The sequence below is a fragment of the Canis lupus genome, chromosome 8 (assembly GCF_048164855.1).
Source record: "Canis lupus baileyi chromosome 8, mCanLup2.hap1, whole genome shotgun sequence".
NCBI lineage: Eukaryota > Metazoa > Chordata > Mammalia > Carnivora > Canidae > Canis > Canis lupus.
Genome location: NC_132845.1, coordinates 26,204,733 through 26,348,911, shown reverse-complemented (window position 1 = coordinate 26,348,911; position 144,179 = coordinate 26,204,733). Strand labels below are relative to the sequence as shown.

General features: G+C 36.0%; 1 long non-coding RNA gene across 1 annotated transcript; it reads right to left on the bottom strand.

Moving 5' to 3' along the window:
- Positions 1–79,056: 79,056 nt before the first annotated feature.
- Positions 79,057–139,061, bottom strand: LOC140638023 (uncharacterized). Its single transcript, XR_012035146.1, has 3 exons — positions 139,016–139,061; positions 120,332–120,425; positions 79,057–80,573 (listed from the first exon to the last, which is right to left on the bottom strand). It is a non-coding gene; the product is annotated as an uncharacterized lncRNA (long non-coding RNA).
- Between the last annotated feature and the right edge of the window lie 5,118 nt (positions 139,062–144,179).

The following is a 144,179-nucleotide window of genomic DNA, read 5'->3' as shown; positions in this document are numbered from 1 at the left end:
TCATTGCCTCACTGTTGAACTCTGACACCAAAGTGGGCCCAAGGTCTAGCCGATATTAAGCAAATATTTGCAGGTTGATCTGCTGATTTGAAGAATTGCTTCTTCGCCCTGGGAGGCAGTGATATTCTTTTCTCCAAGTTACGAATTTAAAGAAAGAAAGGAGGTTAGCTATGGGCAAACCAGAGTTTCTCTGACAACTGAGTTTGACAACTGAGAAAGAAAGGAAGAGGGGAAGTGAATCTCCTGGTTTAGGTTTCACTCTGTGCAAACTGATAAAGTTGAGGCTGAGCCGACTTATTGAACTAAAACATTAAGTTGCATGCACAGGAAAACTGAAGAAAGCAAAATGTACAGTTGCCTTTCCCTAAAAGCCTTTTATGGGCAGGAAAAAAAAATATGTCCCTGTTGGTCAATTTCCCTTCCCTCTTAGAAGCAGAATTCCCTCCTGCGGCACCCCATGTGACTTTTTGTGTCGTTATTTCAATCATCATAAGCACTTTGCTAGATGACACTGATTACTGGGTTAAAAAAAAAAGAAAATTGGTATAAATTTTATTACTTTTGGATGGAATACATCGAGGAAATAATTCCATAGATCTTTCACACTTGAACCAAGTGTCTCAGCTGGAGAAACAACAACAAAAACAACATTTTGTCCTTTATTTGCATCACTGTGCTATATTCTATTTTAGGAATCAGGGGGAACATGTCTTGCAGAACAGAAATCAAAACACACTGGGTTGAAGGGAAACAACGAAATGATTCGACTCCAACTTCTTATGTAAACTTATATCATATGATAATGTAGTTGTACTGCATATTCAATTTTGATATGTAACCTTTGAAATAAATTGGAATATTCTTTCCTGATACTCTTGGCACACACCGAGTGATCATAAACAATAATCTTATAAAGGTCACTTGCTCAATAAGTAGTGCTCACGGCAAGAAGTGTTCAGGACTACTCAGAGACATTTTTTCCTTTCCCTGAGACTCTTAATTTATTCTTTTTCCTTCTTTGAAGCTCCAAACAACACAAGTTTTCTTGTACCATGTAGAAATTTACAGAATTTCTGGAATGAGCCCTGTTTTTCTCTTTTTCTTACACTTTACTCTTTTTTTAAACTTAAATTGGCTGATAGAAAGTAGGCAAAGCAGTTTGGGGGTGGGGGTGGGGGAGGAAGTTAAGTTATTCAGCCAAAAACTAATTGGCTATTTTAAAGGAAATTATTTGATTTCAAGTTCTCTCTACTCAAATTAATTTATCTGAATAGGCATGGCTAAGATAAGTAGGCATAGATATACTTGTGATGTTTGCTTTTACACAACTTGTTCATTTACAAAATATATTTCAGAAACCCTACAACAAATCCCAAACAAACTTAATATTTCTTTATCAAGTAACTTCAGCTTCTCATACAGAAGCTAAAAACCATGTTTTGTTAGATCTGAGCTTCAATCATGTTAGTTGTGTCTTTCACCAGCAAAACAACCCCAATCAATATTATTCTACTTGTAGAAAATAACTTCTTAGTATATGCCAATTTCATCTGCTGCCAAATAATACAGGTCACTATTCCCCTTATCAAGATAATGACACAGGAGAGGATTTTCTTGCTACAAACCTATCTGAAGACATTTACGTGGGTCATACACATGATATTTGGTTACCAGTAAAGGAATCTGGAAAGAGTAATCAAGATAAGTCACACAAAACCTTCTGTAGGGAGGATTTACCTGCATCCTATTAAAACCCATTCATTTCAAGTATCTTTACAAATTTTAGTCAAATAACAAGGATAGGACATTTTCAGGATGAAATTAGTAAAATAAAACTTTTTGTTATTTTTGTTTACCTTGTTCTAAGAAGAAGATTTGAAGCTTGAATAAGCTTAATTGTAATTCCAATTTATTGTATACCATGTCTTCTTTTTTCTTAAAAATCCATGCATTAAAAAAAAAATCTGTGCATTTGAAGACTCTCTCTTGGATGCTATAGAGTCATTTTAGTAATGATTCTTATTCTCTCTCAATCTCTTAATCTCTCTCCTCTCTCTCTCAGAATATGAATTTAATACCATAGTTTTCAAATAAGGATGAACTGATTTGATTCCTAGACAGAGTTATGATGAGAAGAATGATGGAGTTAGTGTCATTTGATGTGGGCCTTGAAGTAGAAGCAGATGTCAAGGGACACTGGTGCAGAAATGCCATGCAGGCATGGGGTTGTTGGGATAGGTAGTGATGAGAAGCTTCTTTTTATCTTATGTTAAGTTTTGCATCATTATAATATCTAAAATTTATTACTACTGCCGCTATTACGGTGGCCTTTTGGAAATCTGTAAAGTCTTAGGAGGTGTTTCCTTAAGATCTCATGTTCTTTTTTGATAATTAAAACTGGAAGCTTATTATAGAGGAAACACTGACTTTAGCTAGAGCACACAATGTTTAGAGTTCTTAAAAAAATCAGTGTTGAATTTGGATAAATCCAACAAATGTTGAAATGTAGACTTTACTGTCCACTGAATCTTTTTCTCAGCCTTTGAAGTGATAGAAGAACACAAATCTAAGAGAAGCCCATTTGAAGTTGGCTTTGGGAAGGGGGTAAGCAAGGCCCCTGGTAAGGGAAGAACAGCTGTGTTTGTGGCTGTTTCCTACAGACCTTCCTCCTTGGTTAGTGAATGAAAGTCAGAGAATTTAATATATTGTCAAAATTTATAGTTTATTTTTATGAACTAAAGGATGCAGTTATTCCTTTCTCTGGATAATTCTAATTTGAAACTTAAACAGGCACAAATACCCACTCAAAACATAATAATCAAAGGTAATTCACTTTGATGTTAAATATTTAGGTATAGGAATGCATATCTTTGAGACAAGTTATGGTGTTAGTATATGGTAGGGCAGATGGACCAAATATAAATTCAGAACTGAACAAATTATAGGAGCTGTGAATACATTTTACAGCATGTCTTCTATTTGTTCATTTTTTAAAGCTGTTTCCCTCTTTATTATGCTGCTTTAGTTGTCTAGCACCTATAGGAATGTATCTAGGAAATGTGACTTGAGTTTATAAATCCTGTAAGAATTTGCATTTATCTTTGTCAAGAGGATAACTGAAGGCAGTGAGGTCTCTGTGAAATATTCTAATTAATCCAACTCACCATATTTTTGTATTCTGAAAATCCCATCAACTAAAATTCAGTTCTCGTCTTAAGAAGGAGGAAAAGAGCAGAGGTGTCCCAGAGGAGGAAAAAGGGAGGAATTAAATTTTTTTTTAAAAGTGAATAGAACTAAATGAAGGAACCAAAATAGGAAAATTTTGCATAAACATTATTCATCTCTGTGCTTTTCTTCCAACAACCTTTGACCTCTGCCTTCCTAGAAATCCAATCCTGTTGTCAGAGAACACTTTACTCTTCCAGAAAACCTAGAAACTTTTACCAACTCAGCCAGCTTGTTAGTCCTTGTCTGCATTCTGGCTGCCTCGTCTGCCATACATAGAAGCAGTCCCTAATGGCTGGAGAATGTGAGTTTTTCTTAATGCAAAATATGCCTCACAGTACTAAGTAAAGCAAAAGAGGCCTGTTTTCTAAGACTCTGCACTTGAGAATGTGTTCGGACAATCTCTGCCCAGATGCCAGTGTGCAGATGCATATTTCAGACGCTTCTCTTCCTGATTAGCATGCAGCCAGAACACCTGTTTTGCTGCCTGGAGGAATCATATTTGAAATGAAGACACACCTGCACACTCAAATATTTTCAGTGCATTTATAAACAGAGCTCTTAGTGTTGGAGTGAATATGTTCCCATCAGTCCAAAGGTGTGAGCTCTACCTCTGAAATGACCTCAGACCCATTTTGTTGTTTCTCATGGTCATTTTTTAAAAACTTCATTTGCAAGCAGACTTAAAGTGTTAGACTTCCCACAGGGATTACTCAGCACGTGTGTGTGTGTGTGTGTGTGTTGAAAGGGGGACTATCCAAATCCGGGGGCAAATACCCTGCTTTGGCAGGCAATAGAATGAGACAGTCAATAAGACAGTCACCATTCATGATATTTTTGAATGTTGAAAAGGACACACAGGTCATGGTCCAAATACACACTTCTTTTTGAACATTTGAAAGTATTTAAAACATGTATCTCTGAAAGTTTAAACTTATAACTACGAGTATGAAATAATCATCTCTAAGAGCAAAATAAAAAAAAGAATTGTTTAAAATTACAACTGACTATTCAAAATACAACAGTGTCAACTATGCTTTACTTTTTAGAATTATTATTCACAATGACTTTATTTTAAAGCATTCTGTATACATTTATAAGTGCACATATGATGTATTTTATGTACATGGATTAGGTGGCTGTTTAAGGACAACAGTGCCTACTAGAAAATTATTTTCCACAAGAGTAAAGTGTGGAAGATTTAAGGTCCTATTAAAATCAACTTGGAGAAAGTACCAAACCTATGTAACTGTATAGTTAAAAAAAAAAAATGAAAGCATGGCTACATGGCAGCTTGATTTAAATGATAGAATTTGGGTAGCATAATTCAGAATTGGTGATTGATATGCTTCTAGGAACTGAGCTTTTGAACCTTTTCAAGTTCATCAAACACTGCTTTCATAGGCAATGCATGGATAAATTATATTCTTTTAAATTCTTTAAAAGTGAGAACAGTGGAATTAAACTCTATCAGTTTAGTAATAATTCTACATGAGCCCGATCCCAGTCATTCATAACTAAAATAGTGAATCTATCAGCCAAGAATAAGAATGGAAACACTCAAATAAGACATTTGGGCTGCTGCAAAGAACAAAAATATAGATTGGCCCTATATTTTTTACTTAATCTGTCTAAATCAATTAGACATTTGAATTGTGGTATTGTATTTCCAGGAAGCTTCATTGCTTTCTATTATCCTCATGACAAAAATAAACAATTCCTTTTGAAATCGTAGAGAAAAAATGCCTCCCACTGAGTTGATGTTGTGTGCTGTTATATGCAAGAACATATGTGTAATAAAAAATGAGAAATTATGGATCAAATAATGATGTTGGAGCCACTTACACAAACAATAGAGAGCATTTTGGATGAGTTCCAAATATCATCACTATTGTTTAATTTCAGCTCCAGTTATGCATCTGCCTAGACTAGTGTCAAAGATAATAATCTCACCAGATAGATATAAAATGCACAACTAAAATTACATAGCTCCATTATTCTGTTTACACATAGTACTAAAGCACTCTTTTCCAGCTGACTGACCCAATAGAGCATTTTGTCCATTGAGTTCCCTTGCAAATTTGGTGGGCTCATGCCCATTTCTTTGTATATATTAGGTTATTTTGTACCCATGTAAGAATAAAGTAACCAAGAAGAGGCATGAATATGTTTGCTCTCTAATGAATCTGTTCTTTACATCTTGCTCTCTGCCTTTCACACACAATTATGGGCTTTTAAAGCAAGGGAGAGCCTTAGTGGAAGTCACAAAATGCCAATTAAAAGAAATGGACAGAAGCTGAGTGCCAAATCACTCATTCTGGGAACCAGAGGAAGACAAAGAGAGCTGCACATTTTAGCCCTCTTCACTGAAATGTTTTTTGCCAGTCTACACACGAGAGGAGCCTCAACTAGAAGGAGATTTAGAAAGTTACTCAGTCCAGCACTCAGTCTTTAATTCAAAACCACTTATCAGAAGAAGTCTCATGTACAATTCTAGTCCCAAACGAAACAAAACAGAAAGATAAAAGAAAGCAAGACATTTTAAGACAATAGAAAAGGCTAGCCAGAAATTTTCATTGTCCAATTTATACCCTAAAGTCAAGGTAATTTTGAAAACCATGATTTACTGGTGGAGAGAAATATCATATTCTTTTGTTAAGTCATGGACTGAAAGACAAAACTTTTGTCATTTATTTTCTTTGAATGCAAAGCATTGCACTCTAAGTAGGGCTGAACAGGATCTGCCTCTCCATCACTGACAGTTAATAATTAAATCAAACATTATATTCAGCAATAGAACATATGCATCAGCTTCTTTCAAATTGCATTTCCTTCCTGTTAGGTCCATTAGTGTAAACCAGACTGCCTTTAGAAAACCCCTTATTGCTGCTGTCTTTCAGCACAGTTCCTGAAATGGATAATGTGGTACATATTATGGGCAATTACACAGAACTCCCCAGCGATAGGGTTTTAGAGTTACAGAATGAAACAGCTGGAACTACAGAGCTATAAGCTAATCATAAAAAAGGAAATAGTTAAAAAAATAAATAATCTGGACAAAGGAAAAAAAAAGGAAAGCACGAGAGGTTCTATGAAATCATTGTTCTTAGAGAAGCTGTCTGTACCTAGAAGAATCTCCAGAGTTCACAGTATAAAACTATCTAAAGCTAAACGTGTTATTTTTTAAAATATATTTTACTGTGTCTTTTACTCTCCTGGTGTAAAAAGCATATAACAAACAGCTAGCAAATGTGAGGTACTGGAAACAATGACATTCTTCTCTCCAGCTTTATCAATCCTGTATTTCCATATTAGTAACATTGTGAGAAATCTAGTCTTCTTTTTCAATTTTATTTCCATGAAAACATATATGGTACTAGGAGATGGGTTTTCTATTCACTAAATGAGCTACACAGATAATATTTTCATCTTGTTATTTTATGCTTGGTTTGGGTGTATAGTGCTCATGCCATAGAGATAAGAAATTACATAATCTATCTCTCCACTTGGTTTGGGGACTGCAATTGGAGTGTTCTGCTTGAAAAATCAGACACAAACATTAGATATATACCTAAGGGAAAAGTTTCCTATTCCAAAAGGAAAATATATATTCTGGTTTCTTTCACAGTTTTAGGAAAGAAAGTAATAATGGGTTTTGATGGCAAAAAGGTTGCTTCATTTGGTTGTAAGCAAAATGCAGTTTTAGCTTGCGCCAATGAAATGTTTTTGAAAATTTTCGGTAAAATTACTTTTATAACCTGAGAAATAATGGAACAGTCTGCGCGGTAACTACTGTGAAATGAAACAAAAGTGGGTGCAATTTCAAACTTTAAATATAGCCACAAAACGATTTTCAAATTTGTTGCTAAAGTATTCTACAAAAATCTGAAGATATTAAAGCCAGAATATTTGTACAACTCTTGGAGAACTCTTCTTTTTCTCTATGAAGAGATGGATTACATAGTCATCGCCAGATTTATGTGGCTACTTATACACTTTCATAAGGCTTCAGTAGCCAATATTTATTTCAGCAACAGTAAAATGCAGCCGGAAGAAGCTGGACATAAAACATGCTACCCGGTTTGATATCCTTAACAGTCATTGTCTCTTACTTCCCTTAAGAGCAGTGATTCTTTGTTGTTGTTAGTTTTTTTCCCCCCTTTCCAGTAAAAGCTTTATTATGATGGAGTGGAAGGAGAGGAAACAGAGATGTTAACAAGACAAAATGTTAAAGTCAAAGGAAGACTATGTCTCCTCATTATAAAAAGTAATGTTCACTTTAACAGTAAAGCCCTCATTTGTTTTTATTATTGAAGCTATATTGGTGACTGTACAATATAATAAGTGAATATGTTCTGAATACCCAAACCTATTTGTTATGTAACAAACAAAGTTCAGGAGATTTAATTGGAGGTTATGTTTTTGAATGTCCCTGTTTTTCATAAGGAGGGACACTGAACAGAGGAAGAAAAGACCTCATACAAATGGCATGTGTATTGGGGAGAGGAATAAAGAAACCAGTAACTGATACTTCAAGAGATTCCTCACATCTTTTTATTTCTATAGGAATTTACCCCAAAAGAATTAGTTATCTACTAATTTCTAATACAGGACATTTCTAGAATGATACCCTTTTTCTCCCTATTAAATAACTATTTTTTCTTCGTGTGGTTTGCATTTCTACTCAGACAAAAGAATAGCCCTTAGCGTATGTTCATGCCAGTTATTGAACCAAGGACTTCATAAATATTAACTGATTTAAACATCCCAACCACACTCTGTTGTAGGTATTATTGTCTTCAATTGCAAATGAAGAAAACAAACCAGAAGACTGACATAACCGGCCAGTCACAAAGTTTTATTAAATGGTGAAGCTGAGATTTGAATCCAGGTAGTTGGAAGTCCAGAATCTGAGCTCTTCGATGTTATAATATACTGCCTTTGAAGATAGACATATTGTACACCTTTATGGTACATTAAGTATCAGGTCTCAGAACACTCTTCTCTATTTGTTTAAGAAGGACTCGATAGCAGTGAATCATTCAGCCATGTCTGAAACATGCAAATCATAATTCTATAATATTATTTTGGTTACTATTGGAAAACCTATAAAATTCTCACGTTTACCTTGGACTTAATTCCAAAAAAAAAAAAAAAAAGACAGAGCCCATCCTCCTAATATTATGCTACATTTAGCTCATTGATCTATATTGATTTAAAATATTTTGCTTCATTCCAACAGCTCTTCTCCAGAAGTCTTCAGATTCTTGGCTAGAATGGCCTTCAAAGTATATGGGAAAATGCCTTCCAATAATCCAGTGAACATGAGGTATAAAAAAATTGCCTCATTATAAAACAACCTATAATATAAATTAAATCCATATTCGGATCTCTTAAAAGTCCTTATGTTTGCTTCTTTTTTTTTTTTAAGATTTTCTTTCTTTCTTTTCTTTCTTTCTTTCTTTCTTTCTTTCTTTCTTTCTTTCTTTCTTCTTTCTTTCCTTTCTTTCTTTCTTTCTTTCTTTCTTTCTTTCTTTCTTTCTTTTTTCTTTCTTTTCTTTCTTTCTTTCTTTCTTTCTTTCTTTCTTTCTTTCTTTCTTTCTTTCTTTCTTTCTTTCTTTCTTTCTCTTTCTTTCTTTCTTTCTTTCTTTCTTTCTTTCTTTCTTTCTTTCTTTCTTTCTTTCTTTCTTCTTTCTTTCTTCATGAGAGACGCAGAGAGAGATTGAGAGGCAGAGACACAGGCAGAGGGAGAAGCAGGCTCCATGCAGGGAGCCTGACATGGGACTCGATCCTGGGTCTCCAGGATCACACCCTGAGCTGCAGGCGGCGCTAAACCACTGCACCACTGGGGCTGCCCTTATGTTTGCTTCTTATAAAAAAGTTAATCACATGTAGAAGTAGTGTTTTTTTTTTTATTATAACAGCAAAAGAAAATACAGCAAAATATTTATATGATTTTGAGTTTAACCAACTTAACCAGCGTCTTCCAAGGGAGCCAAAACTCAGAATTCGTAAAGAATAGGTATTCTTGAATACCTAATCGTTTTTAAATGTATAACAAAGATACTATGACCTTTAAGAATACACCCAGATTATAGATTAGGAAAACATTTGCCACCCATATGTCACAGAAAGGGCTAATATATATTAGCAGATATAAGGTACATTATTACATTGAGATTTTATCTTGATGCATTATCTATATTAGTATTTCTCAACTTACAAATAAGTCAGCTGAAATCTTGTTAAAATGAAGATTGTATTTCAACAGGGATTGGACCCAAGATTGTTCATTTCCAATAAGCACAATGTTGCTGGTTTACATATCACAATTCAAGGAGTGCTGATCTAGACTATTCCAGTTCATGTAACAATATAAATAACCTAAATAACTTCAAACAAAAATATAAGGACAATTGTCATATCTATATTCATGGAAATTGTTTGGAATGATGGTCATCTAAAAGGAATACATTTATTTAACCTTGGATTAGGGAAAGGATTTCATATCCATATGACCTAAGCATGAGGTGAGAACTATTTTTCTTCATACCCTCTAATTCTAATGTTGAAAGGAAGAAAAAGTAGAAGACACAATCCAATAGAAAATTAAGTAAGTGACAGTAAAAGATAATTGACATGAAAGGAAGTTAAAAGGGCAATAAATTTAAGAAAGCATTCTTCATCTTACCATTAGTCACAAAATACAAATTACAGGAGTAAGAAAATACTTATTTCTACTGATTAGTTTGGCAAAAATTTAAAAAGAATAAAAAAAATGTTTGCTTTTATGTAAGATGTACTAGATCACGGCAGGTCAATGTGATTAAAAAAAAAAAAAAAAAAAAAAGCTTATACAAATCACATGTAACAGATGAGCAAATAGAAGCCCAGAGAAGGTAAGTAAGCTATCTATCATCAAGTGATTGAGCTGGGCTTTGAACTCCATTATTCCCACACCTAGATCTTAATATTACTACTGCAGTCTACTGACTCTCAACAAGGTACTCATTATTTAAGGGATCTAAGTAATTTAATTTATTACTATAGCGAGTGCTGCTTATCCAATTTTTACAATAAGATTTAAGCAGAATGCTTAAGGTCTAGGATTACAATGCAAACATTAAAATAAATTCAAAGAGCATTGACTTTCCTGCACCTGCTCTAAATTTATATACTGTCTATTTGATATCCAAGCACACTGATAATTTCATTGTAAATAAAAAAAAGCTCCAGCCATATAATTTATAAAATCCCACATATTAATTTATATGCTGGAAAAATTAATTCCATTCAGATTAAAGGGTTTGTGAAAACATTAAAGCATAAAATATTAGGATCAAATGTAGATATAATATACAATTTTAGGATGGTGAAGCCTGAAAGTAAAAGAAGAAAACATGATAAGAATTAAGGATGCATAGATATGTGAGAAAGAATGAAAGAAAAATTTCTGTCTCAAAATTATTTCCCTGTTAAACATTTTAAGTATGTTCATCTGCAAATTGTATCTATTCTTCTGAAAATAGACTTGATGATTTTTTTCCATTAATTTGTTCATCATATTATTATTAACTGATAGGAATATTTTATATTAGTGATATTAACCCTCTGTTGAGTATATTGTAAATACTGTTTTTTGGTTCATCCTGGGCCTTTTAATTTTGTTCTTAATATTTAGGCATTATTTTAATAAATATGATAAAAAATCTATCAAAGAAGAAATATAAATGTATAAGAAACACAAGGAAAAAAGTTCAACATGATTGCTAGGAAATTTTTTAAATGACATATTAAAGAGCAGAAATGATTTCCAAATATTAAAACCTAGTGCTAAAGCAAATTCAGTTACAGGTTAACTTTATAGACTTCTAGTTGAAATATAAATTTATACAGTATTTATGGAAGATAATTAAATAATTTGTAACAAGAATATTATAGAATTCAGGGCTGTCAACTTCTTCATTCAGTGTATTCAGGACACTGTGTTAGCTCTAAGGTTTACAAATAAATATGACACAGTGTCTGCCTTTATTGAGTTTAGGATTCCGTAATAGAACAGAGTCAAGTGCTCAAACAGATGTGGCAGCTGTTAATGGCAGAATTTGAGTAATTCTCCTACAAAGACCCAACTACAAATTCTGGATGACTATAATTTAAGTGTATATAATATTATACATGCGATACAATAATATAAATATATACATATAAAGATTTTAAAATTTATTACTATATACTTCCACATAGTACTTTTAAAATACATATATATTTTGTGTATATTTCTATAATACATATATTTAATATTGAGAAATAATTTCTGAAAATTCTAGATCTAAAGAAAAGTTGAACCTAGATAGATAAACGAACATTATGAGCCATGCTTTTCCTAAATGTATTTGCCATCTGGACTAAATTCTGTGAAACCGAGCTGGTAGTCTGTGTCTTTCAGCGAATTGGTTCATTTCATCTAAGTTGTTGAATTAATGTGTGCAGAGTTGTTCATTGTACTCCCTGATTATTCTTCTAATATCTGTGGGGTCTATAATGACACCTCCTCTTTCATTCCTGATATTGATGATTTGTATCTGGTCTCATTTTTTTTTTGTCAGTCACTCTACAAGTTTATTATTTCAGTGATTTTTTTTTCAGTGATCTTTTTTAAAAGCCAAGTGGTTTCATTGATTTTTCTGCTTCCAATTTCAATGATTTCTGATCTTATTTTAATGTTGTCCTTCTGCTTGCTTTAGGTTTATTTTGTTTATTGAGGAGGAAGCTTAGATGATTGATTTAAAACTTTCTTCTTTAATATAAACACTTAATACAATAAATTTCCTTCTAAGCACTGCTTTAACTACCTCTCACACATTTTTATATGTCATGTTTTCATTTTCCTTTGCTTTAACCCTTTTGGACTTTTTTTTTTTTTTTTAAATGACATGTTCCCATCATGATGATGTCATTCAGAATAGTTTACTGCCCTAAAAATCCTCTGTGCTCTACCTACTTATTGTTCCTGTCCTTTATATTTAAAAAAAAAAAATCAGTGGTTGCTAAAAGTTAATTTTCTCTTTTTATTCAGGTTTTATCAAGTATTTGGTAGTTTCATAAAATGAAATTAGGAGCTTTCATTCTTTTTTGCAGGTTTTTGGATAGTATTATAATTCTTTAATCCTTTTTTTTAAGGACTTTATTTGAGAGAGAAAGAGAGGGCATGAGCAGGGGCAGGAGTTGAGCAAGAGGGAGAAGCAGACTCCCTGCTGAGCAGGGAATCCAGTGTGAGCTGATCCCAGGACCCTGGAGTCATGACCTGAGCTGAGGGCAGACACTTAACCAACTGAGCCACCCAGATATCCTAGAATTCTTTATTCTTTAAAGGTGATGTAGAATTTGGCTGTGAACCTATGGGATCCTACTATCTTATATAATGACTATCAATTACCTTTCCAATCTCTTCAATAGTAAATAATTGATTCAGATTTTTAAAAATATTTTTCCTTTGTTAAATTTTAATAATTTACATTTTACTAATTTTAATTTACATTTTACTAATAATTTACATTTACATTTCATCTATTTCATCTAGATTTTTGAATTTATTGCTATAAAGGCATATAGGACTTTTTGTAGTTCTTCTACTTCTTGTAATTTGTGATTACATTTCTTCTCCCCTTCCTGATTGTGCATATTTTTCACGTTTCAAAAAATCAAATGCCTAAGGAATTTACTTAAATGTTTTTTAATTAAAGTATAATTGACATACAATATTATATTTGTTTCAGGTGTACAACAAAATTATTTTATATCTGCATATATTGCAAGATGATCACAAAATGAGTTAACATCCACCTTCCATAGTAACAGGATTTTTTTTCTTTTGATGAGAACTTTTAAGATCCATTCTCTTAGCAACTTTCAAATATACAATACAGTATTATCATCCATAGTCACCATGCTGTACATTATATCTTCATGACTTACTTTATAACTAAAATTTTGTGCCTTTTTTCCTTCACCTATTTTTCCCATCCCCCCATCCCCAACTCTGACAACCACCAACCTGTTCTATCTATGAACTTGGTGTTTTATTTTTGTTTGCTGTTTTATTTTGTTTTGTTTTGTTTTTTTAGATTCCACATATAAGGGAAATTATATGGTATTTGTCTTTCTCTGTCTGACATATTTCACTTAGCATAATGCCCTAAAGATCCATCCATTTTGTTACAAATGGCAAGATGTCAGTCTTTTTAATTGGTAAATAATACTCCTCTGGGGATCCCTGGGTGGCGCAGTGGTTTGGCGCCTGCCTTTGGCCCAGGGCGCAATCCTGGAGACCCAGGATAGAGTCCCACAACGGGCTCCTGGTGCATGGAGCCTGCTTCTCCCTCTGCCTGTGTCTCTGCCTCTCTCTCTCACTGTGTGCCTATCATAAATAAATAAAATAAAATAAATTAAAAAAAATACTCCTCTGTATTGGTGTGTGTGTGTGTGTGTGTGTGTGTGTGCATGCAGGACACATTTTCTTTATCTATTTATGCATTGGTGGACGCTTAGATTATTTCCATGTCTTGGCTATTGTAAATAATGCTGCAGTGAACATGGAGGTGCATTTATCTTTTCAAGATAAGTGTTTTTGTTTTCTGATAAATATCCAGAAGTAAAACTGCTGGATTATATTATAGTTCTATTTTTAATTATTTGAGAAAACTTCAGTTAAAATCTTATTGCTATTTTTAGGGGACTGGTTAGAGGATTTATTTATTCTTTCTGATTTTTTTTCTTTTAGTAATTTCAGCCTTTATTTTTATTACTTGTATGTTCCACCTTTGGATTGATTCTTTTTTTTATTTTTTTTTTACAGAGAGAAGTGGGGGGAGGGGCAAAGGGAGAGGGTGAGCGAATAGGCATGGGCAGGTTCATGCCCAGCGCAAAGCCCAACGCAGGGCTCCATCTCAGCCCTCAAGATCACGACCTGAGTGGAAATCAAGCCACTGACATTAGCTGACTGAGCCACCCAGGCACCCCTGATTCTTTTTCAAGTTTCTTAGGAAATTACCTTTATATACCAAGTTATTTTCTTTATTTATTTAAAATATATTTTTTAGAGTAGTTTTAAGTTCACAGCAAAATTGAACAGAAGTACAGAGATTTTGTCTATGGTCATAGAACCCTGAGCACACCTGATCTCGTCTGATCTCAGAAGCTAAGCAGGGTCGGGCCTGGTTAGTACTTGGATGGGAGAAGTATAGAGATTTCCCATATATCCCCCACATATGCACACTCTCCCCCACTATTAACATTCTGTGCCAGAGTGGTATATTTATTACAATCAATAATCCCATTGATAAATCACTATCTCCTAAAGTCTACAGTTTACATTAGGGTTCATTCTATGGGTTTTGAAAAATGGATAATGATGTATAATCACTGTTAATAGTATCATACACACAGAGAGGTTTTAGAGATCTCAAAATCCTCTGTGCTCAGCCTATTCATCCTTCCCTCCCTCCACAGTTTATCCACTCACCTGTTGAAGGACATCTTGGTTACTTCCAAGTTTTGGCAATTATGAATAAAACTGCTATAAACACCTGTGTGTAGGTGTAGACATAAGTTTTCAATTCCTCTGGGTAAATATTAAGAAGTGTGATTGCTGGATTGTATGGTAGGAATATGTTTAGTTTTTTAAGAAACTGCCAAACTTACCTTCAAAGTGGAAATTATTTGTATTCATTTGTATTCCCACAAACAATGAATTAATGTTCCCTGTTGTCCTACATCCTCACAAGCATTTAGTTTCATGTTTTGGATTTTTGCCATTCCGATAGGTGTGTAGCAGTAGCTCATTATTGTTTTAATTTACAATTCCCTAATGACATATGATGTTGAGCATCTTTTCATATGCTTATTTCAACATATTTTAAAATTTCACTTGAAACTTCCTTTTTGACTCATGGATTATTTTGGAGTGTCTAGTTTCCAAATATAGAGAAACTGCCCTTGTATTTTTGTTTTGTTTTGGGTTTGATACCTACTTCAATTCCACTGTAGTCAGAGATCATATTTTATATGATCTTAATTTTATAAAATTATCATTGATTATACTCTTATACCTTACTCAGATTCTAGTGCTCAATTCCTGAATAAAATTAAGACATGTATTAAATGTCTTATAATAAGAGACTTGACAAAGTGCTCTGTGGTAGAAAAATAAAATGTAACCCCTTTGTTCAAGAAGATGATAATTTAAAAACAAGGAAACAGATATGTAAACAAGAACTATAAACATAGGAGCTTGTAAAGAGTTTGAGGAAACAGCAAAAGACAATCAATTGTACAGGAATTGTAGGGAGCTGAGAATCTGAGAAGATTTTATGGTGGAGAGAATAGGATTGCAGAATGTTGAGGTAACAGAGGAAGGAAAGGCATGTCACTACTTGACTTAAAACTCTCATTATTTTTTACCTCCTGGAAGTGTTAGGGAGATAGAAAAAAGGGTTTTGGTATGGGATATGTCAAAGATACAAAAGCAATACAAGTTCATATTAATATATGAGCAAGAAAGTATCAAAGAGATTTCTTAGGTATGCATTATCTATCCTTCCCTGATAATACTGTTCCCCAAGATAAACAATTATGTAGGCAAAGCAGGCTGATAAGGAAAGAAGACGGAGTCCATTTCAAATAAGCTGTTCTGAGATGCCCATTGTGTACCCTTGTAGATTTATCCAGTGTCCCTTGTGCATGTATATAAAAAGCTCGAGAGGAGGCAAGTCTTAAGATATAAATTTGGGACTCACTAGGGTGAAATAACCCAGGGGAAGTACATAGAATGAAAAGAGAAAAAGTTAAGGCCATCATCTTGGGAAACCCATGGTTTAGTGGAGATGAGAGTAAAAGGAACAAGAAGGAAACAGAAAAGAGGGATCAAAGAGGTGGAAGGAGAACCATTTATAAGCAGTGTCACTGAAACCAAGGGAGTGAAATGTTAAAGAAAACAAGAACTGTCAGAGGATCAAATACAATAGGTTTAATCAGGTAGGATGAGTATTGCCAAAGTCCACTGGCTTTGTCAACAGACTATGTAAACAAATTCAGATTGGCGCTGCTTGAAGTGTGAAGGGGAGGTGAGAAAGTGGATACTTTTATCAAGAATCTTGAATGGAAAAAAAAAAAGAATCTTGAATGGGGTGCCTGGGTGGCTCAGTCAGTTAAGCATCTGCCTTAGGCTCAGGTCATGATCTCAGACAGGTCATGATCCCAGTGTTCTGCAATTGAGCCTCCAATAGAACTGGGTTCTCTGCTTCTCTGCTTCTCCCTCTCCCTCTGCCCCTTGCCTCCACTTGTGTTCTTTTGCTTGCTCACTCTGCTCTTTCTCAAATAAATACTCTTTTTTTTTTTTTTTTAAGAAAAAGGAATCTTGGCTAAGACAAAGAAAAAAAAAGAAAAAAAAAAGGGAGATAGAGTGAGAGTGAGTCCATGGGTATGCAGCCAGCTAAACATTCAGGGGAAAGAATTACTGAAGAAGCAAAATCCTAGCAGAGATAAAAACCACATTAGGAGTGACCAGCTTTGAAAAGGATCACATGAGCCCTTGAAACCAGAAAAAAGAAAAAAAATCAGAATTTGTAAATAAAATTAAGTTTTGTCTTTTTTCAAAAATTTCTCTTCAAATTGTTACAAAATTATTATGATTTTGGCCTTAGGTGCTTAAAATATTTTAGGAATGTCCCTCACTTAAGTTCATCCTCAGAGACAGGTGGATTTTCCACACACACATAAGGTTTCTTGTTTAAATGTAGATATGATGTTTAGAAATTGAGAATAGTTATTTTTAATTGTATGATGAAAAAGGCAAGCTAGTAGATATCCTTTGGCATAAATAATGCTCTCTAGAGTAGATTTATTAACTAGAAGGAAAATAAATTCCAAAAGGGAGTCCCCAAATGTTTGTTGATTAAAAAATATTGGAATAGGTACATGACCTTTATGATTCAGTACTTGTATGTATTCATTTGACAAGAGTGTATAGAAATTCCACTGTATGTAAGGCATTAATCTAGAGAGTATTTTGATGAATAGGACTCAAGTGTACATGTTCTGATAAATTTATAAATAAACTTGTGTTTTATAACAATATACCAACTTGATATGACCACATATACTCTCATTAAAATCAGTTAAAGGGAATATTTAGCTCAAATATTTAATTCTTCCAGCAACTGTATTTATATCAATTCTGAAGCATTTGGGCATGACTCTCACTGACTTAATTTGCAATTATATATACTAACAAAGAGTTTAGTTGAATAGAAGAAGCTCTAAAATCTGATAATGTACTGCTAAAGAAAGAATTCTAGGTTCGCTGAACTCAACACAGCTTGTATATCTCATTAGATGTTTGGAAACATTGACTAGCCACATAGAAAAGGGGCTGCCATTAATATTCACAGCAGACTTTCTCATTACTTCTTTATGTCTATGATGATGCTTCACTCTATTATATCTTCAACTTCTATACTGACTTTTTTTTCCCCAAGTGTGGTCAGGTGATGGAATCTGCATTTTTCATGAATTTCTCAGGTGATAGTTATGCAGCATATAATTTGAGAACCATTGCTATTGTTTGAAATCCCTGAGCAAGTATTGTAAAATAAAATAAAAATAAAAGTGCAACTATTGTATCCCTCAAAGACCATAGGCTTTGATTTTGATGTGCTATATCCAGGTGGTCAAGTATGAGAGGGAGGCAGGCAGCACAAAGTATTACCAAGAGTATTGATTTTAGATGAAGTAGACTCGTGTTAGACTTCAGTCCACTTCTTTCTAGCCTATGTGCTCATAAACAACTTTATTTCTGATAGATGATAGAGATAGATATATGATAGATAGATAGATAGATAGATAGATAGATAGATAGATAGATGATAGATTTATAAGAGAGAGAGAGACAGCACATGCATATACGTAAGGGGTAGAGGGTGGAGGGGCAGAGAGAGAGAGAGACAATCTTACCCTGGCTCTGAGTTCAGCATGGAACCTGACTCAGGGCTTGATCTCACAACCCTGAGATCAGGACCTGAGCCAAAATCAAGAGTCTCACATTAACCAACTGAACCACCCAGGCGCCAACCCCTTTTTAAAAATTTTAAAGATTTTGAAATTTATTTTTAAAATCTTTTAACAATTTTATTTCTTTGATCCTCAGTTTTCTTCTATGTAAAATGGTGGTAGTCACATCCTTATAAATTTACTTGAAAGGATTAAATGGGTCTAGAAGAACAAGTGAGCGTCCTTATTCTCTCCATCTCTATTAATCCTATAATCATTTTCCTACTGAGTCTCCATTCCAGAAGTGCAATCTCAAATGCCTTTAAGATCAGGCCCATGGGTAATATAAATGAACTAAGTAGTCAGGGCAAAGCAACAGAAAATTACAGAAATTATGGTGAGTCAGAGAATGTATATCCGATCTAAAGACATTTTAATAAAAAATAAAATAAGTCACCGTGGGCCAAACAAAACCATCTGCTGGTTAAATCAGACAGATGACAATGTGCATCCCTTACCTTAAACTGATATATTCAGATTCTTTTTCATAAACTGATGACTTCGATGGTAATGACTGTTCTCAATCATTTTGACACACACCCTCAACTCCCTAAACTATGTTAACTAAACTTTATTTAACTTAATAACAATAGATTTTATTCCCCTTCTCCTTGTTTCCTCTTTAGGTATACTATAGAATAGGACTCAGTTAGCATGAGAGCACTATTTCCTTTCTATACAGTTTTTCCCACCCAGACTTTATCAAAATATAATTGACAAAAAAAATGTGTATGTATTTCAGATTTACAATGTAATGACTTATGTATACACTGTTAAGTTATTACCACAATCAAGCTAATTAACACATCCATCATCTTCTATAGTAACCTTTTGTGTGTGTGTTGAGAACACTTAAGATCTATACTCTTAGCCACCTTCTTATTTACAATTATTAAATATAACCACCATGCTGTACATCAGATCTCCAGAACTTAGTCCTCTTATAATTGAAACTTTCAACTCTTTGGCTAACATCTCACCATTTCCCCAACACCCCAGTCTCTGGGAATCATAATTCTACTCTCTGCCTCTATAGTTTGACTTTTTAAGATTCCACATGTAAGTAACATTATTTGCTTTCTGTGTCTGGCTTTTTTCCTTAGCATAATATTCTCCGGTTTCATATATGTTATTACAAACATGGCTTCTTTTATGGCTGAATACTATTTCATTGTGTTTATGTATATGTGTGTAGATATATATATATATATGTACACATATATAAATGTATATATTTCATATCTTATTTATTCATTCATCCATTGAAGGATACTTAGGTTGCTTCCATGTCTTGGCTATTGTGAGTAATGCTGAAGTGAACATAGTAAGTATAGTTCTTATTTTTCAGATACTGATTTTATTTCCTTTAGATATATATCCAAAATGGGAATGCTGGTTTTAAGACCTCTTAGTTCTTCATTCTGCTTAAACTTTCCACCTGCTTGGAGTCAGAGAATAGAGGAGACATGTTAAAGATTAGAGCATGTCAGATCATCCCTTTGTCCAACTCTAGGCAAATATATGTAATTGTTTACCAGATCCAAAGCAAAGGGTCTAATGGGAGAAAACTCTTCTCTACAGTAAAGTAGAAAGAAACTGATTGTTGATTATATCAAATAACCATGGATTTTATACCCAGCTTCACAATTTACAACCTACATTTAACTACTTACTTATTCTAAGCTTAAATCTTCACACTAGCAAAACAGACACAGTAAGTCCCATGGTATTGTTTAAGGATCAAATTAAATAATGCATATAAAGCTCTTCATACTACAAAAATTTTCATCCTTTCCTTTCGAAGTTTTTCTTGGTATTTAGTTGATGTAATATTTACACTTTCAGTTCAAGCTTAAGTAGGTCAGTTCTAACCAAGTTAGCAAATCCATCAATTTATTTTCTTAAATAAAAATCTAGGCTGATTATTTACAATAGTCAAGATGTGGAAGCCACCTAAATACCTATCGATAGAAGAATGGATAAGGAAGATGTGGTATGTATATGCAATGGAATATGACTCAGCCATAAAAAAGAGTGAGATCTTGCCATTTGTGACAACATGGATAGACCTAGAGGATATTATGCTAAGTGAAATAAGTGAGGCAAGGAAAGACAGACACCATATTATTTTACTTATATGTAGAATCTAAAAAACAAAACAAATAAAAATTTTTTAAAAATCAGAAACAGACTCATAAACACAAAAAAGTAAAATGATGGTTACCAGAGGGAAGGGAAACAAAAGTATAGGCAAAATGGGTGAAAGACACTGGGAGGCACAGGCTTCCAGTTATGGAATGTATAAGTCACAGGGATGAAAGGCACAGCATAGGGAATATAGTCAAAGGTATTATAATAGTGTTGTGTGGTGACAGATGGAAGCTGCACTTGCGGTGAGCACAGCATAACATATAGAGTTGTCAAATCATCATGTTGTACACCTGAAAGTAATATAACATTGTGTTTCAGCTAGACTTCAACAACAACAACAAAAATCCTGCATGGACCGGTGGTAATCAGTGCTAGATCTGAGCGCAGATGTATAATACTTTGGTTGCAGTTTCTTGGCATAGAATTAGGGACAAAAGAAAGCACCCTCTAGGAATTCTGAGTCAGTCATGAAATAGACAGGCTGGAGCTGAGTAACCAAATCTAAATTAAAGCAAAGCAAAGGAGCAAATTCAAAGGACAAAGCCAAGTTCTGTTAGCATAGAGTGGGAGTACAGAAAGTTAAGGCAGAGATAAATGCCAAAGCTAGAGAAATACTCTTGGATAACCAGGAGCAGCTTTTTACAGGAATCTTGAGGTGAAAGCAGGGTTCACACGTTTAGGAAACTAGCCTAGAAGTAGTGTCAAACATAGCTGACTTGTAGCCAGCCTAGTTGGTATAATTTAGGTCCAGTATCTTTTGTGGCTTTATCCTAGAGACTGACCAGCCAGCCTGCATGGCATCCATCTGTTGCCTGCCTCTGGTCCCAGGCTCCACTCATGCAAAGGTAAGTACTGACTGGAATAGCTTAAGCATCCTGACATCCATTGTTTTTTATCTATATTTGCTTCTGTGATGAATTCCTGTTGACAGCTCTGGTGAGTATCTGTCCCCAATGGATCTGTCTTTTAAGAAACTTTGACTTAATTCTCTTTCTTCTAACCACAAGCTATTGTCCCCAGGCCCTTTGCATTGCTTCTAGCCTTATCACTTTCAGTCTATATACACATCTGTTAATTAAGATTCAAGTGTTAATTATTCCTTTTGTAGATTTCTATTTGTCAGTTGGGCGAGCATCTTCAAGTAGACAGACTGATCTGGCCTAAGCCATCTCCAGGATATTTTGATTTCTTAATTGTAATATCTTTCCCATCTCCCCAGCCTGTCCCATAAGTTATCTCCTTCTCCTTTCTCTTGAGTTACTGAGAATATTCCTTTTAAAGGGGATTCAGTGAAAATCATAGAGGCCTCCTTTTGCTTCTTATTCCTAATTTTCTAATTCTGGGCTACACTTGGAAGTTGAGGATGCAATCTGACTACAATTTTCAAATTGTATTTCGTATATATTATGAAACATATCAACAAGATTAAGCATGGCTTAAACAGTTACAACTTTCCTCCAAACCTATGCTAATTATACTACTCTGGGCCTTCCTCCCTGAATACAAGAAACAAATCCGACTTTTGAGGAACAGGAAGGAATGTATATAGCAGCTAATGGATATTACTTATTACTAGGGTAACATAGAAGATTACACAGTGTTGTATATGACAATAATACAAATCATAGCTTATTGGGCAGTATGGAGCGGGGAAGATCTAGAGTTATCACTTACTTTATAATTTTGTAAGAACTGGTTTCTAAACTTGATAAATTGGGAAGCAATAATTTGGATTATAAAAGATTGACATGATTTATGATGGAATTCACTATAATTTTTAAAACAGTAAACCATCGGATGAATGTAAAATATGGATTTGATTCCCAAATGTTAATATGTATCTTTTTGAGCAATACAGCTATTGCATGAAGAACACAAGACACCTAAAGCATTATGTAAACCATGAACAGAACTCCTTGAATATCAGATACACAATGAAAATTCAAACTTATCATTACATTACATCAATTTCTTAGTCATAATGTATTTACTTTCAGAACAGAGACAATTACTTGATTTTTTTTCTCTCCAATTGTCTTTTAGTTCTTTATAATAGATGAACACACACACACACACACACACACACACACAATTTTGTTTTATTTGCAGTTAGACTTATGGTTAAGTTTATGTTACTCTTATGTTAAGTTTTGTTACTCTTAGAGTAGAAAAAAATAAGATCAGAAATATCTAGAGGCATATCTTAAAGGAACAGAACTTATGATAGGGGTGCTGGGTGGCACAATTGGGTAAGCATCTGACTCGGTTTCAGCTCAGGTCCTGAAATCGAGCCCCATGTAGCCCCCACTTCTTACCCCTCCCACCAATGCTCTCTTTCTAATAAAGAAAGAAATCTTTTTAAAAAAGGAAATAGAAATTATGATAGAGTAATTTTTAACTTTACACACAGATGTGTGCATATTATATAAATTCTAATATATTAAATCACTTTTGCTATGCTCTTTGTTATTTATAGACACAAAAAATCTGAAAAAAAAAATTTTAACCTCTCCCACTCACACAAAAGAAATATATAATTCAGAACTGCATGTTAGTGCATTTATTAAAAGAAGAAATCTTCATAATTTATAGATGAAACATTGGTGACAATACCAAAATAATCAAAATGTTAAATCAAGATTGTGATTGATATATATCTTGATATATATTTGCCTTCAGTATCATAAGCATTTTGTCTTTTCGTTATTTTATTCTTAGTTTGTCATATAAGTAGAGGAGTAATCTTTAGACAAGAATTATGAAGAAGAGGCTTTAAGATCGATGCTGAAATGTGGATCTATGCTTGGCAACAATATGCTTTGTGGAAATTAATTAGGATTAACATCTTTTTCCAACCTGTAATGCAAGTTTGTGTCACTCTCAAAAAAGATTTTTTTTTTTGCTTTTAAACGTTGATTTAAGAGGGTGTGGTACTATTCATATAACAACAAGACCTGAATCAGTGATTATAATTACAGTAGGTATATTTTTGTATTATTTATGTTTGAATGGGCTTCATTATATGTGAGGTTTGTGTGCTAACTACTACATATTTTCTATAGGCTTTGTTAGTTTTAGAAATGTTTGCTTTAATTAAATAACCCTGTTTCATTCACCTTGTTCAAAACCCTGTACCTGAAGACCTAATATAATCTTTGGAAGTAAATTGGAAGTAAATAATCTTCACAGTCTGTTTTTAAAAAATATGACATCATTGGAGGCACCTTAGGTCATTTTGGAATCCCTCAGTCTTTTAGCTGTCCAGGAACCTGTAGTCAGATGAACAATGACATTTTTTATATACTTTGTGTCTCAGGACAACCTTTCTCCTAAGCAAGCAGAGCTCCTAGCAAATTGCAGAGCTTGGGCTTGGATTTAGATCTTTTCATCATAGTGAAATTCATTCTCTTTCTCTTCTACTCTGGGTTGAATATTCTGCATTGACTCCTCCATTGCCCCACCTCAGGGTTTTACTATGAGTTATAAATATGGATTTCTTTGTGACATAGGTTACTTGGACCAATCAAGATACTGAGTAAACCCATTTTGACAGGGCATGAATGGCAGAGAGCATACTTACTGCTAACCTCACTTTTAAATATGTCTCAGTTTATATATTGATAAATATTTAATCAAATAAATTTCAAAATCATTTTGTGTTTTAAAAATACTAGAAGAGTTTTCTATTTAATTCAGTGAACATTTATTGAGTGCCTCCTGTGTGCTATCGTTACTACAATGATTTCTTATAGAAGTCTTTTAAAAAATAATTCTACAGTAGAAAGGATATATATGAATGGCCAATAAGCACATAAAAGCATATTCAACATCATTACTTGTCAGAAAAATGTATTTTAAAACCATAATGAGATACACTTCATACTTGCTGGAATTGCTAGAACTGACACTGGAAATATTGGTGAGATTATGGATGAACATGAACTCTGATATATCCAACCACTATGAAAACTATTTGGCAGTTTCTTTGAAAGTTAAACACACAACTACACTCTAAGGCAGAAATTCCATTCTTGGTTTTTATCTGAGAGGAATAAAAACATATGTTCACAAGAAGATTTGTACAAGAATGTTTTAAAAAGTTCTCATTATAACAAAAAAAAAAAACTGTGTGGTGATGGATGTTAACTAAATTTAGCTGGTGATCATTTCACAATAGAGACAAATATCAAATTATGTTGTACACCTGAAACTAATACAATATTATCTGCCAATTATATCTTAATAAAAATAAATAATGTTTTAACAACTTTATTTATAAAAAACCAAATCAGGGAACAAATCAAGTGTCCATCAATGGAAGCTATATTCATACAGTGGAATTCTATACAACAATAAATTACTGATAAGTCAATGACATAAATGTATCTCACAAAATTGAAGAGCTAAAGAATCTAGATAGGAAGGAGTACATGTCCTATGATTCTAATACATGAAGCTCAGAACAGACAAACCTAATGGGACAGAAAACCAAATGGCAAGTGCCTATGGTAAGAGGGGGTGAAGCGATTGTAAAGGGGCATGAGGAGACTTTCTGGGGTGATGGAATGACTATACAGTAGCCCTAACTCATCCGTGGTTTTGCTTCGTGCAGTTTCAGTTACCTATGACCTGGAAAGAGATGATCCTCCTTCTGATTTATCATCAGAACATCAATAGAAGCCCTAATGCTATATCACAGTGCCCATATCATTCACCTCACTTCCTCTCCTCACTTAGGCATTTTATCATTTCACATCATTACAATAAGGAAAGTACATTAAGATATTTTGAGAAGAGAGGGAGACCACATTCAAGTAACTTTTATTATAGCATATGGTTATAAATGTTCTATTTTATTAAGAGTTAATGTTCTTAATCTCTCACTGTGCCTAATTTATAAATTAAACTTTATTTTAATTTCTACATACTTTATAAGTATGTATGCATAGAAAAGAACAGTATGTATAGGATTTGGCACTATCTGGGGTTTCAGGGCATCCACTTGGGGTCTAGGAACATTTCCCCTAGGGATAAGGGGTAACTACTGTATCTTGATTTGTGCATTGACTGCATACATATATATACACTTGTCAAAACTCATTGAATTGGTCACTTAAGATCTGTATGTTTGCTCTACATAAATTGTCCCTCAAGTTTTATGAAGTAATTCTGTGGTAAATCTTTCATAAAGAAAACAATCTATTTGCAAGCAACTTCCTTTTTCTGGTATGTTCATAATTAATTTTAAAGATTTATTTACTTATTTGAGAGACAGAGAGAGAGCGGGGGAAGGAGCACAGGGAAAGAATCCTCAAACAGACTCTGCTCTGAGCAAGAAGTTCCACATAGGGCTCAGTCCCAAACCCCTGGGATCATGATTTGAGCCAAAATCAAGAGTTGGAACCAACTGAGCCACTCAAGTGCCCCAATAATTAATTTTAAAACTTAATGTTTGCTTAAAGTAAGGAGTACCAATCAGACAAGTCTGGTTGAGCTCTAGTAGACACAGATTTTCAGTCTATCCCTCTTTACTCCAAAGTTCAGGTTCAGAATAGGTTTTAATCATTCATTTACATATGCATTTGGACATTTATTTTGACAAATGAGAAATAACCAGCCTATGAGTACAGACTGCCATTTTCCAGCAAATTGAATATAACATGTGTTAAAGACTAGCATTGGCTATAAGCTATGATTTCTAACCACTACTTCAAGATATGAAATAGGTATTTGCTAGCTCTTTACAGGCGTAAGTATGAAAAGAACCTTAGGCCTTTGTGTTTATGTAAGTGCTGGACTGTGACAAGTACACAGCTCGCAAGCACTACACAACAGATATCTCAATCATCCAGAGGGGCAAAGCAAGTTTCTCTGTGTGGACCCCCAGCATAGCCCGGCAGGTGACTTAAGAGAGCCTCACCCACACAGTTTGTGGAGAGCGCTGTGCTAGTTTCCAGGAATATTCAATCTGTGGCCTCTGTGAGGAGCCTGCCAAAAGCACTGCAATTGGTTGTGCCAATTGTGTTGGTGTTTTATGGCTCTGTTCATCTTTAATGATCTGTAGCTTCTCTCACCATGAAAGCTTCTGAATCTTGGCTCCGTCCCAACTGCTCTATTGATCTGAAATTTGGCCAGCAAGCAAAATCTTTTGTTTGTTTTTGGGATTATTTTTATTATCTGGCTCCAGACAGGGAGCACAGAATGGGGTGGAGACTTCACAGAAATGAGGACATCTACTCCTTTGGTAGCGCTCCTGAGGGCCTAAGACCAGTCCTCTGGTGCTATAAAAGAACACTGTTCAAAGCTGTAAAGAGAATTCACATTTGCATTGTACTGATGGCAACAACAGCTTGTTAGGCCCCCATCTGTCAGAGCAGAAGGTATTCTGCAGTTCAGAGAGTCAGGGCTCTGGGGCACTTCTTTCCAGAGTGATCTACTGGAAAACAACAGACACAAGTTTAAGAGAGGACTAGTTTACACATGGGTAGAGAAATAACTCCCTATATGTTATGATTTTAGGGCTGGGAACCAACCCAGATCCTGATTTATTCAAGTTCACCAGAGTTTTAAATTCTGGTAAACCCATGTTTCCGAAACGAGGTGACCCCTAGGTATGCTAGTAACTCCAAATGACGAAGGTAAGTTCAAAAAGTTTCATGGTCAATTATTTTGGGAAAAATCTACATATATGTGTGTGTGTGTGTGTGTGTGTGTGTGTGTGTGTGTATATATATATTCATTTCTTAAAGATCATATAAACTCATATTAACCCATTTAAAAGCTATGAAAAAAATCCCCTGAGGAAAAAAACCCTGTTTTTCTTTCTTTAAACCAGTACTTTCCAAATTTCTTGGCCATTGGGCACCATTTAAAAGAGGTTTTACAAAATAGAACTAAGATGGGAATATAAGAATTTTCCATGGAAAATCTGATGGAAGAAGCATTGAGTGAAATGTTCATTAAGGTATAAATGATTCCTATCAGGCCTTCCCTGGAGGTAGATGTTCAGGGGACAGAATGTATGGGCATATACGTGTGTATATACATGCATGTATTTTTGTGTATGTGTGAGTGTAGAGTTAGCTGTGTAAAAAAATCCATGATCCTCTCCTAGTCTTAGCTGCACAGCTAAAAACTACATTTTCTAGCTTCTCCTACAGCTGGCTATGGCCACATGATTATTATTTGCCAACAAAATATGAGCAGAATTGAGGTATAGAACTCCTGGCTGAGGGTTGTACCACAGAATACAGATGACACCAAGTCCTCCAGGGCCACACGGGACTCCTAAATCAAATCTAGAGGACAGCCATTTTGCTAAACAGGAACAAAGACCTGCACTTTTACGTGAATGAGAAATGAACTATTATATTGAGAAATATTTTAGGATCCATTTGTTACAGTGCTTCATTCTAACCTCATTAATATTATATTGGGAGAGGAGATGGTGAGCAATAACATTTGGGAAGAAATTTGGAAAAGACTAAAGAGAATCACTTAAGAGCATCAAACCCCTGAGGGAGTTAAGCAGTACATATCTCCAGAGAAGAGAGCCAGGGCCTGATGGTCCTACATTTAATTTCACTTTTCTCACTCTATGTAAGTGACTTTGAGCACCTGCACTGGAAACAAACAAAAACTCAATTTCATTATCTGGCTCAGCCACTTACTGGTATGTCTTTCTCCTTGGCCAAGTCTCAGTTTCCACATGGCAAAAAAAGTGGGTAATGATTTTCAACTTATGCAATTATTTTAAGAACTAAACCAGAAGCCATATATATAGTGTTTGGCACACATATATACATGTGTATTTAGAAACATTCATACAAAGTGGTAGTCATTAAGGCTAGTCACCAATATTTTATGTGTCCTCCCTCTGGGTACATATCATGATTTTGTTTCCCTACCTCCTTTGAAAGGCTCTCATGTGGCCTTTTAGGCCAAAGTTTTAAGAGCCAGTACACAATTTTCATGTTCCTCCTTTCCTACCTCAGTAATTAAGAAATGCAGGGATGGACTGATCTCCTTTAGCCTGATACCTGAAAGATGACAGTTGGAGCAGAGTTCCCAACTGACCTGCATGAATATGTAGCATGAGTTAAAAAATAAACCATTGTGGCCTAAGCTGCTGTAACCTCATTTGGCCTTAACAGAATGACTCAGAAATTGGTTACCATTTTTAGAGTTGTGTCATAACGTGAACCTAAACCATATTTAAGTACAAAGCATCTGCTTATTGTTCGGGTGACAGTCAGTAAAGAAACTATTATTGCAGGCTAGAAAGCTGGTGACTATGTTATGAAGTCACAGTTTATTGACCCTGTTGTTGCAATGATTTATAAGGCAAACAAGTACCTAATGAACTTGGGAGTTCTAGAAGAGACTGGAAAACAGAGTGTCAGCGTATAGTTAGAGTTAATCGTGGTTGCATTTGACAAGGCATTACAAAAATGAGATAAGCACAACAAAGCAATGGCTGACTTGCAAGCAGGAACCAAAAGGGTTAGACAGAGAGCCCAGACTTGAGCATTTTTGTAAGGTTAGAAAGATAAGTGCTTCTCAACCCCCATGGTAACAGATAAAACTGAGGGAGCTTTTGGGTAACAAAGGCCTATTAAAATTAAGCCTTGTGAGGAGGATCAAATCAAGGATACGATTCTCACACCCATGAATTAAGTTAATCTCAAAGCAAAGACCCAATTACAATACTGGCAACTGGTAAATCCTTTTAATTGGAGGAAAAAAAAACATTGATTAGAGAAAAGAGATTAAAAATCACTATGTATTTAAAGAGGGTGAGACATATGGTGTGGGGACATGGAGAAAGTAAAAAAAAACAGAAATACTGATAATTATGTTAAAAAACAAAACAATGGACATGATTTGCACATACATCTAGTATAATAAATAAGGTGCGATTTTTTTTTTAAGAATTCATGCTAACAAAAAGATCACATATAATGACCACTGACTTTGCAAACTCCATGCTATTGTCTTCAACACTTATTTCAGAGGTGACCAAGAGGGTTAGCAGAGAAGGCAAAGCATAGAAGGCAGGGTCAGAGGTCACTGAGAATATTGAGCAGCTGGATATCCTGGTCTTTATGCTTGATGTCTTGACTGGATGAAAGAGATATATTGAATTGAGTATCTGTACTCAGTAGTTATCACAAGGATTGCAGTAGTCATTAGTATTCTCCATGATTATTCTATTTCCCTTCCATTTGGACATACGGTAAGTTAAAATATTTCTGACCTCTTCAATCTAAGTGTGTCCACATGATTTGCTTTGGCAAATAAAATGGGATTAGACACGACTGCAGTGCCAACTCCCAGTGGAAACATAGGGAACTGGCTGATGATTTGACCTATTTCTTTTTCCTACTTGGCAATAGTAGTAACAGAGAGCTGTAAACTCCCCCAGGTTACTTTATGTGAGGATGACTTAGAAGCCTGCCATGCACCTGAAGATTGTTAAATTGTTTGTTCCTGCAGCACAGTATATCCAACTTTGATGGAGAGAAATTGAAGCCAGTTTGGCAGGAAAAGTTAATGTTATATTAGGTCAGAAAAAGATGCAAAAATGATGTTTAGGAGCAGTGTTTATCTAACCATGGATTGTGGCTTGCTTATTAGTGAGCTGTAAAATCAATTTGGTGGGTTTAGGGTATAGCTTTTCATAGAACAGGATAGAAAATATCATATAGTAAGATTTAAGGATGTTCTGTGTGTGCATGTGTACAAAAAAAGAATGAGAGAGCGGTCGATATAAAGTGTATTTCTTAGTGTGACTCACCATCAGAAAGTTTGTCAGTACTGATCTAAAACCTAATTAATTGGAACACTTGAGTGATTGAATTTAGATATGAAAGGCCATCCCCAAAGGGTTTGTGATCTGTTGATGTCAAAGGGCTCTGTTCTCATACTTTACCTGCTCAAATATTTGTTCATAGAATTCAATGAAGAGCTTATCAATTTTTTATCAAGCTCAGATAAAACTGATAAACCAATATTGATGATCTATGAAAAGTTCTATCAAATCACAGTTATAAGGAATAATAAAGATTAGCATATATTATCCTGATTAAAAAAGAGATAAAGTCAGTGATACTTATGAGCCAGTGAGCTTGATATTGTGACAGAGAATATTATAAAATGATAAAAAATGGTATATGTATGAAGATTTAAAGAAGTGACAGCATAAATTTTTTTTATTAAGTTATGCCAGATGAATACATTATTTTTAATAGTATTCTTAGATGTTGGTTCAGAACTATGTTAAAGATTATGTCAGGATTTCAGAAACTCATTTGACAGAATTTCTTATAATATGCTTGAAAAAAAATGAAATTTGGGCTGGGTAATTGTATCATTGGGTAGATTCATCATTTCTATAATGACCATTTACAAAGGATGTTGCTAATATATCCTTTAATCTGGAGGTTGATGCCTAAGGACGTGTTAAAGGCCTCTGTTCTCATCTCTTTCCTACATAAATATATGTTCAATGTCTTCAGTGAAAAGTTTATTTCATTTTGGGGTGACATAAAACTGAGATGGATATTAAATAAGGTAGGTTAGAGGCTCAAAGTTAAGAATGTCCCCAAAAGGGTGGAATTATGAGCCAAATCTAAAAAGTAAAAGTAAAATCTAATAAGGATAATTATAAATTTAAAAACTTAGGACTTAAAGGCACAAACAAACCCAAAATAGACAAAATTATAGATACGAAAGTATGTTTCAAGACAATAGCAAACAGTAAGAGAAAATCCTTATATAGCACTTTGTGAAAATACTTTTTAACTAGTTTACTTATATTTACTCATCAAAGCCATCCTATAATGTGTCATTCTTTTGTTCCCAATTACTGATGGAAAAACTGAAGCATCTAAATTTTTTTTTGGCATCTAAATTTTAAATAACTGTCCAGTGTCATTGAGCTGATAAACCACAGAGCCTGGATAAGGAGATAAGTAGTCTCGTTCCAGAATCTATTCTATCCATCTATTGGATTCAACAGTGTGGTAAAACCGCTTAGACCATTTAATGTGCTTTCGAGTTGAGGCAATAAATGAATGCTACAGATCCAAACCAAGCCAGAGGCTATGCCTTGATTAGTCCTTGTCTGAAATACTGTTCTCAATTCTGGCTCATACTCCTTAAGAGAACAGTGACAAACAAGTATGTTTAGAGGAGGATTGGGATTGGATAGAGCATGTAATCCACAGAAATAATCAGTAGTCAAAAGAACTGCTGATATACCGATGATATTGAATCTGAAAAGGGGAAAACATCGAGACTGAAATAGCTATCTTAAAAGATTGGAATCTATGTCACACAGTAAAAAGATTTGTCTCAGTGTGCATGAATTAAGAGAGCAAAGCCTTGGTAGGTAAATTGTGGTTAAATATAACAATAATTTCCTAATAATTATAGTTATTTATGTAATAACAAATGAAGGGGATCCTGTGTTGGGTAAATATGTTTTTAATAGCAGAGGTGTTTATTAAAGGATACATAATAATATACCAAGGATATTGTAAAATTTTTATACATATAATTGAGTTCAGACTATATGGTCTCAAATATTTATAGGTATAAGTGTCTAAGATTCTATGAATTAAAAAGAAAAAAGAAGCAAAGTGGTGTCATTTCCCTTTAGCCAGTGACCACCAGGAACACAACTTAAACATTTGACCTGATTTGGATTTATTGACTTGTTGCATTACTGACTCAATAAGAAGGTGTTAGAAATTACTTGTTCTAGGATTTGTCTAAAGTTAGGTGATTTGGGGGAGGCTAAGAGGAAGTGGGCCTTTATTCTGCATCAGATGCCAAGAGGAAGCAGAAACAGTTCTATGATTAGGTATCTTAAAACTTCTTATTGAGAAGGTGAGAAGAATGGAGTGAAGCTAAAGTTTTGATTGGTAGTCAAGCTGTAGACACTCATGTTAGCCAAGATAGAAAGATGTTTGGTGTATTTTTGTGGCGGGGATAATATTTTGTTTGTCTGTATATATACAAGATTATGCAGTTGTTCTTGTCTTGATTTATTACAATCACAGAATGGTCTGATTCTGGTAATCTGTAAAATTGTTTATGTCGATCAGATGAACAGAAGCTTAACTGCAAGTACTAGGACATTTCTTCCCCAGCTGCCACACTGCCTGTGGCAACATGTCCTTCAAGACTTCAGCTCCTATGTGACATGCCTGCGTGGGTTCCAACATCCACTGGGTAACTTTTTCTCCAATAACATTCTCAAGAGCAGGGACTATGCCTTATTTACCTGTGTATACCAAGAATAAAGTCTTGTGTCTCAAATAGAGTAGGCACTATTATTATGATAATATTATATAACACATATTATGTAACTCATATCTGTTACATAGAATATATTATATATTACATATTTTATTTTATATATTATTATATTGTTACATTAATATGTGGAAGTAATCTGAAGTCCACCTTTGCCTTTTGTTAGTTTCCTTGACTGAATTAAGTAGACTGCTACTCCGTTTAGGTGGAACTAATGCAAATCTGAGAGGGTAAAATAGCTCTTTTTTGGTCAAATGATTTCCTCAAACTCAAACATTATATGAGCCCGTATGTATATGATTCTTTTTTTTTTTTTTAAGATTTTATTTATTTATTCATGAGAGACACACACACAGAGAGGCAGAGACACAGACAGAGGGAGAAGCAGGCTCCATGCAGGGAGCCCGATGTGGGACTCGATCCCGGGTCTCCAGGATCACGCCCTGGGCCGAAGGCAGGCGCCAAACCGCTGAGCCACCCAGGGATCCCCCCGATTCTTGATGTCAAATTCAGATTACTTCACTGACACATATACAAAACATGAATGGGAAAAACAGAGAAGGTATTGGGCAGTTGAATATGTAAACTGCACAATCAAACTTCTAGCAGCCCTGCAGCCATGTGAAAATCTGACCTATTCACTGTGCCCACTCCCTTTAATGAAAAACCTTTAGGTGGACTTTTCATACTGGTTGATTGCTCTTTCATTTTTTAAATACATTAGTGTCCCCATACAAAGTGAGAGCTGTGACTGAGGTTTCTCATGCTATGTTCAAAATTTATTACACATGTATGGAATTTATGTTTGTTTGTTTGTTTTAATACTGTTCACTTACTCTTTGGCAATCTAGGAAAAAATACATCAAAAGGACAGGAATTTTTAATACTCCTACAGAGGTGAGTAGTTGGAAACATCAAGAATGATATTTGAAAGTCTTCATGGATTGGTTAGGTATTTGTCTGGCTTCCCTACAGTTCGTTAGCTCAGTGGGTTAGTACCCGGTGTTAAGGAGACCAAGTTTGTGCCTTTGATCTATTTTGAACTAGAAAGCTTTTGTGAGATTGTTGAGACTAAAATCTCTCCTATTTCCAAAGGCTACAAAAGGCCAGATTCTAAACATGTGGTAGACACCAGAGTGAGAATGAGAGAGTGGGTTCTCAAGGCAAACCAATCACTACCTCTTTGAATACTGCACTCAGAGGTAGTCTGGTTAAAGGGTATTGGGGGTGTTAATAACCCTTGCTAGAGTAGGTAGGATAATAATAATAATTAATAATAATGATAATAATAATGCGACTACATATTTTCTTACATTACAACCTGGAAGTGTAGAGAAAAAAATGCACCTTTGTTTTATGACTAATTAATGTGAACTTCTTCCTGAGTCCCAACATAGTGGATACTGAAGGAGAAAAAATAACATTTGGTTATATATGTTTTAAAACTTAGTCTGATCTGGTAAATTAAGATGCTCCTTTAGATAATATTCAGTTTAACTTAGAAAAAAAGCCTTTGCTTCTCATGTTTCTATGTCTTTTGCCCTTTCCTAGGTCCTCTTCCAGAAGGCATCAAGGTACCAAGTGGGGAATGTAGAGGCTTAGGCTACATGGGGCAGAGGAAGAGTAAGAGACCTCAAAAGCAGTATCACTGGCTCTTCAGTGATCATGCCTCTGGTCTACCTGATGGCTGGTTATTTTACTGATACTAGTGACAGAAATCTGTCATTTCTGAGGCTCTGGTGCCTCTTATCTCTGTTGGAAGTGCTAACTCAGCTCCTCTGTAGCTCTTGGACCACCTGAACCTTTATGTTTCATCTCCCATTCAGTCCCCTCACCAGGCACAAATATTCTAGCTTCTGCTTCAAGGTCACCTGGCCTCTTCCTATGGTGTGCTCACTGGCCTTCAACTCAGAAGAGGCAATGGCGACCTTCTAAGTCTTATCTATACCACGGAGTCCAAGTCAGCTAAAAAAAGCTGAGCTAGCAGCTCTTCCTCAGGCTAAACACTTTGCACCAGATTTGTTCAGGTGTATCTATATACCTGGCTGGCTGGGCCTTCTCAGAGTCCTAACCGGGAGTGAAAGGAAACTACCTTCACCCATAACTCCCACTATTTATTCTTCTCATCATTTTCCAGGTCCCAAATGGGTAGATTATCTCTTTATTGTTTGTTTGTTTGTTTGTTTGTTTGTTTTAATACCTGGACCTCCTTGGGGCACCTGGGTGGCTCAGCGGTTGAGCATCTGCCTTTGGCCCAGGTCACGATCCTGGGGTCCTGAGATCAAGTCCCGCATTGGGCTCCCCACAGGGAGCCTGCTTGTCCTTCTGCTTATGTCTCTACCTCTCTCTCTGTGTCTCTCAAGAATAAATATGTTAAAAAAATACCTGGACCTCCTTTATGTTAAATTCAATAATCTGGACAACCAAGCATGTTATGTTAAATGGGAGTTGAATATTCAGTAAGAAATCACTTCTATATAACTCCTGACTTCCACATCCATTTTTTTCTCTTGAGAAAAATGGATTGATATTAAAGGTGAGTAGTTTAAGGATAACATAGTTTGCAGAGAAATTATAATTAAATTAAAATTTTGTCTAACATCTGCAAAATAACTATGCTGGTTTCCTAACAACACCAATCATTTATTAATCACTTAATGTGTGCTTAGAACTGTCACCTTGACATAATTTTTAGAACAACCTGGAGAGGTATTATTCTTCCTATTTCTCAGATGAGAAAACTGAGGCTCAGGGAAGTTATGTGATTTGCTCAAAGTCACACAACTAATAAGTAGAAATCTAGGACTGTCAGCAGATCTGTCTGACACCTATGCTGAAACTTGTAACCATAAGGATAGGCTGATGAGCATTACACTCTAGTATTACTATATTTTTCAAAGGGCATCATATTATTCAGAATATGTGAGAGTATACTTTTTATTTGAAATAGACACAACATAACATCTTTACAGATGGTGACCTAAAATTTGTAAATATGTTCAGCCATGCTAAAGCAGTAATGAGTGTATGGAGGGAGCCATCAGTCGTGTGGGAACATTTTCAGGACATCTGGGGCCCATCAGCATCAAATCATTTAACAGAGTGCAAACAATTTAACACCAAGAGCCTCTCAATTATCTACTTGCAAATAAATAAATGATAAAGTATAAATCTTTATCCTGTAAGCAAGAGAGTACACTTCTGGGTTGCCTTCTCCAATTTGGCATAATTAGTTGAAGAATGTTCAAAAAATGCACACAAAATTTAACATTTATCTGTACAAAATATAAATGAGATAAATATGCCACAAATATGGATACCCTAAAAACACTGCATTACCAGTCAGGAGAAATGTGTTGTAGATGATCCACCAGACTAGATTACTCATACTATTGCTCTGTGAACACTGACATCATGCATCTGACTCATATCTGGGGCCCTAATACTTTACATTTTTATGGACTTTCTAGTATCATGAAAAGTACTCAGATTTGGAAGCCAGACAGATCTCAATTGGCTCTGCATTTGCTAACTGTGTGACTTTGGTATTTTCTAAACATAAGTTTTCCCATCAAAAAATGGGAGCAGTGATACCTACCATTCTCAAAAGGAAACTTATGAGAATAAAAGGAATACATGTAACATGCCAGTATTTAACATGTATTTATGTAACAGTCACTATTCCTGCTAATGGTATAATCTTTACTATTTACTTCAGTGCTTTATTAGAGGTATTTCATCTGCATCACCCATTTGTCCTTTGATATGAAGATTATGCTACAAAGAAATCTCCAGTCCATGAAATTACATTTCTTGTACAAAGTCATAGATGTAATCATTGTTACCACCAGATCACAAATTCCAAACTCCAATCAGTAAAGTTTTCACTATACTAATTCTCATTTCTTTTTTTTTTTTTTTTAAGATTTTTTGTTGATTTCTTAGAGAGGGAGAGAGAGAGAGAGAGAGAGCATGCACAAGCAGGCAGAACAGCAGACACAGGGAGAGGGAGAAGCATGCTCCCCACTGAGCAGGGAGCCCAATGCAGGGCTTGATCCCAGGACCCTGGGATCATGACCCAAGCTGCAGGCAGACGCTTAATCGACTAAGCCACCCAGGTGCCCCACTATTTATTAAACTTTATATTGATATTCTCTCACTTACTTTTCCTATGTTTCATCACATCCTGCAGCTACCCTTCTCTCCCTTTGTATACCACACCATGAATACCTAGAAAACCTCAGCAACCTACTATAGACCTTTTATTATATGTAAAACACAGTTTTGAAAAAATTTTCCCTTTAATCTCCTGTAAAAAACCCTAAACTATTAATTTTTCCAGCAGTTTTATCATTCTAGATTCCAAAATAATAAATGATTTAAAAATTCTAGAAATATTGGTTAATTCTTAAATAAAACTTTTTTATTTTAAAATAGTTTCAAGGATCCCTGGGTGGCGCAGCAGTTTGGCGCCTGCCTTTGGCCCAGGGCGCGATCCTGGAGACCCGGGATCGAATCCCATATCGGGCTCCCGGTGCATGGAGCCTGCTTCTCCCTCTGCCTGTGTCTCTGCCTCTCTCTCTCTCTCTGTGTGGCTATTATAAATTAAAAAAAAAAAGTTTCAGATTTAAAGAATTATGGCAAGTGTACTCTGGAGAGATCCTCTAGACCCCATACTCAGTTTCCTCTATTATTAATTCTTATATTTGTATGGTTTATCACAATTAATGAGCTAATATTGGTAAATTTTCATTAATTAAGGTCAATATTTTATTCAGTTTTCTTGGTTTTTCTCTAAACACTTTTTTCTGTCCCAGAATCCCATCCAGGAAAACACATTACACTCAGTAGTCATGTCTACTTAATATACCTCTTGGTTGTGACAGTTTCTTAAACATTTCTTATTTTTGATGACTCTGACAGTTTTGAGGATTACCTGTTAAGTATTTTGTAGAATGTCCCTCAACTGTGATTTGTCTGATGTTTTTCTCATGATTAGACTGGGTAATGTGTTTTGGGGAAGATCATCACAGAGGTGAGGTCCCAATCTTAACACATCATATCAAGGGTACATACTATCAACTTGACTTATCACTATTGATATTAACCTTGATCACTCAGCTTAAGGTAGTGTTCATCAGATTTCTCTACTGTCAAGTCACTTGTTTATTTTTCTTTTTCCATACTGGCTTTTTGGGAAGCAAGTGAGTATGAAGCACAAACTTAAGGAGTGAGGAGTTATGATCTATTTTCTGTAGGGCAGAGAATCTATATATATGATTTGGGCGATAATATCCCATGTATGGGAGATTTGTCTGTTTTCCCCTTTTTTATTTATCCAGCTGTTTATTTTCAATGTATGGATTCATACATATTTATTTTATACTTTGGATATAATACAATAGTATTTATTTATTCAATTGCTTATTTTTAGCACATAAACTCATGGGCATTTATTTTATTTTTTGGGATATAATCCAATATATTTATTTATTTACTTAATTAACTTTTCCCTACTTTGGCCATTGAGAATTCTTTCATGGACTCCTTTACCCCTTAGATATACCCTCATTACTGTGGATTTTGTTTGTTCATTTGTTTTCAATACTTTCTGGCACTACCAGATGCATCAGATGGACTTCATATTTCTTACCTTGCCTTAGAATCAACTATTTTTCCAATAATCCCTGATTCCTTTCCTTTGAAATTAGTATTAAAACTAAGAATTGGGCATTAGGTGTTGTTACTGCTACTGGGGTGTCATTATTTCTATGTCCTGTCAGCTGAAAAAACAAGGAGATATATTTGTTTTTACATGTGTATTAACCATGTATATGCACATATCTGTAAATAGTTCTATATATAACTATCTGTATCTACAGTAAGCTAAATGTGAATTCACACTAATGTCTACAGTTCTAATCCATAACCAAATGGAATATCCACCTTCAAATAACAATTTCACTTCATGTGTTGTGAAGGTAATTTTTTAAGAGTATTACCCAATCTGTCCTTCCATCTCTTATAACATTGCTGTCATTCATTTAATTTATCCATATTCTATAGTTATCCAGCATGTTGTAAACTGTTATCTTTTAGATCAGTTAAATATAGGAAGAATACTGTGTCCTCCTACTGACTTCTCAAAACCAGCAAGCACACCTGGCCCTGTAGTCCACCACTGTTCTCACTAAGCTGGCAGGGGTACCCTGGTCCTGTATTCTTTCATTCCCCCTCTAAAATTCTCAATGTGCCCTGACCCTGAATCCTTCCTCTCCCTTGCTAACACTGGCTGTCACGTGCAGTCTCTACAAGGAACTCCCCTTGAGTCCTGGTTCTGGTGGCCAGTGGAGTTTGTGTTTCTAAACTAAAACAATCTGAGAGACATTTCTCAGCAGGCCACCACCCCAGAACATGACACAGACAGCAGACTGAAACACGACTCCAGTCTTCCTGTGAATAAGGCCTATTTACTTGTCCTAGAGGTTTAGCCTGATGAATAGGCTTCAAGTCCGCTACTTTATCCAGAAGCTAAGGAGGTACTCTCAGGGAACAGAGGTGGGGGGTGGGGGTGGGGGAGGCAATGACATATTAACCCTTTAATTTGTCTTCACTACAGTTTGATGAAACTTCCCAGAAAGGAACTTAAACAATTGTCTGGAGCCTCAGACAATTATATTTGCAACTGTCACCAATGGGACATCTCCAGATCACTTGGTCTGAAGCCAGCAGGATTCACAATTGGGATGCCATAGGGCTGTGCAGTTTTATGTATTATTAAAGACTGCTGCCAAGGCTTTCAATCAGCCTGAAACTAGGTGGTGACTGAGATCTCTCCTTTTGGATCATTGACAGGTCTTGGCATACAACAAGTTGGATCTTTAAGAATAAATGAGGCTACTTAAGCAATAACAAAGGTTTGAGGGAAAAGTAAGAGCTAGGGCAAGACTAAGGGTAAATTTCATTTCCTACAAAAGGCCACTCCATCAAGACTGAGAGGTAGCTCTTTCACCTAAAACATGAAAATAAACACCATAAGTTAAGCAAAATGAGGAAACAAAGAAATATGTTCCAAAGGAAAGAACAAGACAAAGCCTCAGAAAAAGACCTTAACAGTATGGAGATAAGTAATCTACCTGACAAAGAGCACAAGGTAATGGTGATAAAGAAGGTCACCAGACTCAGGAGAAGACTGAATGAACTCAATGAGGACTTCAACAAAGAGACAGAAAATATTTTAAAATTTCTAAAGTCACAGAGCTGAAGAATACAACTGAAGTGAAAAATACACTAGAGAGGATTAACAGCAGATTTGATGAAGCAGAAGTGATTCGAAGACAGAGCAGTGGAACTTACCCAAACAGAGTAGCAAAAAGAAAAAAATAATTTTAAAATGAATATAGCTTAAGGGATCTATAAGGTAACATCTAGTAGATTAGCATTTGCATTATAAGGGTCCCAGAAGGAAAAAAAGAGAAAACAGTGCAAAAAATTTACTTGAAAGTATAATGGCTGACAACTTCCCTCACCTGGGGAAGGAAACAAATAGTCAGATCCAGAAAGCTGAGAGAGTTACAAAAAAGATGAACCCAAAGAGAGCTACACTAAACACATTATAGTTAAAATGCCACAAGTTAAAAATAAAGAGAGAATCTTAGAAGCAGCCAGAGATAAGCAAGGGAAACTATAAGCAGATTTCTCAGCAGAAACTTTGCAGGCCAGAAGAAAGTAGCCTGACATTGTCAAAGTGCTGAAAGGAAAAATAAACAAACAAATAAACAAAAACTTCTAACCAAGAATACTCTACCTTGCAAGGTTATCATTCAGAATTGAAGGAGAGATAGAATCTTTCAGAAAAGCATTAGCTCAAATAAATAAATAAATATTAAAACAAAAAAAGACTCATCTGTAAGTTAACTAGAAGAAACCCACTTTAGATGTAAGGATGCACACAGACTATAAGTGAAGGGATGGAGAAAAAAATTCATATAAGTAGAAATAGAGACAAGAAGAAAACTGAAGAAATCACATGTATGTTGAAACAAAGCAACATGCTACAGAAAAACCAATAGGTCATTGAGATATCAAAGAAGAACTCAAAAAAAACACCTTCAAACAAATGAAAATGGAAATACAACATACTAAAATCTATATGTTGGAGTAAAATCTGTTCTAAGGTATAAGTTCATAGAGATACAGAACTGCATTAAGAAATAAAACAAATCTCAAATAAACATTCTAAATTTATACCTAGAGGAACTAGAAAAAGAACAAATGAAGTCCAAAGTTAGTAAAAGGAAGTAAATAATAAAGATAAAATTGGAAATAAATAAAATGAAGACCAAAAAGACAATAGAAAAGATCAATGAAACTAAGCTGTTTCTTTGAAAAGATAAATAAAATTGACAAACCTTTAGTTAGATTCACTAAGAAAAAAAAGAGAAAGAAGGCTCAAATAAAGTCAAAAATGAAAGAGGAGAAGTTACAACTGAAACCATAAAAGTACAAAGGAATATAAGAACTACTATCAACAAATATACACAAATAAATTGGACATTTTACAAGGCTAACTCACTTTACAAGGCCAGCATTATTTTGATACCCAAACCAGACAAGTACACCACAAAAAAAGGAAAATTATGGACCAATATCCTTGAGACACACTGATGCAAAAATCCTCAAAAAAGTAATAGCAAATCAAATTTAACAACACTTTGAAAGGATTATAGATCATATTATGATGTGTGATTTATTCCAGGGATGCAAAGATAATTCAACATATATAAAGCAATCAACATGGTACATCATATTAACAAAATAAAGAATAAAATTGATATAATCATTTCAATAGATGCAGAGAAAGCACTTTATAAAATTTAACATTTTTTTATGATAAAAATTCTCAATTGAGTGGATATAGAAAGAGTTTACCTCAACATAGTAAAGGCTATCTATTACAAGCCCACAGCTAACATCATACTCAATAGCGAAAAGCTGAAAGTCTTTCTTGGAAGATCAGGAATAAGACAAAGATGCCCAATTTCTCCACTTTTATTCAACATAGTAGTGGAAGTCCTAGCCAGAGCAATTAGGGAAGAAAAGGAAATAAAAGGCATATAATTGGAAAGGAAGAAGTAAATAGTCACTATATGTGGATGGCATGAGTTTATATATAGAAAATTCTCAAGACTCCATCAGAAAAACTGTTAAACTAATTAATGAATCAGGGAAATTTCAAGGTACAACATCAAGATGCAAAAAACCTTGTTTTTCTATACCCTAAGGATGAACTCTCAGAAAGAAAACTTAAAAAAAAATCTCATTTACAAGTTCATCAAAAAGAATCAAATGTCTATGAAAAAGTTTAATCAAGGAGGTGAAGGTCCTGTACACTGACAACTATGGATATTAATTTAAAAATTGAAGACCCAAATAAATATAAAGACATTATACATTCTTGGATTTAAAAATTAATACTGTTAAAATGTCCATACTACCTACAGCCATCTCAAGCTTAATAAAATCCTTATCAAAATTCCAATAGAATTTTTCACAATCCTAAAATTTGTATGGAACCACAAAAGCAATCTTGAGAAAGAAAAAAAAAAAAACCTGAAATGCATCATGCTCTCTGATTTCAACCTGTATTAGAGAGCTATAGTATTCAAAACAGTATGGTATTGGCATCATGACAGACGCATAGACCAATGGAACAGAATACAGCCCAGAAATATACTCATGCATATATGATCAATTAATTTATGACAAATGAGGCAGTATATACAATAGTGAAAGAACAGTCTCTTCAAGAAATGGTGTTGGGAAGACTGCACGGCTACATGCAAGAGAATAAAATTAGAATAATACCTTCTACCATACACAAAAATTAACTCCAAACTGATTAAAGATTCAAGGAACTTTAGATTTGAAAACATAAAACCCCTAAGGAAAACATAGGCAGTAAACCCCTAGACATCACTCTTGCAATGATGTTTTGGATCTGACTCCTAAGGCAAAGCAAGCAAAAACAAAAATAAACAAATGGGACTTCATCAAACTAAAAGCTTTTGCATAGTGAAAGAAAGCATGAACAAAATGAAAAGGTAACCTAGTGAGTGGGAGAAAATATTTATCAATCATATATCTGATAAAGGGTTTTATATCCAAAATATATGAAGAACACACAAAACTCAACAACAACCACCATCACCACTACAAATGGTCCAATTAAAAAATGGGCAGAGAATCTGAATAGACATTTTTCCAAAGAAGATATTCAGATAACCAACAGGCACACAAAAAGATGCTCAACATCACTAATCATCATGGAAACACAAATCAAATATCATAATGACATATCACCTCACACCTGTCAGAAAGGCTATTAGCAAAGAGAGAAGATAACAGATTCTGGTAAGGATGGTGGGAAAAGGAAGCCTCATGTACTGTTGGTAGGAATGTAAATTGGTGCTGCCACTATGCAAAACAGTAGGGAGATTCCTCAAAAAATTAAAAATAGAACCAGCATAGGATTCCATAATTCCACTTCTGGGTATTTATCTAAAGAAAACTAGAGTAGTAATTTGAAAAGATATATGAACCCCTGTTTTAGCTGCAATATTATTTGCAATAGACAATATATGTAAACTATCTAGGTGTCCATAGATGGATAAATGTGGTATATTTACACCATGGAATACTATTCAGTCATAAAAAGACAGAAATCTTGCCCTTTTCAACAACATGGATGAATCTTAATGGTATTACATTAAGTAAAATAAGTCATAGAAAGAAAGATAACTATCCTATTATTTCACTTATATGTGGAATCTAAAAAACAAAACTCATCGATACAGAGAATAGTTTGGTGGTTACCAGAGGGGAGGGGAGTTGCAGGGTGGGTAAGATGGTCAAGGGAGTCAAGAGGTAGAAACTTCCGGATATTAAATAAATAAATCCTGGGATTATAATGTTGAACAAGGTGACAGTAGTAAAATGATTGCATTGCATATTTTACAGTTGCTAAGAGAGTAAATCTTTAAATTTCTCATCACACACACACAAAATTTGTAACGTTGTATAGAGACAGATGATAAATAGACCTATTGTGGTGATCATTTCACAGTACATTATGTCACACACCTGAAACTAACATAATGTTGTATGTCAATTATACCTCAATAAAAAAATAAAAATAAATAAGTAAAACAACCATCCAATGAAAAATAAATAACTTCCTAAAAATTAAAAAAAAATCAAAGCGTTTTAGTGAATGAAAATAAACATAACTTTAATTACCCATTATAATTCAAAACGTTGGCTTTTATAATTAAAGTTGATATCAAGAAAATAGGATAAGAAAAATATTGTGGGTGCCTGGCTGGCTCAGTCGGTTAAGTAACCAGCTCTTGGTTTCAGCTCAGGTCATGATCCCAGGGTCCTGGGATCAAGCCCTGTGTCAGGCTCCCCTCTCAGCAGAGTCAGCTTCAGGATTCTCTCTCTGCGCCTCCCCCTGCTCTCTCTCTCTCAAATAAATATATCTTTAAAAAATATATTTATTTACCTTCATTTATTTTGTTCTCTCACACTTTCCCTTTTTTAAAATATAAATCCATGTTTCTGACCTGTATAATTTTCCTTCTACCTAAAGAAAATCTTTTTAAACATTTCTTGTAGAGAAAATCTACTGGCAATGAATTCTCTTAGGTTTTTTGTGTCTGAGAAATTATTTCTATTTCACTTTTGAAGGATAATTTGCTGGATGTTGAATTCTAAGTTGAGTGTTTCTTTCAGTGCTTTAAATGCATTACCCCATTGTCTTCTTTTTTTTTTTTTTTTTTTTTTTTGTGGTTTCCGACAGTAAGTCTTCTGTAATTCTTATCAATGTTCATCTTTTTGTGTTTCTTATTTCTCTATTTTACAAGATATACTCTCTGTCTTTTGTTTTCTGCAGTTTGAATGTGATATGCCTTGAGGAACTTTTTTTCTTTTTGGTATTTTTTTTTATGTTTGGTATTCTCTGAGCTTCCTGGATCCTTTTGTTTGGTGTCTGTCCTTAATTTTGAAAACTCTTGATTACATCACATTTTATTTTGCTTTATTTTCTCTTTTTTCTCCTTCTAATATTCCAATTACACATTACACCTTTTGAAATATTCCACAATTTGTGAACATTTTGTTTTGCTTTTCATTCTTTTTTCTACTTTGCATTTCAGTTTGAGAAGTTTCTGTTGACCTATTTTTAAGTTCACTGATTCTTTCCTCAACCACGTTGAGTATACTAATAAGACTATAAAATACTCCCCCCCCCCCCCGTTTCTCTTATGGAAATATATTTTTTAAATTTCTAGCATTTGTTTCCTTTTGATTCTTATATTTTCCACTTCTATGCTTACATTACCCATCAATTCTTATATGTTGTCTACTTTTTCCTTTAAAATCTTTATCATATTACTCACAATTATTTAAAATTCCCTGTTTGATAATTCCAAAATCTGTGTCATATGTGAATTTCGTTGTAATACTTGTCACCTCAGTTGTGTTTTTTCTTTCCTTTAGTCATGATTCGTATTTTTTATCATGGTTGTTGCAAGATTCATATGTTGTATTGCATAACAGGAATCGAGGTAAAATTCTTTGTTTTAATTTGCATTCCTCAGATGACTAGTAAGTTCAATCACTTCTTCATATACTTCTATGTCATATAGACTTTCGCTTCTATGTACTGATGCTCATTTTCTATATCCTTTTTCTTTTGTGTTTCCTTTTTATTGGTTAAAAAATGCCTCCACAAATTATTATATACTCCTCCTCTCAAGAAGTGTTGCTTATTTCTTCTCTTCTTGAGTATGAGCTAGACTTCTAAAGAGTAGAATGTAGCAAAAGTAATGGTGTGTCACTTGATGTGGTCCAGTTGCTACTATCTGTATTGGAATGATTATGTTCATAATAACTTGTCTGTCATGCCTTAATGTTATTAGAAGGAGTTTCCAGACCTCTAAAAGTTAACTGAACAAACTAAACTAACTTTTGAAAGTTAACCTGAGTATTTGTCTTAATCTTCCAAAAATTAGAATGAGTTTGTTGACTCTTCCACTAATACCAGCTTAAGAGGGATTTTCAAAAATGGAAATACTGTCATTCTCTTCTAACAATAAAATAAGAAAACTGTGTACAAAGTTCACATTTTTTATTCCCTTATATACACAATATTCAAACATCATTTAGCTATTACTTATAGCACTTTGAGCTCTCTACCCATAGATAGGACCCTTCACTTGCCAAGAGGTTCATAGCCTTTAATTGAATGAGCACAGACATCAAAAAATGGCTGACACCTATAGCTGAGTTTTTCCATAAATGTTCATACAACTGTTTCAGCAAACAAGAAGGAATTTCTGATTTTTTTTCCTACAAACTTTCTTGAAGCAACTGAATGGCAAAATCTATTTACAAATATTCTAAGTCTTAATATCCTTTATTCTATTCTACTGCAATTAAACAATTTTTAAAAGTAGATATTTTAAGTATGAATACTTTTACAACTGGACAGGATTCTGATAAGCACATATTTTTGTTTCGCTTGGGGAACACCTATTAATCTAATACAGGGGAAGGTCCAGTAAAAGACAGTGATTGCGATATTGTAGTAGCTTCTCTTTCAATTAGAAGAGAAAATATTACATAGTAGGATTAGGGAGATTATGGATCCCATTTGGTGATTTTTCTTAGAAATGGTCTATCCAGGTGTTTATTATGGATCATTTGGAGTATTAAGATACATAAAACTTTATCTTTCAGGGTTTTTTTTTTCCACGCATATATAATAGAACATAGAGTTAAAGTAATTAAGCTACCAGATCAAGCCTCACCCGAAAGGAGTTATTTTGATAATTCCCAGTTATGAGAACTAAAAAATTACCTGTTTTGTTTGAGTCAGTTTAGGATGGATTTTATATCACCTTCAACTTTAAGCTTCTTAATTAATGCATGATACAAAGCTCCAGTTAGACTAAGATTTAAATGGTAGGTCTTCACAAAATTATCTGGATTGTTTGTATGACTAAGAGAAGCTAAATTTCATTTGAAATACTTTGTGCTTCTAAACACATCTCAGGTATCCTAAATAATCTCAAGGAGAAATAAGAAAATGACTCCTAGCCTACGGCTGTCAAATGATAGAATTAACCCAAGGAAAGAGGCTAGCTAATAGATCACTGGAAAATCAGCACACACACAGCTGTATAGGAAAACTTAAGTGAGGAAATTATTTCTCCAGACTTTTCTAAGGTAATGGAGATATTTTGCTCCACTTCATGTAGAAAGGAGTATAGAACACAATAAACATTTTATTGCAATTCTTTTTATGATTATTATTTAAAATGCAGTTCAAGAAATCTTCCAGTAGCTGATAATGGTTTGAGATAAAGTGTTCTTTGTAAAGCAATTTCCATTATTTTCCATCTACACCAATTTAATGTATTCAGTTGTTTAAAACAGCTATTTTTATATTCAGTTAAATGTAATATTACAGTTCATATCATTTTCTTTTCACAGGAAAGTGACTCCATGAATCTAAATCTAAAAATTTAAATCAAGAGAAAACAAATATAGTATTTTTACTTGAAGAAAATGTGGAATAATAAATCAGTTAAATGACTTAACTGGGTCAACTAATTGTTTCTGAAAATCAACCAATGATTTAATTAGATTGGTTGGTTAATTTAGTAAAAATATTAACCCAGTTTGATTTGTAGAAATCTTTCTCTTGCCTGACTTTTACTTACTTAAGACTGAACCAGCTAAAGGTGACATCACTCACGAGGCCATGGACCAATCTTCTTATCATTTTACTGCCAGTTTTCCCAAAGGTTCCAATAGCATCTTGTGTTTATTTCCACTATAGCTCTTATAATAACAAGAGCTAACATTTATTGATTCTTAGCTGTGTGACAGGCACAGCTCTTGATGTACGTTATCTCACTTAAACTTCAAAAAATCTATGAGACAATTTTGTTGGTGGTGGTAGTGTTTGTTTAACAAATGAAGATACTCAGGCTCAGTGAGTTAATTAATTTACCCTTAAAGTTAATTAATAAATAACAAAGAAAGAAGATATCATCAGTGAGACAAGAGGAGAACTATAAATGGTGTTTGGTCTCAGAAATAAAAAAAAGAATTACAAGAAGGAAAGGAAAGTCAAGAAAATCAAGGCAAGAGAAATGAAAGCTAAGAGCCATAAGTATTGTATAGTTTTAGTTTCATGTTGGGGGAAGAATCTAAACTGTATTATAAAAAGGCAGTATATAAAGAAGTAAGGATTGGAAATCTAGACCGAATTGATTTGAAAAGTTCATAGTTTTTTTTTTTCTCCACACAAGTAGTTCTCAAAACTCAGTAAACATAAGAGGCATCTAAAGAAATTCTTATGAATGCAGGTCCCTGTCCCAAGCAGCAAATCTACGGAGTGAGGTCGTGCATTTTTTTCATTCTTATTATTTTTGAAAATTTAAATTCCAGTATAGTTAATATTCTGAGGCCTTGCATTTTTAAGAAGCACTACCCAGGTGATACTGACAAAGTTGGCAATGGAACACACTTGTAGAAACACGAAGATTCTCATGCCAACTCTAATGGGGAGCTTCTTGAAAGCAAAGACCTCATCAAGTTTCTAGGAGTGAGCATTAACACTTGACTCACAGTGAGAATCTAATGTAGCCTTACAGAGCTAAGCTCCACAGTGGTTTGAAAGGGAAAATTGACTATAATTTGAAAATATTCATGTTACATGGACATGACCATAATTTCTATAAACTCAACTACTCTGTTGTTTGTGTTTGGAATTTGCATACTGATTCTAAACAGTGTCACTTTTCGTTTCCCAATAAAATCCTGAAAAGAGATGCAGTGGTTTGGATCTTTGCCCTATGAATGGTCTCCTTACCTATTTCAACCTATAACAATTTTCATTGTCTGTTATAACAATTCATCTGATAGGGCTTTAATCTTCTGTAAAACAAACTGGCTTATCTTTTTTTTAACTCTTATGATTTTTTCCTTATTCCAAAAATCATATATGCTTATTATTGAAAATGTCAAAATTTTAAATAAGCAACAAATTTCTCCCACTATTCCATAATAGGTGATATATTCATAAGCCTCCTTTCAGTCTTTTTTTTTAATGATTTTTTAAAATTTTTATTTATTTATGATAGTCACAGAGAGAGAGAGAGAGAGAGAGGCAGAGACATAGGCAGAGGGAGAAGCAGGCTCCATGCACTGAGAGCCCAACGTGGGATTCGATCCCGGGTCTCCAAGATCGCGCCCTCTGCCAAAGGCAGGCGCCAAACCGCTGCGCCACCCAGGGATCCCTCCTTTCAGTCTTATATTTATAATTATCTACATATATTTACAAAATGTATTACAAAATATATATTAATTTTCAACTTCCTTTTGAACTTAATTTTAAATCATTAATAACTTTTGTACTATTACCATTAATTTAAATAATTTGAAATAGCATTGAAATAAATATATATAATAATTTTTAATCATTTGTAGCATATTTTTGGACTTTTAGGCTATTTTCATGGTTTGATATTATACAATATAACAAATATACTATTGGGGAAAACTCTTTTTTTAAAATATTTTATTTATTTATTCATGAGAGACACACAGAGAGAGAGAGAGGCAGACACATAGGCAGAGGGAGAAGCACGCTCATCACAGGGAGCCCAGTGTGGGACTTAATCCTGGACCCCAGGATCACGCCCTGAGCTGAAGACAGATACTCAACCGCTGAGCCACCCAGGCATCCCTATTGGGGAAAATTCTTATATTTAGATATTTTATATATATTATAATATATATATAATAATATATAATATATATATAATTATATAATATAATAATTATATATATTATATATATAATAATTATAATATATATAAAATATTTTTATATTTGTTCACATTTTTTATTATTCCCTTAACATACATTTTACAAAGTGGAATTCCTAGCTCAAAATATAAATCAAGCATTTTTAAGATTGTCATCAAAAATGTTTTCCAATTAAATGTCCTAAGCAGTACATGAAACTATCTGTTTCTAGGACCCCTATCAACGTTGGATTTTATTACTTTAAAAAATTTGGTCACATGGTGACAAATAATTTTAATTAATGTTTAACTTGATTACCAGGAAGCTGATTTATTTATTTGTTTGTTAATATTCCTCTTTGCTGAATGGAACTATTAATTTCTCATCACTTTATGACCTTTGGTGGAAGATTCAACACTATTTTCTGATTTCATCATTGTTGAAAGTGTTTTATCAGAAAGTGCCTAGGTGGCTGAGACAGTTAAGCATCTGCCTTCATGATTGTAAAGTCCTAGGGTAGAGCCCCACATTGGGCTCCCTGCTCGGTGGGGAGTCTGCTTCTCCCTCTCTCTCTGCTCTCCCTCTCACTCATGCTCTCTCTCAAATAAATAAATAAAATCTTTAAAAAAAAAAAGAAAAAATGTTTTAATCAAACACTGCTCTTCCTCTTTTATCAGGGCTGGCCCTGAGCTATGGTGAAGATTCAGTGAGGTAACAGGTAAATGAGATAAGGAAAGTAAAAGGCTAGTCTCAGTAACAGGTGGCTTAAAATTAGACTTCTTAGTAATTTATTGCTAACATTTTAATGAAATTCACTATTTATGCACATATATATTTTATTTGCATTTCCCCTCTAAGCCTATTTGATTTCCTATTTTTTTTTCATTTACCATCATAAAAATCCAATACCAGATAGCTTCACTGATGAAATCTAACAAACATTCAAAGAAGACCTAATATGTATTTGTAAACTCTTCCAAAGTATCAAAGAGAAGAGAAAGCTTCAAACTCATTTTAATAGGCCAGCATTATCCTGATACTAAAACCAGACAAGGACACCACAAAAAAAGAAAATTATTAGCCAATTCCTGATGAATGCATACAAAAATCCTCAACAAAATATTAGCAAATCAATTCAAGAATACATTAAAAAGATTGTACATTTGATCACTGGGATTTATTCCAAGAATGTAAGGATAGTTCAACATCTGCAAATCAATGTGATTAACAAAATGAAAGGTAAAAATCATATAGTCATCTCATTGAGACATAAAAAAAAATTAAAAATCCTTTTATGATAAAAACTGTCAAGAAAGTGGATATAGAGGAAATATACCTCAACATAGTCAATGCCACAGTAATATCATACTGAATGATGACAAGCTGAAAGTGTTTCCTTTAAAATCAGGAACAAGATAAGGATGTCCTCCCTTGCCACTTTTATTCATCATTGCACTGTAAGTCCTTGCCACAGCAATTAGACAAGAAAAGGAATAAAAGACATCCAAAGTGGAAAGGAAGAAGTAAAATTTTAAAATTGTCACATTTGAAAAAAATAAATAAATAAAATTGTCACTATTTGCAGATTACATAATACTATATATGGAAAACCCTAAAGATTTCACCAAAAATATGTTAGAACTAATAGTAAATTCAATAAAGTTGCAAATTTAGTATTAGTATACAAAATTAACATACAAAGTTTGTTGCATTTCTCTACACTCATAATGAAACTTCAGAAAGAGAAATCAAGAAAATAATCCCATTCACACTTGCATCATAAATAATAAAATTAAAGAGATGAAAGGCCTGTACACTGAAAACTATAGATGAAAAAATGATGAAAAAATTAAGAAGACAGAAGTAAAAAGAAGAATATTATGCACTCATGGACTAAAAGAATTAATATTAAAATGTCCATATTACCAAAAGCAATATACAGAATCAATGCAATCCTAAAATTCCAATGACTTTTCTTCACAGAAATAGAATAAATTCTAAAATTGGTATAGAACAAAAGATCCCAAATAGCCAGGAAATTCTGACCAAGAACAAAGCTGAAGTTATCATTTTCCTTTATTTTAAACTATACTATGAAACTATATTAATAAAATAGTATGGCATTGGCATAAAACAGAGACGTAGATCAATGGAAAAGAATAGAGAGCCCAGAGATAAACCCACGTATATATGGTCAATTAACTGACAACAAAGGAGATGAGAATATACAGTAGGGAAATGACAGTCTCTTCAATAGATGATGTTGGGAAAACTGAAGAGTTATATGCAAAAGAATGAAATTGGACCACTGTATTACACTATATACAAACATTAACTCAAAATTGATTAAAAGACTTTACAGACCTAAACCCACAAAAATCCTAAAAGAAAACATAGGTGGTAAGCTCTTCGACATCAGTCTTAGTGATGATTTTTTTTTTTTTTTGGATCTGACTCGAAGGCAAGGGAAATGTAGCTAAAATAAACAATTGGGACTACAACAGACTAAAAACATCTGCACAGCTTAGAAACCATCAACAAAACAAAAAGTCTACTTATTGGGATAAGATATTTGCAATTCATGAATCTGATAAGTTGTTACTATCCAAAATATATAAAGAACTCATACAACTGAATTACAAAAAATCAAAACCAAAACCAAAAGCAATCAGTTATAAAATGGGCAGAGAATCAGAATAGACATTTTTGGGCAGAGAATCTGAATAGACATTTTTCCAAAATGACATAACAGATGGCCAACAGGTACATGAAAAGATGCTCAATGTCACTAATCATCAGGGAAATGCATATCAAAACCATAGTACATTATCACCTTACACCTGTCAGAATGGCTATTATCAAAAAGACAAATAAGTTTTGGCAAGGATGTGGAGAAAAGGGAATTCTCACGCACTCTTGGTGGGAATGTAAATTTGTGTAGCCCCTATGGAAAACAGTATGAAGTTTCCTCAAATAGTTAAAAATAGAGCTATAATATGATCCAGCAATTCCACTACTGGATACCTATCCAAAGAATATGAAAACAATAATTGGAGAAGATATATGTACCCCTATGTTCAAGCATTATTTATAATAGCCAAGATATGGAAACTTAAGTTTCCACAGATAGATGAATGGATAAAGATGTGATACAAACACACACACACACATGCATGCACACTGGAATACTACTCAGCTATTAAAAGAAGGAAATGTCGTCATTTGCAACAACATGGATGGACCTTGATGGTCTAAGGGAAATAAGTCAGATAGAGAAAGATAAATACCATATTATTTCACTTATATGTGGCGTCTAAAAAACAAAGCAAACAAACAAAATAAAACAAAAACTAGACTTATATATACAGAGAAGAGATTGGTGACTGTCAGAGGGGAGGGAGATGGGGAGGGCAAAATGGCTAAAGAGGATTAAGAGGTACAAACTTCTGAGGTGCCTGGGTGGCTCAGTAGGTTAAGCATCCGACTCTTGATTTTGGCCCAGGTCATGATCTCAGGGGTGAGATCAAGCCCTGCGTTGGGCATTGCGCTCAACAGGGAATCTGCTTGAGATTGTCTCTCTCTCCTTTTCTCTCTGCCCCACCTGTCCCTCTCTTTCATATAAATACATGAATCTAAAAAAAAAAAAAATACATGAATCTTTAAAAGAAAAGAAGTACAAACTTCCAAAATTAGTCCTGGGGATGTACTGTACAGCATGAGGAGTATAGTCAATAATATTGTATTGACTTTGTAAGGTGACAGATGGTAGCCAGACTTACTGTGGTGCCCATTTTGCAATGTATACAGATGTCAAATTACTATGCTGCACACCTAAATCTAATATTGTATATCAATTATATCTCAATTTTAAAAATTCACTTACCAATGCAGTGTTCCTTTTTCATGGTTGTGTAAATAGATTTTTTATTTCTTCTTGAGTCAGTTTTAGCAAATTGTATTTTTCGACGAATTCTTATATTTTATCTCATCATCTCTATTATATCTTTGGTTTTTAATCACATCAATGTCTGCTACTTATTAACTTTTCTTCCTGATTTATCATCCTTATCTTTCTTATCTTCATGATTTCTTTTTCTAACTTTCTAAGTGCATTCTTGGCTTGCTAATCCGACCATTTTCTAGTAAGAGTTTTTAAGGTTATACTTTTCTTCTAGGAATTGCAACTGTGAAATAAAGTATTTTCTGTTTGCTCTTTTAAATTAATAGTCTTAATTTTTTAGAGCAGTTTTGTTTTGTTCTGTCATACTTCATTATAATATTTTTGAATATGTGTTTTTAATTTTGAAATGTATAGTTTGTTAGTTTTCTCTTTGTTACTAATTTCCAACTTACTTGCATTTTGGTAAAAAAAAAAAAGAAACTGATTTGTAGGATACTAATTCTTTGAAATTTGGAGACTCTTTGCTCAATTTTGGTAAACATTCCCTTTGTTTGAAAATAATGTATATTCAACATTTGTTGAGTTCAGTTTCTAATATCTTTATATAAGTAATTTTCATAAGGACTGCATTTTTTTTTGTTTTATTCCAGGATTCATGCAAGTTAAATTGTGTCTAGTCCTTAGTAGATATCCAATGAATATTGACTAAGTGAACAAATTCTAGATTATTAATTCCTCCTCCTGTCAATTTTTGATTTATAGATTTAAAAATAATGTTAACAGGTACCTTGGGTTAGTATTATATGCATCTGATAAACTGAAACTTTACCATTCATTTATAACTACAAATGCTTTTTACCCTAAAGAAAAATGTATACTATTAAAAATTACTGGATCACCTTTACTATATTGTTTTCCTAGTATCTTTTTTTACTTGAATTGTTCTTTTTTTCTTATGTTTTATTTGTGAATTTGAATCTTACCCCCAACTGGCTGACTTGTTTCTGAAACCATGTTTTTTTTAATGGAGCATTTAGTTTACTTATTTTCATCACTAATACAGATTGGTTCATTTCTATAATTTTGAGTTTTCTATCTCATATTTTATGTTTTTCCTCATTTATTGAAGGACATTATTTATAAGTGGCAGTCTACTGGTTAAAATGAGAAAAGCTATCTGTAATTGTCTTTATTTCACCCAGTATACCATTGTAAGTTGAATGTGGTTTTTTTTTAGAGTACTCTAAAAATACTATTCCACTGTTTTCTACTTCTATTTCTACCAATTATTAATATTATTATTGTTCCTTTTTACACAATTTGCTTATGTTCTATATTTTGAATATTATATACATGAGGTTTTTTTTTTATTGTTGTGTGGTATTTCTTTGCTTCCTAAATTTGAAGATTGCTAGAATTATTTCTAGATTTTTTTTTTCCTCCAGCTACATGTATCTTCCATTCGCTCCATTATAACTTCTGGAAATTTTGATGCCTCAAAACTTCCCTCAGGTCTCATATGCTTAATTTCATCTTACCTATTACTTTGTCTCTCTAGCCACAATTTTGTATAATTTCTTCATATGTACCTTCTAGCTCACTAATTTACCCTTTCATAATGTCCAACCTGTTCTTTAATCCTTCTGTTGAGTTTTTAATTATGGTATTTTCCATTTTTAGAAGCTGTGCTTGATTTTTTTGGCTTCAAAGTTACCTGGTCATTTTGATAGTCTCCTACAGCCTATTTATACTTTTTACTCATTCCTTATGTTCTTAAATTATTTTTAAAGCTTTTTTAATTTGAGCATAGTTGACACACAATGTTATATCAGTTTTAGGTTTGAATGATTTCTGTTCATTTTTGCCAGATATCTTGCACTACCAACCTCTGTTGATTTTAATAAAATTCTTGACTGTGTTTATTCAAATTGCAAAATTAAAAAGGATTCAAACTTTTAAACCACAAACAGGCCTACTAAAGGCGATGGCTTCTCATAGATATACTTTTTCCACCTTTCCTCTCAGAACCAAAGCTGAAGGCAATAAGCTCTCTTGATGTTTATCCCCGAGAGATGCTCTCCTAACCACCTCAGTTTATTCCTTCGTGAGGTGTAGCCTTTCTGGAATCCTAACTTTATTGGTGGGAAAGGTCTCTGATATGACCCCTGAACACTGTGAAAGCCCAAAGGCTTTGTCTTTTGCTACTGGTCATACACAGTAATTGAAACCGTGGTTTAGGCTTCTCAAACTTTACTTCTCAAATTTAGTATTTACACAGCTTGCTTGGGCATTTTTTTTTTCTCAGCTAAAAGAAATCTTTATTAACCAAACAAACAATCATAGGAAAAAACTTTTCACATACATTTTTGTTCATTTGTAATAAAATGAATCCCATATATTCCAGAGTGTCAAGTCATTGAATACACTAGTGTGATATGTAGCTACTTTGTGTGTGTGTGTGTGTGTGTGTGTGTGTGTGTGTAGCTACTTTCTTAAGCAATGTGGACACTTTGGAGCAAAATTATTCCACTGGAAAACACATATTTGGAAAATAAATTTAAGATTTTTATAACATCTTTTTTATTTTTTTATTTTTTTAATAAATTTATTTTTTATTGGTGTTCAATTTGCCAAAATATAGAATAACACCCAATGCTCATTCCATCAAGTGCCCCCCCTCAGTGCTTGGGCATTTTGTTAAAGGACAAACTCTCGTAAACAGGTCTGTGGTGGAACCTAAGACTGCACTTCCAAGGAGCACCCAGGTGATGCCGATACTGCTTTAGAAGCAGCACTGAATAGCAAGACTGACTGTCAGGGACTGTACACTCTGTGAGTATTCAGTCTTCAGCACTGGCTTACCTCCAGGAGTTTGTCCTCCCAGTATGTTGCTGGCCGCAAATGATTTCACCGAATTTCTTACAATTCCATACATTTGTTTAAAAGGATGTTTTATACTTTATCTAGTGTGTTTACATGTTTTTGGGCATGCAGTTTCAGTGTACTCTGTTGTAGGAAACAGAATTCTTCAACTAAGGAAAAGAATCTTAAAATCCATAGTATTCATACTTAAATTCATCCCATTAAGCATTTTTTGTGTCTATTATAAAATAAGTTGTACTGATACAGATTCAGTCAAATATTTTCATATGGAATAGATTTTGGTCATTTTAAGTGACTTTAGGATTCACTTTAATGACACATACAAAAAAGAAAAAAAAATGAAGAAATGAAATAAAGATACAATTAACTTTTAGATAATTTACCCAAATGACAGAGAAATAGATCTCATACAAACATGTTAGAAACCTATAGCTTGAATATTTTCTAAAACAGGGTTACATTAGAGGAGATCTACTATACTTTTGATCACTGCATTTTAAAATATACTTTAAAACTCCGTGTGTGTGTGTGTGTTTGTATCTGAATTACAATCATTGATATTTGCCTTGTAAATGTTTAGATCACTTAAAAATATTCATCCAAACTCACTCTGTATTATTTTATAGCTTTGATTAGATATCTAATGATGCAGAATAATTAGTTTCTGGTTGTTTCATGCCCGGAAGGTGGGTTCTACTAAAAACTTGTTCTCTAATTACTAAGGTCCCACTGCAATGACTATTCCTTAAAGTAATAGAAGGTTAGTACAACCTATGATTATTTTGTTTAACTGCCTTATAAAACAACCAACCTCTTAAAGGTTATCCTAATCAAAATCTCAAAAAGCTGCTCAAATCAACAGTGAAAACTTGACATATCTGGTGGCATTTGGATCTTAGAAGAGCTCAAGATCAGACAAATGAATGCTAAAGGTTTGAATATGGATATTACTTATAAAGTCACCCAAGATCATCTTTTTTATTAAAAAAATAAAACAGAATGTTCCTGTATGCAAATTGTACAGCACATTCTAAAGAAGCATAATCCAACAATACATTTTACAAAAGAAAAAGAATAAATAACCATTCTCCTCACAAAGAACAGTGCACCAAAAAAAAATAAAAATAAAAATAAAAATAAAAATAAAAATTAAAAAAAAAAAACAAAAAAAAAACAAAGAACAGTGCACCAGAAACGAAAGTCAAGTGAGGATAGGTTCTTTCAACTAAGGTGTACAAATAAAATAAGCAAAGACATAAAGCACAATGAGTTACTTGTAGAAACATAAAGTGAATGAGAACTTTCTCTCCAGATATATCAAGGGAAATGATGAGATTAGCAAAAGGTAAAATATATACTGTTAGTGAATAGAGACATGAAAAAAATAATACCCTTAGTGGTTAATATTCTGAATTAAGAAAGAGACAATTCGGTTCACTGAGAATTATACAGATTCCTCAGAAAGGATCATTGACAAAAGAAATGCAGGGGAAATGTTGAGACAACTTGAATATGCATCAATTTGCAGATCTGGATGCCACCGATTATGAAGACTTCATAAAGAACTTACGATCATTTTCAGAGTCCCTTAAAATTATTCTTAAAATAGTTTTAAGAACAAGACATGCTTTAGAGGAATTAAAAAGCAAAAACAGAACATAAAATATAAAACTGGCTTCAGAATGGAGACAAATAATCCTAGGTATGGCTTAGTGTAAATCGGCTAAGAAAAAGTAAATTTTATGAGGCTATGCCGCATAAGTTAAGTTCTTAAGAATAATAAGGATTGTATCTTCTCAATAGATTTATAAAGTTTTGGGTGATGGTTTCTCCCTGGGAAAATAGTAGTTATCGACAGAACAGATGTCAGATTTTTCAACCCAGTGTTTTATTTTTTTAAATATTTTCTTTTTTTATGTGAGAGAGAGAAAAAGAGAGAGAGAGAGAGGCAGAGATCTAGGCAGAGGGAGAAGCAGGCTCTTTGCCAGGACCCAAATGCAGGACTCAATCCCAGGACCCCAGGATCGCACCCAGAGACAAAGGCAGACGCTCAATGACTGAGACATGCAGCTGTCCCCAATTCTGTGTTTTAATGTAAAAAAGAGGGACTGCTTAGTGAAATATGAATATCATCTATTATTTTGTCCAGCCTCTGCTCATGTTCACATATGAGGCTAAGCTAAAGAAGTGACATCTATACTCCTTTTGAGAGGATGCAGAATCAAATCACATTTCCTTCAGTCATTATCTGATCAAAATGGCTAAAATTGCATTCTGTGTTTTTTGGCATTTTTGCTAAGAAGTAAAGGAGATGGCACTTCATCAAAAAAAATGAAGACGCTAGAAATAATGTTTTAAAAGACTTTTATACAGCTTACATTCTAAATATCTCATATAGTAAAATTCAAAACAATAAGCTATTAATAACCTGTGTTCACATAACCTTATAAATAAGGCAGTGTACTTTGAGAATCTTAAATCACTAATGTTTTTTATGCCTGTGTTTTTTCCTCTTATATGAACAGGTCTGCACTAGTCTGCATTAATTAAATTTAAGTAGGATTTCTGAGCCTGGATCATCATTAAGTCTGTGGCCCTGATTTAAATCTGCAGTAAAACATTTCTCCATTAAGTCTTGTGCTTTTGTGTCATATTTCATACACTAGTTGTCTCTTAATTAAATCCATGATGGTCCACCAACACAGACTATTAAAATAACTATACTTTGCTCTTGACATATTTATGAGACAGAGTCATAAGACTATAGACTGATACTTGAACTACTCACTAGAAATGCTAATAAGATTATGATGAAGGTAAGATTAGAACATTCCTCTTCTTTCTCTTCTCTTCTTCTTCGAGATTTATTTTTATAACTACAGTTCACTTCTATTTCAGGTTCTGACTTCTTCCCCAGACCATCTGAAAGCACTTTCATTGTAGAATAACTGCAAATTAATAGTCAATGGAAACCTTGTAAAGTGTTAATTTATATCACATGATGTTAATATAAACATTGAGATATATTCTCCTCTGAGTTTTGCTCTATTCACAGCTGCAAGTAAATACATTAATCTAGACATGTTTGCCAAGCCTTTAGGTGTTCAGAGTGAAGAAAATTTACAAGGACTGAAAAGAGAAAATAACCCTGAGTGAGAAAGCAGTTAACTTTTAGATGGGGTGAAAAGAAGCCCACATATGTCAACCTCCGATATACTGAATTTTCAATTTGCTCTCCTCAAAGAATGATAGCCTCTTCCTGGGTGAATTTCCAGAGAACTTAGCATATGGTGAAAGAGAGTTTCCAGTTTCTTTTGTTTGCTTTCAGTAGCTTGATGTACACTTTGAGTTTTGTTTCATTTTTCTTTGACACACTTTTGTGCGTTTGTCTGCCATATATGGGTAGGGACTTTCAGCAGGGAGAAGTATTCTTAAAGGGTCAGGAAGTTTCAAATGACTAGAAGCCATGTCAAAGCAGCCAGTATGTGCAGAAACAACAGGGAGACCCCATCAAGCCATCTAACACGAGCAGGCATTATCTAATACAAATATACGGAAGAGTTCACAGTCTTTAAATTCATGTATTTGCTTCTTACTAGTATCAGTAGATGTCCTGCAGCCTTTAAACATAATATTATGCAATTCATCATTCAGCTCTGTTTTTTTTAGCCGAAGTTTTTAAAAGTACTGCAACGTGAGAGATAAGCTTAAAATAAAATATAGCTTTATGATAGCATTGGTCTGCAATGATCAATGCAAGTATAAAATAAATTCTAATGTCTTGTCAAGAATAGCAGCTACAGTCAGGCACAGCTTCACTAAACACATTAAATCTAATAAAATCACCCTCACGTACTCCTGACACTAGTAGTAATTAAAATAACTTGTTTCAAAAAAATTGGTCCTATACATGAATACTTATTGGCAATTATTTCTTAGTTCTTCAAACCAAAGATAACATAATTTGATTCTCACACAATTTTCTTGTAAATGCGGTTCATATTGGGTTTTATATGCAGCTTAAGACTGTTAATTGCCATTTTGAGCCTCACAGTAAAATAGAGTTCAATATGTCGCTTTTCTCAAGCATAGAGAAATGTTTGAGAAATGCTTGTCTTAGTCTAATGAACTGTGAATAATTTACATCCTGAGTCCTATTTTTCAGTATAAGTGGTTCTGACTTTTCTTAAAGCTTGTAAAGCCTAATCAACTTGTTACATTCATCTGATTAAAGAAATCTATGGCAAAGTAGAAAGATGAATCCAGTGATTCTCAAAGGCTGCTTTGCTGTTGTTTTGATTTTCTTAAGGCCACTTTTTCATTTGGATCTATTTTTCCTCCACCTTTCTAGACAACATATTATATAAACTAAGAATTTTATTTTCCATATTTGTGAGAAAATATCATCTGACTTAGAATATTTCCAAAATCCCCTACCTCTTGGCAGGCACACTAGATAACTTCCTGAATTTACAGAGACCTAGCTGTTCTGTCAGAAAGAAAAAGGAGCCGTTTCAGGGTGTGAACATTTTTCATTTCCGAAAGGATCACAATCGTGAGATGTGATTCCAGCTACTTCTAAGCACGTGTGCCTAACAGAACTAGCCAAAGAGATCAAGACAGGGAATCTATATTCAACAACCACTAAAAACAGCAGCTTTGTGTCACCGGCATGAGAGGGTTGATGCAGACATTTTATCTTGTCCAGGAGCTTGGAAAAGAAGTAAGCTAATTTAATATTCACTATATATTTGCTCAAGGATCAGGTTTTTTTTTGGTAAAGACATAATTTTAGAAGGACTTATAAATATATTAGAGAATGTGTGAGTCAAAAGGAATTTGAGACAATTTGATTTTACTCATTTTGTGACAGGAAACTAAGATCCAGAAGAATTAAGTAACACATCTCTTCTTTCATAACCATGCAGAGGAATGATTGATAACAGAACAAAGGGAAATCGTGATATTGATTATTTAAAATTAGGGATGTGAAAAGAAGATGTGGGAAATACCAGTGAAGGAAGCAGCAGTTATTCTTTCTGAGACCATGCTATGCTATGGCTGCCAATAAAAGAGATCTCTGCGCTAGCTCGCCAGCTATGTGATCGTCTTATCCTCAATGTAAACGTTAAAGGGCTTATATGAAGTAGAAAATGAAGGGGGGGGGTAGAAAATACTTTATTTGCATTTAGAATCTACTCAAATATTGAAAATCCATGAAGTTAAAAGGCAGAATGGAGTCCCACTGTGTTTGCATATCTAATTCAATATACATTGTTCCAGGGAAACCTATTAATTAGAATATGTCAGAAGAATCACCAGACAAAGTTAGAATATGGATATCAACCACCCAAAAAGGTCAAGGTATAGAAACTAAAACAGAGGCACTGACAAGATGAGGGAATACTGAAGTCAAGTTTGACAGTAACTGAGCAACAGGGAGAAGATAGGCCAGGAGGCTAGAACAAGACAAGTGATGACTTATATTTGTGGGAAACTAGAATCTAGGTACAAATGAACAAAATATATAATCAGGGGCTGGCTGGTTATTGTTTTGTTTTGTTTTTCTGCAAATTATGCTAGATGGTAAATATTTGGGGCTTTGAATGTTATATAGTCACTGTTTTAACTACTCCACTTTGCCAGCCAAATAAAGTGTATAAATGAATGGGCATAGCTGTATTCTAATTAAATTTTATTTATAAAAAGAGGTTCCATATACATTTGGCTAGAGGCTATAATTTGTCTATGCATGTTCTAGATGGAAAGGTAGCAATAGATAGATAAAGAGATGAATAGTTATTGATATAAATCTTTTTTCCTCAGATAAGCAACATACCAACCTATTTCTGAGGTTGTCTATAAATACACTCTGAGAATGATGGAGGAGTATAGACTCCTCTTAAAAATAAAGAACACATCTTTGCCCCAAATATACTCCACGCCACATCCAGCAAAACTTAAAAAAAGAAAAATCAGAATCTATGATTAAAACCCTTCTATGATTTCCCATTACAAGTAGAATAAAATTCAAAGTCTGGGACCTGTCTAACTCTGATTTCATACTTTACCATTCTCTCCTTTGTTCACTACCAAACTGGCCTTTTGATTTTTTTTTTTTGAACACTAAAGTTGACACCAAAGTCATTGAACTAGCTGTCCTCTCTGCTGAAACCCACCTTCTCACATACTGATATGATTAGCTTCATTTCAATATTCAGGTCATCAGAGATGCCTTCCATTTCCCCCCTTCTTCATAACATACTCATCAGTGTTAGAATTTACTCATGTACTCGTTTATTTTGTCTCTTAAATGAGAATAAGACTTCTATAAGGAAAAGAAGTATGTCTGTGACAGTCCTCACCATGTTCTAGGATTCACAGGAGTGATTGACACATGGTAGATGATCCTTAGATATTTTTAAATGAATAAATAAATGAATGAAGCCGGTGGAAGTTTTTCATACATTTTCTTTTGTGTTGCTCAGGACAGCCTTGCAATGTATTGTATTACTGCCAGATAATAAAAACAAGCTCTCGTGGAAGTTATAGGATTTGTCCACATTTACTGAGCTATAAAATGTCATAACTATAGCGTTAAGTTCAATGTTTGCCTCTAAACCCAGTTTATTTAACATTTGCTATCTTTTAAAAACTCTACTAAAATTTTACAAATATTCGTTCTTTGTGAAATCTCTGCACCATAAGGACTACTATCATCATCATTTTATAGGTGAGAAAGTGAGGTACAGAGAGGTCATACTGCACAAAGTCTCATGAATAGCAAGTGGCACAGCTTGGATCCAAACCCAGGTATTAGAGCTCTAGAGTCCCTGTTCTTAACCAATATATTATGTTGTATTTAGAAGACATAACCTGTCTGGGAGACTCTTGTATTTGAATAATCATAAATAGTGTACTTGTTTCCTATTGTTGTTATAACAAATTACCTCAAATTAGTGACTTAAAACAGCACCAAGTTATTCTTTTACAGTTCTGGGGACTCAACATTCTAGAATGAATTTTATGGGACTAAAATCAAGGGGTCAGCAAGACTAGTTCTCTTTGGAGTCTCCAGGAAAGAATTCATTCTGTTGTCTTTTCTAGCATATAGAGGCCCAGTGTATTCCTTGGCTTGTGGCTCCTTCATCTTCAAAATCAGTGGATAGTATCTTCTGTCTCTGACTCTGACCCTCCGACATCCCTCTTATAAGGAGCCTCCTGGTTATATTAGGCCCATCTTGATAATCCAGGATAAACTGCTCTTGCCAACATCCTCAACTTACTCAACTTAATAGCATCTGCCAAGTGTCACTTGCCTTCTGAAGTAATATTCATAGGTTCTGGAGATTAGATTGTGAAGATCTCTGGAAGTCTACCACAAATAGTATCTATCCAATTGTTCAATAGTGAATATTTTAACCACGTAATCAAGTGTAAATGTAATGAAGTCAATCAGTGATACTGTTACTGCTAAAGTATCAACTCAGTAAGGTCTACACCTACCCTTGATTCTAAATTGCCACTTCCACACCTATCCCTGCATCTCATTTTCAATCTGCTCTATTTTTCCCACAGCACTGCCACCATTAACAACTATAAAATTTATTGTCTCTCTTCCACTAGAACATAAACTCTGTGAAGGAAGGGATTTTGATGGGTTTGTTCACAGATATACTCCATTACCCATGCTCTAAAAAAACATCTATTACATAACAGGCACTCAATAATTGTATATTAAATAACAAATCCATGAATAAACATCAGCACACAGATCATTCTCTGAGAAAGCAGGATAAGATGATTGATTAAATAACCACTTTGTTTCAATTAGCTCTTACTTTATTTAAAAAATATCTTATATGGATGATTCCACTACAATTGTATTATCTTATTATTGAATTCTTTGTGATGGCAAAAACATGAAATCTAATGTTATAATATCTCCAAAAGATAGAATAATATATGGCACATAATAGATACTTGATAAAATTTGCTAAAAAAGTGAATGGATCATAGATTCAGGTACACAGAGAGTTAACTCCTTTGCTATACTCATAACTAAAAATGAATCTTTTAGTATGCTAAAAACAAAAAGATTATGCTTATTGATTATAGCAGAGTTCTAACAGTATATTCTAAATACTGTCTTTAAATACATACGTCCTCCCTGGTTTTCAATGCTAATTGTGTGTTATTGTGTGTAAAAGAGAGAAAACAGAAAAAGAAAGAGACAGAGTTGAAATATCACTGTAATGAAATGAAACTGTTTTTATTAAAAAAAATTTCAATTAGATTTTAGTCTTTTTTTTTTTTTTTTTTTTTTTTTTTTTTACCAGAACTTCTCAGAGTTATGTTGACAAAAGCATATGAGAGTCTGGAGCCCATCTACTTAATGATAGGACTTGAAACAACCAGTGACTTTGTTACAAGCAAGTATAAGAAAGCTACACTTATTGCTTTGACCACATCATGATCAAGATAAATCTTTAAACTGATGGATAACTGAGATGAGAATTAAGACTGGATTGTATTGTACACTCAAACTATCTAAAAGTCTTAAATGAAGCAGATTTTATTTACTCCAGATCATCTCAAGATTTTTTTTTGTTCCATAGTTTCTAATTCTGTCAGCCATTTTAATATGAACAGATAGCAGAATCAATTTTGACTTATGTCCCTATATCATCCTTATGACCTGAAGATGCACTATCGCTTCCTTTTCTAAGAGCATTCTAGACTATATAGGATGTAGTAGTTTGAGAGTTAACTGATCCATCCTCCTCTACACTAGTTCCCTTTTTGTTACTTGTGTTGTGTGGGTATCTCTGAGTAACTCATATGATGCACTTCTTGTATTTGAGAGTTCTCCTTAGTTCTAACTGAAATGCTTATTCAAATACATCTTGGTTTATTTTCTCTTGCTTTTAAAATGTTAGCTCGTTCTGTGGACAATAGTTCTTCTTCCATTTGAATTTACTAGATCACTTCATAGTTTAACTGTGGTACATAACTCTTTTGAAATTGTCCTTTAAAAAGCAAAGATCCTAACTTTCCAGAAAGCCTTTTACGATTAATGTGAAATGGCTATTTGCCGGTATAGGAGCTTCAAAAGGCTCCCTGTCAGAGTGCCAAACCATAGTTAGAAGTGCCCTGAATACCCCTGTGAATGCAGAATTGAAATTACCTTGCATTATCATTGCATTGATGTGTCTTCGTTTCAAATCAGATAAACTGTCAATTCTATTTAAATAAACCTCACCCTCACAGAGGCTAGAACCGTCCTTCACTCCCCCATTCCTCCTCTTTTTTTAATTGAAACCACCACAAAGCTAGAATTGTGAATGTTTTACTTGAATGTTTTAAAGTAAAAGTTGAGTTGGCAGTGATGTTAAAATTTATTGGCCCACTTCAGTAAAAAAACAAAATCTACAGATGGACTTATAATATTTCATTTTTATTCTTATTCTACATAGCTGGACTCCTGCTTAAGTAGGAGGTGTGGAAATTAATTATTTTCCTCCCATGTGTACCATCCTCTTGTGGCTTCTGTCACAAATCAGTACACTGTGGGGTTTTATAATCAGAATTCTGCCTCCAAGAATGCCTCGTTAAGTGAATAATACCACCAAACCTAACTTGGTAATTGGCTCGTTGAGTCATGTGACTTGCCATCCCTCTCTTCAGTATTGAGGTAGGGTAAGAGCAGTGTATCATTAATTATATTTATAAAGTAGTAGAGTTCAAAACGAAGAAAGTGAACGCAGAAATTTCAAACCTAAGAGACCTGAAAGATGAATTAGTTAATCTCTTAATTTGCAATGAAGAAAATTACTCTGGAGAGTTTGGGAGCATTATCCAGGGTCCCATGGGTACTTTGAGGCAAGACTTTCCCACTATACCATATCATCACCTTCTTTACCATATAAAACAAAAAATCCCATCAGCAACAGTAAAGTAGACCTACTACAAAGAGACTTATGTGTATGCACTAGATGTCAATTCTGAAATCTAACCATGTCATTCTGCATCATAAAATCCTTCTATGACCTCTTCTCATTCTCTCCAGCATAAAATTCAAAGCTGGACATTGATTTTTCTTTACAATCTACCTCTTAACTTACTGGTTTCCTGTGTTAGGACCAGCGCACAGGCACTCTTATTAGCATTTCACAAAATATGCCACATTCTAACATATCTTCTTTCTTGTAAACATTGCTTATTCCTTCCACCTGGAGTTCTCTTCAGTCAGAGGCAATCAGATAAGGACGCTGTCCTTCATGAGTAGAGCAAGCTTTATTTTCTTTGGAAGCATTTCCTAAGCCTCTCCAGGCGATTTAGGGCTGTTTCTCCATGCTTTTCCCATAATACCTATTTTATATCTCTCATAACACTCTACCATTACCATATATTTTCTGGAATCTACAATTAATATGAGCACCATGATCAGAGAGACTTTAACTTTTTCATTTCTGTATTCTCAGTGATTAGCATGGTGTCTGACCCTCGTAGGCATGCAACACGTTTGTTGAATGAACAAATGAAAATAAACACATGTTTAAATGATGATCACACACTTCTCCCCATTTTATCTTCCTTTCCACCTCTATGTTTATGGGCATCAAAATTTAGACCTCTACCATGATTTCTCTTTTAGGCAGAGGAGTATGCCATTCCTAATAATAAAATAATTCCCAGCAACTCTTTAATTACTTTCATCTTCAATTGGCCATTAATTGAGTTTGTGTAGATAACCAACTCAATTTAATTCCATAGTAGAGGAGGTATGTGACTTTATTTGGCATTATACTTCATATTTATGTGTCTTTAAGAAACATGAAACATGGGATGCCCAGGTGGCTCAGCAGTTGAGCGTCTGCCTTCAGCTCAGGGCATGATCCTGGAGTCCCGGGATCGTGTCTTACATCGGGCTCCCTGCATGGAGCCTGCTTCTCCCTCTGCCTATGTCTCTGCCTCTCTCTTTCTGTGTCCCTCATGAATAAATAAATAAAATCTTTTTTTAAAAAAAAAAAAGGAAGTGTGGAACATATGGAAATCATGTGGATACTTCAGATTGAGTTCTTTTTCTATGATGTTTGCATAGATCAAATTAATGAGATGTATGTTGAACTTCCATTTTGCTTTTTGTATACTCATTGTCTGAATGGGGAGAGTCTTTTTCCTTAGGTATCATCCCTGGGAAGATGATATAAAATATACCTCAGAGGAAAGGAGTCTTACTGAAAAAAAAAAAATGATAAAAAAGCAATTGGATTTTGTACAGACTAATTCTATCCCAAATTATCATGTTACAAGTCATGAAACCACAGATATTAAAACATTCTGCTTAGCTAACTAGATGAATTATGATAAAAGTTTTATATATGTAATATCATGATTTTAAAAAGGGAACAAAATTTTAGGCCATTTTTGAAGTCAATTAATTTCCAGAATTAGAAAACTTGGCTAATGGGAATATAACAGACCTAAATAGAGTGCCTCGTGTGAGTAGCTTTAAATGCATAGTTCTTTTTTAAATGGTCACATAAAAATTAAGTTTAGAATAATATTTTGAGGTAACTGGTTAATGTTGCTAAACTATTCAAAGGTAGTGCTTTGTAAGGATTCATTCCCAGAATGCCATACTCAAAATGACAAATGCTTAGAAAAATAAATACAAAGAAAATTAAAATGTAAACAGATTGATAAAGAAAACTAGAAATTCCTTTCTGCTCAGATGAATCGGATTAAAAAAATGCTTCTGGACAATGAGAACAGACACAGGGATGTATGTGTTTTGTGACTCTGCAGAACCAAGAAAAACTAAAACAAATATATCATGCAAAGTACTTGCATTATTAAGATATACACTCTGTGTGGCTTCTAAGATATACATTTCTTTTTTCTTGATAGCTATTGTGACATATCTTGCAAACTGAAAAGATGGTAGTTTGAGAATACATGATGATGACTTCCTTCCATGTAGGAAATACGGAGACCAACTTACAAAGGGTCTTCTGTGGATTGGGGCATCTAGACAGGAACGCTCCTCTTCATCCTTGAAGTAGTCCTAATGAACCACAAAACTCAAGAACTTGGGTGTCTTAATGCTCTTTTCAGGAGACCCTGGATGATAATCTTGAACTCTCCAGACTAATTTTCTTTATAAGTTTTAGTAGAATGTTTCCCACCTAAAGGTCAATAATTGTTGAAGAATGAATGATATCTGATATTCAAGGTCAAAGGTGTTTACAAACTGTCACCAAATTCAAGCACATTCTTCTACAGCACTTTTTAAATTTGCTCTGCAGCTCACCAACAGAAAACTATGAAAAGAAGAGTACCCCAAGGGGGGCGGGAGTGGAAGGATTTGTGGGGGGAAGTGGAAGGAGTCGGGGTAGGAGAAGACATCACAGTCCAGCATCACAGTTCACTATAAGAATGACATATTATTTTGACTATCAAATGAGATGAAATATAATATTCTTTGTAAATAAAATTTTTTAAAGATTTTACTCATTTATGTGACACAGAGAGAGTGTACAAGAAGGCAGAGAGGCAGGCAGAGGGAGAGGGAGAAGCAGGCTGCTCTGTGAGTGGGACTTCATGAGGAGCTCCATCCCGGGACCCTGGGATCTTGACCTGTGGCAAAGGCAGATGCTTAACTGACTGAGCCACCCAGGTGCCTCTATTCTCTGTAGGCTATTAAGGTGCTAGCTTCGTGTATTAAAATTATTAGTATTTGGGATTACTCCCATAATTTTATTTCTTGCATATTTCCTGCCACTAATCTTAAAATATATTTAGTTTCTCCAAGAATATCTTGTGAGTATAAAAACTTTACTTTTTCCTTCCTTTAACTTTCTCCATAGTGCCTAGAGAGAATTTTTGTTCACTCAGCATTTCTTGGCAAATGAAAAGCAGTTCTGGGGATCCCTGGGTGGCTCAGTGGTTTAGCACCTGCCTTCAGCCCAGGGTGTGATCCTGGGGCCCCAGGATCGAGTCCCACATCAGGCTCCCTGCATGGAGCCTGCTTCTCCCTCCGTCTGTGTCTCTGCCTCTCTCTCTCTTTCTCTCTCTCTTCTGTGTCTCATGAATAAATAAATAAAATCTTTAAAAAAAGAAAAGCAGTTCAACAAGTATTATGAAAATTCACTGACATTTGGAAGCTATCAGACGCATGCTAATTACATGCTTCCTAGCCTTTTATCAGATGCTGATAGCAAACCTGGCCTGACTGCTCAATGACAATATTTCATTCGATGGATCAATCAGTGACACAATTTTCTCTATGAAAAGAACACATATTTACCGTTATAACAAATATTACAGCTATGAAGTCTTTTAACATCACAGAAATTTCCACAAAATTTATTATTTTTGTATTGTCATTGTTATTTCCAGTATCATCCCAAGACATCAGACTATAATGAGCTATGGGGTTTGTGCTGGATGAAATCATTGCTTTATATTCTGATGGCTGAAGTAGCCCAAGTGTTCCCAATTCTGTGTCTGTACTCGTTCAGCTTTTAGAGAGGTGTCTTTTTCAGCTAGCGATAGCATAAGGCTTTGCCTCTAGAGTAACGACAATAGCATGTCAAGGAGGGAAATAGGCTTCGTTGTACCTGTGGTTTGATGTAATGGTTGTTAGGCACGGATCCATAGAGAGAAATTTCACATAGCTCAGAGATATTCAACATCTGCCATAAGCCTTGACCCTATTCTACAACAGTGTCTATAAGCTATGGGGGGACATGTTATTGAAGGATGTCTGATTCCAAGAACCATCACAGCTGTCACTGGGGTTTATTCTATCCACTGGCTGATATGCTTATCATAAAACCACAAACCTTGTATTGACTCGTGTTCAGATCTTGACTGTTCCCATTATACAAGAAAGAGTTAGAAAATAAACACTTGTAGCAGTTTCAGCTTAATGCTTTTTAGAATTGTGTTGGCTAGACAGCAAATCAAATATTCCCCCTCCCTTCTTCCCTCCTTTTCTACTCTTCCATTAAAACAAACACATAAAAATCAAATAAAGGATCAGATCAGGGATCTTTGTGGTCACACTGCTAATGCCTGGAACTTGAAAATTGGACCTAAGAAACAGATGTGATTCAGCTAGTAGAGATATGTAAATCAGGACAAGTTCTAGGCTAAGAACTAAAGAAAAAAAAAAAGAAAAAGAAAAAGAAAAAAAATCAGGTCAGGTCTGGAAGAAATTATGCTCTTTGAAAGTAAGAGTTTAAGCAACACTGTGCCTCAAAGCATCAGTGCTGTACTACTGGTATTTATGGCTGGCTGGCTATTAGATAAGTTATCATAGAGATGCAGAATGAGAAAGTCTAGAGAGAGAATGGAAGTATTTTTCAACTTATCTACTAGCTAATACCTGAGAAATGGTTTTTGGTAGCTGGTACCTCCATGTCTGAATGGTCATTAGTAGTTCTCATATAATCACTATGATCATTTCACTGCCACAAAGGGCAAAATTGTGATTTTTATGAACACCACCTCTATTTATGTTTAACTAGTAAGAGCAATACCCAGAACCATGTAGAGGTCTTTTTTCACCCTTTTTGAAGTACACTTAGCATGGTGTTATGTAATGGAATTAAATGCAGAGAAAATCTATTTCATAACAGTAAGTTAGGTGAAAGTTGTTAAGCAAGGCAGTCTCTTGTCCTATTGCCTGCACCTGACTGCCAGTAGTTAGGATGTCCCTCACCTCACTCACCATATCTATGCATGAGAGAAATGATCTGTCTTTGAGACGTTTCCCCGAGATTCTTCAACATAGTGCTCTTTGATATTCATACTCCTTATTGTAGGAGTGCTCTAAGTCATCCTAGGCATATATTCCAGTTTTCTCGGCTTTCTGGGGACTTGAAGCTGCCTTAGAATAGCCTTAGCTGTGTCTGCTCTCTTTACTACATGGATCCTGCACATAGTATAGACTTCACAGAGCAAAAGAATGCCTGAACTCCTGCAGTTCATTCTCTTCTTTATGCCAACAGCTTACCTTCTATTGTTTTTTGTTTGTTTGTTTGTTTTGTTTTTTTAGTTGGTTGTTTTTTGCTCTTGGCCAAGCAAGAGATCATTTTTGGCCTCTAACTAGTCTCTCTCTCACACAAAACACCAAACTACACCCCAAAACAAAAAACTAAAACACACCAGATTCCCATTTCTCTGGTATTATTGTATCTTACTGTAGAATCTACACTAATTACTAGTCACCACTGAGCTATCACTTTCCTCTTTTATATCTATTGCTACATCTCAATTTTCTTTGGAAGTACTGTTTGTCATATCTCCTCTGCTTTGATACTGAAGGTTTTCTAACATGTTAACGTAATCAGGCTTAAAAACATTCACTGACATCCCCTGCCACTGGGCAGGTATTCCTGCTTCTCCTAACGCTCCTCTGTGACATCCCTCTGTGTCCTGGGCTGCTAAGTTGCTCCGCAACAGAAATATTGTGATGGTAAGGGCTCCCATATAAAAAGCTTTTTTCACAAACTCCAAGTTGGTCTATAAAAACAATTCTTTATTAATATGGCTATAATAGCCATAGTTTCTTCCCTCCAACCTTTATATACAACATACAAAAATAATGTCTCTTATGGGCCATATCCTAGCACATACCTAGCATTGTTGTTGCAATGGGAGGGGGAACAATTCTCAGACGAGAAAATTGTTAACAATTAAAACATGTTTTAGACAAATTTCCTCTCTACACAGCACAGCTCCTGTCTGCCAATTTGCATGTGAGAACTGCTGTTTAAACTACACTTATTCTGTTTGAAAGAAAAGGAAATTGTGCCGGACAAAATGTCAATCCTTTGGTAAAGTCAAGGTAGCTTATCGCTGAGTTTCCTGTTCATTTTGTAGGACTTCACTCTGTCATGAAAGGATATTTGATATGTTTGGTATGGGTATGGCAGATGGTAATTATACTCATAAATTCATTTTGTGATGATTTTCCTATTATTTTTCTGGTCACAGAAATTAGCAATCTATTTTGGTTTATAAGTATCAGAGGATCATTTATTCAGTATTAAGTGATTATTTGCCAGGAGCTTACTCTATACCAGGCACCCTAAAGGTGTTCTGCTTCTCTGGCTGAACACTGAATGACCCACTCATGTGGATCTTACATCTTACATCTCATGTAAGATTGAGAATTAGTGATACAAGTAAATCCCAAAGCAAAAATAACTGGAATATTTTAATGAAACACACAGAAGTTCTTGATATTATTATCAAACTAGCAAAGTACAAATTTTTAAAATAAAAGATAAAAATAACTTCATACAATAAATACTTCATTGTAACAGTCTATTGCAATTATATGACCCCAGATAAACAGGGTGTGGCCCCCTAGAAAATTCTATAAAGGTTAAGAGCTCACTTCAACAGGGAGAGACACTAATTTTACACAAAAGGAATCAATCACTGACTATACAGAAATTACCTCAGCAGGAAAAGAAAATGACTACTTTTATACAGATACTAAGAACTCACCTATCTATACTTAGGCTAGTGAGCAGAACAAACACTTGCCAGACTGAAGGAGAAATTCCTAAGCCTCCATGCAAAATACTACCTGGTGCCTTGGATGCGATACAACACCTAGGAGGAGTAATACAGCATGGAAGCCTCACTAAAGCTTGGAGGCGAAAGTATTAAAAATGTACTCAGTAAAAATATACTGGAGCATAAAATTATTCACCAGAAAAGAGCAAATGACACCCTCAGAGCCAGAGTTCTACTAGAAAGCATCTCAACAACAGGAGACGGGGTAGTGGACCTGCTGGAATGGCAACACCATCCAGGTAAGAAGGATTATATGGTCCATGCTTGTGCTTTCCAACCTTGCCCAAGTACTCTGTCTTTGAAGCATATTCATAAAATAGTCTGAGATGACTTTAAGCCATAGTTGTCACTTTTTATGTAATCTTTGCAGCTATTTCCCCCTATTCCTTTTCTAAATTTCAGCTTGATAGATTGTTTCTAATATGCTTAAGATTAATAATGGAAGTCAATCTCCTGACTGGTAGAAGGAATGCCTGAACAGGTTTGTATTTAGAGGAGAGATACTGCTAAAAGGTAGCCTCACCTTTAATTTCACCTCTCCAGTACAGTGACTAAAGAAGGCATGGGCTCTATCATGTCATTAGCGTGTCTCTTGGACTCTACAGTTCTATCCTTGATGGCATGCCTGTGTCTCCAGCTCCCATCGGGCCCCTAGAAGAATGCTGAGCACACAGGAGCATAGTATTTTATTCAAACATTCATTTGTAGAATGAACCAATGAAGAAGCTTGGCAGCCTAGAAAGAATACTGAAAATTTTAGATGCTTCAGCCAATGAGAACTATATGTAATTGTCTTAGCCAAATATATTTATCAAGCACTTGGAAGTCTGATTTAATACCTGAGATTCTATTGAGCTCCTGAGGTGCAACAAATTACAAATCAAGAGACTTGGCCTATTGTTTTGGCTGGGTGGTCAAATATTTACCCAAAAAAGCCAGGAAATCACCGTCTTAGTGTTTGGATCCATGAAATGGGAATAATGTTAGCCTCACGTGTTTGTTGTTATGCTTGGCCAAGACACTCTATGTGAAAATGCTATTAAAAGAACTAAGAACTGTATAAATATTAGGGTTGTTGTCTTATTTTACAAATGCCAGATACTGAATTGATTATTTGCTTGTCTGTGTCTCTTAACATTTTTACATGTGTAAATATATGGACAAATAAAAAATGAGGAGAAAAACTACTTAAACAGTAGCCAGACCAAATATTTTTAGTATTCTTTACTATGCTTCTAAATATTTAATAGATTATTAGTAGATGCAAACATAGAAGACACTATTTCACATTTGCATGTTAATGAAAAATCATGAATTATACATTATTTGCTGTGTAGAGTAGTGGAAACAGTATTCATTTTTTATGGCCATAAAAACTTAGATTGTCTCCTGAAACACACATCAAATCCCCTTCTGTAATAGTGCCAGAAAGATCTGCAAGCTTTATAAAACCATCTCCAGCGAAATTAGATAGATTTGTTTGTGCCGCTTTGCAACACGTTACTGTGAAAGTTCATTTTAAACAAAATAGTTTTAATAATGTCATTACTAATGTATATTTGGTCATCACTAAAAAATGGGGTTTTAATATGAATACTTCATTTTAATAAACGACAGAGGAAGCAAGTTGCCCTGAGTCAGCAGGAAGTGGTTATACACCAGAGAACAGCCTGATTGTGTTAGATTCATCCAGAACACTGAACAGCCCAGAGACGGTCCAAGAAAAAACAACTGGCTTTATTCAAATGATTAGGCTTACTGCAGCTCAATAGTGAGATTCACACATTCTCCTATTATTTCTTGACCTTATGCCAAAAACTCCTACTTACAGTAATAATTAGAATTAGTGTTTCCAGTGCATGCCTCCAACCATCTTCTTAACAAACAGTAAAAAAAAAAAAAAAAAAAAAAAAGATGCTTACGAACTATGCAGTTAATGAAATTTTTCTTTACTTTGTTTCATTAATACAGCTTAATTTTCCTAACTCTTTACCTTTGTAACAAGTATATATATCTTATGTTGCTAAGTCACTACAAGTGCCATCACCAGTATTGCCAATCCTACAGTTTCGAAGGAACCAGTGTTTTCTTTCTGCTTCTCATTAAATTCTAAAGAAATTCCTTTTATTTTCCTGGTCAGAGCAAGCACATATGTAAAGCTATCTTTGACTGCTGTCATTCTGGGTTGTGTGCATTTTTTGTCAGTAATATGGAAAACTGTAAATACTTCAAATATTGAATCACAAATGCTGGAATTAGCATATAGTATAAATTATTGTGCCTACTATTTTAATGAAAGGCACAGTTTGTGAGAGCAGTTTGCGGTCTGAGCGGGCCAATGAAACCTTCATGGATGTCGATGAAATGGTTCTGTCTACAGACCCATCTGAACTCTTCACAAGGCTTCCTGTTATGCCCAGTCTGTGCTGCCACGAAGGAAATGGTGAAAAGAAAGTCATGTCATATTTATGCATTTAGTGATTCTTGCAGCACTGTGGTTATTACCACTCACAGAAGCCTAACACATACATCCAAGGAGTTTACCCTTAGTTGGCAGGACCTAATGGGAAATCAAATAGAAATCACAAGGTGTGAAAAACAAACAGGATGAAAATAATCAAAACCTAAAAAAAATATTTAATAGAATAAATCTGATTGCTAAGCCAAGCGGGATCTGAATTCCTTATAGGAGATTCAGCTCAAGATTGGAATCCCCAAACCTAAACTGGACCACACAGCTCTGCCAATGATTTTACTCTGCCTTGATGAGGCATCTAGCTGGAGGCAGTGGGGCATTTGGAACCTTCGTTTTCTTATTTCTAAACCGGGAGAATAAAATCTCTACTTCAGTCTCCTCAACTCATTTGTTGTCATGAACAAATGATCAGAGATGAGTCTTGTAAATTCTTTTTTTTTTTAATTAATTTATTTATTTATGATAGTCACAGAGAGAGAGAGAGAGGCAGAGACATAGGCAGAGGGAGAAGCAGGCTCCATGCACTGGGAGCCCGATGTGGGATTCGATCCCGGGTCTCCAGGATCGTGCCCTGGGCCAAAGGCAGGCGCCAAACCGCTGCGCCACCCAGGGATCCCGAGTCTTGTAAATTCTACATGGCTACATGCTGATGGCATCTTTGAGCTCGAGGCAAGAGCCTGTATGGTAAATCCATCATCTCGTTCCTCTGCTTCCCATAGGGGCCTCCCATGGCTTCACACAGACACTTGGTAAGCCAGGCTCTTTGCATGGCCAGCAAGTCTTTCCACAGCCTGGGCTCTGCTGCTCTCTCCAGTATGACTCAGTATGTGCAATAGGTATACTAGGGTGGGAATGGTCCAAGATCATTTCCACTTCAAGGCCTTTTATGTGCAAGACCCTTTGACTAGCATGCTTTTTGCCCAGGTCTTGACATGGCTGGCTCCTCTTCCTTCCAGCCCTGTTAAATTTTACTTCAGCTGGTCTTTTTTAGCCTCCAGCTACGGTGTCCTTGCCCATAGCATTCTCTGCCTATTGTCTTTTCATGATCTGAAATTATCTGCCTCAATTGTTTACCTGTTTGCTGTAAGTGTGCACAGAACAAGAGCTCCCTAAGAGCTTACTGCTTATTCAGTTGCCTGTCATGTTCACTACTTTAAAGTCAGCACCTAGAAAAATGCCCAGTGCACAGAGCTTTCACCAGTACTTGTTTGAATGATGGTGGGACAGTTCACTGGGAGGGACGTAGAATGAGGAGGTCAAAGATCTTGACTGCTTTCCTTTTTGTAAACTGTCCCAAATCTGTCCCCTGTCCTCATCCAATGGCTCCTACCCTCTCCCTATCCCAGCTGTCTTGGATCCCTACTCTATCTATCTTCTCTCCTAAATTAAAAATAATAACAGTAATGATAAGTGAGCACTAACATGTAGCTAAGTATTTCACATACATGATCACATTTAAATCTTTAGACCTTTTTACTTTAAAGACTTAGAGATATTAAACAACTTTTGAAGATCACAGCCCAAGAATCAGAGCTTATTCTCAAATGCATGTTGGTGGAAAACCCATGCTCTCACCTGCACCATACTGCTTTCTATATAGCAAAGCCCTGCAGACAGTGACTCAAACTCTTGCTTCAACACATCTTGGCTCACTTTTTCTCTACCCTGATACCCCCTATCCTGGGTGATGAATTGATTGAATTATCAGAGAAATGAATCAGGTAGATCATGCTCATGTTTTCCCACGAAGGTATATATCTTATCAGAAGCCTTCTGAATACAAAATAACTGACAAAGGAACACACCAGATTGATGATCATAATAACAGCTTACATTTATGGAACACACACCTAGTGTTAGTCGCTTGAAGCCTCACGACAACTCTGTGAAATGGGGACTGTTTTTATTCTTATTTTTACAAATGAGGAAACTGAGGCATGATGGAGTTTGATTATTTGCCCCAGTCACACAGCTAGCAAGTGGTGGAGCTGCAATCTGTACTCGTGTGACTAGAAAGACAGGATGCTTAATCATTATGTTAAACTAAACCACTATGAGAGAGAGGCAAGGGCTGGTTTATTCAGCCTATATATAAAACTCACCTTTAACAGCAACTCATTTTTCCATGGAACATCTGGTATAAGATGAGCTCTTAAATAAATCACTTTCCATTTCTGGCAATGTTAGTTAGTGTTTTCATCTTGTGATTATATTTAATATTAGAATGATTTTTTTAAAAAAGGAGCAGAGTCTTAGATAAATAATCTATTTTTCATTTGATACAGATGAGCCATCAAGCTAACAATGTCATTAATCACCTTAATATATCTATCACCATCACGTTCTCTAGAATTGTTTCTTTCTCTGTCGAGAAGAAACATAGGAAATAAAACAATTGTGTCATAAGAAATCATGCAAAGAATCCACTATTTCCATTTCAAGGTTTTTTTTTTTTTCTTGGTTGCTATTTTTAAGATCTCACTTAAACATACAATTTCATTAAGCCACACTAGCTTAAATAAGGAGGATTCTAATAGGAAGTGGAAGTAGTTGTATAAGAACCCCCAAATACTGGTAGTTTCAATGAGAAGTATTTCATTCAAAATGAGACATTCTTGGGGCACCTGGGTGGCTCAATGGTTAAGCGTCTGCCTTCAGCTCAGGTCGTCATGATCCCACAGTCCTGGGATCGAGTCCCACCTCAGGCTCCTTGTGGGTAACCTGCTTCTCCCTCTGTCTATGTCTCTGCCCCTCTCTCTGCATCTCTCTTGAATAAATAAATAAAATCTTTAAAAAATAAAAATAAAATGAGACATTCTTTTAAGAAAGTCAACCAAAAAGAAGAAAAAATATGACAGAGGTTTGTGGATCAGACATTTTAGTAATTAACCACCAAATTTCCAGATGCTAAAGCAGAAAGCAAGTTATGTCTTACAGAAACTGCCCTCTGGAGAAAAGGAAAAAAGAAAAGAAGGATTTTGAGTTTGACAGTACAACCTTGCACCGGCACCGGTTTCTTCTCCTGCTGGTTCAAGGAGTTCTAAGCACCCTTCTGTAAATCATCATCTCACATCTATTTATTATCTTCCAGCTCAGTGCACAATACTATCTGTTACACATGGATACCAGCAATAATACACAAGGGGCTCCGGCATAAGAGGCAGCAAGCTCTGTGCTCATCTGCGCTCTGAGTCTCATCCTGCAGTGGAGTTTCTGCTCATCCTGTAGCCACCATCAGCAGCAATTAAAACAAAGGTATTATGCTTCCAGTGTTTATTCCTCTGTATTTTACCCATGCAATGTGATGTTTTTCATCCAGGGCCATATGAATTGAGAAAGTGTTTGACTGCCTTAAAGTAGCATAGGTTGAAGACTTTTTTTTCTTTTTCTTTTTCTTTTTTTTTTTTTTTTTTAATTCCATAGGACTTTGGTAACCTATGTTACAAGATGCTTGCACACACAGTAGCACTGTTTCTGTTCAGTGGAGAGCTAAAATACAATGAATCTCACATTCCCTCCAGAACAGTTACCAAAATGTTAGCTATTGCTGCAGAAGAGGAAATCAGGCTGTGTGGAACAAAAGATAACTTTAAATGTATATGTTGCAGTGATTCTCAACCTAGGCCTAAGAATCACCTGGAAAGCTTTAAAAAAAAATACAGACACCCAGGGCTCATCCACCAGGGATGCTGATTCAATTAGTCTGGGGCAGGGCCCAGACGCTTGTATTTTTTTTAAAGCTCTCTGGATAATTCCAATTTGCAGGCAGGAATGAGAACAACTGGTATATGGGAGAAAGAAACTTCAGAGCCCAATTGTTGCTTTGCTGCCAGCACACAGCTAACTAACTTATGAGACTGAACAAGTCTTTCAATTTCTTTGTGGTTTCATCCATCATACGGGGTTGTCATAATGACTAATTAGACTGTGTAAGTGAAACTATTTTGATGAGCATAAAATGTTATAAAAATATATATTTCTAAAATCTCTGAAATCAAAGAATCCTGAGGTCTGTTGAGTTCTAGACCCAGGAAATTTGTCTGCAATCAAGCATATCCTTTTATATCTCTTAACCTTATTTCCTTACTTGCAAAATGGAAATAATGTTACTAATTTATAGCAGGAGGAAGAGGGAGATAAATGCTGCCATCTTATAAAAGTGAGAGGATTAAAAAATAATGTTTAAGGTGCAATTTCAATCCATTCTGTTTTGGTTTTGTTTTGTTCCCTTTCTTTCAAAGACTCTCTGAGGATCAAATGAGTTCATTTATGTGAGAGCACATTATAACTATAATTTATTATCGTTATGCTGTTATTATTATGTTTTTATTATGCCTCAATTTCTTCAACTGTAAAATGAGAGTATTGAACTAAATCATTCTAAAAATGTCCTCCAAGCACTAAAAATCTGTGATTCTTAAAAAGAGAGAATTGTACAACCTCTCTCTTCATTTGCTTCTTCGTGTGTGTGTGTGTGTGTGTGTGTGTGTGTGTGTTTCAGGTGGCATTCATGGAAAGAAGGTTCCTGAACTGTCCTAGCCTAGAATTCATCACACTTGGTGGCTGTGTTCCTCTCAGAATAACCTACAGGAGAATTCTGAAGGGTTTACAAATAAGAATTCCTTTCCATTCTAGAAGTATAGGTATACCCTGACTTCTGTGGGTTTCAAGTCATTACACTGGGTGCAGAGATTAAATTTTGTTTCAAGTCAGAAGGCTAAAGGAGCAAGTCCGCTGACTATACTGCTCTCCAGAACAGCCCACAGAGGCCCATGCTGGTCTCCTGTGACTCACTGAGAAACAGAACTTCCAGCCTCCTCAAACAAACACAGTGTCCAAATTTCTGATGCTAGTTTGGAGGAGGGAAACGCATTTGGGTCAGAATTCGAGAGAAGTAACAGAAAAATGCTTCATTCTTTTAGTAGATGTAGATCTGTGTGGTTTCCCTGTTTATTGTGGGAATCTTTAAACAGTCCTCTCTGCTGGCTCATTTCCTTCAGGATATAAACATGTTCAGGTTTCTCCAATCTTAAAACAAAAACAAAAGGAAATAGAAATTTAAAATCTTTCCTTCCACCCAATATAATTTTCAAGCGATACCACTTCTTCTTTCTTTCATAACCATCATTCTTAAGAAACTGTCTACACCAGCTGCTTATATTTCATCTCTTCCAATTCCTTCCTCAGTCCCCAGTAACCTGGCTTTGTCTCTACTTTTGGCCAAAGTCAGCAATGACCTCCCAGGGGTTAATTTTAAAATGTCATTTCTTTCCTTATTTGAGCACACTGGCAGCCACCATATCTCTAATTTCATTGATGGCTCCTCTTATCTCAGATTTTCTCTTCCCCTGGGTTTAAAACACTGATGGCTCCTACTTCTCTCTCTTTCTCTCTGCCCTGTCCGTAGCTTCCTTCAGGCTCCTTGCATCCTTCTTCTGATCACTCTGCACACACTTTCTAGCTGGCCTCACCTAAATGTCTGGGAGCAGTCACTAGAAAGCAGCCTGGGTTTGGCAAATCCTTACGTACTACTACTTTCTTAGGAAGTGCAACCTCAGAGAAGCATGAATGATCACAAAGGGAAGTGAGTGAGGAGTAAGAATATAAGAATATAGCTGCTTCAGTTTTGTGTAAAACACAGCTGACTTCCCCCTCTCACTGTGGGCTTCAAAAAAAAAAAAAACATATAAAATCCTATATGTTTCAGAACAGACTGTGGAGAGCAGGAAAAAGAATGTGTCCACTAGTTCCTTTCCCAGTTGGCCAAAGTTCCTCATGGGCATCAACACCTGCATGTGGAGTTGTGCCATCCAGTCTTTTTGTGTGCTGTCAAACAGCAAAAAGCTACTATAGCTACTGTAGCTGTCTACAGCTACTGTAACAAATTACTATAAACAAGACTTAAAACATACAAATCAGAGGATGCAAAAGAAAACCACAATCCCCACAGGTACATAGAATATGACTGGCTTTCTACCCAAATCCCAAAAACTTCCAAATTTATGCTTACCATTCAGCCCTTCTTCTGGGTCCAAAGTATCTATAGGACATTTTAAACAGATGTCTCATAGGCTTTTTATACTAAACATATGCAACATTAAATTCAGTCTCTTTTCTATCCTTCTACTCCCAAGATCTGCTCCTCCTACAGGATTTCTTTCTTTCTTTTTTTTTAAGATTTATTTATTCATTATAGAGACAGAGAGTGAGAGTGAGAGAGCGAGAGAGAGAATGAGCAGGAAGCGCAGAGCGAGAGGAAGAGAGAATCTCAAGCAGAGTGCAGAGCCCAATGTTGGGGCTCAATCTCATAACCCTGAGATTAGGACCTGAGCTGAAAGCAAGAGTGAGACACCTAACCAACTGCCACACTCAGGTGCTTCTCCTACAGGATTTCTTTCTTTCTTTATGGGATCCCTGGGTGGTGCAGCGGTTTGGCGCCTGCCTTTGGCCCAGGGCGCGATCCTGGAGACCCGGGATCGAATCCCACATCGGGCTCCCGGTGCATGGAGCCTGCTTCTCCCTCTGCCTGTGTCTCTGTGCCTCTCTCTCTCTCTGTGACTATCATAAATAAATAAAAATTAAAAAAAAAAAAAGGATTTCTTTCTTTTTCTCTTTCTTTCTTTCTTTCTTTCTTTCTTTCTTTCTTTCTTTCTTTCGTGAGTGGCACCTTCATAAATCTAAGAACCCCAAATCAGAAAGCAGTCATTCTTGACTCCTCTCTACCTCACCAGTAACCTTTTCTTAACATGTTGGAGTCACTAGACTCCACCTTTTCTCTTCCATTCTCACCATTCCTTCCTCATATGGTTTTATTTTCTCTAACTTTTCTCCATTCTTCCAATTCATCACTTTTTCCAATTGATGCTTCATTTGACATCTAGAATTACCTTTCTTATGTAAATATCTGATCAAATAAGGTCCATGTCCTTTTGCATACAAATTCCTCAATGACTTATCAATGCCTTCAGGAAAAGATTGGTAGTCCCTAGTATAACATTCAAGACACTCTATGATCTGGACTTGACTTCCATTTGTCATACCTTATTCCATTTCTCCTTTTAAGCTTCAAATTTTAGCCATGTTGAAATACCTGTACTTCTCCCAACATGTGATGTTACGTTATACCATTCTTCCTCTGTACATGTTATCCTCACTACTCAGAATGCCCCCGTCCCCTCACTTCTTCTCCTTGGTTATGCCTACTCATGTTGCAAGGTCTGGATTGTCTTTCCCAAGAAACCTAATCTCACTTTGTCCCCTTCCTGCAATATGGACTCAGTACTTGTACTGCTTGCTCTCATTGTATCCTAACATAGCTCTTGCCACACATTCTGATTGTTTTTCCTTTGGGACTTTATTTCTCTGCAGAATTGTGAATAATTTTGAGAACAGAGATACCACGTTTTATGTACCTTTGATTCTTTGGTAGGTGTTTAATAAATGTTTGCTGAGTGAATAAATGCTCTGGGTGGTAACAATACACACTTCAACTTAATAAAATAAATTTTAATGTTAGAGAGATTAAGTGACTTAATATTTTGTTGTTGTTATTATTATGATCATATTATGACAGACTTCTAGGAAAAATTCTTGTATAGGTAGATGACTCTTGACTAGAGATTTCCTTTCCAGCATTCTCCGCTACTGGTCCAGGACTTCTTCTTCCTAAGAGCTAACAGTTATTGTGCTCCTATGTCAAGCCAGCCACTGAACTAAAACCGTTAATCCTCATATAACCTAATGTGATAGAACTATTTTATTTCTACAATACAATGAAGGCACTATAGCACAGAGAAAGTAAGTAACTTCACCAGGATACTACTTACAAGAATCAGAGCTGGGATTTCATCAGAGAATCCCAGATGCCAGAGCCTGAATACCATTCAACATACCATTCCTGTCACCAGATAATTGGTTTAAAGCACAGGGAAATATAGACACTGGGAAACCTGGATTCTCATTCCTGCTTATTTTAATCAAGCAAGAGAGCTTTGTCTTGGTCACTGCGACTATTTCCCCACCTACAAAATGAAGGATGGTGTTTAATTCTGATGTTCACTATGGTCTCTTCTGATTTTGGTCCTCTCTTCTGACTATGGTCTCTTCAAATTTTGTTGAAGAGACCATAGTCAGAAGGTGTCCAAACGAGCTTTATAAACTCAATGGGAAAAGGAATCATTGTATTTCTGATGCCTAAAAATCCATTTGCAAAAGGTGAACAACAACAACAACAACGAAAAGCCCCATACCACGGAAGTGACCAGGGAAGTGCAAGGCTGCCTTCCACCTACCAGAAATGCAAATGACCCTGTTTATCAGTGTATTTTAAATGAATCCACCATCACTTTCTAAATCAGTTCATTACGGGAGCAATTTATAAAATCACTTTTCATCCTTTGTTTGGCCCTCTTGGGTTTTTATCCTTTACTTCTTTTGCCAGTTAGATAAATAAAGTTACTTTCCAGAGCTGCTCAGCTACATCCTTCAGGTGTCCAAGCAGGCAGAGGGAAGCCACTTTGTAGCTCATTTCTCTGAAGGGGAGCCCCCCCTTCCACCTCAGCTAAGGAAGATACTAAACACATTGTGTCTCAAGGGATGCATTCAGGGACAAATATGACTCCAAGAGAAAGCAGCCTTTGTTACATGGAATGTTTCTTACCAGCCACCATAGGTATAAGATCCTGGTTGTAAATATTACCCAAGCAACCCCCAGAAGTAGGAATGAGGAAGTGTGTGTGCTTGTGTGTGTAAGGGACAGTTAAGTGTATGCAGAAAAGGGTAACTTTCCTCTCTTAAATTTGCAATTAATTAAAGGTCAGGAGCCCTGGCTTCAAACCATGTCTTTAAGTTCAGGTTCTGCTCTTTACTAGCTACACAGCTTCCCATAAGCTCATCTCTCTGAGTCTCTGTTTCATTATCTACAAAAGGAGTAGCTGGAAAAAATAATCTCTTAAATTCCTGTAGTTCTAATATCCTATAACTCTGATTTTTGCTAGAGTTCAGAATTTGCATTTATTCTGCTATCCCAGATATTGCCACAAAGTCTCTTTTGTTAAAGTCAATTTCATATAGCTCAGAATCTCATGCTCAATGAAAACATATGGAAAAAAACCCCAACGTTTATTCCTCTCAATCGAGTTTAAGGATAAGAAACTAGAGTGCAGATGGTTCTCCTGGGTAAACTGCACTGAGCCCACGTTGCCCTGGTTTGGAATCCTCTTCTCTTGGGTCAGAACCAGACCAGTTTTGAGAGGAAGTCAATTGCCTTCCTACATTTCATCTGAGTTATATTTGAATGGAAAAAAAAGTCACAAATAAAACCCAGGAAGAATTTTTTTGTTAGAAGTCAACACATTATTATAAATAAAAGATTGTTTGGGCTCTGAATCAACTTTATTTCTTGTCTTTTTGCTCTTTTGAAAATAAAAAATCTTATTTCCGGCTCATAAAGTAGCATTAGTTCTTATTATTCCATACATTAGAAGTCAACTGGTAATTCATACAAATTAAATTAGTGATTTTGCATTTAATTTACTGATGACAAACTATAGGATTCAGCAGTTTTGCTCTGATAACCTTTAAAATGTATTAATTCCATCAGTGATTTACATAAGGCTTTATTTCCCACTGCTACAGCTTCATTCTCCAAAGCAGAAATGCCCCATGGTTTTTCAATTTGTTACCTAATCAGCACAACATATTCCTCCTTTACTTCCTTTTATATTGTCTCCTAAATTTGAGACTTCAATATTTGAAGAAATTGCACCAAGAAATCTCACATGGTTTTTCTATTTCTGTGAACCTTTAAGGGAATAAACAGAGAAAAATTATTCCATTGAACTAGGGGTGCTGCTTGCAAACAGAGTGGTCTTAAGATGATTGCATTCAAATGATTTTTTTTCAAATCATGGTACTTGGACATTACAAAAACATTTCCACAAATCCACCTAAAGCTCCTAATATCAATATATCAAAATCTTTGGGAACTATACTAATGGCAAATATTGGAGTTCTGAAAAGAAGTTGCCTAAGGTGATTCTAAGGTGGCATACTGTGTGACAAAAGCTGCTCTCTCTACTCTCTAAATGCCCCCATTCTGGCTCAGGAATGAGGACATATATTCTCATCAGGCTTATCTTTCTTTATTGTTATCTCCAGGCCAGAGGACCCCAGATATAATGGGGGTGATTCATGAGTTTGGAAAGCTGAGCTTTGATTGTTAGAACTCCAGTTTCTTTAAACTAATAAAACCATATATGCTTTTTAATCTAGTTAAAGCTATGGCAAACCAAACAAACAAACCCTCCTGCAAAATTTAAGATGGTTTTGGAAATTTTTGTCTTAACTTAAAGGCAGTGGAATCAAATCATAAATCAAAAGTGCAAACATGCCATTCTTCCACACTCAATTCAATAAAAGTGCTTATCTCACAGAAAGAAAAGATGGCAATGAGGATCTAAAGCACTACCAAAGTACCACCAGGGATTCCTGGTGTTCCCTGTAGGGGGTGTGGGATATTTGGCTGAACTAAGACTGGTGACATGGGACATGGGAGTTTGGTAAGAAATGATTGTGTACAGAAAGCTTTATACTGAGAAAGTAGAAAGAAGTTTGGCCATTTAAGTAGAAATATATATGTATTAATATTCCTTGAAAGTTCAACAAAAAGAATCTTGCAGGGAAACTCTTCTTTGAGGGCTGCACTGGGAAACTCTGTTTTAAATACAAAATGCAAAGATAAATACGGTAACTGTGTTAAGGAGATCTAGTGGTCTATGGGAATGGAACAATATTCATACAAAATCATGCCACTTGAAGTCACCTTATTCTTTTGATTGCATTGTATTCATTATGTCTATACTTTGCCATGTTTGATTTCTTCTGACACTGAATCTGAGTTAAAAATATATGATGTTCTACAGATTTTTCATAATGAAATAAGACATAAAATAATATAACCTATACAATATGACCTATATATTACTAAGTTTATTTTCCTTTAATATGTTTCTTATCAACTATACCTTCTTACGTAAATGTTTACATTTTCTTTGTAAACTGCTTTATAAATAACTCTCTATGAACTATATTTTATATAATTTATATATAATATATATTATATAAATATATATATTTATTTAAAATCTAAAATATATTTGTTTATATAAAATATATATATTTATAAACAATCCTCTGTAAACTGTTTTAGAAACAATTTCCTTAATGTTTATTTTATTTTGAAACAGGTTCAGGTTCTATTTATTTGCTGAAATTGTATGCTATTTAAGACAAACTTAGTTTACTAAACTTTCCCATTTATAGTTCATGTTTTCTGGTTTTGTTGCTATTCTGAATGTATTTAGAAATCATGCCTTTTTAATATCCACATTCCAAATAAACTGTGATTACTACCCTTTTCTCATTTCTTCACTTTGTATCTTGCACTCCCGCAGTTCCATTATGATCAAATGGACAAAGACTGCAGTTAAGAATTCAGTCAACTAGAATCTCTATTTCGTGAGGACAGTGACTTTGTCCCACAGTTCCTCAGTGTCCTCGTTTCTCCAGTTTCTAGGATAGTGCCAGTCACAGAGTAGGCAGTCAAAAAATATTTTTGAACGAATCAATTATTGAAAGCATTCCTAAGATCAGTTGACCACTAGTCTTCCCAAGGTGGACACAGCCCACATGGCCTGTACCAAGGTGAGTCTGTTGGGGTTTTGCCTAGTGGAGATGAAAGCAGTCTAATGAATCCTATCCCAAGTGGGAAGCTGAAGATCAGAGTCAGCATAAACTATAATTTTCCCCAGAGTGTGGATCAAGTGCCAGTTCTCAGCCTCCTCCTATATGTTCCATCCTGCTGTTATTAAATGGGCTTGCCCCATTAATTTGTAAGGAATGGCCATGTAAGAGCTGTATCATATGATTTCACTGATCATAATGTGGATAAAGAGAAAAATCTAAATTGCAAGATCACATCTTATTTTTAAACTGTACAAGTGATTTTTAAAGTATTACTGAGAAAGCAAAAATTACCAGTGCAGTATGGTATTTATTAAAGGAATTAGAGGTAAGCCACTAACACAGGTCATTATTTAAAGATTGCACAGTAAGTTCTCAGCCCAGGTGATCTGGATATTTCACTGAAAAAAAAAAACCATGTGTGTATGAATTGAACCATATAACATCATCTTAAAAATATATATAAGCCTCATGATGAACATTTGAAACATCTCCTTTTTAAAGACATATATTCTAATACAATATCCAGCTACTCAGTGCATGAGGATATACGACACTGAAGTATTTGTATTTTATTGAAACTCTTTTTTTAATGCAGTATGTGTATGTTTTTACTGGAGACTCTTTAGCCCCTGGGGTGTCTAACTTGGTACATTCTGGATATATTTCCATGCAGCTGTATTACTTTATTATGACAATTGAAGCCAAACTTTACATTTAAATTTAATATATGGTAAAGAAACCCACTTCTTCATTAGAGAGATTCAGATAATGGTCTCGTCCTTAAGGAAACTGATTCACAAATGAGAATCCTGTATATTGTTTCAGGCTCTATCTTTGCTATCATGTAGTCTTGGGCAACTATCTCTGCAGTTTGTCTCTAGTGCCTATATTTGGAGAATCTTTTTGCTAAGTAAATTCCACAGGTTGAATCAGGAGAGTTCTATGATAAGATCCTCACTGACACTAGCACAACTAATTCTTGTCAAAATGAAAAAGGTTTTCTAAGACTTAAAAGACTAAATATACTCTGCCAGCTGTTCTAGACATGTCAGGTTATTACTAGCATGTTTATGACTGGGAGCAATGGGAAAAAAAGACCTTCAATATTGGCAATGTGCAATACTCAAATCTCTAAATACTACTGGTTTTTCTTTGATTGTAGTATACAGCTCTGAGTTTAAATAATATATGTTGGAGAAAGACCATAGGCAAAAGAATAGTATAAGCCTACTCGGTACCATGTTTCAGGGTATCCAAAATAACACAAAATATATTTCAAAAGTGTGAGATTAAGTGTTAATGTAGAAAAAAATCAATGATGGAGTCATATTACAGAAATAGAGCAAGTGTAGTTTTTCTGTGTTAAGTACTCCTACTCATTCTTTAAGGCCCAATTGTTGCCCTGGTCCATTTTCTAAAGCAGAGAATTACTTCCTCTTTTGCGATGTCCCTATTCTTTGTATTTTTTCTTAATCATGGCCATTATGCAGCTATTTATCTAATGTCTTTTTCCCCTTTTACATTGGCAATACCTAAAGTTTGGGATTAAGTCATTCATTCATATTCATGGTGACAGTTGCCTAGCACATGGGAGACACACAGTGAATCTGACTGACTTATTGAACACACTAATTTATTATCAAAGCAATTTTTTAAAAAATAGGGGCTGATGCTGTATTGTAGGGGTTAGAAATTTTTTTTGATAAAAGGCTAGATAAGAAATATTTCAGCACTTGTGGACCATATGGTCTCTGTTGCAACCAGTCAGCCCTTCCTTTTTCATCACTAAATACTTTAATGACTCTTAAGACTCAGTTTGATTAGCCATTTCTTTATGAAATATTTCTTCACCCCCTCAAAATGCACTGCCTTTCTGTCCTTTGAGCTCCCACCCAGCTAATGGTTCTGTTATACGATGATGGATCACAATCAATGACACTCATGTAAATTTCTGCCCCTGGTTTTTTTTTTTTTTTTTTTTTTTGCCCCTGGTTTTAAACTGAATGCCTAGTGATTAGAAACAAATCCTACTCATTTGTGTGTCTTCATTACATAGCACATCCCTGATATGTAGTAGAATTGTCAGAAATCATTGATTCTTACCTGGGATACAAAACACAGACTGTAGATACAGGTTATAAAACATGGATCTGTAACTTCAAATAATATAATTTCACTTTTTTTTTTTTCACATTGCTATACCCTCAAAATCAACAACTGGCTCATAATCTAACCAGTTATGTCACGAAGCATCAGCATTTCAGTCTCTTCCATATAAATCTCATTCTTTCATTAAAAAACATGCAACTGGGATATAAGTGAATTCCAAGTATGAGGGGTGGCAATTAGTGAAATCAGCGTCTGGGGCACTGCCTGTATATAATTGGACTCATGGACTATTGCCTGTAACAACCACAATAACGATACCTAACATTTACTGGGTTCAAGCTGCTTTGTGCAAAGTAACCCATTAGAGCAGGCTTAGAGATCCAACAGCAACATACCACACCTCTAAGTCAACTGTGAGTTGTTGACCATGCTGAATTTTATTGCTCCCGATGGGCTGCACTATTCAATATCCTGCATCCCACATCTGTGGCTTCATCTCTAAGAACAGAAAGGATATGCAGTGCTTACTTTCTTATTCAGAAATGTTATTTTCAGTCTAGTCAGACCTAAAAATTTTAGAACCTTTGAGATTGTGAGAAAGTATTGAGCTTTTCTTTTCTATTAGTTTTTTTTTTTTTCTTATGTACTGATGAGAAATTATGGTGTTATTCTGGCTGGGCCTCTGCTATGGAAATGAAATGGATTTTGAAAGCTCTGCTAAGTACTAGCAGCTTGGCACTGTTAAAAGACCTGGAAGAATCTTTCAAGTGTGATTTAAGCCAACACCCACCTCTGAACTCCTTACATAAGTCATTTATTTCTACTACCTCTTGCATTCAGGTGACTCAATCTATGTGTCTAGTCCTAATTACTCTCTAAGCACTAGACTAAATTTGGGCAATACCATAAAGAAACTAATGTAGAACTGATTTAATCTCTTCCCAAAGTCAAACTGCACATCTTTAAGATGTTCCTGGGAAGAAAACCAATTCTGCCTTTCAAATTACAGATTAACTCTGTCACTCACTAGCTAGAAAACACCTCCTATGTCCTTTGAGACTCCCCATTAATGTTAAAACAAGCCCACCATCTTTCTAAGAGGGAGACAGTATAATATTTGTTAAGGGTGGACTCTAGAGCCATTTGGATTGGGTTGGGGTTGCCAGATAAAACACAGGAAAAATGATAATTTTTAGTATAAGTATGTCCAAAATATTGCAAAGGACATATTTACACAAGGAAATTATTCATGTTTTATCTGACATTAAAATTAAAGTAGATGCCCTGTATTTTAATTTGCTAGATTTGGCAATCCTCATTCTACCACCAATATCTAACCGTGGCAAGTTACTCAGTTCTTCTGTTAAAGGGGTATAAAACAGTATTTTCCTAATAGGGCTGTTCACGGACTGAAACCATGTAACATTAGAACAGTGACTGGCATATGGTAATTGTTAGCGAATTATATTTTTTCTGATCATCTAGATCAGGGATCAGCAAACTTTTCTGTAATGGGCAAGATAGTAAATATCTTGGACCCTGCATGCCATATGGTCTCTGCTGCAACTGCTTGACTCTTCCATTGTAGTGCAAAAGCAGTCACAGACAATCCCTAAACAAATGGGTACGATCATGTTCCAGTAAATATTTAGGCAATGGGTAGATTTGACTCGTGGACCTGTGTTTGCTCTAATCTAGATTAAAACCATGTAGTAAATCTTCTACTCTCCCTTATTGCATCCACCACCTTTTATTAAAATATTTATTACTATACTCATCCCCTTTCATTATAACATTTACTTATTTTAAAGAAACTTCTGATGGACCACTATTGCTTACTTCTTAATAATTCTAATACTAGCTAATATTAATACAGCGTGACTCATTTTTAAAGCATTTCATATGAATATATATAGTGATTCTCTCTCTCTCTCTATATATATATATATGTTATATGAATCTTCACAACAGCATCATAAAGCAGGTTAATAAAAATTTCCCCATGGTATTTTTTGATTCTTTCATAGATTCTACTTTTCTTCTTTGCATTACCTTTCACTTCTTTCAATGGTCCCCTGCAAGTATCCTAGGTTGCAGTTTTCCTGGACAATTTGCTATATCCTGAATATTCCCCCTGCCTTTCCTTTATGGATTTCTGCATGTTCTTTCCTTATCACAATATGCTTTCTATCCCCTATCTTCTTGTCAAGGGATTGTATATGCACAGAATTAGTAGAAACTAAAAGTTCAGGTTGTTAAAAATAAAACCCTCTGTTGTCTCTGCTCATTTTAGAATTGTGTGTGTGTGAATGTATGTGTGTATATGCGTACGTGCATGTGTGCGTGCATACTCCAACTGGTTTGTACCTTTCTCTTTATCTACTTTGAAGTCATATCACTTCTTTGTCCAATACTTGGGAAATAACCACCAATGTGACTAAGACCCAATTTGGCCTCGTGTTTCTTGATTCCACTCTGATTGCTGTTGTCAATGAACGACTTGTGGCTCAGCACACTAATAGCTCTTCAACAAAGCAGACTTAAAACCAAAAGAGAGGGAGGTTCTTTAATGAAAAAAAAATTATAACAGTTGAGAAATTAGAAGCCCTCTCTTATTATTGTATTGCTCTCCTTTCATCTTCGCCTTCTGATGTTTTCTTTTCATTTCTTCCTTGATGCCCTGAATGTATTACAAAACATTTTAATGAGATGTGGCTAGGTCCAGCCCTGGCCAATAATTAACTCCTTCCCCTGCGTCAGACTGCTAGAATTTTATGGTATTTCCAGCCTCTGGGAGTTTAAGCATAAGGTCCTAGTAGGAAAGTGTATATCACCCACACAATTTCTAGGATAAGCTGCTTCTAAATCATCAGTGAAGAATTCTACTTAAGAAGTCAACTTCAGATAGATTCTGGGGATGGGGAAACAAAAAGAGCAAGGAGATAGAGGCTCGAATACAAAGGCAATTTGTAGTCAGCTTGGAAGAAGTACGATGTGACTTAAAGAGAAGATGAGGCCGGGAGAAGATTGCCACAACAATCACCACAAAGAGCGAGAGACATATAGTTCCAAAGTCTCAAGTGAGACAAGGATTGAAAACATTATCTGTAATCCTCCTCATCAGAAAGTAAATTTCACAAAGTGGGATGTGGAGTAGATAAAGTTCAAACTTCCAATATAGAAATCTATTTTTCCTCCAGAAATATAGGTTACACTTTGACAAGTTTTGCCAAATGTGTGCATGTGTTCTGTCTGTATCTCTACACCACTCAGAAAGCATTGATTACATGACATTTTGAAATGGTTCAATTAGGTAGCTCAAAATGTCTGCCACATAAATTATACAACAAATATTGCTCAGAGAGTCTCCATTTTGGTTTTAAAACCTTGCCTGTTATATATTCCTTTCCTATCTTCAAATGGCTGCACTTTCGCATGAACAGCACATTACTCTTCATCCTAAACACACCTTAATGAACTCTTCACAGCATTTTGCCATTACCTACAATTTTTAATAATGGAGTCTGACTACTTTAGCAAAGAGGAGCCCAACTGTCTTCATCCACTCAAGATAAGGATTGGAAGGAGACAAGCCATCATATGATCAGGTATTACTCTTCGTCCACACCCTAGAGCCTTTCTCTGTAAGATGATAGCTGAGGAAGACACCATAGAACACACAGGCTGCTGAGCCAAAAGGCTCAGAGCAATGAGAGGAGAAGGAAGACCAACAGTTCCTAAAGTTCCCAAATCAAAACTGCTCCCACAGGTCACAAGCACTTCCCTGGGACAGCCACTCACCTCAGCAGCAAGAATGGCAGCATTGGAGCATGGTGTCCCTGACGGTTATACAGGCTGGTCTCCTCTCGCCTGCTCTCCCTCTTCAATCCAGTGTGTTAGAACTTTATCAATTGAGTCTCCTGGCTTCCCTCTTTCCTTTTTTATCAGCACTTTCACTGACTTGGTAGGGAGCAGCCTCTTTCCAAGGGATGTATTCCAGTGTGGATGAAATCAGTCACGTCCTAACCTGGAGGCAGCCACTTGACACAAGCTAGGTCTCTCAAATTGCTCTGGTTTAGAAGAAGAACAGGAGGGCAGCCCCGGTGGCACAGTGGTTTAGCGCTGCCTTCAGCCCAGGGTGTGATCCTGGAGACCCAGGATTGAGTCCCACATCGGGCTCCCTGCATGGAGCCTGCTTCTCCCTCTGCCTGTGTCTCTGCATCTGTCTCTCTCTCTTTCTCTCTCTCTCTGTGTGTTTCATGAATAAATAAATAAAAAATCTAAAAAAAAAAATAGAAGGAGAACAGGAGTCCATGCCACATGAGAGAAATGATGGTAGAGTCATTTGTTATATGGTCCCAGCAGCAGGCCTTGGGCCGACAGTTTTGCTGTGAGACCTTTCCCATATTTGCAGCTTCATAGCCCCTGGAAACACTGCAGCACAGATCCATTCCCAAGCCTGGTATCTGGCCTTTTTAAAGATTCTGTGAGCTTCTACTATCCTTCAAGAATATCCCCTTTTCCTGGAAGTTGAACACTGCAGCACAGATCCACTCCCAAGCCTGGTATCTGGCCTTTCTAAAGATTCTGTGAGCTTCTACTATCCCTCAAGAATATCCCCTTTTCCTGGAAGTTGGCCAGAATCAGTTTTCCCTGCTACCAGACGAAAATTGACTGGCAGATGCAAGCTGGTGATTAAACTGCTGAGGAGAATTTACCATACTCAGGGAAATCATGTGTGTATGTATGTGTCTCTACGTGTATGTGTAGGTGATGAGGAAAAAACAGGTACAGTAACACTTTCATCTGATGACTGGGGAGACTATCATATGGAGGTGAGACCTTGTTTTCATGCTCTTTCTATTCAGGCTAGCAACCCTTATACATTTCTATGCTTCCTCATCAAGTTATAAGGAAAAATTCACAGGACTGTGCTCCAGTGTATAAATGTCTCTTCTCTCTTCAAATGCCACCAGGAACTGTTAACAGCATATTCTTGGTACTTAATATGGCATAGAGTAGTAGTAACTTGCAACCAAGTGCTAGCTTTTTGCCTGCCACTAAAGCCAGAGAAGGTGAAATCTTATTAGTGGTTATTGCTGGCCAATATATACCCTCCTTCCTTATGTCTGTCCTCCAAATATCTCCCCAGTGTTGGAGAGTCAGAGTTCCTTCCACTGAGAGTGTTCTCACCAAACCTCCACCTTAGCAGGCCAAACTTACTCTTCAAAGCCCAAGCCCAAAACACAAAAGAAAATGAAATTCCAAACTTAAGCACACTCTATCTCTTCCTGCCTAAGTTTGACTCAAGCAGTCATATTTTATTTTATTTTTTTAAGATTTTATTTATTTATTCATGAGAGACACAGAGAGAGAGAGGCAAAGATACAGGCAGAGGGAGAAGCAGGCTCTATGCAGGGAGCCCGACATGGGACTCGACCCCGGGTCTCCAGGATCAGGCCCTGGGCTGAAGGCCACGCTAAACTGCTGAGCCACCTGGGCTGCCCAAGCAGTCATATTTTAAATGATAAATCAGTATAAATAAATTATTTTTCTTAAAAAGGAATTTTGAGAAGTTTTTTTTCTATCATGTTTCTACTAATTTTTTAAAACATGTTTGGAGGTGTTGAGTACGTAGACTCCAGGGAGTCCTAAACTTTAATCTGCATGAGTTGTGGTAGAAGATGTAATGAATGAGGAAGAAAAAAAGTCACAGAAAATGAAAAGAGGTGACCACAGCCTAGGTCACCTTTCCCTGACCCCAGTTAGTAGCAGGAAACAGGTCCTTATGTTATTGTGAGACTTGTTGCCCCATAAGACAAAAGTACATTGTCTTAGAAGAGCCTCAGTTAGCAACAGTGATTACTATATCAAAGGGAAAAGAAGAAAAATTACACAAGCAAAACATTTTCTATGATGTTCTTATAACAGTGATCAGGGATGAATTTTGAGCATTATTTACTCTCCCACTCAACCATTTTCATTTGAAAGTTCTTAAAAATGAATCTTGCTCCATGTTTACAAATGGTAGAAGCAAATAAGGAACAGCACTTCAGTCTTATTTTGGAAATGTTAGCTTATACACACACACACATGCACACACACACGCACAATGCAGTGCACCAAGGTTCTGACAAATGATAAATGGCAATCAATAGTCCTCTCTCTTAGGGGACAGCCCCAGTGGCTCAGCAATTTAGCGCCGCCTTCAGCCCAGGGCCTGGTCCTGGAGACCCAGGATCGAGTCCCACATCGGGCTCCCTGCATGGAGCCTGCTGCTTCTCCCTCTGCCTGTGTCTCTGCCTCTCTCTCTCTCTCTCTCTCTCTCTCTCTCCGTCTCTAATTAATAAATAGTCCTCTCTCTTGCAGTCCTCCTTCTCTCCACTTCCATCTTGTCCTCCCTCTATGCTAACTAGACTTTAGTTGAGCACTTTTCTCAAATTCCTTTTAAATTAGCATAGCCATGACCACTCCTTCTTCTCTTCCTTCTTTTATTTTCTCCTTCTTTCTCTTACTCTTTGATTCTGCCTCCACACATGAGTGGGGCATAATTAAGAAATAAGTATAGGGCAGCCCGGGTGGCTCAGCGGTTTAGCACTGACTTCAGCCCAGGGCCTGATCCTGGAGACCCTGGGATCTAGTCCCACATCGGGCTCCCTGCATGGAGCCTGCTTCTCCCTCTGCCTGTGTCTCTGCCTCCCTCCCTCCCTCTCTCTCTCTCTCTCTCTGTGTTTCTCATGAATAAATAAATAAAATCTTTAAAAAAATAAATAAGTATAAAATCAGGAGTATGAATAAAGAAGGAAGGCAACTAATAAAAAATAAAATTGGAGTTCTTGGGGAAAAACAGCAGCGTTCTCACTTATGCCTTGTGAGGAATATCCTGTATACAGTGAGTTCAACACCTTTCATACACAGCATGGTTCTTACATAATCTGTGCAGGGTAGTCTCGGTTGCCAAGTTAAACTGTAAATTAATTATACTAGTAAAACACTACAGAGGCATACTCCGTATTTTTTTAAACATCTAGGAAATTGATTCTAAAAAGCACATGCTGACCATATACTTGTTGGTTGATTGATTGTTGATTGGTCCTATCAATGAAATAGGAGAAAGGCTAATAGATTTATGGATGAACAAAGAAACTATATTATAGAAGGTCAGAGTTCTGGAAGATTGTATTTTAGAAGAATAAGCTTTTTATTCAATCATTCATTCATTTAACAAAGAGCTATTGAATTTATTATATTCCATTTAAAATATTTGATCCTAGAGTAAGATAAGGATGAAGAAGCATTCCTTATCTGTATTAAGGTAAACCCTGGAGATTGACCCTCAGTGGTTATATTAAAAGGGCGCTGGCTTTAGTCACTTCCAAAGACTCTAGGAGCAAGAAGCTGTCATTTTTATTATCAGAGGGTAATCACTAAAGGTGGACCAGGACAGTCAGCTATAGGAGAACCACTGGCCATCTTGAGAATCACAACTGGGGAGGGCACTAAAGATGCCTCCAGTGAAATCACAAAAGCTTCTATAAAAGAGTTAATATTAAATGTCAGCCAAGTCCAGAGTGCATGAGGTCATCTTAGAATAGCACTTCTCAAAAATGAAGTGGTTTCCTGGTCAGCACGGCAGAACCATGTTGTAGGAGAGAGCAGCTAGTGTGAAGGGCTGAGGAGAGGGAAGAAGTGAGGAGGCCAACCACGCCCTCCTCCTAGAAGGCCTGCAGCTTGGCCAGTCCCCCGGGCAGGGTCAGGGAAAGAACCTAGAGGTTAAATGTTGATTAATATACTGGAGTAGACATTTAAAATTACTGAATTGAGACTATACTTAAACAACAGGGCTTTTTGTTACCAGGATATTAATGGAAAACTTAAGAAATTGTCTGTGTTTCTTTTTTTTTTTTTTAAGATTTTATCTATTTATTCATGAGAGACACACACACACACAGAGAGAGAGAAAGGCAGAGACACAGGCAGAAAGAGAAGCAGGCTGCTCCACAGGGAGCCTGATGTGGGACTTGATCCAGGACCCCAGGATCACAATCTGAGCCAAAGGCAAATGCTCAACCACTGAGCCACCCAGGTGTCCCGAGACTGTCCATGTTTCTATGGCAAGGAGAGGACAGCTCACACTGAGGATGCTGAAAGGGTTACTGATAGAAAAATTAAAGATGTTTTTCTAATAACTCCCTAGGAATTAGCTTTTCAGTATTTAGTACACAAGCATACTGCTTCTTCCTAAGGCATGAGATTTTCTTCTTTCTTGATTTGCTCTGTATACCCTCTCAATTGTACCCATAGCATAGAAAACATGATCATATTTTTCCCCACAATGAAAATTTCATTTTCATGGTATTTTGACTTATTGCAGGTGTTAATTATGAATCTGCACAAAATTACAATCACAAGTTTATACAGTCTCAGAATTGCATAGGACATGGTCCATGTGCTCCATCCTCTACCTGCAGCATGTAAAACTGGCTTAGAACTGTTTCACGAACAAGAACTTTGAGCAATTTTTTGTATGTCTCCTGAGAAAGAACTTTGCTTGACCTTCTCCTAAATGCTCCCATTCAGCTCCATGGGTTAGAATTCTTAAAAGAAAAAGAAAGAGAGGGAAAGGGAAGGGGAAGAGGAGGAACAGCAGCAGAGTTTGTAACTCTAATTACTTTGCTTTAAAAAGCAATTAAAATATTTAACATATACATCTAGGATTGGCTACAGGTTAGGTTGCTCTACTGTGACCAAAATAACTGTGATTTAAGCAAAATGAGTTTGTTTTTCTCATTTAGCAGTCAGAGCTTTAATAGTCCAGGTCTGGTTGATGGATGGCTCAATGGAGTTGGGACTAAATTCCTTTTACTCTGCCCTATGCCATCTTTAACACAGGGCTTCCCATCTTATGATATAAGAGAAGTGATCCAGTGCAGTCATCATATTCAAATTCCAGCTAATGAGAAGAGGAAAAAGGAATGAGAAGACAGATTCTTCTTTTTAAGGATGAGAATCAACAGTTATAAGTATCACTTCTGTTCACACCCCATTGGCCAGAACCTTGCCACAAGGCTACTGCCAATTTAAAAGGAGTTTGGGAAATCTGTTCAGCTCAGGTCCTATTAGGATAGAGTGAGTATGGGGAGAACAGACTGATAATGGAGGAACAACTAGCCATCTCCCATTTATATACAAGGACTTTTAAAAAGTCTATTGTAAAATTTCATTTTAAATAACATACCTGTTTTTAGAATACATCATCCAGAAAGTAAAGCCCAGAGTAAGGATTAAAGTGCCAATGCTTGGATTGGAATGTCCTTGGGATCCCTGGGTGGCGCAGCGGTTTGGCGCCTGCCTTTGGCCCAGGGCGCGATCCTGGAGACCCGGGATCGAATCCCACATCGGGCTCCTGGTGCATGGAGCCTGCTTCTCCCTCTGCCTGTGTCTCTGCCTCTCTCTCTCTCTCTCTCTCTCTCTGTGACTATCATAAATAAATAAAAATTAAAAAAAAAAAAGGAATGTCCTGACTGAGAGTGTTGAGGGCGAAACAAGAATGGGGAATGAGGCAAGGAAAACGTCAAAGCAATGTTGATTTTATGCATTACTATGGCTCAACATGTATTATTTTTTCATTATGCAGGACTGACAAGGAGAAATTGCATCTCAAAGCAGCGCACAATGGGGAAAGCAAAGAAATATTATCCACCTGTTTCCTGCCCTTTTCTCACTTTCCAATAGTCAAAGTTTAACCCACTGGGAGCTAATGCTCCTGAACTTGGAAATTTTGTCATCTGGCCTCTTGAAAGGGGAGATCCCACTTGGTATGGTTATAGCAATTTTTAAAAAGTTAGGGAAAGAGAGGCAATTGAGGGATTCTAAGAAGGTGCATCTATATAATACATTAAGGCAAGAAATCAAATTCTTAGTCTCCATATCCTGATTCTCCTTTCAGTAGAAGGATTTCCATTAGAATCACAGTTTTTGCCTTTCTCCCAATTTTCTCACTTACTGATACCCATGGAAAGAGGAGTGACTTATCTGATAGGTAAATGTGGATGAAGGGACTGGGCAATATGAGGCTCAGCTACATCTCCACATTTTTTGATGACCTGCCTGTTTGCGGAAAGTTCTCTGGGCAGCTTGGTGCTACACTGGAAAGTTGATGGTAGAGGTCCCACCCCTGAAGATGCTGGAAGGCCTGTGGTTGTCTGGTGTGGACTCTGACCAGGGAGAGTGTCAGCCTCATTCTGAAGTTGAGTGCTGCAAAGTCTATTATTGCCTTGAAATTAAACTACACTCTCCACTACCTGCTTTATCAGTAGGGAAGATGATAATTTTAGTTCCACCTGCCTTCCTCTCTGTTACCTCAGAACCTTTCCTGAATAAAAGAGAGTTGAGCCATTAGTTCACTAAAAATTCAAGAGAAAGAAGAAGAAGAAAGAAAGAAAGAAAGAAAGAAAGAAAGAAAGAAAGAAAGAAAGAAAGAAAGAAGACAAAACAACAATCATTTTCTCTATAGGCTCTTTGCTGCTATTTAAAAGCGGAAAAATTATCTACAGTCGTTGTGCTTTTGTTATCACCATAGCTATAATTTATTGAGATCACAGGGTATTCCATGTGGTAAAGCACTTTATGAACCACATTTCATTTCATCTCTATAACAGACTTGAGGGGTTTACAAAGAAGTAAGCTGAGGCTTATTTCTAAGGACTCATCAACTTATTCAACATATATTTATTGCCTACCTACTATGTGCCAGTACTAAATGAAAAAGCAGGCAGGTTTTACCCTCATGTAGTATGGGCTTTCATTGGGAGACATATATTAATTATTCACACGAAGAAATGCAGAATGGCAATAGTGATTAATGACATCCAAGAGAGGCAAGGTATGCACTACGTGCAATGAAAAAGCCGTAGCAAAACCAGGTTTTGAGGCAAAAGAGTGAGAGCGAATGAAAGGAAGTGTGTGCATGGTGTGGTGGGCTGGGAGATGGATGTGATAGACAGTACAGAACAGGGATAGTGTGTACAAAGGCCCTGTGGTGGAAGAAAGCATGCAGAACACAGAAGACTCTTGAGAATGGCCATTCTGGCTGGGGTAAAGAGAATGAGAGGAAGACTGAGTAGAGACAAGGTCAGAATGTGCAGGGGCCACCTTGTGTCTGTAAGTTCATTAAAGCACTTTTACTTTATTCTAAAAGAAATAAAAAGCCACCGGGTGGTTTACATCTGTGTTGTGACACAGTGATACTCCTCGTGACTCCAATTTGGAGAGTATTATCAGAGTGAAAGTCATAATGAATGCTTTTTATTAAAGAACTTTTGTCAGCATCCAGGTGAGACAAGCTCATGACTATAACAGGAAGACGTGTATAAATTAGAAAACTTATGTGGAGGATAGAAGAGATGACATATGAGGCATGAAGGAAACCAAGGTGTCAAGGATGACACTCAGATGTGAGGATAAGGTAACTAGCCAAGAGTCAAGGACTTGGTGCATCTATTTACAAATGCAAACTCTTTCCATTATAACATAACCATAAACGTTTCTGCTTCAAAATAGAGTTTCACTTAGAGCGAATCCAGCAACCTGCTCAACTAGGCTTACAAGGAGAGATTCTTTCTCTCCTTCTTGTTTGCAATATCTACCTTTTAAAATCAGAACCATTTCCCTTCAAGAATTTTCTAAAACATGGGTTACTGAGACAGAAATCAATACAAAATTGCCCTGAGATACAGTTAAAACCTTGTCAAAATCACGTAATTGTCCTGTATTTGAGATATACTCCTTCCTATGATAATTAAATATTTTTGATAACCAGATATACTTCATGGACTTGAGAGACAGCGCTACTTAATGTGACCACACTTTTCAGTATTTGGTGAGATTTTTCATATTAACCAAAGTTCTAGTAGCTTATTTGTGCCTGTGAAAGGTAAGAAAGAAAGGAAAGGTGTAGTTAGCCAAAGGTTGGTTTGTATTTAGTGGATCCTATTTTTATATCTTCTTTTCTCACACTGCAGATTCGTAAGACAGATATAACTTTACCAAAATACCTATTGTGCTTTGCAGCTGTGTGATACATGCTTTCCTAGTTATGGATTCACAAATACCATGTCTTAGCTTAGCTAACAAGGCTTTTTTTTTTCTTAAATGAGGCAGAATAGTTAAGTGAAAGCCCCTTAATTTGAGCAAGAGCGCTTCATTCCAATTAAGCTTGAAGAATCAAAGAAAAGAGAGTTGATTTCATTTTTTTCTGAAGTGAAAAAGTAGGCAGCACACTCAAAGATGAAAACGATACAGTAGCATCTGCAAATCACACATTTTTATTTAGAACTTAGGTCAAATGTGAAAAACTCTGTAAGTATGGTATGAAAAAATGAAACTAATACAAAATATAGTAGTGCATTAACAAGTAAATGGGAAAAAAACACCAGTCAATATATGTGTTATTGGCCTTAAAATTACAAGTGTTCAAAAGCCATCAATGGCACCATTTCACAATTGGCAATAATGTGCTATGCACTGCTATGTAATACTGGAAAGTTGCATACAATTATCATCACTTTTATTAATGTTTCTTCTGACTCTGTTGCTAAAGTCACCATTTCTAGAAACAATTTTACTGCTTGAGAAATGTAGGCCTATAGCCAGTTAATCCGTGCTACCACCTGTATTGTTGGCTTAGTCCTATTGAGTTAATTACTACTGTGTCTAATTAGCCAAGGACATTAGTTAGGGTAGGCTAGGACATGCTGGAGAAATATATTTACTCAGAGATCTTAATCCTTTACACAAAGAGCATATACTTCTCACTCATGCTCCATGTACAGGCCTGGTTGGGGATGGGTGGGCAGTGGACTGCTCAGGGACTCAGGCTGACACTCTTGCCAATATCTGGTGATGCTTCCATCACAACAAGTAGCTCCCAGGGCCTGCCACTAAGTACCTCAGACCCATGTCATTTCTACTGCCAGCCAGAACTCATCATCCAACGTCAAGCTAATTTCAAGGGGTGCTGGGAAAAGCAGGGAGCGCATGGAATATTTAGTAAGCAGTACTGTATTTGTTACACTACATTAGCCAGGTATGTACAATATAAGATTGACCAGATGGCAAACTTTGATTGAAATTTTTTTTAAAAGAATTTGAGCATGATTTCACATGAGGAATGTCATGAAGTTTCAGCATTAAAAAGAGACTCTGTCTAGGCTGACGAGGTAACACAATGGTTATTACAGAAGATTGGTGTAAAGTACTGAAGTGGTAGAAGGATGAAAGAATAACAACAATCTGGGACACCTGCGTGGCTCAGCAGTGGAGTGTCTGCCTTTGGCTCAGGGCATGATCCCTGGGTTCTGGGATCGAGTTCCGCATCAGGCTCTCCACATGGAGCCTGCTTCTTCTCCCTCTTCCTATGTCTCTCTCTGTGTGTCTCTCATGAATAAATAAATAAAATCTTAAAGGAAAAAAATGAATAACAACAATCTAAGATTCCACACCCACAGAAGAAGCTAAGTAAACTAATTAACAAAGATGGTGTTGAAAAAAAAAAGAAAAATTGAAAACTGAATAGAAATAACATCTTAGAGCCTTAGCTTCCTCATGAGAAGATCTGACATCACATGATGAATCACTGGATAATTCTGAATAAAGGAATGATAGATCCGCAGGGAACTGAAGGCAATTCCAACTATGGCATTTTAAACCAAGTAAAATCCAGATAATATCAAGGGGATACAATAATCTGGGAATTTCTTAAGGATTTGAAAATAGAGAAGAAAGTGTATATTAAAAAGATAAAACATAATTTTGGCAATTTAGTGGATGTATACATAATTCAAAGAGCAGAAATGAACAGCGACAGACCTTAAAGCTGTGTTATCACGGCCTTTGAGGGCTTGAGGGAAAAAAGGAGGTAGAATGTTGAATGTAGAGAACATAGGAGAAAAAAGAGTATGAAGGAAAGTGCATTCGCTTCTTATATTTTTAAATTTGGCAGCATGCATCTATGTATGAACAGTGCAATACATTTTTCTCTATTCTACTTTTCATCACAGTAATAGCGAAATAGCAATAATTTAAATTGATTGTAAAACTATAGCAATTACTTAACATACGTTATATAATTTTACATTCACAGTGTATTATGATCCAACTTATTATGACAAATTCTGGCTTATAAATGACAAGTAAGTTACCAAGAGCAAACAGCTCATAAACTGGGTTGAGCCTGGGTTTATTGAAACCAGAGATTGTCAATAAAACCTTTCCTCTAGACCTCTCTATTTTCTATTTTTTCTTTTACTCCCATTTCCTTTTTTTTCCCCCAACTTTTCTCCATCCACATATGCCACACTCTACAGGTCTGAAAGTACTTTCCCCCATAAAACATAAAAAATCAGGGTATATTGTACAAATTAAACTTGAGGGAGAAAACCTAGGGATTAAAAGTGCAAGTTCTAATTTTTTCCAACTCAAATCGTATTGCGAAGCTTATTGGGTTTACGAGGGAAATGAAACAAAGAACGATGGAGAACACAAAGACCTCCATATTCGAATAACAGACATCAGACTGTGACTTCACAATTAACTAAACAACTAGTTGGAAAGCAAAATGGCAGCTTATCAATTAAGTAGAAGTGGCTAGGGCTGCACAATCCCTATACTCATTATCAATTCCAGGAAATAGAAAGTAATAGATCATCTGGGGATTGTAATTGCAGAGAAATTACAAGGTACTTTTCTCTTTTCTTCCTAGTCTTGTCCAGGATTTCATATTTTCAGGCATTTGTCTTGTATTTTAAGTTTTCATCTCATAACTTAAGCTCTATGGAATAATATTTCATTTCATTCTGTTGTTTATTATTGCAAAATATAATATTACCCAGAGTATTTCAACTGCCTGATTAATTTCCGCCTCAAGTCTCCTGGATATTACTTTAAAATTACTAAAAATGACTTACAGACTTCAATGAAATCCTACCTCCCTCTCCCCAAACCAATCCCTGCTTTTCTCTTCCTTCATTTATTGAACCTCAAAGTCAATAATAACCTTGACAAATATTATGGCATATGCAGTGGACACAATCTGATAAAGATGGCAGAAACATTGTTGTCAGTGCACTTCATAATACCTGGAAGTACAGCAAATGTTTGGAAACCCCAAAGAGGAAAAGCGATTTTTACAAGTAGGTTACAATTTTTATTGACCTCCATCCTGAGTCCAATATCTTTGTTCTAAAGAGTGGAACTAGCCCTTATGAAAGAAAATCTCTTCATGTTAGAAATCCCAGCTGCCTTGTTTTCCCCAACTAAGTTATGTGTAAAACATAAAGAGAATTCTTAGATCTGCTGGGATATAGGGTTGCTAGGGTGACTGTTAAAGAAAGTGAGCCTGAGACTATCAGAGATCAATAAGAAAGGGAAGGCACTAGGGGCTAAAGTTAGAAATATTAAATCTTTGGACAAGACCTTTTCTCTAAAGCTTAGAGATCTAATTGGTTTTCTTGGTTTTATCTCTCAGCAATGGTTACCTAACACGTGGACACCTCTTTTCAGATCATACACTTGTTATCTCCTTTTTTTTTTTTTTGTATTTCTTCAAGACAGACACGAGATAAGTAAAAATTCATAACCAGAAAAGAGGTGCTGTTTTTGGCAGTCATATTCCAAACCTCTCATTACCTCCTCATTGGGTCCTAAAATTTATCTCCTTTGCTTATTTTTTCTCATTGTTCCTTCAAGAAAAGAAAAAGGTCCCTACGCCTCAAACTAAAACCTCCTTGCACTATATTTAGACACCCCCAAGTACATAGCTAATAATGAACTGAAAGTGAAAATATCCTGCTATTGTAAAACTGTATTTGTCACTCTATGCAAGTGGTTCCACGTGGGAAGGAAGAAAAAGAGAAAAAGGAATGAAGAAAAGGCATTGCCTGCCTCTTAAAATCCCTGACTAGAAGTGACACATATAAATTCCATTGATAAGAACTCATCATTTGGCCATACCTGGATACAAGAGGGGCTGGGACTTATAGTCCCTGGTTGGGCAGCCGCACTGTAGTAACAACTTTATAGCATACAGTCTATAGTGTAGATTCTATAGCATGAACAGGAAACCACAGATTTGGCTATCTACAATATTTTTTAAAATTTAACATAAATAAGTAAATAAACAAATATAATAAATAAACATAAATATAAATAAGTAAATAAATATGTAATTAAATCTATGATGTTATGCTACAGTTTGATTTCTTTTTCTTGGCTGATTAAACCAAAGGTTAGTTATTGTATGCTTATAATGTGACTAGACACTCTTCTAGGTATTGGGGATATAGCAATGAATAAAAGAGACAAAAACTGCATCCTTGGGCAGCCGGGTAGCTCAGCGGTTTAGCGCCGCCTTCAGCCCAGGGCATGATCCTGGAGACCCGGGATCCAGTCCCATGTCAGGCTCCCTGCATGGAGCCTGCTTCTCCCTCTACCTGTGTCTCTGCCTCTCTCTCTCTCTCTCTCTCTCATGAATAAATAAATAAAATCTTTTTTAAAAAAAGAAAAGTAAATGAATGTATGCATTATTTTGGCAAACCTGTAAATGTTAGAATACATACAATTAATCATAGTTACATAATTTCTTGGACTTCATTTTACTTAAGGAATTCAGAGTTCTGACAAATTATGACTTTCAGTGAACTTACTATTGATCCTCTTTTTTTTTTCTTTTTTTTTTTTTTTTTTTACTAACGGGGAGTTTGCCAGTACTAGCTTACCACCACAAAAATTGCAAATTTCCACAAAATGGATGCTCTACTACACTGATTTTCTATGATACCATAATCTGGATGAAGAGAGCAGAAAAAGAACAGATTTGCCAGGCAGAGATGCAAACATAACATCACTATCTATAAAATTTAGAGGATTCCAGTCTTAAAACTCCAATCTTGGAGTGCCTGGTTGGCTCAGTAGGATTAACGTCTGCCTTTGGCTCAGGTTGTGATCCTGGGGTCCTAGGATTGAGTCCCACATCAGGCTCCCCACAGGGAGGCTGCTTCTCCCTCTGCCTATGTCTCTGCATCTCTGTCTGTGTCTCTTATGAATAAATAAAATCTTTTTTAAAAAGCTTCCATCTTAAAGAATTCTATTAACTATTCATTTTATGAAATTCTATTTTCCCTTCCTAAATATTACATATTTTTCTATTTTCCTCTATATTTCCAATCCTCAATATCTTCCTTAATGGAATTTTAAGATAATAATACATGGAAAATGCTATAAGCATTAAATCACAAACAAGGATACTCATGATCACTAAATACAAATTTTAAAAGATACTAGGAAAAGTATGTAAATAATAATATCGTAGCTATTACTACTTACATAATGCTTTCTATGTGTTAGGTACTTTTGGGAAGAGTATTTATTATTATTATTATCATCATCATCATACCTAGTACTTACATAATGTTTTCCATATTTGGCCTCTTTCTTAATGTTTTATATATATTTAATACAATCTTATAATAATTCCACAGGCAGGTTTGATCTGTATTTTGCAGATGAAGAAACTGAGGCAAAGGGGTTTAGCAATCTGCCTAAGATTTCACTAACAGTGAGATTTGGACCCAGATAGTCTTGCCCCCAAATACCAGCTTTTATCTACCATGCTATGCTGTCTCGAGACACCATTATTCTCAGGTTTTTCATTATTTCATTTGCTTCCTATTTTTTATTATTATTCTTGACCTAATTCTTTCTACCTGCTAATTAAAACAAAGATTTCCTTGAAAGAGTTCTTGTATTTTTGTCACTGATTGTCATAACAGATGGGTCCCATTGACCATGATTCATTAACTCCATTCACTCATCCAATTTAACAAAAATACCGACTATCCAAAAAAACAAAACACAACACAACCAATTACTGACTATCCAATTTGTGACAGAAATTAAATTAGGTAATAGGCTTCATCAGTCAAAAAAGTGTAAAGGGGTGTTAGGTGTAAATGTGATTGAAATCTAGTTTGACAAGTGATAAACATCTATCTACACTGGATCCTTTGGGATCAAAAAGAGGAGGGACACGAATGAAATTTTCCAATCCTACTTCTAGAGGAGTCAGCCATTTGATGGATGGCGGAAGAGGAAACATAAAATACTGGCAAAGACAATGGAGTCAGCAAAGATAGGGAAGCATAAACAATTACAATGAATTAGAAAAATCCCAGGTAGTTCAGCTTTATTCATATTCATATTCACAATCGAAATTATCAAGTACCACCTAGGTGCCATACACTGTGCTATATATTGAGGATTCAAAGAAGAATAAGACAGAGTCCCTATCCTCAAATTTATAATCAAGTTCTGGGTAGGTAATTCTTTAGAAGGGCATGGTGTCTTTTAGCATAAATTGCTTAAGACCTTTTCAATTGTCCTTGTTTAACTCTAGTTTCTCATGAATAACAAAAGTCAGTATATTACAATGTTTGGGGATGCAGTCCTTGTTTGGAGAATATTCACATTTCCACTTAGAGGTCTTCCCAAGACAAAAAGGAGACAAGGACTTAACTTGAGGGATTCTGTGACCATGACTATGGGGCTTTGATCTCGTCCTAATGGGAAACTTTGAAGGACCTACATCTGGGACTCACATGAGCTAGAAATGCCCCATGCTTTGTGTGTTTTAATGTGCTGCTTCTTTAGCTCTAATGCCCCCTTAAAAAGAATTTAAATTCTGCAAAATGGATATCAGAATCATAAAACAGTAAACTTCATATAGCTATTTACTATAAAACTGAAGCTTAGATGTAAAATGATGAGAGAGAGATAAAGGAGGTAAGTAAGTTACCCTTAACATCTGTGCTGAGTAAAGTTAAAATACTGGAATTTCAGATGCTGAGAATAACGATTGTGTTTGCTAGTCAAGAGCCTGCTTTGGTCCGTTTGAGAAAAGTATGTCAGTCATTCTTAACGGGCTCTGCAAAACCCTAACCCTGTCTTTGCCAAGACTCTCATATAATAGTTACATGGTAAGCCCCACTGTGCTTCACAGTAAATCAGGGAGTTCTACAGCTAAGTTACACGATAAGCCTTGCTATATTGAACAGTAAATCATGGAATTCCTCAATAAAGTTACACACTAAAACTCCCTAGCTTATTTATTTATTTTTTTCTTTATGGTATTATCTCCCAGTGGTGGATAAAGGTCAGCAATATGGCTTCTGCTCACCTCCTTCCCATTATCCCTTTGGTGTACACATTTCTGAAAAATGCTTCAAGTCCCTCCTATCGCATCTAGAGAAGAGTGAATATTAAAGTTGACAGAAACCCAAAAGATTTCAGAACAGGAGTCCACATTGATGGGGTTTGGTGAGGATAGGAATGGGGGGTGCAGAAAAAGTGTGTGAAGGGAGAACTTCACAGAAGAAGCAGAAACTAGGAGGCCTTAATATACATTTTGCTCATGGGGAATCTGTGAAATATGAGGAAACAGTATCATCAGTAAACAATCTCTAATGATAATGTAATGTTTAGAAATTATTACATTACCAAGATGAAGTTGTGTTTCCCTAAAGATATCACAGATATCACTTAATGCACACCTGAAGACACCCAGCACTTTATCCACGTGTGACAGGTACTAATGGAGCCTGGGAAAAGGAGTAACGATAGTCTGTCCACTTCCCCCACTTCCTCCCCAAGATACAGAATGATCATAGAAATAACAAACTACACTACGAGGTAACAGGAAACATACAGACCAGTGTGAATTTGTGGGCCAGTAAGGCCTTTTATCACAAGAGTATCTACACTTTGAGGCAGATTTCATTCTGTTTAGTTATGCATAACTCACATCCACCAATATGATAGCATGAAATAAATACAGTATACTGAGATATGAGTATGGAAAACTAGTGTGCACTCAAACCTTACTAAGTCTCAAATATAATTATCAAATTAAAAAATTAGGTATTACATCTAGCTTCTCAGAAAAGATTTGCAAGCAGAGTAATGCATTGCCTGCTCATATTACTAAAACTTCATTACGCTACAAAATAGCCTACAGTACATTTGTAAGTATACTATTATCATAAATAATTAAACCCAAACAATGCTGGTCAAAATAAATAACCAAAGTACATTTTGTACTTTAATAATCTTGTTTTGACTGTGGGTTTTTTGGGAAAAATTTTTTTTTTGGTTTGTTTTGTTTGATTCTTATTTGCTTAAGTGTTAATTCCCTCAAATTGGTAACCCACATTTTTTTCTCAGTTGTCAATTAAATTTAATAAGGACATATTGTGTAGACAAATGATCTTATGTAAAATACTGTTAGTGCAGCAGTACAAGAAAGAAACTTAATAGGAATTTCAATTTTGACAAATTCAATGGTAAGCACATTTTTGCCTCGAATGTATGTGTGTTTTTTTTTCTATTATTTATAAGCATGCCTCGAAAACAGTCCATTTAAGTGAAGGTCTTAAGGCTTATATGCAAGCTTTATAAAGCTTATGCTGTATTTTTATTCCAGAAGGAAAAAAATTATGTGCTTAATTTCACTGATCCATAAATAGGAAACATAGTAATTAGGAGACATGCAACAAGACAAAGATGCAGCTTTAGTATTACATGTCTTCTGATTTTCTGGATAGATGGAAGGATAGATGGGTGGATAAACAGATGTTCTTAGTCGACAAAAACAAAAATAATCCACAAAAAGAAATAAGTACCATTTGTTGGGCATCTAATAAGTCAAGATCTGACCTATGTGTAATATATATAATTTTTAACCTTCACAACTACACATTAGTCACATTTTGTAGATGGTCAAACAGATTCAGGGAAATTAATTTCTCTAGGCTCACATAGCTCATGACAATCAGAGCCAGGATTTAAATTTGTAAATATCTGGGTACAAAGCCTGTGTCTTTCTCCTATACTACACTTTCTATTAGGCGTGAGAAAGTGGTGCCATGGTCTTCCTCTGAGTAGATCGGATCTCTTAAAGATGGACCAGGGCCTCCCATTAATGGTCAGGCTCCAGAGGCCAGTGGGAAGCCAAGTTCATTCACTCTCCTTTATTTGATGGGCTGGCTGCTACAAATTATGTCAAAAAGGGAAGTTGAGTTGTTATTTGGTGCTCTTATTTAATAGTTTTCCTCTAGCCGGGGTGCTTATGGTACATGGTGAAAACAAACAAAAATAAACAGACAGAAAAGCAAAATAGGGGGAAAAAAGCAACATGTCTTACAAAATTTCCTAATTTGGAGACTTTCTAGCCAGAGAATCTTTTTCTTACATTTCTTCTTTCTTTTTGGTATGTGTTTAGAGCAGTTAGCTTATCTGTACTCAGATGCAGATTGTTTTCTTAACCATGTGGCTTCGGATGAGAATATGGGAGGAAAGGTGAAATATGTAGAAACTGTTTCTTTAGTAATTCAAATTTCTATGTACGGAGTTGTTTACTCATCTACATTCAAAGCAGATTTTTCCTTGCATGCACCACTAGTTCAAAAATAGCCATCATCAGGACACTCCTGGGACTGGCCTAGAATGCAATGGGGTGTTTTTGCAAGGCTCTTAGCCATCTCTGGAATTTGTAAAAGAAGGCTAGTAGATGTCTTTTTTATTTTAAATCTAATTATTTTCCTCATTGCAACCTCATAAGCTTAGTGAAAGTTTCACAGCCTCTGATGATGTCTGGCTACCAGGGAGTCATCACACTGCTTCCAACTCTCAGCAATGAAACAAAAGTCTCTTCTACCTGGAGAGGTAACATGAGGTGAAGAGAGGACTTGATTCTCGTCATCCTTACTTCAGGAATTAGATCCCAGGAGTAGTATTTGGAGGCGTGTGCTTCAAAATGAGCAGTATCTCAAAGAGTAGATTGTTTTATTAAGTTAACTGAAGACTTTTCTCTGACATTCCAAGTTGTATGTCCCTTGTCCCTTGTATTGAAGAATGTGCACCTGCTGCTATCAGAGGAATCTGGGAATGTCACCGCACTTACAGAAAGACCCTTAGCTTCGGTGCAAAAGGCAGAAAGGGAAACCAGTCGGTCCCCGCCCATGTGTCAGGAGAGGGGAGCTGACCTAGAAAAGACCCCCTGGGAATGACAAGAGTAGAGTAGACAAGCACCTTCCTGGCAGTGTGTGTGAACAGTGCAGAATGGCCAGGGATAGCAGGACTCCCCGGTGGAGATGCATTCCCCAGAAGGCTTCCGAAGGATGCTTGCCAGGAAGGACAGAGAGGAGAGACCGTAGGGCCAGATGACAGATCCCACATCTCTGCAAGCCAGTGGCTTCCATCAATTCCACCAGATGTAATTGGCCAAAGGAAGTCAGGTGGGCAAGCCTGATGTCAGTGGGTGGAGAATATAAAGCTCTTTCGAGAGGGACAGCAAATCACTGGAAACCATAATACAATCCAGCACAATTTATTTATACAGGTTTTATAATGGGATGGATGGGTGCCCCCTTAGGTCCCCTCTCCTGATTCGGTAAGAACCTTTGGTCTCTGAATCCTGACTAGCCTCTTTCCAAGAGGCCCCTCGCTCTGGCTCATCTAACCCTGACCGCTTTAGAACAGCTTTTAGCTTCATAGGTAGAGAGCCTCAGCGCATTGATTTCTTTGTTCTTGCGGCTCGGTGTCCTGTGAGTAGGGGAGCTGCACTGGCTCTTAGCTCAGGCCACCTGGGAAACGTGACTGCCAACTTCTTCCAACAGATTGTCACTCCCAGGAGCCAAGCCCTTTCTTACCCTCTGGTTGCAGACTGCTGCTCGGCCCCAGCAGGCTCCCGGGACACATGCCGTGGTGTCAGCTGGGTTCCAAAAGATATTTTCTCCATCCTGGACTTACTGATTCGTGACTAAAACACCCAGTCATGCCATTTGCACGAACTCCCGGGTTCATTCCTCTCCGACTCTGTGTCCAGATCTACGGTGTTTAGCACACACCCTAACGCAGAGGTTCTGCTGCTGGCCTGTGCATAAGAATCACACTGGAGGCTTTTTTAAAAAGCAGACTCCCCAGATACTCTTATTTAGATGGTTTGGGACTGGGCCCAGGATTCTGCATTTAACAATCTCTGGAGGCATCTGCCACGCTGAGGGAGTTTGTGATGGTTAAAGGTGTAGATGGAGATCCACCACAAGGGCAGGGGCCCAGCGCAGAAGGTGCTTGGTGAGGCCGTGTCCCGACCCCAAACGAGCCGAGCTCAGGGGCTGGCTGTATGGTCAAGAGGCATGTTAGGCAACAGAGTCACTACACTCTCTCCTGATCCTACATGAAGTCTCTACTTCCTTTGCCACTTCCTTTTCTGCTTCCCACACTCCACACAGTCTAGAAATCCACAGGGTCTTTTCTAGGTCAGCTTTTATAAAATCATAATAGATTTTGTCCTTACTGTGAAAGTAATATGACTTACTGTGGAGAATTCAGAAAACGTAGATACGCAAAACTAAGAAATAAAGACCAACCATAACACTACCACCCAAAGTAAGCTATGTGGTATTACCTCTTTTTCTCTGATTATATCGTCATATATTATTAAAAATGAGATCACACTGTATATTGTGGTCTTGTAACTTGCTTTCAGTAGAGTGAACATTTTTCTCTTATATTCTTCTAAAACGTCATTTTTTTTTGTGGCTGTGCTATATTTCATTACATATTCCATTTATTCAACCAATTGTCCATCATGGGACATTGAGTTTCTACCCATTTATTTAACCAATTGCCCATTGTGGGACATTGAGTTTCTACTTGTTTTTAATTATAAACCACATTTCAATAGGCCAAAAAAAAAAAAAAAAAAGAAAAGAAAAGAAAAGAAAAGAAAAAAGAAATAGTATATTAGCCAGAAAGTTTTAAATGTTAAAATTTCCCTTCCAATCCGAAATCCTTGCACACAACTGCCATATTACTTGACCAGAAAAATTAGCCTTGTTACGCCACTTTCCTGCCTTAGAAATCTCTAATTCCTCCATGCACATGCTTCAATCTGGTACTCAAAGCATTTCATTCTCAGGACAATCTACACACTCAGCTTTATACGCTACCTGTGCTGGCCAAATGCATCCACTTACTATCACATTCATCTATTCACTGTTCCTTGAAACCAGATTGTTCTCATCTCCATGGCTTTGTTTCTGCCATTTTCCTCTCCTAATTCATTCTTCACCCTCCTCTTTGCTTCCTTCAAGTGTGCAGAGACTCCATAAAGCCTTGTGTGAACTCACCTTCCTTATACTGGTTTCCCCCACTTCTGAGCCTCTGTAGTATTTAATGTAGGGCCCCTCATTTAGTCTTTGCCACTTGCTGCCTTTTATTGTTTATCTTTATGTTAATAGTTCTATTCTTTACTAAGATTTTTATAAGCATTTTTCTACTCAAGACAATAACTTTTCTTTTTTGTTATTAATTCCCCTGATTCCAGCATCTAGAATAGTTTCCTGCATTCAACAGATACTCAATAATGCTCAGAAGAAATTAATTTTAACATTTTTAGTAATTATTAAGCTTGGTTTGACAACTGCCCTTTCATGTAATTTCCAAAACAGCTCTGAGAGGTATGTAATATTATTGCAATTTTACATGAGGAGTGAAGCTCAGAGATGAAAGGACATGCTAGTATTTACAATCCAAAGGACATTGTATCTGTCTTGTTCACCTTCAGATTTCAAATGCCCAACACATTCCCTTGCACATAAATAATTTCTTTGCAATAAGTTTGTGATAATGTTGGAGTTATGTTCACCTCTAAATCTCAGGATCTGTATTTACGGTATCAAAGAGTTTATGGATTTGGTAGATTCTAACATATTTGTCATGCAGAAGTAACTGAAAGCTGGTTTGCTTCTCATGAAATTTGAAAGAAATGTTAACTCTAAACAACAGGGACATACTAGAAGAATTTTCTGTCCTAACAGAGGATATAAGACAAATATATGTAGTTTCAATATTGAGTTAGGCACTATTTTCCAAAATTCCATCCAAGGAACTTTCCCATGATACCATTAAGTGTCTGTTTCTTCTCTTTCTTTCATTCTTTCCTTCTTGTGTTCGTGGTTGGGGTGTTCTGCAATCAAGTTTGGGAAATGCTGGTTTAAGCAAAGTCTCTTTACTATACCTTTAAATGTGCTAAGATAGATTAGGAGGTCTGTTCCTCCCCAGGGATGGACATAATAAGGATTATTTCTTAACAGAAATTAGCCATAGAACCTTTCTCTCACAACTCCAAGACTAGAAGTCCATTAAACAGGTGTTGGGAAACAGTCTTATGAATAAAATTATATACAAGGTATTTCTTATGGGACCCTGAAGGAAGTACAGGTATGTTGTGATCAATTCTTAAAATTAAGAATATGTCAAAAATAGATTATCTGTATGCTCTTTAGTTAATTGGAGGGATTGGGCAGTATGACCTGGGTTATAGTCCATGATCATGTTTATACTCTCATATCTAAAGGCTTAATATTTTCTGCTTCATTATCAAGTTCTCTTCCATTCATTTGGGAATCCGATTCAAGTGAGACAGCTCAGATGTGTGTTTACTGTGTGCAGTGAATATTGATTGTGCTTTTCTCACCATGGCCCCTCCCCCATTCCTCACGCATCAGCATCCGTTCCTTAATCCTGTGTGATTCTACAGGGTCTACTAAGTACAGCTATGGGCTGAACAAGTGACACAGTCCTGGCAAATCAGAATTTACATTCACCTTGCCAATAATTAGTCTAGTGGAGGGCAGGTGGTCCAAGCCAAGGCAATCAGTGTCCTTCCCAGAGCTCTTTGGATTTGGACCTGGAGAAGAGACCTTTCACCTTATGTTCTAGAAGCTAGAAAATTATGTCTCTGGAGCTAACATTAACCACATACCCCATATGTCAACAAATGAAAAAAAAAAAAAGATAGCTAACCATAAGAAAAACTAAAGCTGTTCAGAGACAAATAGGGAAGAGAGGAAGGAGAGAACAGGAGGAAGTAAGCATGAGAGAAAGAGTGAGCACATGCGAGAGAGCAAGAGAATGAGGAACATTTTCTGGATTTCTGCTTTTGGTCATGTCTGAAGCTTGTGTTGCCTTGGATTCCCAGTTACATGACTCAATCGTTTTTGTTGTTGTCTTATTTTGTTTTGCTTACTTAGCTTAAGTTAAGCTACTGGTGCTAACAATAAAAACAAAGCTGATCACTACAATATCAGGGCAGTTTTACATAGTGCACCAGGGAAAAATGCATTCTCCTAATTAATTTGGTAGGTGTCTGAATCCTGAGGGTCAGTGTGAATGACAAGACGCCGTTAAGTTTTTAAATTTATAAAATAGTACTATTAAGACAAGACCTTGAGGAAAAAATATAATCCAACCCCCTGATTTTGCCAGTGAAAAAAACCTGAGACACAGAAAGCCAAAGTGACCCGTCTGAAAGTGTAACACAACTGAAGTACCACAACCAGGCCTACACTCAGGTCCATGTTCTTTTCCATTGTAACGTATTTTCCAATTTGGTCCTCATTTTGTTCCTTCCCACAAGAGTGAGTAGGACATGGCATTGTGCTTATGTTTGTAGAAAGAATATTGGACTTAGAGCAGAAAGACTGAGTTTGAATCCCAGGTCTGTCATTTCCTTAGGCAAGTTACTTAACCTCATGGAACCCGAGTTCTCTTACACAGAAAATGAGGTTAATAATATATACCCTGCATACCTCAAATGATGATTTTTGTAAAAGCACTTTGCAAACTCTACAACACTATTCAAGACATATTCTAAAAATTATTCTCTTTCATCATAAATATGCTTTATTTTCCTATTTTGTAAAATGAGGTTTTCATAACTCATTTCAGGGGCAGTTACCCCTTTATCTATATAGGGTAATGACCTTATATTTTGCAGTAACTATTTCATCTTACTCTCACACTGAGAAGTACAACCAACCTAGTAGCCATAGGGTATGCTTAATTCTAGATGTGCCATTTCAAGGTGGTAGTATAAACACATGCTACAATTGATAGGACCTATCCAATTTTTCTGATCCATATTCCCGAGGGCAGGGTCAATTGATAGAATTTTGTTTTCCCAACAACCCTAGCACACTGATTAAGGCTTGATTTTTCTAAATAAAAAATCATTTTTATTGAATTATTTTCTACTATAAAAATCAGCGTGATAATATTCCATTTAAGATTATCAGGGGAAGGATGAGGTGCAAAACCCTCAACCTAAATCGCCCCAAAAAAGTTTCATTCATACATCTCAAATTATATAACCATAGGCAAACTTCAGGATATGTGTAACGTGGAGAGTAGGCAAATTTCATTACTGTTTCTGAAAGTGATTGCCTTTCCTGCCTTCCCAATAACATCAGAATTGACTCTGTGACTTCCTTTGACCAAAAAAATTTAAGCTTAAGTGATATATGGCAATTTTAAGCAGAAGCTTTAAGAACCATTAAACCTCTCAGTGATTCTGCCCTCTGTCTTTTTCCCAAAATCATGACACTTATAATATCTCAGATTGAAGATGGTCCTTAAGCCCGAGTCCCAGAGTGAAGAGCCAACTTTCAATGAAGATGTAACATGACTAAGAAATATACCTTCATTAATGTGAGCCTTTACATTTTGAGGTTTTTTGTTACTGAAGTATAACTTAGCCTAAGCTCACAGACACCGTGTGTGACGATATGTTAAATAGACTGAGAGCCACCACACATCAGAAATATTTCCCTCACAGCCCAGATAGAATAACTATAGTATAAGAAAGAAATCCAAACAAGAGGAAAGTAAAGAAACATATTCTAAGGAAAGTACATGTTTGTCAGTAACTTCTTGTTGGTCCTTTTCATACTTCAGTTTATTTTCAAATAGATAAAATTCAAAGACTCTTAATGATGATCCTAAATATTTTACAACTTCCAGTCATGGAATAAAGGTATCCAAGCCCTGCTAAATTGAACACTCTAATACCCATCCGAAGACATTCTTTAAAGTGAAAAAGAAGTCATAATCACTCAGTGGCACTATTGACTTTTATTGTATTTTACCAAAAAGAATAACTGAAATTGCCCTTGTGAATTCCCCCACCATAAATTCCTTCACTAGGCTGCTTTCCTCTCTCTTGCAAGTACATTTGTACACTGTCATTTAGCCACCAAGAACTTCCTCCAAAGTTTTACTCACCAAACAGCATGCATATTTTAATGGATGGTAGATTTAAAACCCAACTTGAATAGTTATCAATTTCACATAGAAACCCTGGCAATGCATATTTGATCACACTATTATCTGTTCTTTGTCTCTCATTAAAAAGCAAAGGATGAACATGCTTTCCCTGCCCCCAGAAGAAAATTGATTTAAGACATAAAGTACAAAGTTTGCCTCAAATGCCCTTTAAATTGTGTATCTCCAAGAAAATCCTCAAATAGAAATAACGAGAAATATGTGAAACAATTTCCAGTATAACCTAACTTGCTGCTTAATCTCTTTGTCCAGTGTCATAATATCAGCTCACCACAAATTTATGCCTGGTTTATACAGTTTAGGCATATTCCATCCTAATTTGTTTATAGATTAAATCAAGAAAAAAACATGGAATCATTACCGATAAAGAAGCACCAACCCTCTGAGCTCCTTTGTTGTATTTATATCTTAAGAAATTGTGTCTTTAGTTGCGAATTAAAAATGAGTTGTCAGGTTCCTTTAATAATTAATGTTGAAATGAACAACTGTTTCAAGTACAACACATTCTATTTAATGTTAAACAGCGTTATATTTACTGTAATTCCACCTTTCATCCTAATGTCAACTTCTAAATCTTTAATGCTTTAATCACACTTCTTTTTCTGATATCCCTTGTGAGTTCCTCAAACCAATGCCCACTCCTTCGTGATAAGGTGGGCATTTTATGCTGCAAGGGTTAGTCAGCAGCAATTGTTAATTATTAAGGAAAACAAAATGCAGCTGCTGGAAAATTGTGTTTGTTCCCAGCAGGGCATGTTACCTTTAATCTCTACTGACACCAAGGCAAGCAAAGTCATAAAAGGGAGATAATGCATTTCAAGAACATGGCCCCACAGAAAATTAAAGAATTTCCTATAAAATTAATGAGCCTAATTACCAGATAATGTCTGCAGATGCCTTTCAGTAAGTTATCCGCCTTTGTGATAGAGAGCTGGAAAGAAGGGAAGCCATGGGGGTGAGGCCCCAAGGACTGGCTCACGGTTGGGTGGGGTCAGGAGAAACAAAAAGAAAGTCACTCTTTGTACCACAAGGATTCTATTTCTCCTGAACTGATGAGAGGATGAAGGCCAAGTATGTGGTAAGCATGTGCAGTCCGCGAGGTAACGCACTAGGCGATCCGACTACTGCTCTGTCACTGACCATATGGGGGCCTAGAGCCATTACCTCACATACAGGAGCCTTAACTACCTCACCTTTAACATGGGTTATTCTGAGGATCAGCCTGAGATATTTTACATAAAGCACTTAGTACAATGCTTGCAACCAAACTATCATGCACTCAGTCTTATTTGTTTAACTGTCACTTTAATTCTGAGACTGAGCTACTATTCTCTCCACTATCATTACCTCTCAATTCAAACTAGTAGGTAAAGAACACAAAATGTGAACTTGGGTCTGTCAGGCTACAAACCCTAAAATTGTGTCTTAGATATGTAAATTGAACCATTCCCCCCCCAAAACAGATGAATAATTGAAGAAAGATTTACTCCCCTATTCAATAGGTAAATTTTGTTTCTAACTTAGTGTTTATAGAAATTCAAGTGGGAAAGATGGCTATATGGCAATTTCAAGAAGGAAGAGCCTCAATGAACAGACCCTCAAAGCAGCTTGAATTTCCATAAGCTTACATGTCTGCTTTGCACTGCCCAAAACCTGCAGCCTCATTCAGGAGTCAAAAGCCACAATTATCATGCAAAAATGAATCCAGAGTAGTAAAACTACAAAGCCTAAAAATGCTTTGTACAAAAATACTCGAAAAGGTTTTTAGACGTAAGTGTCCTTCGTAGTGCTTCTGGGGAGGAGGGAATCATTGGGTCAGACTCTTTAGGACCCAGGAAGTGGTAAGAATCCTCAGAAGAGTCCTAAAATAAAATATTCCTAAACTATTTTGGTTCATAAACCACTCTGAAAATGTATTGAATCCTATGGATATTCTACTGAGAAAAAAAATGTACCTATGTACTCAGGGTAAGAATCTGATACAGATTTTGCTTTTGACCCAGTGAATTTTAAGAGTTTAAAGTCTAAGTTAGATTCTTTGAAACCTGGCTTATAGTTAAGCCAGAGCTTATAGTCTTTTTATACTATCTTCATCTCATGAGACTTCCCAGGGGATTGGGGTTGACCCTGATGTGCTCAGTGGTCCACAGCTAGCTGCTAAGTGATCACTGGGTGGCTGGGGATGCCAAGAGCACAGTATCTGCTCAGAAGTGAATTGGCATTGCCTGCCCTGGGACATCTGGCCCAGCTTAATGGAGAGGACCCCTCAGAAGCTGTATCTCTTCAGCCCTCCAGATATGCTGGTCAGATGAATTACTACTAATAGTAGTTCTTACATGAAAGATGTCTTAATATGAATTTTTTATTCTAATGAGATTAAGGAGATATGTAGGCCTTTTTATAAATTATAAGGTACTATATGCAAGCCATAGCTAAAATTCCTCAATCTTTTTATTTTAAGAGAAAGATGGAGAAAAGCAAGGAAATTAACATTTTCAATTATTTCATGTAATACTTATAGCAATCCTCAATAATAATTCTGTTTTACATTTAAGGAAATATGTATCATAAATGTTTAAAGGTTCCTCCATGATATCCTAAAAGCGTTTACCTCACTTCTCCATGATGCAAAGATTAAATAAATTGTTGAGGTATGAAACTTGGGCAGAATATTCCTTAATGAAGATATTCCTTACCGACTTTAGATTGATGTTGTGCCAATAAGGGAAAGACTGCATTCAGTAGCTGCACTTTCTCAGTTGTAGAAGAATATTCCATAATGGTCAGAACCTGTGTAACACAATAGGACAACCAATCTTAGTTGTTAAAATCATAATCGTCAGATTCAAACACACCTGGGTTCAAATCCCATTTCCACTTACTAAGTGTGTGACCTTGGAAAATTTACTTAATGTCTCAGAGCCCTATTAGCTTCATTAATAAGAGGGAAACATATTTCTCATTAGGCTGTCATGTAGATTAAGTGAGAGATGCAGGCTAAGTGCTCAGCATAGGTCTGATACATAGTAAGCCATCTGTGCATGTTATCATTTGTTCTGCCATTTATCATGTATTTATTAAATACCCCTTATGAAGCCCTTTACTGTTAGTGGAAAACTGACATTCCAGGAGGGTTGAAGTAACCCATTATGATAGCCTACTCTGTCTGTCTTTAGTTTTATCTCCTTTTTCTTGAGCTTTATCCCTTGGCTCTACTTCCACCCATATTGCGCCTTTCCTCCTTCCATTTCTCCAAACAGAGCAGTCATTCCCTGTTTTCTTAAGGGGAACAGAGATAAATAAGGCCAAGAACCTGCCCTGCTGACCTCAATATTTAGTGAGACAGAGGAGAATACGCCAGTGATTACCTTCTATGGGGTGCTATTGGGGCCCAGAGGAGGAGAGAGATCATGCCCTTAGCTGGCATGGGTGAGGAACTACAGGCAGTCTGACAAGAGAAGCAAAGTATCATGTCCAGATGTGGTTGCAGGTGAAGCCAGTGAGGTAGCCACAGGGCGAACCATGAAGGCATAATAAACCTCAAGCAACTGGATTTCACTCTAAAGGAGGTGAAGAATTAACAATGTGGAGAGGGAATGTGAGGGAGAGGGAAGTGTAGACTGGTGACTTTCAAAGGTGAGGCTGGATTCACAGAGATGGGGAGCTGCAGGCTCTGAGCTACAGATACACACCGAAGAACAGAGTTAGGGAAAGAGAATGACTTCGGTTTGGAACACGGATGAAGAGGTTTGTAAGGATATTCAGAAGCTCTTGCTTCCTTTTCTCTATCTAAAACAGGAGTCTGAGGTAGGGAGTGCATTAGTTTCCCAGGCCTACCGGAACAAAGTATAACAAACTGGGGGCTTAAAAATAATAGAAATTTGTTCTCTCACAGTTTTTGAGACTAGAAGTATGAAATCAATGTGTGGGCAGGCCATGCTCCTCTCTGAAGGCTCTAGGGGAGAAATGTTCCTTGCCTTTTCCTAGCTTCTGGTTGTTGTTAGAAGTCCTCAGTGGTCTTAGCCTTGTAGATGCATCACTCCAATCTCTGCCTCCATCTTCAGATGGCTTCTCCCCTCCTATGTCTCTGTGTCCAAATTTCCCTTGTCTTAAAAGGTTACCAGTCATTGGGTAAGGACCCACCTTAATCCAGTATGACTTCATTTAACTTGGTTATATCTACAAAGACCCTATTTCCAAATAAGGTCACATTCATAGGTTCAAATCCACACAAATTTCAGGGGGACACTATTTCATGCAGTAAAACCCTTGCATCCCATTTATGAGGGTTTCATCAGTGGCTGATGAGCACTGAAGACCCAAGGACACCATGCACATCACCTATGCAAGACTAACAGTTGGTAGTAGAGGTCACCAGTAGATACACCAGAATGAGGAAGAGCCTGCCTAGTAGCTTAGGAAAATTTCGGCCTGTCCTATCCATCCTCCTGCCTAAACTGAGTAGACCTTAGGGACAGAGATGTCCCAGAGGTCTTACATAAACCCTTGGAGTAAGAGAGGGAAAGTAAGAGGGCTGACTAAAGCCATCCTCCTCACTTAGATGGTAGAGGAAAGTGCTTTGACTGAAATATGGGATTAAGGTTAGAAATAGATTAAATTTAATAACTGACAGTGACTGAAAAGTTGTGGAATCTTCTCAGATGCCACAAAGGGGCAAAAATTGAGACTTAACATAGTAAAGTGGAAGTTAATTACTGGAAAATAAAGTTCACATGTACACCCTAAGATACTGACAGAAGGCTCCTCTGATTACAGGCATTTGGGAAATATCTAATTAGGCTAAGATGTCACCGTGAAATCATGGTCAAAGACCTTCACTGAACTCATGGGAATAGAAGACACCTGTACAAGGCGATCTAGTGTACCATGTCTGCAAAGCAGGACCTAAACGTAGCCACAGAGAAAATTTCACTCAGAATGAAAATAAGAAAAGTTGTAGTGTTCGGGAAGCCAAAGCAAGCCCCAGAGGACTTGTATTACACTGACCTCCTTTTCTATGTGTGCCTTTTTCTTGTCCTTTTACCATCTGCAAAGGAATTTAAGTTTTACACAATAACATTCACTTTTCCTCCTCAAAGTGTTCTCTTTCTCCAATCTAGTCATGATAGTTCCAGGCAGACACCATTCGTCCTTTTTAAAATACTCAGTGTCATTTTTCAAATAGCTCCCTTATCGCTACCCTTCCTGCCCCCGCCAGTCAACCACATTCTCTGAAGACACTGTATGCAGAACAGGGTACTGAGCCAAACAGGCAAACTGAAAGTGAAAAAGAATACTGGAGTTGATCAAAATGAGGAAACTTTGCTTAGCCATGGTTTCAATCCCCTCTGGTCATCTGAGTAGGTATTTCAAGCATATTGTTTGAACTGGGGTTCACCATGAGCTACATTTTTAAAAGTCTGCTTTTCCAGTATAATCATGCCCAGCTAGAGTTACTTATTTCATTCCAGCTCAGTAGGAATCCACAGGCTGCATAAAAATACATTAAGGAATATTTATAAGATGGCAAACAGGACCAAATGTATGGGAAAGAATAATATTGTGCATTGCTCATTACAAACATGATTATTTTGTGTATGTAACGGATGTGTTGTTAAGGCACAGTGGGTTGTTTGAAGTTTACAAGTTTGTTATGGATTGATTTATTCATGAAATGCTTTGTTTCTATGACAACTTTATTGGTTTGCCTGTGGTCTAAATACATATAGGCATGGCAGGAATTCCACGGTACAAAACAAATTACACACTCCTCCCTGAATCACTTGCTGCCTTTAGGGAGTGTAGCAAAAGGATTTCCAACCAGGGCAGACATCACCATACACAAGGCCAGCATTAGAGAGATCACATAATAAAGGGGAAAAAGGCTTTTTAAAAAGAACAACTTAAAAGTCTCCAACGGCCTCCAACTCTGTAATATAAGGAAAGATGGAAATGAGCAACGAAATGCCCAACATAAGAGAAATACAATCTACCCACAATGCATGAGGTTTCTATTTAAGAAAAACCACTGATCAAAGACCCATATTTCCTGCTATAAATAATACCCCTTGAAGGATACCATTAATATTCACAACAGTTGTGTAACTACAAAAGAAACTGAGAATTGTTGTTTAGAGAAAATAATAATGGGTTTTTGGAAGATAAAAGGAAAAGGTAGAAGAGAAGAAAGGGAGACAAAAAGAAAGATATTTACTGTGGACCAAGGATAATCAAGGAAGGAATGATTCTTAGTTATCCAGTGAAACTTAAGTCAGGGAAATCATGCCTGAGGAGACACAGACATTCTGAAAACTGGAAAAGAGAGTAGAATTGAAATGACATTCCTCATATTACCCCAGACATGCATACCTCTGTATATATCAGAGGAAAAATTAAAACTAGGAAGATCATTTAGAATAAAACTGTTGCTCTTCATAAATTCAAAGAATGCGGTGTTACATAAGGAAATATACTTAGTCTTATATACAGTGAGATAGTGTGAATTTTGATAAAAAGTTACATGAAGCAAGATGCATTTTCCTAATGCATTATTTTATGTTTTTGTAAAAGATACTTCAAGTTTTCTGCTCCTATTTTCATTTCACAGATATTTTTGTGTGTGTGCTGGAGAAGACTGATTTTGAGGTATTTGACTGCCCACACAACCTTCTCTTGGAATCAGTTCCTCTCCCCATTTGCCTGCTAAGGGGCTGGATTAGACAACTTTACATTCATCACTTGACTCTGCCATCATGGCCAGTACAGTGAAGTCAGAGTTGATTATTAGTCAGTGGTAAAAATTCAACCAGTGTGAATGTCATTAATTTTTGTCACAGCAAAACAATACAGTACACATTTTATATATTACACAGGGCATAATAATCTTTATTTATTGCATCTGAGAATGTCTAGGTCAATGAAATTTGGTAGAGGAGACAGCCTAGAAACTATCTCGTTCTAAAAAATTAGAACATACAGGCATTTATATTGTCCTTTACACAAACTGTGTGATTGAATCAGCAATACATTCACATACAATAATTAAATGTTCCATATTTTGATCTTAGGCTTCAGGGTGTTTGCTGTGATACCACAAGGAGCTTGCACAACAGAGCCTTATGAGGCTACTACCCCCACAAAGTATTAAGAATTTGCTACTTACATGCCAACACATTTCTCTTAAATTCAAGCCTTTCTCAAATTTGAAAAGAAATCAGTAAACACACTGACTGCATCCCATCAAAACTGGTTTCACAATTTGATTCAAAACCACAGGAAAAAAAAAATGAGTAGACTTCCAGGTGAACTGAATGCTGAATTTTTCTTGGGAAAATAAAATGATGTGATCAATCAGTTATTCATGTATTCTTTTAATAAAGATTGTCTGAGGTCCTACAATATTTACACACTTCCCCCACCTCGTAGATTACCCATCCTTGGATGAGCCAGACAATAAATAAGTAAATAAATCAATAAGATCCTGACAAGTGGTGATAAGTGCTATGTGGGAAACCAATGTGGGGCTGAGACAGGTACAAAGAGAGAGGAGAGAAATTACTTTAGGTAGAATAGTTAGGCGGTGATTTTTAAGGTGGGGTCTGGAGAGTAAAAAGAATTTAGCTACAGAGGGTAAGGGTGTGGAAAGGGGGAGAAACATGCTAAAACAGAGGGAAACTGTAGCTTTAAAAAAAAGTCTTGGAGTAAGAAGGAGCTTCATATGTTCTAGAATAATAATAGTAATATTCAGAGCTAACACTGTTCCAAGTGCTTTACTTCCATGATTTCATTTAACTTAAAGAAGGCCAGTGTGTCTGGCACATGAAAAGTTCTTACTATATATTAATTGAATAAATGGATTTTAAAAATAACTCTCTACATCCTATTGAAGTCTAATTACTTATCCATGTGATGCAAAAGATAGGATTGGAAAGGACCTGGCATGTGAATATTGAAAAAGATATTCAGGATGCTAACTAGACTTACTGCGGTGTTCCTTTTTCAACTTATACAAATAATGAATCATTATATCATACACTGGAAACTAACAGAATATCACATGTCAATCATACCTCAATAGAAAAAAAAAGAGGAAAAAAGGTACTCAGATGACACTGATGTGCACCCTTATTACTTGAACAAATACCACTACTCTAAGTAATGAGTGTATTTTCAAGGTGCTCCTTCTGGAATATGTATCTTTCACTGCGTTTTACAACAAGGAAATTTATCTGGATAAAAGGCCACAGCACCGCACAACTCCAGGGGGCACCATTCACGTCAGCTTCTTTGTGAATGGTGCCCCCTGGAATTTTGTAATGCAGTGGTCTTGCTGATGAAGCTGTATTTCCACAGAGGTCACTGGGATACAAAGTAGATGTGTCGGGCTTACATAATTGCACTTACCTCTGAAGATAAAAAAGAAAAGAGAAGAAAAGTTGAATCTCCTTAGAAGAGGCTCACAGAGAATCCTTCTGGGGAACACATACCATATGAACATTTTATCTCAACACTTTAGTGCCTGAACCATTTTGCTAATTTGACATGGGAAGCGCTAATAAGATAAAAAGCTCAGGCGTCCTTATCCCATTAGCACTTCCTCTATAGTTTTTCTGACCCACATTCTGACCTGATCTCTCCCATATTCCCCATGGCTTGTATTGTACTGATTAAAACCTTCATCCTTTTGAAAAGATGTTGGGGAATTGACTGGATTTAACTAAAATTTCCAGCTTAAATTACTGTGTGATTTTTAGCTGATCAGAATCCATTTAGCATAGGCGGCAGTGGCCAAGTCAGGGGATAGACGACAGAGTAGAGAAAGGATATAAACAGAAGGAGCCAGTTAATAGGCAATTAAAGCTTCACTGCCTTCCCACCACCACAAAGCTCCTTATCTAGACTCACAAACGCAAGGAAGAAAGCCAGCCAGTTGAAATCGCTGTTTATTTTGCTCAGCCCTTTCAGAGTTTTCTTTCTGTTTTGTTTTTGTTTTTGTTTTTCAGATTCATCTGCATTCACTCAGAACTCATTTCAACTCGCTAGCCTCATCTCTCACTAAACTATTTTAGAATTTCCCTTTATTAGAAACATTTAGATTTCTCTGTATTAGAAACATACCAGTGTATTTTACAGAAAAAAAAATAATTAAGGAATATGACTGTATTCATCCTTATCAACTCTAAGTGAGACATCATCTCTTTTTGCTCTTCTCCTGCCAGGATCCATATCCAGGCTTCAATTATTTCCTGTTTTAATTACCATAACCACCTACTTCTTGGCCTTTGTTTCCCATCTTTTCTCCTTCTCCTTCAGTTTAAATCATTCCTGCCAAGTCAATTTTCCTTTCATGCAAGGGACCACGTCCATGTATTCCTTGGATCTTGACCCAAGCTTCTTTGGTATTTATGCCTCAACTTTGGACTCTGCCAGCTTCAAGATGCCATTCTTCTACTAGCACCTTGTTTTCTGCCTCCCCATTCAACTTGGGCAGGATTAGCTCCTTAGCACCCAGTCTTGTCTTTCTTTCTGTTTCCCAATTTGATGGTATATTATGCAGGTAGGAGGCCGGCCCATCCTTATTCTGTTTGTCAAGTAGAGTCCAGTACTATCAAATAGGAGACCTAGAGACCATGTTGCCTGAGTGTTCATTTCACGGAGGACCAAACGCACACAGGAAGCTCAGATAGCTGGCTCACAGTCATCCTGTAGCAGATGTAGCACCCACGTAGCAAAAACCAAGGTAGATCCAGATTTCCTGATTCTTCCTTGTAGTTCTTCCTCTTCATCAGTGGTTCCTAATGTTTCCAAGCAAGAGAACCCTTTCTTGACGTTAAAAATTTTTTAAAGAGACCTCTGGTTAGATATGGTAGCTTGAGAACATTTGTTTATCTCCTTTTCCTGACAAAAGTCCATCTAAAACTATTATAAGACAGAGATGTAAATCCATAATACCCAGTGAAGAAAAAGAAGGTATCGATGAAAGACAGAATTTTACTAAATTCTAGAAAATGGAGAGTGGTTTGAGGAATAATTACTGATAAGGGGCAGAAACAGGACAGTTAGAACAGTTAGCTTTCTAAGCAACTACATAACATACATTGTTTTTTTTTTTAAAAACTATATTAAAAGAAAAAGGCACTATTTTTAAATTGAGCAATTCTGTATAATAAAAATCACATTTTAAATTTTGAGTGATTAAATGCTCAAAAGATTAGTTAAAATTCAGGAATATTTTAAAATAAATCTCTAATTTCTTGATCAGATAAGATCTGCATACATGGGAAGCACAGTATACATATACTGGGAAATGTCATTTTGTCAATATATAGATACTGTTTGATATCTGAATGGTTGAATGAACCGCTTGCAATAACTTGTTAGCTATTGCACTTTGTGAACCACAACTCCAACTCTGTGAATCTGTTAGAGAGCTTAATGGCTACTTGAATCCAGTCAGGATTAGAAAACACCAGAAGAGTCCAATTCTTCTTGGCAAACCGTGATACTTCAGTAGAAGAAGACAGTATTTCTTTGTAGGACCCAGTACCAGTAGAAGATTTGGATTATAGGAGATTTGAACATTTGAGGGAGAATATAGAAGCAAAGGATCCAGGGAGTAGAGAGGTATTTACCTATGCAAAGAGTAGAGTTCAATAACAAAACAATGTATTTGAACAATGCAGAAGGCTCATCAAGGTCATATTTAGGAGGTTGGGCTTAATTGGGACCAAGTCAGGCTCTACTTCCTGTTTTTAAATAATTCAAATAACTCAATTTTTGACTTCTATTCATGTATATAATAGTAATTTTATTTAGGTAATTTTAGAAAAAATTTTTTTCCTGAATCGATTAGATAATTGTCTTCATTCTATAATCAGTTATGAGATACAAGCCTATATCAACAGTGAATAGTGCTGTAGGCAGTATCTCCATCTTCTCCTACACTTTCAGCCCGGACCAGCCTTTTTCTATACCTAGTGTATAAAGGACATTTGTCCAGCCAACCAGCTCCGGTTCTATCTTCTTGAATGCATGCTTTAGGAATCTTTGTATATTCACAATCTTTGTCAAATTAGGTCTATCTTGATAGCTTCCAGATCTTGAAAGTTTCTTAGTTTTAAGAGTATTGACCAAAAAGACTTAATTCTGTATTTTTCAAAAAAAATAAAACATTTTTGAAAAGAGAAAATCTCTCTAATATGGAAAATCTTTATATACCTGATGCAACTCTGAATTACTACTTTATAGTAGTATAGTAGTATAGTATAGTAGTAACTTTATATCTCTGATGCAACTCTGAATTACTACTGTTACTCTCAACTTCCTTGACAGCACATTATTCTCTTTTCCCCATTTTCCTCTCCCTGTCTCATCCTTATTTTTCAACTGTCTTAATTTTTTTGGCTCTCAAATTTCAACAAGAGGTACGAGGACTATGATAATGTTGGAATTTCGAATTTTTTTCCGTAGTGGTGACTATGTCCAACTTAGTCAGTAGCCTTCTAATGAGCAAACAGAGTTCTATTAAGTATAAACTAACAAGTAAGAAAGTAAGTAACACCCAAACTCCACTTGTTAGATTTTACGAAATAAGTTTTTTGTTTTGTTTTTTTAAGTAGGCTCCATAGAGCACAATGTGGAGCTCAACATGGAGCTTGAACTCATGACCCTGAGGTCAAGATCTGAGCTAAGAATTGGTAAAATAGCCACCTGAGCTATCCAGGTGCACCCAAAATGAGTTGTTTACAGTCAGAGCAATAGATAAATAGAGACCACCTGAAGGACTAGCTCAGTGGGCTGAACTTAAAAAAATAGAACTTTTAGGAAAAGTTACTGTGTTAGCAAATACCTTCTCCTTATACATGAAAATTGCCAATGAAAGAATGAAGGTGAGTAGTATGGAGCAGAAGCTCAATTATAGAAACAGCAGTAAGTATTACGCTATTGTAATGGTACAACTTTCTGGGGAAAAATATTTTGGAAGTACTTTACTATTGTTTTTTTTTTATCAGTCAAGACCAGCTATGGGGTACACCTGGGTGGCTCAGCGGTTGAGCGTTCTGCCTTCAGCTCAGGGCGTGATCCCGCGGACCTGGGATCGAGTCCCACATCAGGCTTCCTGCATGGAGCCTGCATCTCCCTCTGCCTATGTCTCTGCCTCTCTTCTGTGTCTCTCATGAATAAATAAATAAAATCTTTTTTTTTTTAAAGGCCAGCTATGGTAACAAAAGGGAAAAAAAAAGAAATTAATTCTTTTTCATGCCATAAGTCCAGGGTGGGTCTGGGGATTGGGTTTGGAAGGCACACGTTCTCCTCTTTATAGTGACTCGGTGATCCAGGCTGATGAAAGCTCTAACTCAACACATACTTCCATGTTCCCTCAGCAGGGAGGAGGATGCATACTGGCCAGGAAGGTTCTTCCTAGAAATGACACATTACACTCCCACTCAGGAGTATTCTAGAAAATGTTCATCAGCCAGATTTTGAGGAAAGGAAAAACACTAATATGCAGTGTTTGCAAATATCTGACTATAAATACTCCCACAGTGACTGATTTCAAGTTACCAACGTGATCACCATGGAGTAAGGAAGAAACAGACCATCATATAGCATTTTTGCCACATAGACAATAGACAGGAATACTCTCAAAAACATACATGACAGTAAAATGTAATGAAATAATTAGGAAGTGATGCTTTTGGATATTTATCTTTGTTATAAATTATTTCTTGGTTTATATAATTTAATTGTTAATAATATTTTCATCTATAGGTTCACCAAATTTGTGCTGGCAAGAGTCAGTATAAGCTCCAGGACACCACTGGGTCCACTTTATCAGGGAAAGCAAGTACGACCAATCCTATCTTTAAAGGGAGCAGGGAATGCAATCCTGCCTTGCACGTAGAATGAATACTTCAGTTTCCATGGAAGCCTTGACAAGCAATTTTAAATCATATTTATTTTTCAAAATTCTAGTGAGAAATTGAAGACAGGTTAATTAGACTTAGGCAGAAGAGCAGATATTTTAGGATTACTCAGTGAATGGCTCGGTTAGCTAACACTAATCTATCAGCTACTTGAGGACCAGGAGTAGATTTGTTCATCTTTGAACTCTTAGTCTCTAGTGCAATACCTGGCATACACAGGTTCTCAATAAGTATTTGTATGAATGAACTAAAGTTAGCAGGATGTATTATTTTCTGTTTCTGCTTAATCTATTCTATATGCAATAAAGGTGCTAAGATAGCATTATGCAAATGCATTATTAAGTTGCTGAAATATTAGATGCTATGAGTGCTTTACAATGAAGGAATAATTTCTTTGGCTCTTTAGACAATGAGAAGACTAATTTTTATTATTATCAATCTCAGATATTGCAATTAATACGGGCGGGAACGTGTTTTGTCCTCCTGTGACTGTAAATATGAAGGCTCTACCATCCAGTCTAAGCACAGATGTGGTGCGTGCATTTGCTAAAGTAACAATGGAAGTGAGTATAACTGGTTTGCTTCTAACTCATGCTGCATTCATTTTCCCAACATATTGTGTAAAGTTGTCATAGTTTGGTGACAGAAAGATCATTTGACTAAAATCTTGGGGCCTTTTTCATCAGTGATGCCTTTTAAAGCCTTTGAAATTTGACACCGATTCACTGAAATGATATTTTAGTGAAATGGTGTGTTTTTCTTTAATGGTCTGTTTCTCTTCTAAGTTGCAACAATTTCTGCCTGTGGAGTCAACAGGGCTCAAATTGTAATAGTTAATTGAAAGTGTTTTCTTTTTTGGAATCTCTAAGATACCTTCTTCCCTAAATAATAATAATAATAATAATAATAATAATAATAATAATAATATAGAAAAAACTTTCCCTCCAAAATATTTTTTAATATTTTACAACTAGTTATTTGTATATTTTAAAATTAGTTATTTATTAAATATGATGCTCTTTTTCAAAATAATCTTTTCCTCCTCTCCTCACTCCTCCCTTCCTCTCTCCTCCCTTTCTTCCTTCTCCTTCCCGTTTCTTTTACTTTTATTCCTATCATTTTGCACAGATTTTGCTAGCATACTAGTACTGCAAAGTTTTCTTAACTTCCAGGAATACAACAGGCCCATGAACCTGGCTTTACTCTGCCCATACCTCTAGTAAGAGCCCAGTTTTCTCTTAAAATCTTTAAAGCATTATTATCATATTTTTTCTACAAATAAAGTGCATTTGTTCCCCTCAACACCCACTAATTTTTTAGTAGGAAAGCAATGTGCTATAAATGAAAACAATTATTTTGTTATATGTGGCAAGCAGTATTCAGTAAGAGAAGCAGAATCATTAGGGGCTATATATACAGATATCTCACATATCTTTACATATAAGGGGGACTGTAATAGAGATTTAACCTCATACATTTGTTAGAGCTGGACAAGTATTCTCTATAAGGCTGCTGTCTTTGTGTCTGATGCTAGGGCTATAAGTCCACAGGGTAGGCAGTCATGAAGGGAAGGTGGGTGTGACATCCAATATCAGGCATAAGCTGGAAACGCTCAGACCATTTCTTGTTACCTTTGATTTTGATGGTATAGGTGACCTGCAGAAGCCAGGGCCCTGTATCGTATTGCTACAGACTTGGCTAAAGAGTTGTAGAAGCTGGAGAAGGATCTATAGGCAAGTTGAGAAGATGCAGGCCCAGCCCCTGCCTCATGCCAAGGAGTTGACTCAGCAGATTAATGATAATGTGTGTGAGTGAGTACAAAATGACTGCTACTTCCTTTCTGCCTTCCATATCTCACAAGAATTTCTCTGTGGCCTACCCTCGCTAGAGACACCCACAAAGAGGAATCTGGAAACTGAATTTGGCAGAGCCAAGTTGACACATTACAAAGTCATGACAGTTTGTAAAGGAGTCTTTCTTCTCATGGTCCTTTACTCAACCCCATATCTAATCTAACACAGTTATTTTTTTCTTTTTTTTAATCTAACACAGTTGTATCAGTTCTACCTTCAAAGCATATTTTGAATTCATCTTTCCCTTTCCATATCTAGTTCCACTTTCTAGAACAAGCCATCATTTTCTCCCACTGGTGACTCCTACAATTGGTTTTACTGTTCTGCCTTCACTCTTACAGGTCTCCAACTACTCTCTAAAAGGCAGCCAAAGTTGGGCAAGACTCTGCCCTCTTTAAAACCTATCAAATCTTCTTGTTACCCCTAAAATAAAATCCACAATCCATGACAACACAATGTATAACATGTGTTGTCACATGATCCCAAACCAGCTTCATCTCTGATCATTCTCTCTTTGTTCACTAAACTCCACTCACACCGATGTCCTCTTGCTTCATTCATTCCTTAAACTCTTCCTGCTTCAGGCCTTAGCACATACAATTCACTTTGCCTGTAATCGTATTCTCTCAGATTTTCATTACTCTGTCTTCTTTTAGTCCTTCAGAAATGACACATTCCGAGAAAAGTGTTCCCTTAACCCAATTATAAATAAGTACTACCCTCCAATTTTTCAAATGTTTCTTCTCATAGCACTATTTTTTTCACTCAAACATTATTACAATCTGAAATTCTATAGTAATTGGTATTCACTTTTTAAATATATGTCCCTGTCTTCTCCCATAAGACTATATACATTTTTTGTAAAGACAAAAGTCACAATTTTTCTGTTCACTATATACCTACAGTGTAACTCAGTACCTGACAGTAAGTAGTCAATAAATGTGTGCAGCATCCATGAATGAATGTGGCATTCCATAACCAAGTGAATTAGTCCCAAGTAACCAGCTTAATTTCACATGGAAAAAAAAATAGAGAGGAGATATATTTACAATTATAAGAAGAACAGAGAGATTTTAGAGATTTGTGGCATATCTGCTAAATGATTGTTATACAATCATTACAATTATGATTTGTATTTAAAAAATCACATGGAAATAGAGAAACTACTTATGAAATGGTGTTAAAAATAAGGGCAAAAAATAAATAAAATAAAATAAAATAATAAAATAAAAATAAAAACAAGGGCAAAATATATTTAATATGATTTTAGCCAGGTTGTAAAAGATACATGAGAAAGCAAGGGAAAAAAACTGAATCAACATGCTAATATTGCTTTATTGGAATCATAAGATTATGATCCTTTCTCTTGTTTTCTAAATATTTTATAATAATAAAAGGCAAAAATAGAAATGTCTAATATTTTTATGTCATCAGTTTATGGAATAGTTTCACAAATATTATTTTAAATGATATTCAACAATCCTATAAGGTGTCTAGAACTGTATGTGAAATCTCCATTTTATAATCAAGAAACTGAAGAGGAGAGATTGTTAGTTGCCAAAGTCAAGCAATAGCAATGGGAGAGCCCACACCTTAACCAAGCTAGACTCCTAAATCTACAATTCCAAAGACCTTTCTATTTTGTCCCGCTGCCTTCTAGACAATGCCATACAATAAGGCAGTGGAACACTGAGGATCGAGGGCTAGGATAGGAAGGCAGTTACGGGGGATCCCTGGGTGGCGCAGCGGTTTAGCGCCTGCCTTTGGCCCGGGGCGCGATCCTGGAGTCCCGGGATCGAGTCCCACGTCGGGCTCCCAGTGCATGGAGCCTGCTTCTCCCTCTGCCTGTGTCTCTGCCTCTCTCTCTCTGTGACTATTATAAATAAATTTAAAAAAAATTTTAAAAAAAAAAGGAAGGCAGTTACAGTGCCACTTTCCACATCTACAAAAGAGAAAAAACGTTGATCCACTGTGGTTCTCTTTCCTGCTGAGCCCGAAGGTAACTTCAGAATCCTTCCTAACAAAGCTCCAGTAATCACTACTGATGTGATACATGATCACTACTGAGAATTCAAACCCATCTAAAAAAGAAGAAAACAAAAGCAGTGCAACTAGATAGAAGAGTATGACCAAGGCCAACACAATGTGGTCAAATTTGTTGGAAATGAAGACAAGTAAACTTAGTGACCAAGAGACTTAAGAAACATCATTTGGGCTCTACCAAGATAATGGGAATAATAATAAAACAGTATTGAAATACTGAAATGTAATGGTTGATATGTACTAAGGTGTGGCCAAGATATTAACAACTATAAATTATGTAAAATGGGAAACATATTGAATATTATATATTATATGTATTAAAGTTGAGACAGGTATTGAAAATCAATGATAAGAAAAATAAGTACTAGGGACGACTGGGTGGCTCAGTAGTGGAGCTCAGTGGTGCCTTTGGCTCAGGTCATGATCCCCAGAGTCCTGGGATTGAGTTCTGCATCGGGCTTCCCACAGGGAGCCTGCTTCTCCCTCTGCCTATGTCTCTGACTCTGTCTGGCTCTCATGAATAAATAAGTAAATTAGTTTAAAAAAGAAAAGAAAGTGCTATAGAATATGGTGAAGTTCAGAAAATGGAGAATTCATTGTGATAACCTGAAATGCTTTCGTATGGGTACACTGGAATGTGAGGCAGACCATGAAAGGGAAACATTATTCAAGTAGGAAATAAGAAAAAAGAAAGACTTTCCAAGTGAAAGAGATGGCATATACTATGTGTAGTGTGAATCTCACTCTGTAAAAGTAGAATAAATAAGATATTCTTAGAATAATGAGAACTCTAGGTCTTGCAACCATCGAATTTAAGACCGTGGAGGAATTCCATGTACTATGACCATTATCCTCAGCATCCCATCGCCCAATATTATGAATAAGTCTGAAAAATCAGAGAGATTGCAGGATTTGACAGTGATTGTATGCCAGTCAGAAACCAAGTAAATACTATCATCCAGTTCCCTTAATTCCCACTCCAGTGCTTCTTCCACTTCCCTATAGGACTTCCAGCTGAGCTGGACATAAAGAATTCCAGAAGGGGCAGTAATTCCTGAAGTAGGTAAAGAGTTTGGTTTTTGCTAACTAATGGAGAACCATTGAATATTTTAGAGCACCACAGTGAACGATGAAATTTTTATTTTAGACAGATTATTCTGAAAGTGGTATTCTGGGCATTTAAGGATTGGAGAGAAATACTTTGAAGATTTTGTAGCTATCCAGGCCTGAAATGGTACCTGCCTTAACTGGGGTGGTAGTTGCAAATGTCAAAAAATAGAGCATTTAAAATACAAGAAATATATCTATGAGCTCTATCTGACTTGGGAATTAGTTGGATATTAGAAATCAACAGAAGGAGGAATTCAAAATAAAGTAAAAAATATGTGTGGTGTGTATGTGTATATATATGTATATATATGTGTATATATACATGTATTATGTATATGTATATATATTTACAGAGTTATGCATATGTAAATATATGTGTATTAGTATGCTATGGGATCAAAAGTAGCAAGGATCAGTTTGGTTACGAAGGATGAAGAGGGTGGTGAATTTGTTTCTGACATATTTTGATTGGTATAAATTTGCCACACTCAGTAAGAAATGTGGGATCTATTAAAAGAATAACAAGGTTGAAGACAGATCTGAGATGAAATCAGATCTTAGCTAAAGTAGAATCTAGAAGACATTATTAGTAGACCACTGGAAAGTGCCTTAGGACAAAAGGACACTGAAAGAGTATGGGGGCTTCTAAAGTAAAAAAGCACAAGTGCTATAAGCATTTGGGAACTCAATAAAAAATTGATTTATTTTTCAGCACCTTAGTGGGGTAGAGAAAACTATATTAGTTTGAGGTAAAATGACAACATTAGAAGGCTCTGCTCTTCATACAGACATTTTACAACTCCAAATGTCTCTTCCATCTGTCACAAAAGTGGGTGGAACATACTGTACCATCTTAGAAATTTGAGGGCATTTATATAAAAAGTACTTGGGCAAATGGCAATTTCTATCACAGCAGAAACATATGTAAAATTGTATAGTATTCTGGGAGGCTCACAAAATTTTTCTTTAGAATATTTTCGCTGGAGCAGAGGTCAAAAATCTGAATGCAGCATAGGAGTTTCTAAGTCATATTTATTTAAAAGATATAAACGCTTTATTGCATTTTGATCCAGAGGAATGGAGAAGGAGTTGGCAGCAAGAAGGAGGGAAAGACCGAGAAAAGCTGTTTCCAGGGTAAAAGTTTTGGAACAGAGGTGGAAAAATTAATTTAGTTTTGCCTCTCTTAGAGGGTGTGTGAGATAGAGGAAGCTGCAGTTTTAGGCTTAGGGCTCATGGGACCCCACTACTGGGAAACCTGTCTAGTCTCTCTTTACTTTCCGAAGGGACAGAGTGGTTGATAGACTCCTATTCTTTCCTTAGACCTAGAGTTTCCATTCAGTCTTTCACTAATGTTGAATTTACCCTATATTTCCAGTGAAAGGTAGATCAGTATACATGAGGAGAAAATAGAAAAAAGGGAAACATTTGGCTCCTGGTATATATTTCTTTTTGATTCACATTTGGTAAATGGTAATTTACAATTTTAGATATACCTCTGCCCTCTTTGTTTTAATTTCTCCTAAGTTTTAAACGCATTTCTTGTGAGCCATTTTTTAAAATTAATTTAGAAAGTTTGACCCACTTTTAAGTCAACTTCTCCTTTTATTTTTCTCTGGAAACTAAAATGAGATGTTTGGATTTCTGTTTAATAAACACAAATATTCAGGAGTGTGGTTTGTACATGAGCAACAACTTCTGTTTGGTAATTGGCATTCTTCCTCTTTCTGGTGAATCACATTTGTACAGCTGAATTTAGAAACACTTTACTAGAAACATTGCCAACCTTAATATTATACTTTTTAATATTTTAAAAAGCCACTGATTTAAAATAGTAGAAAGAAAAAGTCATAGCAACTAAAAATGACACTGAGGTGAAATAACTGGAATCACTTTTTCTCTTAAACAGATAGTAAAACGACATTTGGATCAGAGAGGCCTCATTCACATTTGATAAGCTCTAGATCTTAAAGGATGTTCTAAATGCATTTCCACTTATTTCTGATGGAATGGTGACTATATCCTAGGAGCTCAATAAATATTTTTAGAACAAAAAAAGAGAGAAGAGAATCGATATATATACATATATATTACAATTTTTAAAGTGGAAATATACAGATTGAGTTTTCTTTTTAAAGACAAGAAACTCAAAAAATTAAATGAAAGCTTTGTCAGGTGTAAACCTCATAATGAAATGTGTAGCTTGATGCCAAGTCCAATGTACTGCCAACTCACTTATCTGTGTTAGCAACTCTGTTTTTTTTTTTTTGTTGTTGTTGTTTAAAAAAAATATACCTTTTTTAATATTTCCTTTTATTTATCCACTTGTCCTGAAAATGAAACCTAGGGGATTGCTGCATGACCGGCAGCTCTGGGGTAAGCTAGAAGGCTAAGACTTCCACTGTGTCCTATTACGTGCCCAAAGCACACAACCTGCCATGTAACCACACAGCCACAGTTGGCCACAGCACAGGATCATTGCTCAGCTCTAGTAGCAGGTGGCTGTTAGCTGAAACCAAAGGTTGACATTATCCTTACAACTGTGCCTTGGTCCTGTGCCTACAAATATAAGACATGGTGATTGTGTCATGGGTTGTGGAAAGGTATTTCTGGGGTTGATATTCACATTTATAGTTCGTGTAGTTTATGTATTTATCAGCACAAGTATGTACAAACTTTGTTATGTGTGTGTATCTATATATAGAGAGATCTAGATATATGTTTTTTTAATTTTTTAACTAAGAAAAAAGGTTTTACACATTTTTTCTCTTTAGGTTACAGCTGTCAATTTGGTTTCGAATGCCAGGTTGGTGTCTATGTCTGTCTGGTGTTTTGCCATTTCACAGCAACAGCCATAAAATGAGCTTTCAGATTCTCACATAGGGAGGGTTGCAGATCTCTGGGGACGTTACGTCCAGGAACCTTTTGTGCTGCCTATAAAATACAGACCTAGTAATTCAGCAACTGTGGAGCTGTCATCAAAAAGAGAGGGAGACCTAGAAGGAAAGGGAATGAATATTCATATAACAAATGCCGCTTAGAGAAGCCGGGAAAATAACTGATAAACCAATATATTTGGCTGAGGTATTTCACAAGATTGAAAGAAAAGATATTAAAATATGGATGGGTGGAAGGCATTTCAGGAGGAACTAGTCACCAGATGGTAAGTAATTCTAAAACTCTTTTCTTTGTATCTATGACTTAGAAAAACGGTCATAGTAAAATGACCTCTGAGAAGGATACTTTTTTAGAGGATTCTCAAATAAAGAGTAAGTTCATGTTGATGCCACTCAAAAGATTAAGCAACACATTTGATTCCTTTTTATCCAAGTTACCAAGTTCTTTGAAAATCAGGACATAGAAAGAGCTATTTCTGTGAAAAAGTCAGCCACATTTATCGTTTATGGAGGGAAATAGCATGATACAAAAAAGACGTAAACTAAGACTTTACCTAGTGATTCTAGAAGCTTGTTTCCCACAGAGAGTTTTGGCCCAGGGCATTTTAAAATTAACTGACTGGGTCAAGGGAAAGAGGTACCTTTATAGCCTGCACTGGCTAAACCTGGTCATAAACATGTCTGTGATGGCATAATAAACTTTCATTCAAAGCCACTAGGCCAAGTAAGTAGATTGTGAAAGTTACATTATACCCAGGTCTAGAGTTCAGAAGCAAACAACACACTGTGGACTTTATTCCCTGAAGAGATTATGAACTTTGGGTTCATATTAATTTGTGGAAAGTATGCATCACAGGATTCAGGTTCATACTATGTCAGTTTGATGGAATCAAACCCTGTTCAGTAATAGGCTGGGAGCCCCTTCTAATAACTGTTAAAGGATTGGGAAATTGCCCCATTGCCCTGATGCCTTTTATACCAAGGGTTGCACAGAGCTTTGATGGCTGTGAATTTTTTGTCTGTGGCCATCAAACTAACATCCATCACATCTTTTTAATCCATCAAACATCTTCTGCTAGGCCTCTAGCTCCTAGAAATCAAATGAAACCATACTAGAAGAGAAGACTGGCTCTTGTTCCTTTTCTCAATCTGGTATTTGCTTTTGGTGTTTTTGCAACCATTCAGGCACCAATGTGAGGCTGAAATCTGCCATCCAACAGAAGCCCAAACGTTGTGCCTGCCCTCCCTCCTCCGGTTGGCCTCCATTGGAGACCATCTCTAGCCTAGAATTTTGTCAAGTTTGCCACTGGCCTTGGGACTGCTGACTTGGACTGTTGGTCCCTACAAAGATTTATACATCTGTTAAGAGTATTTTCTTAAGTTCCTACTGAGACAAGTACCAACTTCCTTCATCCTCTCACTGGGAACTTCCAAAACATTTTGGAGTCAGAGTCAGCCTAGCTATAACAAATTGAAAATCAGTAGAACTGAGTTTTGATCCTGACCCTTGTACCAACTGTTCAATCCAAGACAAGTTCCATCAAATTCTTGGGCTTCAATTTCCTCATCCATGTAAACACTAACTCCCCACTGAGGTTCCTTCCCATTTCCAAAGTTCTTTGATTTTGTGCTTACATACCAATGGTTAAGATTAGTCACAAGAACTGAACTTTTAGAAAAGGGCCTATTTAAGTAGATCTTCCTTACAGGTTAACAGCAACATCAAAGGAGTTTTCCTTTGAGTATGTGCAGTCAAATAAATCCAAGCATGACCTGAAGTTTTCAGAAACATGATTATAGACATCACTGTCCTTTGTATTTGAAGAGAGAGCTACTGACAGTGATTGCTATGTCTCTGGATGGGAAACTGAGCACATCTAAATGTGCTCAATAACCCTTTTCAAACACAGAGGAAGGTTAACCATATTTGCTAAGTTTATCACGGAAGGTAACTTCTGCCAACAGTATGAATCACCTTACCCTTCTATTACTAACCACCAAGTAAATCTGTCTAAAGCTATTGTTTGCAAGCCCAAAGCTACTACGTGATTGGAAATAGTTTTTCAGTATGTCCCAAAGTGATTTAAAACCATTTTTATTAGAGATGTTACATTAATCTTATTATTAGTGGCATTATCACTATTAGTATTCAGTTGTCTTGTTTTGGGTCATTGATAATTTTCAGCCTAACTAAACCAAAAGTTTAGGCCTAAGTAAGAGAATTGCCTCAAATAACCAGCTTCAAAGATACTACTGAAGAAAGCTCTCTATGAAGTCTTTGGACTAATATAGAAAGTTGTCGAAATTTAGGTATTGAGCTTCCAGCGCTTGTAGAATCAGCAACAGTTCTTCCATTTTCAGAGACCCCAAAACATTGAAATAATTTTAACTTTCTCTGTCTTTTAGTCACATCAGTGGGAAATCATATCCATCAATTAAGCCTTACTAACTCACTCATCATATCAACTGTTTTTGGCAATGAGGAAACCGAGTATCTGAAAGAATGAGGAATTTCAACTCACACAGCTAAAAATGCTACTTTATTTTATTTTTTAAAAAGATTTATTTATTTATACATGAGACATAGACTGAGAGAGAGAGAGGCAGAGACACAGGCAGAGGGAGAAGCAGGCTCCTCGCAGGGACCCCGATGCAGGACTCGATCCTGAATCCCAGGATCATGACCTGAGCCAATGGCAGATGCTCAACCACTGAGCCACCCAGCTGTCCCAAAATGCTATTTATTCTAATAGAAACCTAATTAATTCGAAGTTTTAATTTTCAACCTGACTGTAATTTTGTCCTTCATTGTTGTGCTTACTCAGTTAGAGTACTATTCAATTACAGAAACTATCCTAAGTTATGAGACTGTGAAGATAAGCAGGACAGAACCCCTGCCTAGAGGGGGAGATATTCAGTGAGGCCATTTCCATCACAGTCTGGTGGGGGCTATGAAGGAGGGAGCACCATGTGAGGAGGATGTAACTCAGGAGGGATGAAGAATGTACCAACTGTCTTCAAAGATTGAGGAAATAGTAGCATGGAGGAAGAAAAGGTGGAGAAAAAAGAGAGAATGAAGTCAAAGGGGACTTGTGGATCATGGAAAGAGTTCTGTATAAGAGAAGCATTGGGTACAAGTTGGGAAAATGACTTGGAAATCCTGAAGAGTATCTTATACAATGATGATAAATTTTAATGTTATTTGGAGAATGATGAGATACTGATGGATTTTAATCAGTCATGACAGTATGGAAAATAGTTTTCAAGGGAAAGGGCTAAAAACAATATAAGCTAAGAGCCTACAGAAGTCAGACGATTAAATGATTAGATCCTGAAATGAAGGCAAAAGGTCATAGGATTAGGACACATTTCACAGATGTTAAAAAGTTATGACACATTGGATTTGGATACTGAGTGGATATTTATAGAAGAAAAGAAATACCTGGACAGACATTTATGAACATTTAAGGCTTCTGGTTAGGTTAGCTATTGTAGAACAGAGGAAGCAAGTTACTTTTGAGGTACCCCAAAGAGATCTAAATCTTGGTTAGCCTGAGAAACAATTTTACTCAACATATCTGTATGTTAGAATCTGGTAAAGATACAGCTCTTGGAATTGTTAGGAACAAATAAGAAAAGAAAATCCAGAGAGAACTTATTAGTGAGAAAAGAGCTATATGCATAGTCCTGAGGAACAGGAAGATATGCATTTGTTGGAGAAAAGGGGGCTGCTAATGGCAAGTCATGACAAGACTGCCTGCCTCTAACATTTGCAGGACAAGAGTACAGAATAAGTTGCTATAAGACCTTACGCCCTTCTCTTTCAATCCTTGGCTCCACCTGCTATGTTGCATGAGTGTGGATAGCAGATACCTCAACCTGCAAATCCAAATTCCATCCAAACCTCCTCCCCCATATATGCCACTTTTTGCATATATGGGCATAGAGGGAGTGCATTCTGGTAGGACATCCCTTGGGGAGGACAGACACAGAGAAGAGGCCCAATTTGGTCACAGAAGCAGGCCCAGAGCCATGTGGGAAAAGAAATATGGTAGCCCAAGTAGCTAGAGTATAATAAGTGGATGGGAAAGAAGATATGATAAGAGGATGTGTCCCTTTGGTCCTGACACCCCTCACCCCTGTAGAGAGGAACACATTAAAAGAAAGACACAAAAAGTGGTCTCTAATGTACAAAAACAAAGGCAAGATGTCCCACCTAGCCTGATCTAGGTGTACTGGACAGAACAAGCAGAATGAAAACTTGGAATTTTTAAATAGAGTAACACAAAGAGATTTTAAAATATTAATGTAAATTGCTACAGAGATGTCAAGTGAAAGATAAGGGTTAAAAGATAAGAATGTCATGTGAAAGATGAAGTGTTCATCTGTTATTAGGTTATTTGATAATATTAAGTCTTTATTAAATTTTTTAGATGTGGGCAGCCCCAGTGGTGCAGCTGTTTAGCACTGCCTGCAGCCCAGGGTGTGATCCTGGAGACCCGGGATCAAGTCCCATGTCGGGCTCCCTGCATGGAGCCTGCTTCTCCTTCTGCCTGTGTCTCTGCCTCTCTCTCTCTCTCTCTTTCTCTCTCTGTGTCTCTATGAATAAATAAAGTCTTTAAAAAAATAAATAAATATTTTAGATGTGATAATGGTATTATGATTATTCAAAAGTATTTATCTTTTAGGGATTCACACAAAAGTATTAATTATGTACACAGTATGGTGTATTTTGTGATTCTGCTTTACAATAGTCTGATGGGGTAGTACATGAGGTCATAGATGAAGCAGGATTGTCTGTATGTTGATAAAAGTAGTGCATTATATTATTCACTTCACCTCTGAATGTTTTTAAGGTTCTCCATAGTAAAAAATAAAATAAATGTTTGTGGAATTTGACAGCTATTAAGGCATTGATAACATCAACAAGGGAAAATGTTCTGAATGGTACTGAAGGTAAATATGAAGAGTAAAATCAGTTTCAGAAAGATTGAGCGAGGCGAAGTAGAGATGGCAAGGGTAAAACTAAATCTCTTCTGGTAAAAAGAAGGTAGGGTGGTGGATAAATAGGAGCACAGTGTCAAAAGTTGGATGGGCTAACTCTGAATAGATTGATAATGCTGAGGGCAGCCCCTGTGGCTCAGCGGTTTAGTGCCGCCTGCAGCCCGGGGTGTGATCCTGGAGACCCGGGATCCAGTCCCACGTCAGGCTCCCTGCATGGAGCCTGTTTCTTCCTCTGCCTCTCTCTCTCTCTCTCTCTCTCTCTCTCTCTCTGTCTCTATGAATAAATAAATTAAAAAAAATTCTCTTTAAAAAAAAAAAGATTGATATGCTGAAGCAAGAGACTAAAATGAGAGAGGAGTCAAACAACAGGTGACATCTCATGGCCTACCTCTTTTCCTGTGGGCAGAATGCCTATTTTTAGCCATGCTGGCCTCTGCCTTTCCCAAGACCATTCAGCTACCTTTCATTTCCTTATGGGGCAGAGCCAGTCTTCCCTGGGCAAAATCCCTGTTCTCTCACTTGCTTTCACCAATGTCAATCATCTCATTTGAAAAACAGCATTAATAGTAGCTAGCTACCTCATAGAGTTTTCATGAGATTAAATTAGTTAATATATATGAAGCACTAAAAACAGTGTCTAGAACCTGGTAATATGTAAGTACATTATTGTTATTATTGACCACACTGCTCAAGACACTAATAGTTTATCTCAGT